General features: G+C 37.7%; 3 protein-coding genes, 1 long non-coding RNA gene and 1 pseudogene across 12 annotated transcripts; 2 read left to right on the forward strand and 3 right to left on the reverse strand.

Moving 5' to 3' along the window:
* Positions 1-3274, forward strand: part of LOC109062624 — a 6197-nt pseudogene extending 2923 nt beyond the window's left edge.
* Positions 3275-3608: 334 nt separating this feature from the next.
* LOC122137079 lies at positions 3609-4398 on the reverse strand. Its single transcript, XR_006154591.1, has 3 exons — positions 4131-4398; positions 3911-3977; positions 3609-3729 (listed from the first exon to the last, which is right to left on the reverse strand). It is a non-coding gene; the product is annotated as an uncharacterized LOC122137079 (long non-coding RNA).
* Positions 4399-23579: 19181 nt separating this feature from the next.
* LOC109062629 (NACHT, LRR and PYD domains-containing protein 12-like) lies at positions 23580-48859 on the forward strand. Of its 4 annotated transcripts, none has more exons than XM_042722442.1 (9): positions 23580-23767; positions 25000-25197; positions 28586-30460; positions 33548-33721; positions 38249-38422; positions 44233-44406; positions 46205-46378; positions 47768-47814; positions 47885-48859. In XM_042722442.1, exons 2-9 carry the CDS (start codon positions 25043-25045, stop codon positions 48463-48465), a joined length of 3354 nt encoding a protein of 1117 aa, XP_042578376.1. In that variant the 5' UTR covers positions 23580-23767; positions 25000-25042; the 3' UTR covers positions 48466-48859. The 4 variants fall into 4 exon arrangements, with proteins under 4 accessions (XP_042578376.1, XP_042578375.1, XP_042578378.1 ...); XM_042722441.1 differs by having other exon boundaries at positions 23580-23744; XM_042722444.1 differs by having other exon boundaries at positions 23580-23744; positions 25017-25197.
* A 1036-nt stretch (positions 48860-49895) lies between these two features.
* Positions 49896-58704, reverse strand: LOC109062633 (gastrula zinc finger protein XlCGF8.2DB-like). Of its 2 annotated transcripts, none has more exons than XM_019079716.2 (3): positions 58621-58704; positions 57785-57914; positions 49896-51257 (listed from the first exon to the last, which is right to left on the reverse strand). In XM_019079716.2, the coding sequence occupies exons 2-3, from the start codon at positions 57861-57863 to the stop codon at positions 50341-50343; spliced, it is 996 nt and encodes a 331-aa protein (XP_018935261.1). In that variant the 5' UTR covers positions 57864-57914; positions 58621-58704; the 3' UTR covers positions 49896-50340. The 2 variants fall into 2 exon arrangements, with proteins under 2 accessions (XP_018935261.1, XP_042578410.1); XM_042722476.1 differs by having other exon boundaries at positions 58561-58633.
* An 18802-nt stretch (positions 58705-77506) lies between these two features.
* Positions 77507-117582, reverse strand: LOC122137066. Of its 5 annotated transcripts, none has more exons than XM_042722480.1 (12): positions 117406-117582; positions 83243-83346; positions 82918-83079; positions 82643-82812; positions 82423-82521; positions 81879-82111; positions 81616-81789; positions 80667-81303; positions 80496-80513; positions 80277-80394; positions 79002-79794; positions 77507-78760 (listed from the first exon to the last, which is right to left on the reverse strand). In XM_042722480.1, exons 3-8 carry the CDS (start codon positions 83001-83003, stop codon positions 81082-81084), a joined length of 984 nt encoding a protein of 327 aa, XP_042578414.1. In that variant the 5' UTR covers positions 83004-83079; positions 83243-83346; positions 117406-117582; the 3' UTR covers positions 77507-78760; positions 79002-79794; positions 80277-80394; positions 80496-80513; positions 80667-81081. The 5 variants fall into 5 exon arrangements, 4 of the variants coding, with proteins under 4 accessions (XP_042578414.1, XP_042578416.1, XP_042578411.1 ...); XM_042722482.1 differs by lacking the exon at positions 117406-117582 and adding an exon at positions 86958-87094 and having other exon boundaries at positions 82423-82503; XM_042722477.1 differs by lacking the exon at positions 117406-117582 and adding an exon at positions 86958-87094.
* Positions 117583-144179: the final 26597 nt, after the last annotated feature.

Raw genomic sequence — 144179 nt, forward strand, 5'->3', positions numbered from 1 at the left:
CAGTAAGAACAGGATGTACATTTGTAACATATTGTAGACACTGTATAATAAATCTACAAACAAGGCAGTATTATGGACATAATTTACAGATTTTAAATACTATCAGCATGATATACAGATAGGTGTGCTATGAACATACTATACAGATGGATTATATAAGTGTATGTACACTATAAGCAGAAAACTATGAACATATGAACATCATTTACACAAGTGCAATGGACAGTAAAAAAGTGCATAGAAAATATTTCAGTGTGCAAATGGATTACTCAGTATTCTGGATGAACATACAGTAGTTCAAGTAATAACAAGTTACTGTTTTTTGCTTGTTTGTAAATCAGATGTAGTGATGAGTGTGTGGTGGTGGTGGGGGGGGGTGTCAGAGGGCAGAATTCAGTAAGGAGACAGCTGTAGGGAAAAAGCTGTTCCTGGATCTGCTGGTCCTTGTCCAGAGGCTCCTGAATCTCCTCCCGGAGGGCAGGAGGTTAAACAGTCTATGGTCAGGGTGAGAGGAGTCCTTAAGAATGCTGTGAGCTCGACGTAGACAGCGTTTCCTCTGGATGTCCTCAATAGCAGAAAGTGGTGTCCCTGTGATGTGTTGGGCGGTTTTCACCACCCTCTGCAGTGCTTTGCGGTCAGCAACTGAGCAGTCCCCATACCAGACTGTGATACAACTGGTCAGGATGCTCTCGATCGCACACCGGTAAAAGTTCACCAGGATGGCTGAAGACAGCTGGTTCTTCTTCAGTGCCCTGAGGAAGAAAGTGAAAGTGAAAGTGAAAGTCATGACATTTGTCAAGTATGGTAACCCATACTCGAAATTGGTGCTCTGCATTTAACCCATCCAAGTGCACACACACAGCAGTGAGAAGTGAACACACCGTGAACACACACCCGGAGCAGTGGGCAGCTATATCCAGCGCCCGGGGAGCAACTGGGGTTTCAGTGCCTTGCTCAAGGGCACTTCAGCCATGGGTATTGAGGGTGGAAGAGAGCACTGTTCATTCACTCCCTCCCACCTCCAACTCCTGCCAGCACCGAGACTCGAACCTGCAACCTTCTGGTTACAAGTCCAAATCTCTAACCGTTAGGCCACAGCTGCCCCCATAAAAAGAGGCGCTGGTGAGCCTGTGAGCCTCTGATACAGTCTATCAGAGAAAAACAAAAACAGATAGTTGAGAGGAGACAGACAGAGAGATGAAAAGAGACAGACACTCAAATACTTTGTACAGTACTCACTACATGGTAAGGAGTTAAAGAACTATCTAGCCACATGAAGTGGGTCTCTTCTCTGAATTTCTTCTCACCGACAGTGTCATTGGTAAACAATAGTTAATGTATTAATTAACATGAACTAACAATGAACAATACATTTGTTACAGTATCTATTAATCTTTGATAATGTTAGTTAATGAAAAAGATTACAAATATGTTAAAAAAAATTGTTTTTGTTTGTTTTTTTGAAATGATTGCAACCATCAGTGGCATTACTTACATTAATAAAGTCTTTCTGCTCTATTTTAAGACATCTTTAAAGGCTCATTTTAGGCAAAATAAGACTTTTAAAGACCCTTTAAAGAGCAGCAGAATCCCTGTCACTTCGAATAATATATCATGAGACATGTCATAAATGTTGAAATCGCACACATTTGCAATGACACGCTCTATGATTATGACCAAAGCATCCTTACTAATTAAAAGCCATTAACACAAACTCACATTTAAAAAAAAAACAAAAGTAATTAAATGTTTTTTGACTTTACTGCCACCGAATCTCAAATGCACCATACCTTACGAACATCCGGAAGTGAATGAAAACTGGATATGCGCATTAATGCCAGTCAGTAGGGCGCGCGCGCGTATATACGGTAAATACACATACGTGACGTACATACGTGACGTCACCGCGCTACAGTCTGCAGCGAGGAGTACTTGCAGGGCTCAGTGCTGGGACCACTTCTCTTCTCCATCTACATGTCATCACTAGGATCTGTAATTCAGAAACATGTTTTTTTCTATCACTGCTATGCTGATGACACACATCTCTACCTCTCATTCCAGCCTTATGATCCGACAGTAGCTGCTTACATCTCAGCCTGACAGACAGACATTTCTTGCTGGATGAAGGACCATCACCTACAACTAAACCTTGCAAAGACAGAGCTGCTTGTGGTCTCAGCCAACCCAACACTTTAGGACAACTTCTTCATTCAGCTGGGTCCATCAACCATAACTCCTTCCAGGACAGCCAGGAATCTTGGAGCTGTGATTAATGATCAGTTAAGCTTCACAGACCATATGTGACCCTGGATCACGAAACCAGTCACATGTCGCACGGGTATATTTGTGGCAATGGCCAACAATACATTGTATCGGTCAAAATTATTGATTTTTCTTTTATGCCAAAAATCATTAGGATATTAAATAAAGATCATGTTCCATGAAGATATTTTTTAAAATTTCCTATCGTTAATATATAAAACATTTATTTTTGTGAGTGAATGCAACACAATCGTGAACATAAATGGACAACTTTAAAGGCGATTTTCTCAATAGTTTGATTTTTTTGCACCCTCACATTCCTATCATATGTCCTATCCTAACAAACCATACATCAGTGGAAAGCTTATTTATTCAGCTTTCGGGTGATGTATAAATCTTAATTTAAAAAAATTTAGCCATGTGACTGGTTTTGTGGTCCAGGGTCACATATTACTACAATGGCCGGCCCTGCAGATTTGCATTATACAACATCAGGAAGATAAGACTCTTCCTATCAGAGCAACAAAACACAACTCCTTGCTCCAAGCTCTTGTTCTCTCCAGACTGGACTATTTTAATATTCTCTTAGCAGGTCTTCCGACATGTTCTATCAAGCCTTTGCAACTGATCCAGAATACAGCAGTGAGGGTGGTCTTCAACGAGCCGAAGAAAGCCCACGTCACACCTCTCTTCATGAGTTTGCCCTGGCGGCCAATGGCCGCTTGCATCAAATTCAAGGCACTGATGTTTGCCTGGAAAACAACCACTGGGTCTGCACCAATATACCTAAACTTGATAGTTCAGATCTACGCACCCTCTAGAAGCTTGCATTCTCCAAGGTGAACGACGCCTCGTGGTGCCATACCAAAGAGGAACAAAATCACTCTCACAGACCTTTTCCTGGACTGTTCCCAGCTGGAGGAATGACCTGCCTATCTCAATTCGTGCAGCTGAGTCTTAAGGCATTTTCAAAAAATGTCTAAAGACACATCTTGACACACCTGACCAATAAATAGTAGCACTTGCCTTTTCTATTCTATTATATTCTATTCTATTTGTCTTTCTGATAAAAAAACAACAACCTTGTGAAATGTTCTGTGCTAGACTAACTGAGACTTGTTTCAGCAATTGTATACTGTTGCCCTTTTTGCTGGTATGATTGCTTCTATTATTCTCCTCAGTTATAAGTCGCTTTGGATAAAAGTGTTTGCTAAATTATTAAATGTAAATGTAAATTAATATTTTCTCTGTATATTTGATCCAATAAATGTAGGCTTGCTGAGCATAGGAGACTTCTTTTAAAAAACATTTAAAAAAGTAATGTCTCCAAATCTTTGACCAGTACTGTACATTACATGTACCGCTGTTTTGGAGAAGAGTCACAGCTATTGCTTTCCTCAGTTCTTCCACTCCTTCTGGTGTGTTAAGGAAAATAATTGGCTCCTCTCTAAATACAAATTCAGCAAACTAAAAAGGGAAAATAACAAAAAAAGAAATTTTGTAAAGTAAAGCAAAATAAAACATGAATTTGACATTAACAGACCATGTACACCATAATTAGCTACTTTAATTGTGTTTCCCGAGATCATATTTTAGGCCATTGACAGTTTGGGACAATGCCATAAATTATATATTAAATATCACTTACTTTCAAAGCAAAGACACCGCAGGATGTGCCATCTTGTTTTGGGTGAGGCAGCGTATCACAGGACCACCTTGAAAAATTGCTTTTGTCACATAAAAAAGCCCTTAACAAATGAAAATCATCAATATTGTGATACTGGAATAACTCATTTTACTGTAGAAATACTGTAGAGATTAGTTATGCACATCAGAAGCACATTTTTGTGATTTCAAATTTCAAATACCTTGTTATATCCTGGCATCGTTTCTGTTTTGCAGAACTTTTTCCCAGAGGATCAAGGAACAAAGCCCTCCTTTGAGATGGCAGCATAACCTTTAAAGATTTTAAACAGTGTTGGCCAGACATCTCAAACAGATTCTTTCAAGAATTCCACAAATGTTACAATACACCCTAACTGTTATAACAGCTCCAAGTTCATTATAAATATTCCTGTAATATTTCCCCAACACATGCAAAGTGAATTTTTTCATTTGTTTAACACAAGTGTTCAGTGGTGGTGGTCATTCACAATGCCAATGAGGTACTTGTACATTGTTGGATCAACCTGAAATTCAAAACAGAGGACTGAAATATGTTCTGTATTTGATGTTTCATAATTGGTACATAAATAAACCTTAGTAAACCAACCTTTAATTTTGATTTGTTTCCACTGCAAATGTTTGTCATTTCGAATGAGTCAATTTGGAATGCTTGCTCTTTTGACTGTGAATTGAAACGCCTCACAAGAAGATGCATGTATGCATTAATAACCTTAAACAAGGAAGCAAAACAATGAGGGATTAGCAGTGGAAGTTAAAATTTGATATCTTCAATTTCAATCAAAGAACATTTTAAAAGATTTAAAAATCTTACCTCACTTTAAAGCTCATTATTTGAGGGTTTTATTAATGTCTTTAAAAAAATATTTTATACTGTCCAATTCTGGAGAACAACACATAGACATCTTTTCCAGCCCATGCCTCTTGAACAACAGTGTTGGTAGATGTCATTAGAAAATGTTAAATGTGAGAAAATATGAATTTGATTAAGTTTATACCTTTACTTTGTTCTGATGCTGACTTACTGCTGATGAGTTGGTGCTGTAATGCTGTTGCTGGGGTGGTAGGTGATGATGACACAGATATAGCGGGGGAGACAGGTGATTGAGCCACTTTGGAGATGATAGGTGAGGATGGCTCAGATCCAGATGCAGAGATTTCAATTTCAATTTCAATTTTATTTGTATAGCGCATTTACAACAGCCTCCAGGCTGACCAAAGTGCTTTACAGAAGAGCAAGAATATTACACATACATGAAAAATAGACCAGACAAAAATTTAAAACCACCCATTTCAAAATTTAGCATATCACAGTAGACAGTACACTGAGGAAAATAAAGTTTTTAGCAAGGACTTAAAAAAATAGACAAAGAAGGGGCCAGTCTGATCTCTAAAGGCAGGGTATTCCAGAGTCGTGGCCCAGCCACCGCAAATGCACGCTCCCCTCTACGCTTTAGCCTAACGCGAGGGACCACCAACAGAGCCTGGTCACAGGATCGTAGGCTTCTAGATGGAGTATACGGATGAAGAAGTTCAGATAAATAGACAGGAGCTTTGTTATGAAGGGATTTATAAATGAAGAGGAGAATTTTAAAGTCTATTCTCTGAGAAATAGGCAACCAGTGAAGGGATCTAAGAATTGGAGTGATGTGTTCATGTTTACGACAGTTTAAAAGAAGTCTGGCTGCAGCATTTTGGACAAGCTGAAGTCATGCAATTTGAGATTTAGATATACCGCAATATAAAGAATTGCAGTAATCTAGACGCGATGTAACAAATGCATGAACAGCCATTTCTGGAGTTTTTGGAGTGAGAAAGTTTTTGATTTTAGACAGTAAACGAAGCTGATAGAAACTGGATCCAATAACAGAAGAGATATGTCTATCAAATTTTAAGTGTCGGTCAATAATAATACCTAGGTTCTGCACCCCGTGAGGATCTAAAAACGGATAAACTTTCTAGCTCAGGGCTTATACACTGAGAGTTCTCATTAGGACCGAAAACAATTACCTCGCTCTTGTCCTCGTTTAAGAAGAGGAAATTTTGGGCTAGCCATAATTTAACCTCCTCTAAACATTGGAGAAGAGAAGTGATCGCAGTGGAGTTGTTTTTCTTAACTGGAAGATAGATTTGAGTGTCATCTGCGTAGAAATGAAAAGACACACCATGTTTTCTTAGAATAGAACCCAGAGGCAGCATGTACAGAGAGAATAGAGAGGGAGCTAAAATAGAGCCTTGTGGAAGGCCACAGGTCAGAGGAGCAGGGAAGAGAAAAATTTTCCCAGTTTCACTAAAAAACTTTCTGTCAGATAGGTATGACTGAAACCATTTCAGAGCGTTTGCTTTTAGACCCTACCCAAGACTCTTATCTATACAAAATCAATGGACAGCCAAATATATGGAGAGGAACAAATTAATCAAAAAGAATAAGAACCACAGAGTCCCCGGAATCAGTGGAGAGGTAAATATCATTTAACACTCTCAAAAGGGCGGACTCAGTGCTGTGAGCAGACTTAAAACCCAGATTGAAAAACCTCATAAATAGAATTACTAGTCAGAAAGTGTTGAAGTTGATTCAGCACAATTTCTCTAAAACTTTTGAAATGAAAGGCAAAACAGAAATTGGACAAAAATTTTTTAGAACAGTGTGGTCCAGTGAAGGCTTCTTGAGTAGAGGAGTGACTGTAGCAACTTTAAAGTCGACAGGAACAGAGCCAGTTTGGAGACACTTATTAATAAGAGACAGCAAACTTGGCCCAATCGAATCAATAATTAATTTTAAAAATTTGGGGTGAATGATATCGCTACAACAGAATGAGGGTTTAAGATTGTCAATCACCTCCTTCAATTCCTGGAGGTTGATGGGTTCAAAAGCATCCAAAAATGCAGAGGCAGATGACATGACTGGAGAGATGGTTAAAGTTAAAGTGGGGCAGACACCAAGTCTTAAGTTAGTAATTTTGTCACTAAAATATCTCAAGAAGCTTTCACAGAGAGCATCAGAGGCAACAGGCAAGGGTGTTAACAGAAGGATTGGTAACAGATTGAATAATTGAAAACAAAACCTTAGGTTTAGAGTGATTAGTTTCAATTAGGTTAGAAAAAGTATGCAGCTTTTGCAGACTTAGCTGCACTCTGGTAAGAAGTAAGAGAGTCTCTGAACATTTGAAGAGAGATATGCAGCCTGTCCTTTTCCCATTTACATTCTGCCTTTCTACAGTTTTGTCTTAGGAGTCGGGTATCAGAGTTTTGCCACAGTACAGATTTTTTTTGCTTGTGAGGCTTAAGGGGGACAGTTGCATTTGATGCCTTAAGCCAGGCAGAGTTCAAGAGGCTAAGATGTTGATCAGCATCCAAGTCAGATAACGGTTGATCCAAGTGCAACTGTGAGCAACATTCAGCAAAACACAAGTTGAAATTTGTTCTAAACTGTGGAGAGTAGAAGCGAGAAAGACTTACAGTTGTATTTGAAAAATAAGAGAGCTCTGGAAGAGACAGTGTGAATAATATAGGCTTATGGTCAGAGATCATAAAATCTGAGAGCACAATATCAGTCACATCAAACCCATATGAGAATACAAGATCCAACGTATGTCCCTGAATATGAGTAGCGTCACTGATCCACTGGGATAGGATTAAAAGCATCGATAATATTAAGAAACTCATGTGATAAGGGTTAGACGGACAGCAGACATGGATATTAAAGTCGCCCACCAATAGGAAGCGATCGTAATTTGTGGCAATATTGCCGATCAGTTCAGTGAAATGCTGTAATATAAATCCTTAGTGCAGTGCGGAGGACGGTAAATCACCACTAGACATACAGGACCATTCCAGTCCAAGTGAAGAAACTGAGCTTCAAAGCTGGAAAAGGCCGTTCCAGGGACCAATCGACAGCGTGCAGAGAGAGAGTTCTTTAAAATTGTTACTATGCCACCCCCGCGTCCACTCGGACGAGGAGAGTTAAAAATGTGCAGTCATCGGGTATCAGATCAGAAAATGGAGTTAGATCACCAACCTTTATCCAGGATTCCGTGATAAACATAAAATCCAAGTTGTGAGCTAAGTAAAAGTCGTTTAGTAAGAAGGTCTTATTCACCAAGGAACGGGCATTTAATAATGCCATCTTTGTTGGAGAGATAATAACAGGAGATGAGGACGCTCTTCTTTCCAGCGCGCGTAGATTTCTGTGAGTTACTCCCCGAAGTCGGGAGCCGAGGCCGATTCGGTGGAGACCGGAACGAGAAACAGGGCTCGGGTGCAGGGGGAGAACATGACGAAGCCATCGGTATGCCACGTCCAGTGGGCGCCAGGTAGTAGAGGAGCCAACCGTAAAGCGATTCGTGAGAGGGATCCGAGAGAAAGCCAGCCCACAGATGAGCTTTCAGCTTCACGATGTATCCTCCACGGTTTCCTCGTTTCCCTCCCCTGTTCGCTTCGCTTTCTCCACGGGATGTTGAGGGGCCACCGGCGGATATGTCCCGGGATAGCCGATGTGAACGACTCATCAGTCTTGTTAAAGGAGCAGTCCACATCTAAAGTGTAAGATTTTGTGAAAGAGGTCGCAGATGCAGAGACAGGCGATGCAGCCTCTTTGGAGATGGTAGGTGAGGATGGGAAAGATCCAGATGTGGAGACAGGTGATGCAGCCTCTTTGGAGATGGTAGGTGAGGGTGGCACAAATCCAGATGCAGAGACAGGTGATAGAGCCACTTTGGGGATGGTAGGTGAGAGTGGCACAGATCCAGTTGCAAAGACAGGTGATGCAGCCACTTTGGAGATAGTAGGTGAGGGTGGCACAGATCCAGATGCGGAAACAGGTGATGGAGCCACTTTGGAGATAGCGGGTGAGGATGGCACAGATCCAGATGCGGAGACAGGTGATGCAGCCTCTTTGGAGATGGTAGGTGAGGGTGGCACAGATCCAGATGCGGAGACAGGTGATGCAGCCACTTTGGAGACAGTAGATGAGGATGGCAAAGATCCAGATGTGGAGACAGGTGATAGAGCCACTTTGGAGATGGTAGGTGAGGGTGGCACAGATCCAGATGCAAAGACAGGTGATGCAGCAGCTGGACAGTTTTTTTGTGATGCAGTTGGTGTTTTTGATCTTTCGGACACAATCTTGTGTGGAATGTGTGGCATCTCCTCAGTGTACAATCTCAAGTGGTCAATATTGATTTTTGGCCAAATGACCCCTCTCTCATCTATCAGATCAGCATTCTTGCCTTTAATGTTTTTAATTGTGTATGGACCCAAAAAATTTGGATCCAATTTTCCGCCTTTTCTTTGCTGGCTCCGAACATTACACCTACATACCTTGTTGCCCACAGATAATGGGAATAGAGTTCACAAATTGTTATTTATAATTACGTTGGCTCTTCCTGCTTTTTTTTGTTGTTTTCAGTGGATATATACAAAATTCTTTAAAGTGATTTGAATAGTTACCATCTGAGGAAGAATCAATTTCCGACACAAATCTTGGTGGCTTTTTATGTGCCCTCTTTTTGTTCACTTTGGAGCAGTCTTCTGTTTCAACATTCGAGGTCTCCACTACTCGCCGGCATTTCTGAAGACTTTTAGTGTAAGAGTCTGGAAAAATATGGTAAATATTAAATATTGAAAAATATTAGATAGTATAATAGTAGATTAATTTAAATAATGTATAAACTACATTACCTGTTCTTAACCAAACTTTTTTTAATGGACATCGCCTCCTCTTTGCTTTGTCTGTTTCCTTGTGTTCGTAAATGTCCAGTAACAGAACATTCCCTGAACTGATTTAGTAATGTAAATGAATGTGAAAACTTATTGAAAACAAAACAATACCTCTTTGGTTTCCTCCAACCATGATGTTGGAATTATTTCAACAGCACTATCCTCAACTGCAAAACTTTTTGTGTCCATCTGTTGAGATAAAAATATACAAAAGGAAATATTTAATAAAAGATAATTTACACAGTGTATTATATTTATTCAATAACTAATTGCTTATAATTGATTTTAATGACCTTCACTGTTTATCCTCCTCTGTTTCTCTGAATGTCCTTAAATAGTGAATTAACAGTAGATCTTAACATTAATGCATTTGCTGTGTGTGTGTGTGTGTGTGTGTGTGTGTGTGTGAGAGAGAGAGAGAGAGAGAGAGAGAGAGAGTGAGAGAGTGAGTAAGTGAGAGAGAGTGAGAGAGAGATAAAGAGATATTGACTAGGGCATTATCTGTGCACATGCAGGATTGCTAAGAAGATAGTCTCTTCGCTTTTTTCCACCATTATAGCTTTTCTTGTGAGTTGCCGTTTGGTATGAGCTTCATGACAGCATGCCTTGATTGCACTTAAAAAAAGCATCCAAGTATTCTTGAGTCACATGGATCTCTGAAAAGTGGTTCTGTTTTCTCAAAAAGCTTGCACAGCAGCATCTGGCAGCCATCATCCGACTCTCTCTCTTCAATGGCCTCACAGCATTTACCTTCATCAAGTATGAAAGCATTATTAGGCCTTTTGAATTTGGGCTCAGAGACCTCCACAGACAATGGGGATTTTGACATCTCCTCTAGCCGTTTCACCACTTGAGTAAGTGGCTGCTTTCCTGACCTTACAAGTTGTTTCAGCTTCCCAAGATAATTTTCAAAAGGGAATGCACTGCAAGCATCAAGACTGCCATAAGCCATTGCCTCCTCTGGTAAATGCACCATTGAATGTACATTGTACACCATGAAGTGGTCTCCATATAGTTCTCCTGCTTTTCCAACAAAGTATTTCATCAGCTCTTTGCTGTAGCTGTTGTGTTCCACTGCAAGTGTAGGGCAAAGCAGAAGACCCAAGGCAACACTAAAGACCATGAAGTGATCATATAGCTGGTCAGCCAGAATTCCTGTGTAAACAGCAAACTGCCGCAGTTCGGTTGCCTTCCACCTGTCAACGTCTTCCAGATTTCTAGGTTTCCGGGCAAAACAGCTGGGAATGACCTTTCGAAGTGACAGCAGCCTTTGGGTCACATTGCTTATTTGCCCAGCAGACATTCTCACTTTCCTGTCTCCTCTAACCCACACTGTTATTAGTTTTTTCATTACTCCCAGGCAAGCTTGGTGCATGTAATCAATTGGGAATTGTTGTACCATGTCTAGTGGGAGGCTCAAAAAGGGGGACACAGGAGTGTCCTCATTTTCTTGACGTCTAGTCATTTCAGCGCGAAATGTGTTGTTGCTTCGTAAAGTGAGGTTATCAACCTCTGGGTAGGTCACGCGTCCAACCACCCATGTGCCCTTCTGTGTGCATTTATCACACCCATAGTACCCAGAATACTGTTTGATATTTTTTACCATGGCTCTTGCGGGTGCGTCACACACAACACATCTGATTTTTATTTCTTTTCCATCCAAACCATTGTCCAGAAGTTCCTGAATGTCCTTTATGGCTTTTTCGGTAAAATCCAAATTTGTTGGTTTGGTGGGACCGAGTGTCAGTGTGACAGGAAAGACACTGATGGGTGGCAGGTGAATGGCACAGAGGATGGGCCAAAGATAGGTTTTGATGCTTTTAAAAATAGGCAGGCCATCTATATTAAATGATAGCTCCAATGTGCTAACTCCTTCTGTAATCTCTTTTGGATAGCGCTGCAGCTGCTGAAGAAGGCTCTCTCTTAAATTAAAATGGACACACTCCATTCCTGATTTTGCCACTGATTTAATGAGTCTTGGAGTTTTCAGCAATGTTCTTGCTGTTGATGGAAGCTCTGGGTGTCCATTTTTTAAAAGTCCTTTCAGGAGATCATCTAGGGCATTATGCTTAATGAGGTGTTTTGTTGCCCATTCTTGTAAAAATGTTGAGAGTGAAGTTTGGGCCACTTTGTTTTCATCCTCAGTTTCTGAATTGCAGTTTTCCTCACTGGACACATCGGCCACACTGTCAGGTCCTGAACTGCAGCTCTCCCAACTGACCCCAATTTCTACACTTTCAGTAACACTTGAGATGTCTTCAGTGTAATTTTCTTCATTAATTCTTTCTTGAAGTGTTACTGGATGAACTGATGACTCCTCTCCAATACACCTTTCATGCAGTGATCTCCGTGCATATTTTCACTGCCATGTGTAGCGTTGCCTCTTGGTTTTTGAATCCATTCTAAATCCAAATTATTGGACTTGTTGAAAATGTGGTACTGGCATATTTTGCAGTATTTCATTATATCTATTAGCAGCTAGTCTTCAGTTATTACATCAAAAATTGATTTCTTACTAGTTGAAATTTCAGTTTTCCATATCAGAAATACAATTCTTACTAGTAAAAACTTTTATTTTTGGTATCAGTAATCGCATGGTTACTAGTGCAAATGTTTAAACTTGATATCAAGAATTTAATTGCTACTGGTAGAAATTTTCATTTCTGATATCAATAATAATATCAAAAATATCATGAATCCGATTGTTGCTATTAAGAAAGCCATTTTTATATTTATATGTGTGTGTAGTACTGTTTATTATGTATATAAATACACACAAATACAGGATATATATATATATATATATCTTCATATATATATATATATATATATATATATATATATATATATCTTCATATATTTACATATCCATATAATTTATATTATATAAAAATATATTTAATATATAGACCATTTCAAGGACATAAACAATAAACTCATTGGAATGCTACTGCGCATGTCTGGCCTTGAAGCATTTCTGGTGGTGCCATTTTTAAATCTCAGGTTTATCAAAACAAGTGCATACTAGGGCTGGGCGATATATCTAACGATATGATCATGCGCATCTAGTCAGTAAATATGGTTCCCTGATTACCGCTAAATCGTCATCACCTGCTTTCAAATGGAGAGGCATTTAATAGACAGAGCCGTAGATCACTGACAAGCTACGCAATATCGCGTTCATTATCGAAGGCGATTCATCTGCGATAGTTGTGCATAATTATTAGGGACGTTTTCTTTTACAGATAAAATAAGCCAAAAAGAAAGGTAAAGAATCCTAAAAAATGATCCCCTCTTAATAAGAATCACAAACTGAAGTGTAGGAAAATACATGAAGACTTACTTTTACAGGCTTTATAGACGGACAGATTGAGAGTGACTCTTGAAGGACCAGCACCACATCCTCTTGCAAGTTCATTTTTAGTCCATCTCTGCAAACGGACTTCAGGGTAGATGGACTAAAAATGAACTCCCAAAACGTACTGCCAGATTCTGGAAGATGTGGTTCTGGTCCTTCAAGAGTCACTCTCAATCTGTCTGTCTATAAAGCCTATAAAAACAGTCTTCATGTATTTAACTACACTTCAGCTTGTGATTCTTATTAAGAGGGGGTCATTTTTTTAAGATTCTTTACCTGACCTAAGTCTCTGAGATCCTGACACCTTGCTCTTATAGAGCGGAGACCAGGACAACTAGAGCCCCAGAGACAGATCCCCTGTAAAGACCTTGTCTCAGACGACCACCGGGACAAGACCACAGGAAACAGATGATTCTTCTGCACAATCTGACTTTGCTGCAGCCTGGAATTGAACTGCTGGTTTCGTCTGGTCAGAGGAGAACTGGCCCCCCGACTGAGCCTGGTTTCTCCCAAGGTTTTTTCTCCATTCTGTCACCAATGGAGTTTTGGTTCCTAGCCGCTGTCGCCTCTGGCTTGCTTAGTTGAGGACACTTCATTATGAGCAATATCGTTGACTTGATTGCAAATTATTGCACAGATACCATTTAAACTGAACTGAGCTGCATGATGACATCACTGAATTCAATGATGAACTGCCTTTAACTGTCATTTTGCATTATTGACACTGTTTTCCTAATTAATGTTGTTCAGTTGCTTTGACACAATCTTTTTTGTTTAAAGAGCTATATAAATAAAGGTGACTTGACTCTTCTGGAGACTCCAGGGGTCCTGATGGTTTCACACTTAATTCTTCACCAAATTTCTTTAACATGTGTCTTTTCTTCTCCACCTGCTTTTGTCTGACCCTGCTGACCCAATGAGCATTTCACTGTCCAATGGTCATGCTTTAACTGCAATTGCATCCTTCTCATGGGCATTTCATAATGTGTGACTTTTCAGTCTGAGTTAAATCTCTTTTTTGGCTTATTTGATCTGTAAAAGAAAACATGCCTAATAATTAAATGTCGAAATGTGTATATTGCTAGTTGCTTAGTATCCATCCTTCTTGCTTCACTGCTGCAATCCAGGGGCGTTCTTCGGAAATCTAAACGCTTTGATTTCTGAGAGCAAGTTAGTTTCGGGCCTGAGAGAACATCCAACCACTGAACAACATGCTCCTTATTTTAATTTTGACATTTTATTTGCATGAATTAGAAAATTAATCGCACAATTGCCATAAATAAAGCGCCTCCTGCCATTGTTTTGAATGTGTGCGCTGACTAACCGTCTGAGGGCCAAACAAGTCACTTCCTTACATCTACAAATAGCCGTTGAAATGGTCTATAAACATAACAGTTTTCTTGAATATATGAATGCATGTTTATTTAAACCAACATTACTTAGAGCACCTTAACATGAAGATAAAGAATATTACTTACCCTGAATGTGGCAAGACAAAAATGTGAAGGAGGTGGGGAGACAGTGGAAGACGATGCAAAAAATATTACATGAAAAAAGAAATGATAATAATATATAACTCATAAACATTAAAGTACTCAACATTACAAATGTTGTATGCATGCTGCAAATTATGCTATCGTGAATATCAAAGGAGAAAAGACCAAATATGAGTGTGATGTCTGTACAAATTCAAATGTTTTCAGTTCCAACAGTGATTATTAATTAATTTAATGTTATGACGAAACTGGCAAATCAGAGATGCAGAATTCCATTGTATTAATTAATTAATGAATTAATAAAAAAAAAAAAAAAGAATTGTCCCTTTAATGACTTCATTAGGACATTACCAACATGCTGCATGATGTTGCTTTTGATTGATCTAAACCCAAATATTGAGAGGTATCCGACAGTCAGTCAAAATATATACTCACAAAGCCAAAGACGCTCTCGTGGTGTGGCTCTTAAAAGAGCCTATGGGGTGTATGTAGCTGCTGTTGACAAACAAAAGAGGGAAAAGGGAGAAAGGACCAAATATGAGTAAAATATGTCTGTACAAATTCAAATGTTTTCAGTTCCATCAGTAATTATTTATTAATTAATATGTTATGTCGAAACTGGCAAATCAGAGATGCAGAATTCCATTCTATTAATTAATTTATTTAAAGAAGTATCCATTTAATGTCTTCATTAAGATTATAACTTGCCACATTAAGTTGCTTTAATTGATATATTGATCAATTAGCATGTTATGATGAATCTGGCAAATCAGTAGGTTGACTTACAATAATCAGATGGCAATCGACACTGAGAAAAAAGAGAGAGAATAGAGAATAAATTATTTGCATGGAATAAATTCTCAAAGTTTCTCAAAGGCTCTGATGAATACATAATCCACATTAAGTTGCATTTAGAATAATAACAACCATACTACTACTACTACTACTGATAATAATAATAATGATAACTATTATTATTATTATTGTTATAGTTGAACAAAATGAGAGATGATCTATTTCATTATAGAAGGTTTATGAGTCTCTCTCTCTCTGTGCCAGCGTGTGTGAGAGAGAGAGTGAGAGGGAGCTCACGCGCTCGCAGTCAAACCTGTGACAACGCAATATTTTCCATACAAATTAAAGATATTATGAAGCATAGTTGTATAACTTATCTATTTTCAATGAACGTTATCATGACAGATAACTCTCAAACGAAAGAGCGTTTCTCAAACGGAGCGTATTGGCTCCATTAGCAATGACGTCATCACACCGATATAACCAACGTCTTCTCACTGATGTCACTCACTTCTAAAACTTGTCTGCCGCCATCTTGAGTAAGTTGATCACGTCAGTCGCAAAGGAACTAGCTAGCTATGCCTTCAAAATTGTGTGGGGTGGGGTGAAACAACAAAAAAGGAGACCCCAAAATATTCTTTTACAGGTTACCTCAGGACGAAAAAAGAAGCCATCAAGAGGGCAGAATGGACACCAACAGCAAACACTCGTCTGTGCAGTGCTCATTTTTTCTGTGGTGAGTGGATGTAAATAACGTTATATTGTTAACGAGCTAACGCTCATTGTCGCGACCAGATGATTTAGCTACCCCTTGCGCTGACATATGCTAGAAAACAGCCAGAAGTTATAGATAGCCTAGCTGCTGTTTAACCCATTCGGACCCTACGTCCATTATAATGGACCTCACATGTCAGCCCTTTTTTTTTCTTCTGGAGCATTTCACCTAGTTTAAAGCCTGCAGTCCATGAGATTGGACGTTTGTCTTCCAATCAAATGGCAGTAAAGCTCTGCATGTGGTAATAAAAAAAACCCCACTACACTGAAGAGAAGCATGGCAGCACTTAACTCCAAACACAGAAGTAAGCAGCATTTTCTATGGTTGTATTTAAAAAAATTGATATGTTTGCCAGTATTTCATAGTTTGTATGTAAAATAGAAGGATTGAACTTATTATTTAAAGTTTAAAATCGATTGTAGAATTGCAAGTTTTAAATCAGGATTTTTTCAAATGTGTCTGTCCATTAGAATGGACAGTGGGTTCAGAACGTCTGTTACTGAAATCACATGTCCAGTAATGCTGATTGAAATTTCTTATATATAAAAAAATCTATATCACAGTACTAATACATTTTTGAAACTATTACATATGCAGAATATACAGTTCTTGAAGTGCTTGAACATATAGCTGATGGAAATATCTCAGATGTTGACTTTATGTGGAGTGATGAGGAAGATGGAGATGGAAATGCAGATGATGCTAGATCTCCAACAATTGGTGAGTATAGAATGAAAATTAGGGATAGTTAGTTAGTTAAGACGTTTCATACAATTAGATGTTGCTAAATGTATTGAATATCATTTTATTGGATATACTGTTTCCACTACAAAAAAGAGTGATATTCAGTGGTGTCGTCACACCCGCTTTACCCCAGTAGAAAAAACATGGGAAACTCCCACCACTGACCCCCTGAGCCACTAACACCATACGGCTACTTCAAGCAGTACGTTCCAAGTCAGATGTTTGAGGTGATGAGCACAATGACAAATATATATGCAGAACAAAATGGAGTCAGGGGGTATAAACATGCCTCAGCTTCTGAGATTGAAGTCCTTGTTGGTCTACATATGGCAATGGGAGTTCTTGGTCTTCCAAGAGTGAGAATGTACTGGTCCTCCAGTATCAATATTGGAATTTTCAAGGAAACCATGTCTTGAGATCGTTTTTTTTTTTCAACTCCACTCCAACCTGCATGTTGTGAACAACCATGAGAAGCCTCCTGGAGACACTGATGTTTTCTTCAAGGTCAGACCAATCTATGAATCCATAAGGAAATGCTGTCTGCAGCTACAACTGGAGGAAGATCTTTGTATTGATGAGCAGATTGTGCCTTTCAGAGGAAAACTCTCTGTGCTCCAGTATATCAAAGGGAAACGTACACCATGGGGAGTGAAGATGTATTTCCTCTGTGGCAAAAGTGGGCTTGCTTATGATTTCCTCATCTATCAAGGTGCCACAACAGAGCTTTCTGAGAAAAACAAAAATGTTCTAGGGCATGGAGCTTCTGTTGTCTTCCACCTGTGCCAGAGAATCCAGGCTCCCAACCACAAGCTCTTTTTTGACAACTACTTCACCACCTACAATGTCCTTGAAGTTCTTGCAGAAAAGAAAATCCATGCTGCTGGAACAGCAAGGCTTTGCCGCTTTGCAAATCCGCCACTGAAGGCAGACAAGGAAATGTCTAAGAAAATGCAGTGAAACCATGATGAAGTTAGAAGTAGGGATGGAAAAGTTGTTCTAGTGAAGTGGTTTGATAACCGCTCTGTTATGCTGGCCTCCAACTTTGTTGGTGTTGGAGATGAAGATGAAGTTGAGAAGTGGGATAAGAAACAGAGGCAGTTTGTGAAGGTCAAGCATCCAGAGGTTGTGAAGAAATACAACAAGGGCATGGGAGGGGTGGACAAGCTTGATCAGCTACTCAGCCTTTAAAGGATTGATATCAAGTCCCGCAAATGGCCACTGCGCATGATTACTCATGCTTTTGATGTTGCTGTTGTGAACAGCTGGCTTGAGTTTCGCAGGGACAATGAATACAAAGGAACTCAGCCACAAAAAATAATGCATCTCCTTGAATTCAAAATGAATGTGGCCGAAGTGCTTGTGCGTTCTGGGAAGCCACAGGGTTCAAAAAAACGAGGGAGGCCAAGCAATTCTAAGGCAGCCAGTACCTCTTAAACTCCACATGATGAAGCTGGACAAAATAGAGGGGCAAGGGAATGCCGGCCAGTTCTTGAAGTCCAAAAAGATATGGTGGACCACCTGCCAAATTATGATACAAAAAAAGAAGCAAATTGGAAGGTTGTTCTGGGAAAACACATGTTGTCTGTGGTAAGTGCAGTGTTCGAATTGTGTCAAAGCTCTTGGGGGGTCACCCCACACCACCCCACACCACCCAAAAAAAAAAACAATAATATACATTTGTATTTATTTATTTCATATAATAATATTATTTCATTTACTTTACTTGTGAATTTCATTTACTTTGTGTGTTTCAGAACATGTTTTTTGCAGCTGAGCATTTACTATATGTAAAATTAAATAAAAATCTATATACTTTGAACAGTGCACATGTAGGCATTTTATTTAATTAAAAAAAACTAATTTATCTTGAATCTAGTTATATAACCCTTTCATATTTTCTAGCGGAAGTTTTCATAGTTGGGTAAACTTATAGTGGTGAATGAGAGACTACATTAAATATATGTTTTGTCACAATAGTGTTTCTACAAGAGGGAAAAAATAGAAAGAATTTGATACGATTACGATGCTGATGACCATTAATCAATTTCGATCTCTTGACTTCACTATCAATTCACATGAATAGGCTACTGTACTTATTTTCTTGGGTTAAATTCAGTATTTTCTTGCTTTAATTAATATTCACTTGTGTGTGCTTATACGAGTATCTTTTTAAAAATGTATCATTTTAAAATATAGTGTTTGATCTTGTCTAAATATTTATTCAAATGCAAAACCTAAAAATAAGTAAGCAGTTATGACCTGCAATACTCTTTTGAGCAACTAGACTAGATACATGTATATTTATTAGAGTGTGTAAACAATGGCATTGCAAATGGAAATTATTATTTTTCTGGCCACAAAATTATTTTAATTTGCCTCTTTGCATTGAATTTAAAACCCTTTTCTCCATTTAACCTTAAATACTACACTAATTGTATTAGGCTATACATAATAACGGAAAATAGGATACAATTAATAACAAAAACGGTTGATCTGCATGTTTGTCTTCGGCGTAATAATCAATGCATGTGTGTCTCACGCACTATTTGTGAGAGTTAGCAACCCTGCTTTGTCATTGTTGACACAAAAAAAGCCTTCACCTGATGAACATTTTCATCAGTAATAATTTCCTTAATTAAATTAACACTGTTTTTGAGCAGTTAAGGTTACTAGTTAGATGGCTAATTACAACTAACAATCCGATAGTGAGCTAGCATCATAAGATAAAAAAAACAACTATTGACAGACCAAGATTGTAATAAAAGTGACTGTCCGATTCTAAGATAAACACTTATTCAGTAGCAGTAAATTAGGTGTACCAAACAATCATAAAACAAAGAAATATTATCTTACCATCATCGTGAGGTAAAATAATGAGGAAGGATCACTCTGCCAGCCAATCACACAGCGACGTCCCTCCGGCAGTCTGTAAATTCCTTCAGAAAACAGCGTGTGGCGCACTTGAGCGTATTTTCAGATGCACATCTAATTTGAACTAGATTTTTATGGAGCGGCAGCGCAATACTTCGATAAAAAATAGATAGGGCTATGTCAAATATTGTTTCTATTTTAGTTTTAATGAAAAACCAGGGAACCCCCCCCAAGGTCAATTTTTTGGGCCTTATGGGGGGTCCCTTGATGCTTATGGGGGGTCCTGGACCCCCCCAGCCCCCCCTCAATACGAACACTGGGTAAGTGCAAGGTGCACTACTGCTTTGTGTCACAGAGAAATTGTTTCAAAGATGCACACAGAAAATGACTCTAACGTGACTTGATTTATTCCTAGGTTAATGTTTTTATGAATAAACAAATGTGCAATCTATAAAGCAAAAACCTTACAATTAAAGTTGAAATGTTATAATGTTCGAGTTTTTGATAAAACAAAGAAAGATGCACATGCTTGTAAATTCTGTTTGAAAATAAAAGTGGTAACAGAGCAGGGGCCTGTACCATGATGGCAGATGAACAAAGTGACTTGTTTTGTCAGACATGTGTCACTTCTCTCATCTCCTTGCATCTGATTGGTCCAATTTCAGTTTGCGATCTCTAATTCAGAGCATAACCTGCCAGGTATGGCAATGAACGCAGTTAGCCAAGCCACTTTCATGGCACAGGATTGGTGCAAACTAAACTGAAACTTACCTGGCTAGCCAGCTAAACCGGCTTCATGGTACAGGCCCCTGATTCAACTCTTAAAATGACTGGTAATCTGCTAAAACCTGATCGCAATGTTGGGGGCCTTCAAGGAAAATGGTAAGGCAACACTAAAACATTGTGAATGACCATCTTTTATGTCTGATACACTATTTAAAAAAAAGAAACACTAAAAACTACATTTTTGTCAATGTCAAATGTAATATAACTATTTATTTTGAGATCTGCTAAAGAAAAAAAAAGTTTTTGAAAGCGTTCTTTGCAATAATCTATGTTTATTTAATTATAGTTCTTGTTTTTAAAAGTAAATAAAAAAGAAAACAGGCTGCACAAATATTTAATTAACTAAAAAAAGACTTTGCCAATCAATGACTCTACTGCCTGATAATGGTCATGTAATTAAGCATTTGATCACTGCTGTTAAAGCACAAAACATTTGCAACCTTTCAATTGGTTTAAGAAAAATAGAACCTAAAAATAACCTACAGGGAACGTTCCCAGAATGTTCTCCTTAGGTTATAAAATGAAACCTAAAAATAACCTACAGGGGACGTTCCCAGAACGTTCTTGTTTGGTTCCCAAAAAATAACCAAATGGGAACCATACGGGAACGTTAGGGGAACGTTCTGTGTTTGCTGGGTGGCTGCCTCTTCTAACTGCAAAAAGAAAAATCGCGCGCTCGTATCACAGATACGGCCCGAATCTGCTTTGCGACTGTTGTTCCCGCGTACTAAAACCTGGCCCGGGCTGGATCCGTATTAGAGCAGTGAAACGGAGGTGGCTGTAACGCGGATTTGCGGTTTAGATACGGATATCGGCTCGGAGTCACCTGCTGTCTGGGTCTTCCTCAAATCTGGCGAAGATTTTGTACTTCGCTTTATCAACCATTTCTGTGCAGAACACCTCAATCTTTTTTTTTCTTTCCCAAATACAAAAGTGAACAGTTCTGCTGGAGAACTCTCTGCCCACGCAGCTTTCTGTAGGAATTTAATTTGGTGCTCATCTGCTTGTTGGTATGTAGTATACGTCAAAAAAAAAATTTTTATTAAAAAAAAAAAAAAAAAAAAAAAAAAAAAAAACACCTATAGTGCCACGCACTCTGGCAGCTGCTAGAAACAACTATATGGAGCGAATTTTGTGACAATATTAATCAAACAAATCCAGCATTTTGCAAATAAACACAATTTGCTTTGCAAAGAAATACTTGACTTTCAAACAAACGCAAAGTGATTTGCAAATACAAAATTCTATTTGAGAGAAAATGCAGAGGTATGGACAAATATATTTATAGTGTGTTACAACTGTGAGACTCATTTGCATTTTTATGAAGAATCTTGGTTTGATTTTCTCACAAATGCATGCAGGCAGATTTTCTCACATGCGTCAAGTTGGATTTTCTCAGAAATGCAATTGAGCAAGTTTATTTTCCAAAAACAGCAGATGGCGCTGTTGGTCAATTTACGCTAGTCTCCTGAGATCCGAAACATCTGTTTACCTTTTCAGACCAATATGAGAAGATATCCTCGCTGTCCAGAGTGTGTCTTCACCCGTGTAGTGCACCAACATCCAACGGGCAGAAAAAGAATGTAGGCTAAATTCTATGATGAAGCTTGACGTTTTGATGGCATTTTTCGGGGGCATGTACATGCTTACCTGGCTGATCCAGATCATGCGGTAGCGATAATGAGGTGAAACAGGAGAATCTTTACCTCTCCTTACTTTTATACGGATTATATAATCAGAGAATATTTGTTTTCAATTTGAATTGGTTTTAAAATTAGACATTTTAGGCTTTCTACACATAGATGTACCATGTATGTGAGGCACATATTCACTGAGATTCAGGTTGTTTTATTCAAGAAAGTTCCCAGAGACTGAGACGGCAGAGAGTGCGCCCTGTTTGTTTTCTTTATTTTACAAAAGTACATTGTTTTGTTGACTATGCACAAATAAATGCAGACCCTTTGCAGTTTCAAACGATGCCATTCTCGTATCTGTAATTTAAATTATTTTTGTGGTCATCAACAAAACAGGACAAAACGCACCGGCACGGTCTTCGACCCCAAAGATTAGTTTCTAATCATTACATTATCCTTTTGAAATACTGGTAAAACACTATTTATTAAAATGCTGAATTTAATATTATATCAGCATGAACTTGATCTTTCTCCCAAATTCACAGGACAAGAGTGACACCAGAAGATAAATATTCATCATGTTGCTTATCTAAAAAATACATAATTATTTAGACACAAATGATTGCACAGTGTTAAAACATTTAAAAAGTTTTAGATATTGTACTAAATAATGTGATTTGCTTTAAAAATGTTATTAATAATTAATGACCTCTTGGGTGATATTGCTACATATATCTGATACTAAATTAAATTGTCTAAGCTTTCATTTTTGGTACACAATATTTTTGTTATACATTGAACAATTTTATCAACATGTATATATTCTATATCCCGTGATCCTACAGAGGATAAGAGGTATGTAGAATGGATCAGTTTTATAGGGAAAGACCGCCTAGTTAAATGTTTAGCCATGTCACGACTGATTTTTGAACTAATCAATGATGTTACCAACTTTACAGCCCTGTTTGTGAATTTCACTGACACTAGTAGGGTCGCTTTGTGAAAACATCTAAATGGTTAATTATACAGTAAGACAGAAACTCACCTGTTCCCAACTCATGTTGGTCTGCTGTATTCCTTGAAAAGGTAAACAGGTGTTTCAGGTCTCAGGGGACTAACATAAATTGACGGACAGCGCCATCTGCTGTTTTTGGAAAATATAGTTGCTCAATTGCATTTGTGAGAAAATCTGCTTTAAACGCATGTGGGAATATCTGCCTGCATGCATTTGTGAGAAAATCAAGCCAAGTTTCCTCACAAATGAGTCTCACAGTTGTAACGCACACTACATATATTTGTCCATACCTCTACATTTTCTCTCAAGTAGAGTTTTGCATTTGCAAATCACTTTGCGTTTGTTTGAAAGTTGAGTTTTTACTTGCAAAGCAGATTTTGTTTATTTACAATACGCTGGATTTGTTTGATGAATATTGGCACAAAATTCGCTCCATACAACTAGTGGCAGCTGCTAGAGGAAATCCGTGGCTTCTGGGGATGCCACCTGAAGTGGCGCTGCGCGTGCTGTCTCTCCACTGAAGCCTACTCTCTTAACTTTTAAGGCGAGGCGCATCTCAAACGAGCAGGAAATGCGGAAATAATACAACATCAATATTGAGTGATAGGTGAGTCACGCAACAGCTCACTGGTGAATGCTCCAAACATCTGTTCTAATAATCAAATGCTTATATGTCCATACGCGAAAGACAAACTTACATATTGGAATCGTCTTTACATTATCTAAATGTTTTGTCTGAGAAAACTGTGCCACATAGTCAGTGGCTGGCTGTGTAGGGAGAAAATGATGGATGTGTTTGCCAAGACGTCACAAAATCCGACAGCACTGATCGGATATTAGGAATAAAGTTACCCTTCTCTGTAAACATAGCTGTGGAGGCAGTGTCGTTTTGTTTCTAAGATCAAAGGTTTACAACATACACGGTGCTTAATTTCTTGAGAAGGAGCTAGGCGAAATCTGATGTAAACAATGGATAATGTAGGCCTATCAATATATCTTGGATTTAACACTGTTGAGGAAAAAAAATGCAGCTGGACGTTTTTTCACTGAACACATTTTTTAGACGTTTACTCAAATGCAACGGATTGGATTAATCTCGCGATCACTTTTTATGGTAGAGGTATGAAGTCCAGTTTCGATTTTGCATGCTTCCATATTTGCATTCGCGACACAAATTATATTACTGTTACTGGGGCATACTAACATAAAACAGAGCCCAGATATTGACGCTAAACCCTTCAGACCTTTCAAAAAATATAATGTCAACATGTTACATTAATAAGGTAAGCAATGCGCGTCAAGAGGATATGCTACATTAAATTATACACATTTCACCGAAGTTTGCAGTTAAGTACATGTCGCTTCTGGTTACTTAAAATTCATGCCATTCATTCCATTTGATTGTTTTATTTAATTTCTGTACTATTTCTTACCTGAATACTGCTTGTTAGATAGACTTACTTCATAGTCTATTATAAATCTGTAGTCTATATTTATCCATAGTCTAGATAAAGCATTGTTTGTTTCAATTGCATATTTCTTCTGTTGTATTTATCAGTGCTGATGATTGTATTGAAAAAAAAAAAAAAAAAATCATTTCATGACATCCCCAACCCCCCAATATGAAAAAAGCATTATTAGAACAATTCTTCAGCACTGAACACTGAAATTAAATTAAAGTAATCTGTATTGTTTGAAAGTAATAATAGTAATACTAATAAAATAATAATAATAACATTTTATATTTTTTTCATAAGACCTAAAAAAATATTCTTTGAGTCACCTAATCAAAATAGGTAGTTGTTACAATGAAATGACAAATTCAAAAAAATCATGCAAACTGTTGCCTTTTTTTCTTGCAGAATTTAAATTATCATAGCGACCCAGAAGATCACTGTCTCCGAAATGAATCTCTGTGAGGAGAAAGCAGAGGAGGATGTTGTTCAATATCAGAACCAGACAGCAGCATCTCCAGAATCCAACCGTGTCTCTATGAAGAGAGATGCTTCCTTAACACAAGCCCTTACATTCAGTGCTGAAACAGCGACATGTAACCCCAGGTGAGAGAATAACCAGTACTGGAGACAAGAAACAGAATTATAAGTTTTAAATGTCAGTGATAGCGAGTTGGTGTCACTTTATAATTATGTTAATTTATTTTATTACATTTACAACTGTTAAAAACTATTAATTTAATGACCAATAATGTACATTTGTAGATGATTCTTTATTTTTCGTAATACCACTGCTTGTGTGGTTTTAGTTAACTCTGTCATAGATTATAAATATTAAAACCAAAAACACACACAACTACAATTATAGGTGCATTTCATAGGCTTCATCACACAGTCAATGTTTTGGACTCTCAAGGCATGTTTTTGCAAAGTGAGTGACCACTCGATAATGTCAGCTCACATATTGTGAAAACAATTGTTGTAATAAGCCATAAATATTGAACATCCCTAAGACAAGTGTGTGTGTCCAAATCATGTCCAGTCAATTTAATTTTCCACAGATTTATGCCAATGAAAGTGTAGACATCTGAAATATTTGAAAAATTTAACATTAGCAATATAAAGTGTGAAAAAATGAGAAGAACTTTTGGACTGCAGCTTTAAGCATCAAATAGCTCAAATTAAATATAACTTTGCCTTCAGAGTGTTGTTACATTGCAGGTCTGTCAGTTCCATCTGAACGTCCATTGGTGCGCTGTTCATATCAACTGCAAACAAATTGCTTAAAATTTCTCAACTTCTGCAAATCTTCATGCAAAGCTATGCTAAGTTTTTTAGTAAAGTGTGCACTTGAATTTCCGGGACACAATACATAAGAATAAGCTACATTAGCGGCTAAGTTAGCTCAGCATGCTAACTAATGTGTTTGTGTACTTATTCCCAACTTGAAAGCTTTCTTCAGCAGCAAGGCAACATGTGTTCCCTGCATGCCTCACAATATGGAAATATTCTTCCTACTGTTATGCTTAATGTTCTCAACCTGAAAAACATGTACACACACTGGGCCTCATTTATTAATCTAACGATTTATGTAATTTCTATACAAATCAACTCACGACAGAGTTCACATGTAATTCATGAAACATTAGTATGCCACCAATCTCATCGTTGATAAATTTGGTGGCAGAAAACAATCGTCATTTGAATATCACGCCCCTAAAAACACCCCGGTTTAGAAGCCTGGCCCCTAGAGTTTACGACACGGAGAAACGAAACCCAGCCATGAAGTAAATTCATGAAATAGAAATTGATCTTACTCCAAAAACGCCCATTAACCTTGTAATTGCAAACAATTAGGCTACATTAATTTATGTAATTTATATTAATGTAAATTTATTTCCAGTATTCCAGCCTATTTCCCCTTACTCTACAACAAATATTTTACATTTAACAGTATTCAGAACAGAACCAAAATGAAAAATAAGTAGGGTAACACTATTTTAGGGTCTCTGAACTAGTTGCTTATTAGCATGCATATTTAGGGTCCAGGTAAGGGGCGGAGTCCTGCTGCCGCACGCGCTCCCCTCTTCGGTCCGGGGCACGAGGGGCGGCGGCTTCTTCCAGCGGTTGCATCCATCTCGCTGGTCGCGGCGCTTGAAGGGACTAGACGGCCCGGCATCCTGGCCCGACACTGTGTAACAGGTGCGGTTCTTGTCCGGACCGCGAGTCCCTCTACGCACCCTTCCTGGACCCACGAGGACACCAGGGTGCATGCACAGGGAAGAGACCAGTCTCCCGAGGAGAGGCGCGCACGGCATTTAAAGAGCAGTGGTGATGAGGCTCCATTTGCGTCAGGTGTGCCTCATCACACGCTGCCAGCCATGGCTCTTCCAGCGCCCCTCCTCTCTCACACATCCACTCCTGTCGGGAGCCTGGTGAAGAGCGGCGATTAAGGGACGGGGTGACGATGATAATTGTGGGGAGGCAGATCGCCACAACAGATATAAAGAAAATAATATCACAAAAACGAGCGTATCCTATACTAGTTGCACAGTTTTTTTCCTTTTGATAATCTGTTAATTATATTATAGCCTAATATATATTTTGTGTGGTCTTATTTATTTTATTCCTTTTATAAACTTAATTTCTGTTTTTCTCCGTTTACAGAAGAGATGCAGGTGTGTGATGCGACAATGTGTGAATCCTCATGGTCTGTTGTTTACGCTGCTATTCGCGCATATAAAGCTAAAGCCCTGAAATAAAAACAAAAGACATTCTAATCTTACTAGTCAGTGATCGACTAATGAGCTTTGGTTGACGGTCAGGAAAATAACCTAAATAAACAAAATGCTGTTGTTCTACAATTCTCCACCAGGTTTCCTATCTTGCGCGCAAGTTAAGGTAACTTAAAAACTTGCGTACACGAGCTGAGACCAGACGTGAGATTTGATCGTAGCCACCACTCATGTACATATTGATAAATTCAAAGTTTTGCATTGAAAGGACCATATGCCCAATTTTCTGTCGTATGTTCATTTCGTAAATGAGGCCCAGTGTCTTTACTGAAAATAAACCCTGGCAAATCTGAGTTTAGCAATCTCCAGTGCAGTATTCCTCTCAAAGAGTTTGTGCCATCTGCTGCTAATCTGCAGGCAAATGGTCTGTGATAAACGGCAATAAATACATACATCTTGACTGTAACGATTGTGATGGTGGGTATAAAATAATAATAACATAATAACACTTATGCAACTTCTGTGCCATTTAAAAAGTCTGGGTTTATGATTATACATGCTTTTTGTTGTTTTAGTAATAAAACATAAATTGGAAATGTTGAAATAGAATTTCATTGTTTAGCTTCTGAGAGAAGCTTCCTGTTTTACCAATTTTCATTCATGTAGAGGGTGTTTTACGTTTACATTAAGTCATTTTGCAATACAATCAATAAACTGCTGGGCCTATCTTTGGCTTAAAAATTGGATAAGCAAACAAATACAGAATATTGACCCTTGAAACCTTATGCTAATGTACTGTTATATAGAAAACATGTTTTTTCTGCTCTGGAGGAAGTAAAAATTTAATATAAAATATATTGGTATAATAATATATCATATATCATGTAATTACTTATTAATCATTTACTAGTGATTTATTTCATCAATTACAGAAACATATGACTTCTTACTTTAATCATCTACAAATGATATTAATGTTTAATAAATTATAAGTTCCTTATTAAAGGACTAGTTCATCCAAAACTGTCCCACAAAACTAAAATTTCCTGATTATTAACTTATTTACTACAATTTTGATAGTGTGACTCAAAGGATTTACATTTGAAGAATAAAGATTTCTCTAACAGATCTGCAAGAGTTTCTGCATTAAAAAAGTCTGTCCGTTTTTAAGCTGTTTATTGTGTCTCAGCTGTATTAAGAATGACACACACATCTTTACTTTCTTTGTGTTGTTCTTCTTGTTTCTGCTGTGTGTATAGAAATGATCAGTCTGCAGAACTGCAGGATTCTCACCGACTAGTAAATGATGGTCTACAGAGAGTGAAAGACCAACACAAAGTCAGCATGAAGAACAAGTATGAGAGATTATTTGAGGTAATCAAACTACAAAAGAATCAAACCCTCCTGAACAGCATCTGCACACTCTACATCATAGACGGAGAGAGTGGAGGGATGAATGAAGAACATGAGGTTTTACACATGGAGAAAACAACCAGAACAAACCTATTGAACACAAGAACACATCTACAGAACACAATCTACTGTAATGATATCTTTAAATCCTCTACTGAACCAGCATGTGGGACGAAAGACAAAATAAAGACTGTTCTTACTAAAGGCATCGCTGGAATTGGAAAAACCATCTCTGTGAAGAAGTTCATTCTGGACTGGGCTGAGGGAAAATCCAATCAGGATGTAGATTTCATGTTTGTCCTTCCTTTTCGAGAGCTGAACTTGATTCGAGATCATCAGTACAGTCTTCACAGGCTTCTGCTGGACTTTAATCCTGAACTTCAAGATCTTGGCTCCAAGATTTACGAGGAGTGTAAAATTTTGTTCATCTTTGATGGTCTGGATGAAAGCAGAATGAATCTGTTGTTTTTAGACAATGAGAAAGTTTCTGATGTGACTGAGGCTTCATTAGTGGGTGTGTTGATGTCAAACCTGATGAAAGGAGAGCTGCTTCCCTCTGCTCTCATCTGGATCACCTCCAGACCAGCAGCAGCCCATCACATCCCTTCTAAATACATCCACCGTGTGACAGAAATTCAGGGATTTGATGAGCCTCAGAAGGAGGAATACTTCAGGAAGAGAATCAATGATGAGAATCAAGCCAGCAGAATCATCTCACACATCAGAAGAGCAAGAAGCCTCCACATCATGTGCCAAATACCTGTCTTCAGCTGGATCTCATCCATTGTTCTTCAAAAGCTCCTGAAAGAAGATGTGAGTGCAGAAATCCCTCAAACTCTGACTGAAATGTACATCCACTTCCTGCTGATTCAGATAAACATGAGGAATCAGAAGTATACAGAGACAGATCCAGAGAAACTTCTGCAGTCCAACAGAGAAATGATTCTGAAACTTGCTGAACTGGCTTTCAATCAGCTGATGAAGGGTAATGTCATATTCTATGAGGAGGACCTGAAAGAGAGCGGCATAGATGGGACTGACACCTCTGTGTATTTTGGGATTTGCACTGAGCTCTTTAAGGAGGAATCTGTAATTCATCGAAGAAAGGTCTACAGTTTCATACATCTGAGCTTTCAGGAGTTTCTAGCTGCTTTCTATGTGCTTTACTCCCATCTGATGAAAAACAGGGAGCCATTGCAGTGTTTTCTGGGTGACAATCATGAGTTGTGTAGATCTAAGAGACGAAGGTACACAGCTTTAAGAAACTCTTTGTGTGAGCTACTAATATCAGCAATTGATAAAACCCTTCAGACTGAAAATGGACACCTGGATCTTTTTCTGAGGTTCCTGCTGGGCATCTCACTGGAGTCCAATCTAGAACTTTTAAATGAACTACTGTCATACACAGAGAGCAGCTTAAATACCATCAAGGGAATTCCTTTGTACATAAAAGATAAAATCAAGGGATATGAACATCTTTCAGCCAACAAATCCACGAGTCTGTTCCTCTGTCTGCTGGAAACGAAAGATCAGACTCTGTACAGAGAGATTCAGGTTCACAATAAATGCTTGCAGTTCTCTCCTGCTCACTGCTCAGTGATCGCCTACACACTTCAGATGTCAGAGGAGGTGCTGGATGAGTTTGATCTAATGAAATACAGAACATCAGATGAGAGCAGATTAAGACTGATACCAGCTGTGATCAACTGCAGAAAAGCTCTGTAAGTACAGTGGTGTAATGTACTTGAGTAAATGTAATTAGTTACAGTACTTAAGTGTATTTTGGCTACTTTTCTAATATTGAATATCTTTGATGCTCAAATTATTGTATTAAATTCCCCACACACACACACACACACACACACACACACTGACAGGTGTGGGATTTGTGTGCCACTCTCTCTCTCTCTCTCTCTCATACACACACACACACACATATATTCCACTCTCACACACACACACACCACACACACACACTCTCACTCTCTCTCTCTCTCTCTCTCATACACACACACACACACATATATCATATTAAATAAATTTAACTAAGACCCCACATAGGCCTACCTATCTTTATATCTAGGATCCAGTAGAATTTCAACTGTCTTTTATGCTTTTAATTCCCTCATCTCTCGCCTTGTTTTCTTATGTAAGAAAGCGTTTAAGGACACTTACAATGTCATGACATCCTATGAAGAGGCAGATAAAGAGCTTACCTTTCCTGTCAGCTTCTCAAACTGGGCTAGAACTGCGATGCTCTTCAATGTTCTTTTTTTGCAAACATGCTTTGCAAAAATGTCACTGCAGATATTCTTTGCAACTTAAAAGTACTTAAAATTACATAAAGCTCAATTTAACAGTAACTTTAACAAATAGGAAACACTGTATCTAGTCTGTATCTGGTGTTCCAGAGGCGCCTCCTGCTGTCAGAGAGTGAATATGCATCTCATTCAGAGCTTCTGCTGTTTGTTTCACTCAGGCATGTAGTGTAATTTCACAAAGCTTGTCAGAACATTCTGTTTTTGCTTCAAGTTGGGTTATTATTAAATCAAATTATGCGAATGATTGTTATTATATAACTTAATTATATGAAATGATATAAATTATATCTGTATGAATTATATAACTAAAATTAAATAACTGTAATTACAGATTTAGATTAAATAAAGATGTCAGTCTTTATATTTTTTCTTTTTAGGAAACAAATCAAAGAAAAAATAAAGTAATTCTACTGTTTTACTGTTCTGTTTTAATATTCTGTATGTTGCTCAAAAACAAAATATATTGTGTCCAGCGGGAAAAAAACTTTTTTTTTTTTTTTTTTACCCAGTCATTTAAAAATAACACATTTCAGAGCTGTAACAACAATACCGTGATATTTTTGCTTAAGGTTATCATACCGGCAAACTCTCATACTGGCTCATGCCTATAGGCAAGTGGTGAGTGCTTGAAGTGACCCAGATTGTTTCTGCTGATAGCCAGTGCATCCCTTACTGTGATAGCTTTCCCTCGTTCACAGTAAATTAAAGGGTATGCGTAAAGGATTCCAAACTAGGACATTTGCTTTTATAATGCCACTAGCATTGTCTCTTAAAATGACATGGACTTTACTCTCAAATTTCCATGTATTTAACATCTCCTTCGTTGCTACAGTGATGGACTCTCCTATGTGTGTGCCTAGCCTAGTGCTCATCCTAGCCCTACTACACAAAACAAGGAAAGGGGCTTTCACAGTACTGCCAGATGTGGAAATTTCACTCACTGGTAAAAAAAATATATATATATATATATACAGTACAGGTCAAAAGTTTGGAAACATTACTATTTTTAATGTTTTTGAAAGAAGTCTCTTCTGCTCATCAAGCCTGCATTTATTTGATCAAAAATACAGAAAAAAAAACATTAATATTGTGAAATATTATTACAACTTAAAATAATAGTTTTCTATTTGAATATACTTAAAAAAAAAATAATTTATTCCTGTGATGCAAAGCTGAATTTTCAGCATCATTACTCCAGCCTTCAGTGTCACATGTAACATCCAGTCTATCACATGATCATTTAGAAATCATTCTAATATTCTGATTTATTATGAGTGTTGGAAACAGTTCTGCTGTCTAATATATTTGAGGAATAAAAGGTTAAAAAGAACTGCATTTATTCAAAAAAAAAAAAAAAAATTCTAATAATATATATTCTAATAATATATTTTCTTTACTATCACTTTTTATCAATTTAACACATCCTTGCTGAATAAAAGTATTGATTTTATTTAAAAAAAAGAAAGAACAAAAAAAATTACTGACCCCAAATTACTGACCAGTAGTGTATATTGTTATTACAAAATATTTATATTTTAAAAACATAGCTTCTTCTTTTTTTTTTTTTTTTTTTTTTACTTTTTATTCGTCAAAGTATCAAAAAGTATCACATGTTCTGAAAAAATATTAAGCAGCAGAACTGTTTCCAACTTTGATAATGAATCATCATATTAGAATGATTTCTAAAGGATCATGTGATAATGATCCTAAAAATTCAGCTTTGCATCACAGAAATAAATGATAATTTAAAGTACAATAAATTTAAAAACAATTATTTTAAATTGTAATAATATATGACAATATTACATTTTTTTTCTGTATTTTTGATCAAATAAATGCAGGCTTGATGAGCAGAGAAACTTCTTTCAAAAACATTAAAAATAGTAATGTTTCCAAACTTTTGACCTGAGCTCTAAAAAGCACCAACCACGGACAGAAATATAATTCTTGCCTTATCAAAGTCCCTTTAGGACAATTCATGCTACTTGACAGCCATTTTTGAAATGCCTCTTGGGCATGCAAGTGCAACTCTTTTCTGTTTGAATGGGGAAACATAAAATTCTCCAAAATGTTCACTAACCTTGATTAAATTTCATATTTGAAATCACCAAAGAAATCTGACAACAACTGTGTCATAAATGTTATGCTCAAATAGAGTTATAGAATGCTTATTATTCAGGCTAAATTCAGCCAGTGCGCATGTCTCAGAACGCTGACTGTTTCTATAGCAACTGGGTCTTCTAACGTCAGCTGCAGTGACATGCTGACGTTACTGATTAGCGATTGGCTCTTTCATTCAAAAGCGGGGCTTCCTGCAATTGAGCGGGATTATTGAGCATTGCATTTTTCCCCATTCAGAATTAAATGAGTGACACGTCTTGGATATTCTATAGTCTTTGGAAATATACACTGTTGTGCACTGAATACTGAAAGCATGTCTTAACTATTCTTCTCCTCCTCATTACACTATGTCATCCTGTATTATAGACTTGCTGGATGTTGCCTCACTGATCAGCAGTGTGAAACTTTGTCTTCAGCTCTGCGATCATCAAACTCCCATCTGAGGGATCTTGACTTGAGTAACAATGACCTGCAGGATTCAGGAGTGAATTTGCTCTCTGCTGGACTGAAGAGTTCACAGTGCCAACTGAACATAATAAGGTATTTAAAAAACAAAAAAATATATATTCCATTAAAAATAGAAACAGAACCATGAATACAGACTATGTAGTGATCACCAAAAAAGACACTAAATTATGTAGTGAGTTTTGGGTCTCGCATCACTTAAGGCCCTGATGTATTCCAGTAAAAAGCAAAGATCATTCATGTGTGACATCATTTCATAATCTAGCCAAATCTAAGGTGTTTTTGAGTTTAACTAGTTCAGAACAGTTCACCAGTAAAAAATGTTTTAACAGATTATAATGACTAATAGATTAAACGTTTAATTACAATGTACTAATTCAATTTGTTTCAGAGAAAGTTTGAAGTGTATATGTATAGATAGCTTTTATTCAAAGGTGTGACCAAGTCGTTGTTTTGCAAGTCACAAGTAAATCTTGTGTCTTTGCTTTCAATTCTTGAGTCAAGTCCTGAGTCAAGAGAGACAAGTCCAAGTCGAGTTGCAAGTCCTCAACTTTTAGCTTTAAGTCCTAAACAAGTCATTAGTGCTCTTTGCCCAAATAAGTGTCTTAGAATTAATTACCATATCAAATGTATAGTAATTTATATCAGGAAGGCAGGTAGAATATGTTTGACATAGTTCAATTAGAGTTGGGAGCCCTTGTAAAACTACTTGAGTTCAATTTAGGGATTGCCCCAAAATAGAACAAGCAGTGAAAAAAAACTATTTTATTAGTAAAGGAATATCTAAGACAACAGAATTTCATAGAAATATAGCTGCAACATACTTATATGCATGTGTGCATAAGAATATATGCTTCTAGGTGTTATATCTAAGCCAGTAAGCCATTATTTGGAACCTCAATGAAACAGATTTAAAAAAATGTAAGCAGAAACAGAGAAAAAACTGCTTTGAAAGAATTAGAAGAAATAACAGCTACCATACTTCACAAGTGAGAGGAAACATGCAATATAGATGTAGACAAACTCATGAAGACAGTCATTCAAAAATGTTTTAACTAAAAGTAAGAAAGACAAAATCATTTTATAGAAAAAAATGTTGTTTGTTAAATGTTACGTTTATAATATGCGTAGTTGATTGCTAAATTCAGGGGCTATGTGCGCTATAGGCCTACAGACTGATTTACAACACGTGAATTCTTTCATGTATCCCGAAAGAAATGAAAGTGACACAAGTTCCTGGTCAAGAGGGGAAAAAAACTGAGTATTTTATAGTTGTATATTCAATGCTCATTTTGTGAAAGAAACAAATTATATTTTAAATGATCACCAGGCATATTGCTGCTTACCCACTTCAGAAATTATGCCAAATGTGCATTTTATTTTTTTTCTTCAAATTTTAGCTAAATGGTTTGTAATGATTAATTTTAAATCTAGATAAATCAAGTTTTATCTAATAGTTCTGTTGCACCAAACTTTAAACAAATAAAAATAATCACATTTAAACCAAAAACAATCATCCTGAACCTAAATTAAAGCCATAACCTTAATCCTGTTAAACCAAAACCTTAAACACAATAACTTTAAACTCAGATTTAAATCTCAATTATGGATTAACTTTAAACTTAATTGAGGTTTAAATAAAATAAATGCACATGCAATTTAAAATATGTAACTGATTGGACAAAAACAGTGGAGATCTGACAAAAAAAGGTCTTAGAGAGGTGTTTATTACAAATAAAAATGAAAATTAAAGCACATGGAGTTGGTAAACACCAATGGTCAAGTCGGATTCGGACAAATAACTCATGAATAACCCCAGCGTCAAACAAACAAAAGAAGTTAACAATAATTATAACGTTAAAAATTGAGTGGTCATGGTGATGATGAGGCGAGCATCATCTTCTTGTTTCTCATTCCCGCTCTGTGTGTCTGCTAGGCGGTGATCAAACGGGCAGGGCAGCGCTTTTCATGAGTGGAAATAACTATAGACGAATCATCGTCATTTTTTTTCTTATTCCCGGTTCTTTTGTTGACTCGTAAGTTATGCTATTACTCCATTAATTTATACTAGCATATACTGTTTATCCAGCGCTCCCTGAACGCAGTCTCTGGCTTTTTGCAAGTCAAGCACAAACATGCTGCAGGGACCCGTCTAGAGTAATAATGACTCTGATCTGATCATAAAGTCTTTCCGAGTCACAGGGCTAAAGTCCAAGTCAATGCTGTCAAAGTCTAAGTCGAGTCTCAAGTCTTCTTTAATTATGTAGAGTTGAGTCGCAAGTCATCAAATTTGGGACTCGAGTCCGAGTCAAGTCTCGAGTCATGTGACTCGAGTCCACACCCCTGCTTTTATTTATGTCACCACCTCTTCTTGATATCTTTAATCTGTTCAATCTCTGTGTATTGCTAAAGTGGACAGATCATGTTAAAATGCTGTTGGAGCTGATAGCCTTGTGGGCAGTGCTCCAACATATAGCATGATTGACAAAAATGACAAAAATATCAATAAATAAATACAAATTAAAAAGCTTTTTTCCCTCATGTACACATTATTTATATGTTCTGCAAAAGCATTGTTTATTTTATAATTCAAAACACAATGTTATTTTATCTTAACCCTCTCAGGTCTAAGGGGGTTTTGGGGGCCTGGAGAAATTTTGACATGGCCTGAGTTTTGTGCTTTTTTCAGTTGCTTATAAACATATACATGGATAAAGTCTGAAAACACTGTATTCAGTACAAACTTGGCTACAATAATATGTAAATAGCATGTATGTATAGATTGTGTTTTTGAGAAAACAACGTTTATGCGTGGTTAGTGAAAAACTAAAATTTTAAAGTCACTGAAATAAGGTCATAAAACACATACAGAACATTTCTTCACAAGCATGAAGCCTAGAATTTTTGCTTCAAAATGATGTGAAAATCATCTTGTTTACTCACTCACAGAAAACAATAGATTGATTTAAATTTTCTAAGACACTTTTTGTTCCAAAAGGGCATATGCGAGTAGGCGTCAACTATCATGAATATTTGTGTGATTCACACCTGAGAAGACAAAGGCCTGCATAATGAGCTGCATAATGAGCCTTTCAGTCAGGTGTGTGACTGAGAGGGAAGAGTTACAAGAAAGAATGTGAGGACAAAATAAATATATATATTTTTATGTTTGTAGTTTATTTAGAATATATTTAATTATTCCACAAAATAATTTGAGATTCATTTGCAAGTGCAGTTAAACAGTTTATTAGGAACAATCAAAGCTTACTTATAAAGCTGAATTTTTAGCATCATTACTCCAGTCACACGATCCTTCAGAAATCCTTCTAATATTCTGATTTTCTACTAAAATAAAAAACATTTATTGTTATTATTATTATTATTAATGTTGAAAAGAACTGAGAATATTTTTTTCAGGTTTTTTTGATAAATTGAAAGAACAGCATTGTTTGTAACATTTATCGCATTGATCATTTTTATTTATCATCATGTGTGCTAAATAAAAGTTTAAATTTCTACATATACTGACTCCAAGCTTTTGAATGGTATAGTGTATATTGCTACACTTGGAGTAAGACTGGAGTAATGATGCTGAAAATTTAGCTTTGATCACAGACATAAATAAAATTTTAAAATATATTAAAATAGAAAGCAGTTATTTTAAATATTAAAAATATTTCACAATATTACTTCTTTGGCAAACTGGTATTTACTAGTATTGTGTAATGTTGAGATATATAAATGAACATCACATAACTAGCATTTCCAAAGTGTATATTGTTTATGTGCTCTCAAATAAACTAAATGATAAACTGCATTATTAACATTATTGTGATGGTCACTGATACTAGTGTTAAAGTAGAACATTTAGATGATGTGAATGAAACTTCATAATGTTTCACTTGATTATACATTTAGTCAGGAATTATAGTTTGGAAAAAGTCTAAATAGTAAAATGTGTACATGTTATGTGAAAACTAATACAAGTATATATATATAAGACTTACTCATGTTTATGATCGCACTTCATTCTTTTTTCTGAGGAAATCCAAAACTCAAATCCTGAGGTAATCCTCAGCGCATCTTCTTGGGGTGAATTATGTCTTATTCCTCTCAGCGCGAAGCAAACAGTAAAATAAAAAAAAAACTTGAAGAACAGTATCGCTGCTTTGTTTTCAGTGGTATGGGCGTTTAAACGCCGCAAGCTTCACGTGGAACATTATAATGTCAATAGCGCATTCAGCGCATGGCCGTGTACGCATTAGATATAATGAAGGGAGACGTGAAAGACGGACATTGTGTTGTTTTCATATGGATTATCAGGAGAAGATGCCTCAACACGTATACGCGTGAATTGACTTCAGAGGGTTAATGCCTCAACCTGGACAAGAATGACTTAAAAAAGTGCCATTTCGTTGTAAAATGACATGGTTCACAATTTGCACACATTTGGTTACCATTAGGAAAAGGAAAATCAAAAACAAACAAAAAAACAAAAACAAGTGTTTCCGAGATAGATCAGCCATAAACTAGCTATTTTATGTTAGGTGCCGGCTTATATACTATTCTAAGAGGTATTCATTTTGTTACCCTCTGTTATAGACTTGTTGGATGTCATCTCTCTGATCAGTGCTGTGGAAGTTTGTCTTCAGCTCTTCAGTCTTCAAGATCCGATCTGAGAGTGCTGGACCTGAGTAACAATGACCTGCAGGATTCAGGAGTGAAGCTGCTCTCTGTTGGACTGAAGAGTTCACACTGTCAATTAAACAAATTGAGGTTTGAATTTTATATTGATTCAGCTATGGCTAGCAGATACTTTTCCTTGCATCTGAAATTGGTCACTTGTTCTCTTATTTACTATTTTATATATATAGTGCACTATGAACCATACACCAAATAAGATAGTCAATGATTCAGACAAGGGTATCCAGCATAAAACCTTTGCAAATCCACTGTGCAGATAATTTTATTGTGGTATCCCCTAAAAAGAAATAAAGAAAAGCAGCAGAAAGACAGAAATAGAAAATGTTGGATCTCTGATATTAATCGTATTCAAAGTTTTTTTTTTTTGGGAATGTGGACAGGGCAGGTGTTGAAAGATGGCCAGAATGGTCTTATGCCACTACAAAAAATCAAACTCATACAAAAAATTTATCAAACATACTGTCCAAATAATTCAATCACAATAATTATGCATTCTAAGGAAAGGGTTCAAAGGACATGGTTTGGTGTCCATTCAAAACCCACACCTCACCAGTGTAAAAGAAATAACGGAAGAAAGTGAGGTCTACTTATAGATCTTGGCTGGGGGTGTGTGGGTAATGTAGTGCAGAAGATTTGTTAGTGTAGTTTGCTTGGACTTGAGGGAGATGTAGTACAAAGAAAAAAATGGGGGAAAAAGAAAGAAAACAGAAAAAGTGGTAAAATTTACAACAAAAAGAGAGTGAATTTACATTTACATGTAATCATTTAGCAGATACTTTTATCCAAACTTACAAAATGAGTAATAGAAGTAATCAAAACAGCAACAATATATACAGCAAGTGTTGTGACAAGTCCAGGGGGTATTCCAGAAAACAAGGTTAACTTACCGTCACATGTACCCTGAACTCTCGATTGATTAACCCAAACCTAGCTTATTTGAGGTATGCTGGTTCTATAAATGGTAGAACTATAAACGTGTCTGGGTGTAAGTTCAGTCAACTCTGAGTATGTTCACGGTTAACACACAAGACATTCTCAACAGAGCGACGAATCGACGAGTCACCATGGAAACCATGCTGCTTCTTTCTTCTTTTATTCAATGGTCATTTACATACTGCATATTGCCACCTAATTGATGGTTGTGCAATCAATTTTAAATTTTTTTTGTTTAATCTTTTAATCACTGAGAATAAGAATTATAATGTTTGTTTGATGGTAATGATATAATAAGAAATATCACATATGTATTTTTGTTATAGAAATAAATTATAGAAAAAGCAGATCCACGATGTGTGAGATGAGAATAAAATATAATAAATATATTAGAATAAAATTTACATTACCTTGTTATAGCCGGTTATGTTCAGGGAATAAGTTGCTATGGCTACTTAGAGTTACCTCCGTTTTTGGAACCGAAAGCTGAGTTTAACCACTTAATTACCCTTAAACATACCCCAGGTTAGTCTAATGCAATACATGTAAGTTTTTTTTTTTCTTTTTTTTACCATATAATAAATTAAAAAGAACAAAAAGTAGATAAGAAAAGAGAAAGAATAGGTAGATAGAGCTAGCACTTGAGGTTCAAGTTATTATTTTTTATAGATCGTAGGAGGCATCTTGAAGTGCTACTTGCTGATTCACAGGGTCTTTAGTCAGCAAGTAGCGCTTCAAGATGTATCCTATGATCGGTTAATGTGAGGATATTGGGTTATGCCTTTGTTTGGAGCATCTCTGTGGACACTTTTGTTTTGCATTTTGCTGAGAAATTCCTTTGGACTAATTGGTGGATTATCTGAGGACCCTGTGCAACAATGGAAAGTAAGACAATTTTATTCTTTTTTCATGAGGATTGCCAAAACATTATTGTGAAAGGGACTATGTTGAGCCCATTAGATACATCTGATGAGTTTAAGGAGGACCTACATTGTACTTTCGTAAAAAAAAATGGGAAAAAAAATTCAAAAAGATGTGAAACTTGAATTGAATGCAATCACTCTTTCTGATTATTGGAGAAATGGCCTCATCCCACAGGGATTGTGCATTAGAAAATTTCCTGCTTTTGGCATGAACAATGAAGAATTTACAGAATGTGTTCAATGGATCTGATGTTACTACTGATTTAGGAATCCAAAAAAGATAGACTAAAGGTTCTACAAGAAATCACTGAAATAAAAAATCTACTTGCAAATAATGAAGCCACTGAAAATGTAAAACACTTGGAAGACCAATTACAGGATGAACTTTTAAGAGAGACGAAAAAGATTATAAAGATGGGAGGGTTTACACCTGGAAAAAACTGGTACCTTACAAGCAGAGAGGACTCTACTTAAGAACACAGTGTGCTGAATGTTCATTCTCCTTTAATTTGACCAGTAGTGATGATGATTACCTTTCTGACAGTCAAGCTGATTCGAGTAGTTTTTTTACAGTCACAGCCAAAATCAACAATGGACAATATAAAAAACAAGAGAAAGACAAGGAGAGGGAGAAAGAAAAGGGGTGTCTCACTGTTTTTTTTCTAGGCTTGATTGCGTTTATGGGGTGCAGTCTAATGTGTGTTAATGCATCATTTAAAAAAAAAAAGCATTATTTTTCACACAATGTACCTTTATTCCACAACACTCTGTCCCTTCTCTGAGAAATGTGATGATCATTTCCTGCTTTTATGAAGCCCCTCTCTCTGAAATAGGTGATGGGCTCTTATTGGTTAGCTAGCCCAGTGTGTTGTGATTGGCTAAACCACCTCAAGTGCGAGTCTAAACTCCCTGCCCCTCACCTCAGCGGCATGTGCTACGGTTGTATTGAAAACAACAGCATCATTAATATCGCTTATCAGTTTGAGCTTGATTGAGAAGCAGAGGATATTACTGAAGAGGATCATGTAGAACCTGTGCAAGCATGGCTTTTAATGGTAGGCCTATATTTTTTTGTTTGTTGTTGTCTTATTGTCAGGCACTGGAAGGAAAGACCCAATCGCAGAATGACAAAGTACAAGGGTTTATTGACAGACAGGGAACAGAAGGGCACATGCAGTGAAAGTCCAACAGGAGGGGATACTGAGGTAATGATGGGATAGCAGAGGGTGACCACTGGAACCAGCATGGGGTGACAGCAGCTTGGACTACTGATGAGGAGATGGCAGGACCAGGTAGAATGTAGATGACCATGCAAGGCACAAAGGAGTAGAGAACTGCAGCTTGAAGATCACCCGCCCAGAACCAATACAGCTGCCAGGGTGAGGGAACCAGCGGGCAGGGAACCACAGATGACTGGGCAGGGCTGGAGGGGGAGAAACACAACAGACAAAGACACCACAAGACCAGACAAAACAACTAGCATGTTAGACAACACAAACAAGACAGGGAACAAGAAAACCCTTCCCAAAAAAAACAGAAAAGAAAATCAAGAAAAAAAAAATCTAAACAAATAAGAGAAAGGGAAAAATAAAAAACAAAAGTAGAACCAGTCCTAGTTCTGTTTGGAGAACAGAGTAAAAACAAACTCCTGGAACTGGAGAAAAATACACAGGGAAAAAGGAAAACTAGAGAAGAAGACCAAAAAAAGGAAATAAAGAGGTAGACCCTTATTGATAAATGCTAAGGGAAAAAGACAAAACTTGACTGGAGGCTTGAACCTAGCAAAAGACTAGAGAAAAAAATTCTCCTGAACAAATAGGAGAAAAAATAAACTAAAACTTAAAAGGATCTAAAACAGAAGACTTAAAAAAATAAAAAATCAAAAGTAACAAGGAGCTGGACTCAACAGGAAGATCCAAAGGGAAAAGCAAAAAATAGACTTGATTAGAAAAACTTGAAACTGCAAAACACACACATTAGGCAAACATACAGCCAAAACGAACCGGCAACTATAAGAGGAAAGAGAGCACAATAAGAAGGGTACAGTGACATGAGTAACAGGTGACAACTGACTAATGAGGACTAAACAAGGGGGCGTGACCCAGGGAAACAAGGAGGTGGGACAAGAGGAGCACGTGGCAGACATAAGAAACACAACAATGTGCTTAGGCACAAAATAAACAAAGACACATTGAACAAAGACAGTACAAACAAGACTGTCAGGGCAGGATCTTGACACTTATACTTTTAGATACGTTGTTATTTGTAAATGCTACTCCTTATGTTAGCTTTTAATACACAGTTTTAGCTTGATTAAAGCTTTAATACAATATGGCAACTCCATATTTAACGCTTCTCTTAACTGTGTGAAAATAAGTGTATAATTGGAACAGTTCATGGTTGGAACTGAGCTGAATGAAAGAGAGAGAGAGAGAGGCAGAGCATGTGTAGAGCAGGGGTACGTGAGGAACAGTATTGAGAACTGCTTCTTTAGAACATTGATTTTGAAACTTGTGAATCCATTAGAATCCTTAGAAGACAGAATCGCGATTCATATATGAATAGATTTTTACGTGCACCTCTAGTTTTCTCTTTCTCTGCTCTAAAGCAGCGAAGCATGGCCTGGCCCCCTTTTCCCAAGGGCGGGGTTTATCTGGGTTTGTGACATCACAAATCTGGGAAGTAACTCGTTGTAGTCCCTACCAGCCGTTTTTGTAGGCATTAAACTGGCAGAATTTTAAAAGACGATATCACCATTTGCATTGAACTTTCAGCTTAGTAACTTTGCAGATATTGTTTATGCTCAAACAGCAACATTATACACTAAATAACGTTTTGCAATCGCAATCAATCACCCCTTTAAAACAATCAGAGGTGTCTAAGCACATGGAGTTTCACCAAATGGACACTGTAGTAAATCTTTCAAGTTTCCCTTCAATGGATTATGCCATACAGGTTTTGTCCAAAGGCCTCCTTTGAATTTGTCTTGTTGGTGCATTTTCTTTCAATTTTACATATTAATTATAGCCATTCAACATTACAGTATAATTGAAAGCCATTATTTTTAACATTTAATAGGCTCTGAAATATATAACAACTTTTAATTTAAGTGATTTTAAAACAATCTTCACATAAACAATATTATATATGCATAAACTATACAGATTAATCTTTATTCAAGCTATAAAAGTTAATCAGTGACTAGAACAGTCCAAGGTTTTCTTTTTTTTTGTTCTTTGATTTAAGTCAATGACAGACTTCAGCAGGTTTCACTTTAAAATCAGTGCTGTCTCTTTAAAACCTGATGCATATGACACCAATCTGACACATTTCCGATATTCTCCCAACTCTTTATGGTCATTTAAGACTTTATAACTCATTTAAGACTACGTTTACAAGGTAACTCACCAAAACCGTGCATTTGGACATAATTGTGTGTGTTTTGTGCATTGAAGTGCTACTGGTGAGCTGTCTGAAGCGGCTCAGCGTGTGTAAAAATGCACAGCCTTTCAAACTGTACTTCACTGCACCGTTTAGGCGGCCTAACCCCAGGTATGTGTCGCTGCATTCTCAGGTTATGAAGAATAAAGAAGGGAAACATTAATCTTCCGAAATGAAGCAGCAAAATCTTCTCAGGTAAAAGTTATTAGAACTGTGTCTAGGGACAAGCTGGCCATCACAGTGCTCTGACCTTATCTGTCCATTTGTATCCTACTATTTGATTCGCGCTTGTCGCTTATGACAGAACAGTTAACGTTAATCATGATGATATGGTCTTTGGAAAAAATTATTTTATTCGCTTATGTCAGAAACAGCAAATCTCTTTAAAAAGGGTGTTGTTTTCACTTCATTGCATTGTTATAATTTGTAAAAGTTGTACTTGCCAACTGGCCAAATGTCGGTTATTATAATATATTAAACCAATCATAAGACAAAGGTGCTAACTGTAAATGTCAGTCAGAATGTGTCAGAATGAAAGTTTGGTGTTGTGACAGGAGTTAAATCCTGATTTATTGCTCTGTTTAGATTTGCCTTATGTAATCTCACTGGTCAGTGCTGTGAAAGTTTGGCTTCAGCTCTACAATCATCAAACTCTCATCTAATGGAGCTGGACCTGAGTAACAATGACCTGCGAGATTTAGGAGTGAGGTTGCTCTCCAATGGACTGAAGAATTCAAACTGTCAACTGAACATATTAAGGTATTTAAAACAAAAATTAATCTGATCAAATTAAACGTCACTTTAGTCCTGCTATTAACTTCTTTGTAAAAAAAAAAAAAAAACGCAACATAGATTTATACTGCTGTGGTAATTTTAATAACCTCCATTGTTTGGAAGTGAAGAATTCCCCTTTGCAATTCAGAAATAGCATATTCTCGACATGTTGACAAGAAAAAACAACAAAAGTGTTGGAGGGTGGGTCAAAGTAGATGCTGTTCATGGGCAGCCAATGAAAACAACTGGCAGGAATTATACTAATTTGTTACATACCTACATAGATAAGTTGTGCAAGTGAGTCTGAAATTACTGACAACTCGTTATAGAAGCTTAGAATTGATTCTTTCTTTTGGGATATTAATAATAATAATAATATCTTTATTTGTTGTGCATTTGATCTTTGAAACTTTGCAGTCCACAGCTATATTACACACTACATAAAAAAATTATACTCTAAAAGGCATAATTGGGGGAATTTAAGTTGTATGTTTTGCCTTTTGCATTTATTTGATAGTACAGTGAAGTGTAGAGGGGAGTAGGATTGTGAAAGGACCCTGGTTGCCCAAAGTGCAACTGTGCTGCATTGGAGAGCTATGACTCTAATTTGCCACCATAATTTTTTCCATGAATTAAACTTAGTTTGTTATATACATTTGAAACATTTTTAAATAAACAGCATTATGAATGTTTTCTCTGTATGCAGCAAGTAATGTTGAAGAAAGCTGGTCCACAGATCCAGTGTCAAGTCAAGCCACCTTTATTTACATATTGCTTCATGTAACACAGATTGTCAAAACAGTTTTACAGTGTTAAACAGGAAAATATTGCAGCAATGATGCAAACAAAATCAAATTCTGCAGGTCTAAAAAGTGGATAATGAATTTAAAAAAACAAACAAACAAAAAAACAAATTTTAAGCTAAGTTCAGTTTAATAATCATGTAAAGTTCGTTAATTATGGAACAAGCAGCTCTGTAGAAGACCGAGTTTGTAGAGTCAGCTTTTCACATCTCCCTAAGTTAAAGGTGCTGTATATTCTTGACTCTACTAAAGCATAAAAATACCAAAATATGTTTGCAGATATTTAAGAAACATGCTAAGTTCTGAAAAACAATGTTACAGTTAGTTATTTTCCTTTGAAAATCTGCGTTCCGGGCCGAAATGCTGATCTTTGTTTTGGTTTGTGAAACTCACCCACTGCCAGTTTACCCAATTGTATTTTGGCACCCCAGGTTGCCAGCTCGCGGAAAACACAACATATTTCATATCATTCATCGTCAAGTGCGCTCGTTCCTGTTGGTGTCGTCAATTTGGCAACCTGCATGTGCATCAAGTCTGCGAAGGAGGGGCCGGGTGAAAAAAAACCCTCTCCAATATTTTGATTTTGGACTGCAATACCTAGTTCAACCACTCTGTGTCAATCCTACATACAGCACCTTTAAGGTTTGTTATTGGTTAAAAAAAAAATTCTAGATTCTTCCAAGCAGTTTTTTCCAGAGCATCAATCAGAAACAGCAAGTAAGACTATTACTTATTACTGTCAGTAGTGTTTATGCAGGAGTTGTCTCTCCATATGTTAGCAGCTGACTGAAGTATCTTTAATGGGATTTAGCTCTGAGGCATGCATGAGTGCACAGAGGCATAGAAGAGAGAATGTGCAAGATTAGAAGAAAAAAATAATTGAGAAAGTTGAGCTCTGCCTACTGTGAATTGCACTGGTCATTGTGTAAAAGTGATATCTGATTGACATCTAATGCCATGTGAACTGTTGCTGTTTGTAGATTGTCTGGCTGTATGGTGACAGAGGAAGGCTGTTGTTACCTGTCTTCAGCTCTAAATTCAAACCCCTCACATCTGAGAGAGCTGGATCTGAGCTACAATCATCCAGGAGAATCAGGAGTCAGGCTGCTCTCTGATTTACTGAATCATCCAAACTGCACACTGGAAAAACTCAAGTATGTTGAACATTTTTACAATATTTAAATATGAGAATCTTAAAATGCTGTTAAATTATACATTTATTATTTTTTTAAGGATGAAAAGTGCTTTTACTATTAACTCTTTTCCTGGCAAACATGGAATTTTCCGGGTTTTCACAGTTATACGCTAGTATATAAGTGAAACCTGCCTAATGTTACAGAGTGAAATATCAATCCAGAAAGTGGTAAAGGCCTGTGCAAGCTTTGGGGGTACTGATGGAAGTAATCTACTGAATCTAGGGTTGCCAGGTTTTTACAACAAAATCTGCACAATTGCTACTCAATACTAGGTCCAAACTAGCCCAATCACGCTTCGAGGGGGATTCCCTGTTCGGTGGGGTAAGATACACATTTTTGGTGGGGATCCCCTGGTAAAATTTGCATTTTTGGGGCTAAATATCACGTTATTGGGGTCGCTTAAACCTGCGGACATGGAAAAACAACCCACGGCAACAGTGTTAAAGTAGCCCAATTCTGCGGGAAAACCACGGACTTGGCAACACTGACGCCATCTTTGCTTTGATAATATTACTGAATATGATCCAGATGTAGTATTTGATAAAAATGCTATTTTTTTTTCAGTTTTTTTGCTCAAAATGTTGCTTTTTCAAAATGTGCTGATTAAAAAAAACAAAAAAAAAACAACAACAACGCTTAAGGCTAGAATTGTTTGAAAGTAGAGGGTCTGATCTTTATTTTGATGTATTGCATGTTCAGATATTCATAAAACGAAATATTCTGGGGGCCATGACATTTTAATGAAAATCAGCAAAAACTCTGGCGGTGGCTTGGCAACTTTTTTCAAAAACGCTGGTGGGGAAAGATTTAAGATGTGCTTTTATAGTGTTCTTGCAGTTTTTGATGAAGCATGAGAGAGAGATGTACAGTTGACCAGTGTTCCATATTTTTTTCTGTTTTTTTATATTAAAAAAGTGGTTCCTACTTCAAATTATTAATTAAATAGCAATCAAAAGGACTATAAAAATATGGATGAGTGTGTCGCATCAAACTTCTTGACATCAAAATACTGCGAGAGCTAGAGAGCAGAGCAGGTGGCTCCATGCTTTCGAATTGCCCTCGCAATAAGTGTTAACTGTTATGCTTTGATGCAGAGTTTGAGCACCTGTCCCGATGCAAATACTGGGTCTTATCATACAGTTTATGTAACTCAGTTGAGCTGGTACTTCTGATCTTCGTGTAGAACTCTTGAAGCCTTTATGAATAAAAATAATCTGTGGGGATCATGTTTAGGGATGGGGGCAGAAAATATATTTGGCTATTTAATGTAGGAAAACCCCACCAAAAAACTGATTACTGATACTGATTGTATAACATGCAGAATGTGACACTGTGTTTGTTTTATAGTGTGGATCACGGTGGAGAGTTCAGGATTACAGCAGGGCTACACAAATGTATGTCTGCACACACCCCTTCAGTGATTGTTGTTCTTATAAATCTGATTATAAATCTTCTTGTGTTCAGATTTCTGTGATCTCACAATGGATCCAGACACAGCAAACACTAAGCTCATTCTGTCTGAGGAGAACAGAAAAGTGACATATGTGGATGAGGATCAGCCGTACCCAGATCATCCAGAAAGATTTAATAAGCGTCCTCATGTCCTGTGTAGGGAGCGTCTGTCTGGACGCTGTTATTGGGAGGCTGAATGGAGTGGACAGGCTGATATATCAGTGACATATAAAGGAATCTGCAGGAAAGGAAAGGGTGCTGAATGTGTGTTTGGATTCAATGAAATCTCTTGGTGTCTGATCTGCTCTGATGAGCCATTTGCTCTCTGGAGCGATTATCGTCACATTGACACATGTATCACTTCAGGCTCATGTAGGAAAGTAGGTGTGTATGTGGACGTTTCGGCTGGCACTCTGTCCTTCTACAGCATCTCTGACACACACACACTTACACACATATACACATTCAACACTACATTCACTGACACTCCCTATGTTGGATTTGGATTCATGATTCATGATTTAAACTCCACACTGACTTTGTGTCAGAGTGAAACATTTGCAAACAATGCCACAGATGTCACAAGTGAATGAAACAAATGCTTTCACTTTATATACCTTTAACATATATGCAAATGCACTCATTTAAATGTGTAGGCTCATGTATATTTGCACAACATCTGGTTTATCTTTCAAACAATGTGTCTTTAACTTTTGAACAACGAATTAGTAGGATAGTAAAATGTTTTCTTTTTTTGTATTAATGCTGAATAATGTCCTGCTCCTCATCCTTTTACATGTGTGTTCACCTCAAACTTACATTAAAAATTGTAGGTTTGGAAATCAATAAAGTAAATTATTTTTATGACAAAATGATAAACATGAACATTTTATGTTCTGGAATACTTAATTCTCTGGTTGGTTTTAATTGTTGTAATCACTGTGGTGCATCCAGTTGGAATGCAATAAAGATTTATTCTTCACTTAGGCTGTGTGTATGTGGTTCTAAAAAAAACAGTATACAAGCATGTTCAAATATTAATGTAACATTTATAACTATATTAAGTAATTAAATCTACAATTGTAGTCTAGAAATGCATACAAACAGCCATCATATTATGCAAAGTCTTGTGTCAAGCATGGCTCAGAAACACTGCCGTAGTGCCAGGAGGGTATTGCTGAAAGCAGGTTAAGGGTAAGTTTACTCTGAATAAATGGATAACCAACTTTGTTACAAACCTGCTCTGCAGAAAGTTACTGTTACAGAGTTACTTTACTGCAGGTACACGTCTCTTCAGAGGTATTTGGTGCACGCGTGCCCTTCTAATTAGGGCTGAATGCATTGCTTACACACAGTTTCGTATTATAACTGTATCAAATGTCTTAAAATTGTTAATATTTTTTTATTTTACTTTACCTCACAATAACAAGAAATAAAGCAGAATCTTACTCAGTCAGACAATACTGAGGAACAAGAAAAAAACAAAAACTCTGTACCTAAATATACAAATCACTACCCACTGGAAAGAAAAAACATTACAGTTTTTCTTGGCCTCTCTGTTTATCAGTAAAACAGGAAGGAGGGAAAACCGCAGCAAGGGCCAAATGCTCAGAAAACAATATATCTAGAAGAAATTCCATTGAGGTTTTCTTTTTTAAAAGTATGAGAAGAAAAGGTTGACATACATTAAAACATGTATATATGCATTACCAATCATTCACTGAATAAACTGCAACAGTTCATGCATCCAGATCCAGAGTAAGTGGGAGGGTGGCAAGTTAATCAAAACCATGGTACAAATACAGTTGACTTACCTCTATCCATTGGCGGTTTATCAGCATCCATCCTCTGCCCTGTCTCCTCACTTCGGGTTCATATTACACTTATACGGGGGATACTCTAGGTTCAGGCTATTCCCAAGCTCGGACCCCTTCCCGGACAGCACGCCAAATATGCATTACCATACTTCAGCTACTTATATGTAAGTATGAACTCGTGAAAATTACGAGACTGTAGACAAGTGTAGTGTGAATCAGACTTGTATTTATTAAAGAACAAAAGAAACAATATTGCGGAGCACAAACAAGTAGCATCTCTAACACACTTGAAGACGCAATTCTTTTCTCAGGAACCCAAGACTTTTCCTCTAGTAGGTCAACCAAAGCGTGTTTCATTCTTTCCCAAGGTATTTTTCTCCATCAGCCCAGTGAACAGCACTAAAGTGGAGAAGACAAACACAGCCTGTCTTCATGTGAACCTAACCATGATTTAAGAACCTTCTGATCAAAAGTGACGTGATGTCAGAAATCTCATTGACTTCAGTCCATTTTCAGACATGCTTTTTTCTTCAACTTGTTACTGGTTTGAGTCTTGGGTCTGGCAGGAAGTGGGGGAAGTGAATAACCAGCGTCTTTTCAGATTTCTGAAACTGCTGTATTTTGTAAACCTCCTGTTTACTCCTGTAAACATTATGGTTGCTTTCCAGAATGAGTTTGCAAATGACATTTTAGGTCTCTTAGATATGTGAAACTCTTTTCACACTTTAGACACGTGTAAGGCTTCTCTCCAGTGTGAATTCTCATGTGGATGTTAAGGTTTCCTTTATGTGTGAAGCCTTTTCCACACTGTGGGCATGTGAAAGGCCTCTCTCCAGTGTGAGTTCTAATGTGAATCTCAAGGATTGATTTGCTTGTCCAAGCCTTTCCACAGTGATGGCACATGAAAGGCTTCTCCCTGATGTGAGTTATTATGTGATTCTTCAGGTCATTCCCATCTGTGAAACTCCTCCTACACTCATTACATATAAAACAGTTCTCTCTTGTGTGAATCCTCATGTGCTGATTAAGGTTTTCTTTACATCTGAAACTCTTTCCACACTGACCACATACGAATGGCTTCTCTCCAATGTGAGTTCGCATGTGAGTCTTAAGACATTCTTTTCGTGAGTAGCTCTTCCCACAAAGTGTGCAGGTAAAAGGTTTCTCTCCAGTGTGGATTCTCATGTGGGCATTACAGTTTCCTTTATGTGCAAAATTCTGTCCACAGTGTTGACATTTGTAAGGCTTCTCTCCAGTGTGAACTCTTATGTGGGTATTAAGGTTTTCTTTATGTGTAAAACTTAGTCCACACTGTTGGCAGGTGAAAGGCTTTTCTCCAGTGTGAATTCTCATGTGGATTTTAAGGCTTTGTTTTTGAGTGAAACTCTTACCACATTGATGGCAACTAAAATAACTGTTCGACGTGGTTTTCTGAGCTCTTTTTTGTGAAGAAGTCTTTTCATTCTGAGTAGATTTCTCTCCAGTTATGAAATCATGGTGTTTCTCATACTGATCTTTCTCCTCCGTCTCTTTCAGTTCTTGATTCTCCACTTTCAGCACCATCTGGTCTAAAGTGAAAAAAAGACAAATACAAGTTAACACAAGTTTAATGGCACTACGCAACTTACATCAAAACCAACCTGAAAGCACTGAAGGGATAGTTCACCCAAACATTTACTTACCCTCAAGTTCCAAACCTGTCTTTTTTTTTTTTTAACTGAACATGAAATAAGATATTTTGAAGAATGCTGGTAACTTCACAATTGATGGTAGCTATTGACTTAAGTATTTTGATTTCCATACAGGCTTGGAACAAGTGGCGGGTGAGTAAATGATCACAGAAATTACATTTTTGCATGAACTATCATTTTAAAGCATCAAAGCAAACATCATGTATGCTAGATAATATACCCACTAGGGCTGGGCGATAAATCGATTTTATCGATTAACTCGAATGTGTAGTTTACATCGGTTTGTTTGAATGAAAATCGGTTTTTTTTTTAACATCCACCAACGCTCCACTCAGGGCTCAACCCTCCTCCGTGCGTTTGCCATAAAGACATGCTGCCGAGCAAAGTATGTTTCTCCGGAGCGCGGAGTAGAGCGGTGTGATTTTGCCTGGAGTGAGGCGCGGGTTTTTTAAAAGTCAGAGTGTCGTGGTTTTCACTCGCTCCAAGAGCACTCCTCCACTGCTCCATCACGAGTACAATTCATGCCAACAGCCCGTAATATAACGGCATATTTAGCAATAATTCACATGTTAAACATATTTAGCTATAGCTTGATACAGATGAATCTCTCAAATCAGAATATAATAATGACGGCAATAACCGAGCGGGAAGTTATAGGCTAGTTCTCAAGGAGTTTATCTTTTCTTTTTTACTGAATATTTCTGGGTTAAAGCATGATTTAAACAGATACAGCACATTCACACACAATCGCTTTCGCAATAATGCATTCAAACAAATGTAATCTTACAATACTTCATCTTTATCTGATTTTGAAATCTGTAACAAATGCATCGATCTGTAGATAAAATAACTGACGAAAATGAACTGCTATTTTCATTACAAACAAAATTTGCACAGCAGAAAGCAGCAATTATACCTTTTAATGCTGACAATGTTATTAGTTTGGCATGTGGTAGGAAAAAAAGTTTGCACACAACAGCCTAAGCCACTTTGAAACTCTACTGTTATTTTATTTACTTTTTATTTTAATATAGGCTATGTTATTAACATAACATTTCAAACATACTGAAATACTTTAGCCACGGAGCGAAGGCGGAGCGGTGTTTCTGGTATCAGTGAGCGTGGAGTGATTATTAAATGCTCGGAACGCGGAGGGAAATAGTTGCCGCTCCACTCCACTCACATACTCCGCTACCGAGTGAGAGAGATGTTGCCCTACAAAATGAACAAGACCGCGGCAGCACAAGCACAGCATATCCGCCAAAAAGCAACCTGCAGCAATGCTCATTGCACGGCTCACCAAGCTTTACTTTTGTGGCTTGCATGGCAGTAAATAATACGATGATATGATCATGCAGTCAATACAGATATTTAATAAAAAAAATTTAAAACAAGCAGGGCTGTAACATAACCCATTTAAAAATGCATGCAGTGTCTACACCGGGCATGAGTGGTGCGATCCGACAAGAGACAATAGAACCCAGTGATGTTGTCTAAACTGGGCGCGGCGTGATGCGACACGATCCCCATCAGTAAACTGATGCTCGTTCTATTTATGACAAAATGTTCTGACACTACGTTCAGATGATTTGCAACTGTAGTGTGAGGTCAAGTTTAGACAGACTTTTAGCACAGCGGGGCGCAGCACAACAACTCTCGCGTCCAGTGTAGACACAGTTAGACAGTGTCTGCTCTATTTACAAATAATTTATATAAGAAAAAAATGACTCACTGCGTAGTTGCCAATTTTAATTTTAACAGTTCTTAACGCCGAGTGGATGATTAGATGCATGATGGGCTAGTATTAAATAAAAAATTTAAAAAATCATCTTCTCAGTTATAAATTTGACTGGCAAATAATAAATAATGAATTATATTAAAATGTGTTTTGAACAATTTCTTTGTCATTTGAATATTGTAGGGAGGCAAAAAAATCGATTTAAATCGTAAATCGGATTTTTGGTGAAAAAATCAGGTATTTTTTTTTTAGGTCATATCGCCCAGCCCTAATACCCACTAAGCTACTGAAAAGGAGTTACTTATCTCAGAATCTCTTCACAATATTCAGTATAAATGTTTGCTTTCTTTAGGACACATCCAAAAAACCTTCAGTCCAACAAGGCTGGCAGTTATCAAACCTCTTATCACCAGGATAATTACTTTATTATAGACAAATCCCAAATGTGCCATTCATGTCTAAAAATCTAAAAAAAAATAGTGCCCATAACTATGTTCAGTTTTGCTGAGAAATGGTACTTCAGTCAGTATTTCAGCCTTATAATAGCACAGAAACCTTCCTTATTACAGTGACATCTTTCTTCTAATGTCATTAGTTCTTTTGACACCATATACTACAATATTCTCTTGGATAGCTTGAGAATTATGTTGGCATTAATGGACAAGCATTAGCATGGTTTAGGTCTCATCTATCCGACTGCTAACACTCTGTTTATGTGAATGAGGATGTTTCATCAAACAGAAGTATTGTGTGCCACAGGGCTCAGTATTAGGTCCTCTGCTTTTCTCCATGTATACACTTCCCTTAAGGGACATTTTCATTTGTTTTCACTGGTCTGATTACGATACTTTTACATTTCCACACAGCCTGAAAAAACTGCACAAATCTCTACAAGCTGGCAGAGTGAGATATATAACATGGGAGGGCTAGTTAATTTATTTATTTTTTTTTATCTATTAAATTCTTTCTAAAATGTGAGATTCTTTTGAAGGATTATATTTCTTTTTCAAAATCAATACTTTAAAAGTACTGTGAACCTCACTGAAACTGCAGAATAACACATTTAACATAACATCACAATTCTCATCTTCTCTGATTCTCAAGTCAGACAAAAACCTACAACCAGGTGCAACTATGGCTGTTTACACTGGCACAAAAAAATCTGATTTTTTGCTCACATTAGAGACAGAATTTGTTGCATACGTGCAAACACAAAAATCCACACAAGATCAGATTTTTTCGTATCCATGGGCCACTTCCAAATGTGGATTTTAATAAGATACAAATCCGATATCTGGACATCCGACCTACATCTAAACATACATCTGATTTCCCTCAGAATTCCGAGTCACCACTATGCGAGGGCGACATGTTCACCCATAACGACTAGGGCTGGCCCAATACCATTTTTTGAGCTTTGAAGCTTCGGTAGTAATCAACACTGAATATTCAGAGGGAGGGGGCTGAACATATTCTTCTATCTAATAAAGGCAGGAATCTCTGTGTATCTGTCTGTTTACATTTTTATTATGTCGAGAACTGTTCTTCCAATCGACTTCACGCATGGTGGGTGTGTTGCTGCAGACCTAAGGGAGTGCAGTGTTGCATTTTGGTACAATATGGACACACGACACATTCAGAATTAATAAACTTTTAAATAATAAACTACAGAGCAGCGTGTCACACGGGCAGGGCTTATATGCTCCGAGAACGGACACTGCATTAGTGATACAAAACACACGGGTCTGTTAAGAGCAATACATTTAATAAAGACAAACTATTATTAGGCTGGTCTACTATAGTTTTTTTTTTGATGACTGCAAGTATTTTCCAAGCAAATTAACTGCACGTTTTTATCATGTGTAAAATCTGACAGAAATGTTTCACCCCTCAACATATACAGTTATGGCGTGTCCTGGTCAGAACACCAGCATAACAGGACAAAAACAATAAAACCCATTACAAACGAGGCAGCTGTTGCATCCAGTGGGGACATAATTACTGATTATAATGACTTCTATTCTTTTTTTCACGTGTTGCATTGCATATCGCGCCACATAAACATAAAACCATGTCTGCATTTGTGATTGGAGAAACAACAAAGTAGTTTCACTTTACCAATGAAACACACAGCTTCTCCATGAAATGGCGCCGGTGGCAACAGCGTGAATAAAAGGTACATCTTATGCAAATCTTCCCACATAGTGACGTAGAGATGTGGTGGCGTGTTAGAATGAGCCGTTTTAGGGGTGTGTGGACCAGTCTTAACTTTTATAAAAGAATATCTCTTTGGATTTGAGACTTTAGTCTTTGCAACTTTACAGATCTTCTTCATGCACCAAGAACTTGTGACACTCCGGAGAGAAGGGAAAAATTGAAATCGCATCATATGACCCCTTTAATGCCTGTGTAGTGTACAGGTCCTTCTCAAAAAATTAGCATATTGTGAAAAAGTTCATTATTTTCCATAATGTAATGATAAAAATTAAGCTTTCATATATTTTAGATTCATTGCACACCAACTGAAATATTTCAGGTCTTTTATTGTATTAATACTCATGATTTTGGCATACAGCTCATGAAAACCCAAAATTCCTATCCCAAAAAATTAGCATATTTCATCCGACCAATAAAAGAAAAGTGTTTTTAATACAAAAAAAGTCAACCTTCAAATAATTATGTTCAGCTTATGCACTCAATACTTGGTCGGGAATCCTTTTGCAGAAATGACTGCTTCAATGCGGCGTGGCATGGAGGCAATCAGCCTGTGGCACTGCTGAGGTGTTATGGAGGCCCAGGATGCTTCGATAGCGGCCTTAAGCTCATCCAGAGTGTTGGGTCTTGCTTCTCTCAACTTTCTCTTCACAATATCCCACAGATTCTCTATGGGGTTCAGGTCAGGAGAGTTGGCAGGCCAATTGAGCACAGTAATACCATGGTCAGTAAACCATTTACCAGTGGTTTTGGCACTGGTAGCAGGTGCCAGGTCGTGCTGAAAAACGAAATCTTCATCTCCATAAAGCTTTTCAGCAGATGGAAGCATGAAGTGCTCCAAAATCTCCTGATAGCTAGCTGCATTGACCCTGCCCTTGATAAAACACAGTGGACCAACACCAGCAGCTGACATGGCACCCCAGACCATCACTGACTGTGGGTACTTGACACTGGACTTCAGGCATTTTGGCATTTCCTTCTCCCCAGTCTTCCTCCAGACTCTGGCACCTTGATTTCGAATGACATGCAAAATTTGCTTTCATCCGAAAAAAGTACCTTGGACCACTGAGCAACAGTCCAGTGCTGCTTCTCTGTGGGGAATGCGGCACCTGTAGCCCATTTCCTGCACACGCCTGTGCACGGTGGCTCTGGATGTTTCTACTCCAGACTCAGTCCACTGCTTCCGCAGGTCCCCCAAGGTCTGGAATCGGTCCTTCTCCACAATCTTCCTCAGGGTCCGGTCACCTCTTCTCTTTGTGCAGCGTTTTTTGCCACACTTTTTCCTTCCCACAGACTTCCCACTGAGGTGCCTTGATACAGCACTCTGGGAACAGCCTATTCGTTCAGAAATTTCTTTCTGTGTCTTACCCTCTCGCTTGAGGGTGTCAATGATGGCCTTCTGGACAGCAGTCAGGTCGGCAGTCTTACCCATGATTGCGGTTTTTTGAGTAATGAACCAGGCTGGGAGTTTTTAAAAGCCTCAGGAATCTTTGCAGGTGTTTAGAGTTAATTAGTTGATTCAGATGATTAGGTTAATAGCTCGTTTAGAGAACCTTTTCATGATATGCTAATTTTTTGAGATAGGAATTTTGGGTTTTCATGAGCTGTATGCAAAAATCATCAGTATTAAAACAATAAAAGACCTGAAATATTTCAGTTGGTGTGCAATGAATCTAAAATATATGAAAGTTAAATTTTTATCATTACATTATGGAAAATAATGAACTTTATCACAATACGCTAATTTTTTGAGAAGGACCTGTATATGCAGTTGCATTTTGAGGCAGAAACTTTAAATGTAAGAAATCACACAACGTTCAGGAGCCGGTTTTCAACCCCTGCCCCATGAAATTTTATAAATACAAAAGCTTCGCTACTAAAACCTACATTATATTTCTCAGCAGTGAGGTGATAACTTGTTTTTGCAATTAAACCAACAAGCTTCACTATTAGGCTACTCACTTGCGCGTTCTCTCTTTTTGGTTAATTCATTCAAATTGTTTCAAATAAATATAATCTTACAGCACTACTTTATTTCACCTAGAATTCTGCATCTAATGACCTGTAGATAAAATACCAAATGAAAATTGCAGCATGGACAAAAACGTGAAATAATGGCAAAGTATCCATACCAGCTGTTGTCCATGCTGGCAAATAATAATATCCACTCAACGTGAATTATATATGTGCATAATAAAGTGAATGTAAACAGGCGGACTAAAAAAATCAGATATGATCTAAAGATGTAAATGCAGCCTAAGCCTAGCGTAGATAATGCACATCCACACAGATGCAACCACCGTTGTTTTGACAGTATTACTGTAATAATGGCGACGTCACATATTATCTTTATTATTGTACATTTTAGGTACACATCTTTGGTTATGTGTTGATAAATATGTACTTGAGCCTTATTGAAGTGACACATGAGAATGAAAGAATCAAAACCAACCTGTTTGTTCCTCTTCTTGTTTGACTCTGAATGCTTCTTCAATCTTCAAGTCTTCACTCTCCTCTTTAATAAACGTCATCTTTATAACTGTATGTCACGTGGATCTCAGCTGCTTCACCAGGAGTTTCTTCTGTGTGTTTGGACATGACGATAGTTAACCCAAAGAAAAATAAATCCAAACCATCCGGGTGCTTCTCAATCCACTCCCAATAGTCAGCACACTGGTAAGGGAGCCAGTCACAGTGATATTGAATGGCCTTAAATGACTTGATAAGCCAAAAACACTCAAAACTAACACTACAAATTCATAAAAGAATGCTGATTAGACAATTCATGTTCAGGTACATATGCTTTAAATGAGGTATTTATTGATTGTAGATTACATGAATAGATTGCATGTTCGTGAAAACATTTGGAGTTGTTTGTGTTTGTTGTTCTCGTTGTATTTACACTGATTTGAGCATCAGGTCTCGGCAGCGTGCGGTGATTCGAGCGTTTCGAAATAGTGAATCATTTCACTAAACGATTGATTCAATTGACTCGTGCTTTCGAACAGCTCCGTTTCTTCATTAGCCTACTACTTAGAAATGACCGAATTCGATTTTACACTACTGATCACGATTTGGGGAGAGAAATGAGAAGCACCATTTCTGTTATTCACGTCTGGATGCGCTTTATCCAAAAAACTATGTTCATTAATGTAAGACAAAGTATTACAATGTTCCATTCAATAATAATAAAGCCATTTAACATCGCTTGTAAAAAAAAAAAATAACATTGCCTGAACGGGTTGCACTCTGAATACTTTTAAGTGTAAAAACCATAAAAACTCACACCTTTCTTCAGCCGAATCACAACAGATGCAGCGGAGCGCGGCGCATACTTATAACGTCACAACGCCAGACGAAAATAAAAGTCCTGTTCACGCGCTACTGTCTAAAATCAAAAAATGCATATTTGATATTTGATATATATTTACAAACACAGTAATATGTTGTATGTATGTCTGTTTGTAGTATACAGTATGTATTCAAATAAGCCAGTTACATTTATTTCCTGTTTCTAAATGATTATTTTAAAAATATTTTTGTGTTGTTTTTAAATATAGATATCATTGATAAAGAATTATTTCTTTATAATGTATTGTTTTGTATTGTTGTGTTTCCCTGAAAGTATTAAAATGTCATTCTTAAGTGGCAAACACACAGGCTGAATTGAATTCCCTTCAGTTTTACTGCAGGGTGACTTTGATGCAGCTCAGTAAACTCTCTAAAGTAATATTTAAAACATTATTATTTTATCATTAATTATTATTATATCATTTATTATTTAATATTATTTAAATATTATTAATATTACAGTTTATTGTCTTAATTAAAGATAAATGTTTATTTTATTAACAAATAAATAGAGGGCCTAAGAGGCCATGCATTGTTATTACGGTTTTCTTAAAGGGATACTCCACCCCAAAATGAAAATTTTGTCATTATTCACTTACCCCCATGTCGTTCCAAACCCATAAAAGCTCAGTTCATCTTCGGAACACAATTTAAGATATTTTGGATGAAAACCTGGAGGCTTCTGACTGTCCCATAGACTGCCAAGTAAATTACAGTGTCAAGGTCCATAAAAAGGTATGAAAGTCATCGTCGGAATAGTTCATCTGCCATCAGATGTGCAATCTGGGTTATATGAAGTGACGGGAACACTTTTTGTAAGTAAAGAAAACAAAAATAAAGACTTTATTCAATAATTCCTTTGTCAATGGTCTCCTTTGTGTCTATCTATATCACCGTATGCTGTGTATGCTCTTCTGTATCATCCACGCCACAAGGATGTGCTGTTTCTGTGTATTTAGCTTTGATTTGAAATAAAACAGCGTATCCTTGTGGCGCGGCTGATACAGAAGAGCATAAGCCGCCTGCGTACTGCTCAGATTTGTCAAAATGGTGCTACACTGATTTGGAGAGACACAGAGGAGAGGAATTGTTGAATTAATTTGTTATTCTTGTTTTCTTCATGTACAAAAAGTATTCTCGTCACTTCATAATGTTATGGTTGAATCACTGATGGCAGATGGACTATTCTGATGATGCTTTTCATACTTTCCTGGACCTTGACACTGTTATTTATTTGGCAGTCTATGGGACAGTCTCAAACCTCCCTGTTTTCATCCAAAATATCTTAAATTGTGTTCCAAAGACGAACAAAGCTTTTATGGGTTTGGAAAGACCTGGAGGTAAGTGATTAATGACAAAATTTTCATTTTGGGATGGAGTATCCCTTTAAACAATCGCTATGCAGTGATTGAAATTCACCTTCTCAGAGGGTGATATCTGATTCTATGTGTTGTTATTGTCTGTAAGTCGGACATTGGAAGAATGAATGTCCTGTACTTAAAAGCAAACAGGGATGTGGCAAGAATAACAATTCTGCGTCTGTGCTTTTAAGGAGTTCCTTGCCTCATGCGCCATCTGTACACTGTACAGAAAACCTGTTCATGACAAAAAGGAATTGTTCTGAAATTAAACAACACAGGGTATGCACCATTTATTTCTGAAGGGTTTGTTTCTCTTTTAGAGAGACATGAGAGTGTACCGGTAAGAGTCGAGATACTGGATCTTCAGAGTCTTTCATTTTGGATTCCATACTGCCATTTTCATCCAGTTCATATGTTGGTAAGAATGTTTTAATCCGAGAGATTACACTCCAAACATTGGCTGGTGAGTGTGTGGCCAATACTGGCCCCTTCACCGATTGTCATCCCGTCTTACTTTCCCGATCAGGGGTGTTGTGAGTTATCCAAGGATGCATTATGTGTTGTGATATGGTCTAAGACCAAAATGCTGAATGAGGATGTTAACTTGTGTGATACCCACATACCGGTTAAATTGATTGTCTCTCGTCTAAAATTTCTTGTGCAGAACTCGTCATCACCCAGAGGGATGATCCTGGGTTGAAAAATGGCCAAAGAGAAGACTGCAGTGGTGAGTCACTTGTTCAAGTTGTTGTACCTGAGAAATTCAGAGATGTTGTACTTCGATTGGCTCACGGCGATGTAGCCTGGCATTTAGGTGTAAAAAAGACTTATAACAGAGTATTGCAGCATTTTTATTGGCTGCTGTTGAAAAAAGATATCTTGGAGTTTATTTAAACATGTCTTACCTGCCAAGTGACCGGCAAACCTAATCAGCCATTGAAACCTGATCCAATCCAATACCTCCAGTGGAGCAACCCTTTGAACATATGTTATTAGACTGTGTTGGCCCGTTACCTCCCTCTAAGTCGGGAAGTAAATTTCTCTTGACTGTAATGTGTCAAAGTACTCGCTACCCAGCGGCTTGTAAAGGCGTCCGTTGTGAAAGCCCTATCTTAATTCATTTCAATCTTCGGTATCCCTAAGGTCATTCAGAGTGACCAGGGAACGAATTTCACGTCTAATATGTTCGCAAAAATTTTAAAGCAGTTGGGAGTTCAACATAACCGTTCCAGCGCATACCATCCTCAGAGTCAGGGAGCGCTGGAACGGTTTCACCAAATGCTTAAGTCTCTTTTATGTGCGTATTCCGTTGAATTAAATCGAGACTGGGAGGAAGGACTTCCATGGCTTTTGTTAGCCGCAAGGGAGGTAACGCAGTCTAGTTTGGGTTTTAGTCCCAACAAACTAGTTTTTGGACATAAGGTGTGTGGTCTGCTTGCCATTATGGGTGGTCAGTTAAAACGTAAACAGCCACCAAAAAGTCTGCTTGAATATGTAAACGGTTTTAGAAGACGCTTATTTTTAGTTGTTCAACCAGCATGGAAAAATTTGGAGAAAGCGCAGATAAAGATGAAAAGTTGTTTGAAAGCCAGTCTGAACAGCTTGTATTTAATCCTGGGGATCAGGTTTTGGCATTGCTGCCTTTAGTTGGCTCTCCGTTCTGCGCGAAATTTGTGGGACCATACACTATTGTGCATGCATTGTCTGATCTGAATTATGAAATCGCAACTCCAGACAGAAGCCTTGAAGCCTTTTTTCTCCCACGATTGTCAACAGACTGATGTTAAATCATCTGCTGTGGTCAGTCCTGTGACTGAAGGACAGGGTCAATCTTCGGTGGGAGAGAAGGAAGGGGTTAAGGTTCTAGATGATGCTGTAACGCAACCTCAATTCAAAAATTCTGAGACTCTGAAAGATTCAAAGATTAATACACAAGTTTCCATCGTTGTTTGGAGATGTTCCATCACAAACTCATTTAAAGAGATTCAGTTTAGATTTGTAAAGCCTTGAAGTATTTGAACCATGGGTTACCTTAACATTACTCGACTTCTAGTGTTTTTTTTCCCCCATAGAGCTTTATGCAAGTAAGGGCTGCATGATATATATTTTCAGCATCGACATTGCAATGTGTGCATGTGAAATAGTCACATTGCATGATGCATAATGCCAAGTAGGGGAAAATAACTCAAACACGTCATGCTTTCTTTTTTGCTGCATGATAAACTTACAAGGTTCTCAATTTCTATGGATAATCTGCAAGAAAAGTCCATCTGAAATTACATAATTAGATGATATCTATCTGCACTAGGAGTGTTGGAATGAATTTTGTGAGACTATCATAAATCTAAAAAAAAAATTCTAATCGAATGCTGAAAGTACTATTCCTATGTTTTTGTTTTGTTTTTTTTGTACAGTTATATGTCAGGGGCATTGCTGTTACACTGTTAAAGCTTGGATAGGCAATGTTAGAGAAACCAGCCAGAGTAGCTAGATTTTGCAAGTCTACTGCTGCACTTGTGTGATGTTGTGATCTTGATGTATTTGAAATAATATATTTAAGCTTTATTTGGTATATGAGTAATTTTCTTTCTCAAAACCCACTGCTGTCTTCACAGGATCAGCCATGGGCACAGTTGATCTCAGTTACAAAAAAGCAAAAGTCTAAATAATGTTTGTAGGGTAATTATTGGTGTTTCTGCATGTAATGTAAAATGTGGAGCCAAATATAAACAGTGTTTGCACACACTTTAAGAGAGAGGATGGGCTTTTCTCATATTTTGGGGGTCTCTAGATGCACCTGGGACACATACACTCATGGACAAAAATATTGGCACCCCTGCATTTCTGTCAGATAATAAATGCACTACTTCTCCCATAAACTTGCTGCAATCACAAATTGTTTGTATTGGAACAACACAAAAAAGCAGAAGAAAAAAGCCAAATCTGAGACATTCTACACAAATCTCCAGAATTGTACTGGACAAGATTTATGCCCTCATCTTAATATTTGGTTGCACATCCTTTTGAAAGTAACTGAAATCAGTCGCTTCCTGTAACCATCAGTGGGTTTCTTACAACTCTCTCATGGAATTTTGGACCACTCTTCTTTCGCAAACTGCTCCAGGTCTTTCAGATTTTAAGGGTTTCTTCTCGAGATCTATAGACAGGTGCTCTATGGGATTTTGATCTGGACTCATTTCTGGCCACTTAAACCTTCCAGTGCTTTGTCTTAAACCATATTTTGGTGTTTTTTGAAACATGCTTTTAGTCATTGTCCTGCATTAAGTCCGGACCTCTGTAAATTTTTCATGTTCAAAAATAAAATGTGTTGTCTGAATGACTAATTTGCTGTTAAACTCCTATATATTACCTGTCAGAAACGTTATCAACGCTGTCAAAATCTGTAGCATTTAACACTAGAGATCTGTAGAACAAGTAGGGTACAGAATGAAATGAAATACACAAACACTAGCCATTAAGAAGTCTACAGTCATGGCCAAAAGTTTTGAGAATTACATAAATATTGGAAATTGGGAAAGTATTGCGTTGCATAAAAATGGCTTCACAGGCAAGGATATTGTGGCTACTAAGATTGCACCTAAATCAACAATTTATAGGTTCATCAAGAACTTCAAGGAAAGAGGTTCAATTCTTGTAAAGAAGGCTTCAGGGCATCCAAGAAAGTCCAGCAAGCACCAGGATCATCTCCTAAAGAGGATTCAGCTGCGCGATCGGAGTGCCACCAGTGCAGAGCTTGCTAGGGAATGGCAGCAGGCAGGTGTGAGCGCATCTGCACGCACAGTGAGGCGAAGACTTTTGGAAGATGGCCTGGTGTCAAGAAGGGCAGCAAAGAAGCCACTTCTCTCTCAAAAAAAAACATCAGGGACAGATTGATCTTCTGAAGAAAGTATAGTGAATGGACTGCTGAGGACTGGGGCAAAGTCATATTCTCCGATGAAGCCCCTTTCCGATTGTTTGGGGCATCTGGAAAAAGGCTTGTCCGGAGAAGAAAAGGTGAGCGCTACCATCAGTCCTGTGTCATGCCAACAGTCAAGCATCCTGACACCATTCATGTGTGGGGTTGCTTCTCATCCAAGGGAGTGGGCTCACTCACAATTCTGCCCAAAAACACAGCCATGAATAAAGAATGGTACCAAAACACCCTCCAACAGCAACTTATTATTAGTTATTATGAAAAAATGGGTTGCTATCAGTCAGGATTTGGCCCAGAAGTTGATTGAGAGCATGCCCAGTCGAATTGCAGAGGTCCTGAAAAAGAAGGGCCAACACTGCAAATACTGACTCTTTGCATAAATTCCATGTAATTGTCGATAAAAGCCTTTGAAACGTATGAAGTGCTTGTAATTATATTTCAGTACATCACAGAAACAACTGAAACAAAGATCTAAAAGCAGTTTAGCAGCAAACTTTTTGAAAACTAATATTTATGTAATTCTCAAAACTTTTGGCAACGACTGTATGCTAAGTCATTCAGTATAGTAGTTAAACTTTCACAAATCATGCTATAAACATTCATAAGATCACTAGACAAAGTTATCAGCTATATAATGGTTATAAATAAAAACTATAACAGCAATATGTATGGTTGCATGAATACTAAATGATAAAATTATCCACACCATAAATATAGTAAAGTATTAACAAACTTTGATGCAATAAATAGGGTATGATTTAAAAATGAGCATCCCTCCAAAAACATCCACATTTCTGTCTCTTTTCAAGTGTTAATAGTGTATATAATTAGTTGTATTTATAGGGGTTATTATAGAAACCCCCTGGACCTCACTAATTTTCAAAGCCTGGCTACGGCAATGATTGCGCCCCAGAATTCTTTGTTAGTTTTCAGATTTCATCATGCCATGCACACAGTCAAGACATCCAGTGCCTGAGGCAGCAAAGCAACCCCAAAATATCAGTGAACCTCCACCATGTTTGACTGAGGGACAGTTTTATTTTCTTTTGAAGGCCTCATTTCATTTTCTGAAGACAGTACAATGATGTGCTTTACCAAAAACACTCTTTTGGCAAACTCCAATCTGGATTTTTGTTTCTGTGTCAAGCAGCGGGGTCCAGCAGCATGCGTCCACATCCAGGGATATTAGCTACAGTGCCATGGGATGTAAACTTCTTAACAGTGTTGTGCACAGTGGAAACAGGGACATTAAGATGTCTGCAGATGTACTTGTATCCTTGAGACTGTTCATGCTTTTGCACCATTTTTGTTCTCAAATCCTCAGACAATATTTCACTCTTCTTTCTTTTCTCCAGACTCATTTTCCACATTTTAACTGGTTGCAAGTGTGATTTATATATTGCCAGTTCCTATGCATTGCTACAGGTAGTTTAATTACAAATTAAAGGAGCATCACATGCTTGAAATACAATTATTTCTGAAAATTCTGAAAAGCTGCTAATAATTTATAAAAGTCTATTTTTGGAGATCTGTGTAGAATGTCTCAGATTTAGCTTTTCCTCTGCTTTTTTTATGTTCTTCCAACGCACACAATTTGTAATTGCAACACGTTTCAGGGAGAAGTAGTGCATTTATTATCTGACAGAAATGCAGGGATGCCAATATTTTTATTTTTGTCTGTGACTGTATTTCCAGTATGTTGAAAAGACATTACAAAGTGCATTTTGTCCCTTTTTTGATGTTTTTCTTTTCCTGTGTATATATGACTCGGCTGTAATCTTGTATCCCACAGAGGGACCAAGACATATTTCTATGAGGAAAAATCCACAAAAGAGTAAGTCCATGTAAATGCAATGATCGATGCTTCTATCAGTGTGTTGACATTGCTATGTTTACCCCTGTATATTTCCTATAGTTCCATTGTTTATTTTTGTATCTACTACATATAATCAGAGCCGGACAGTAACGGAGTACATTTACTTGAGTACAGTACTTAAGTACAATTTGAAGGATCTGTACTTTACTCGAGTATCATTTTTGGGGAGTACTCATGACTTTACTCAAGTACATTTGAGAGGCAAATATTGTACTCTTTACTCCGCTACATTTCTATCCATAACTGTAAGTACCCGTTACTTCTTCGGCCCCGTCCACACAGAGACGGAGCTTACCCCAATCAGATCTTTTTTCCCTCGTCTCAAGAAATATCTGCGTCCACACGAAACCGCAAAACGATGTACAGTAGTATACATGCCAGAACAGCATGTGGCGCTGTAATTCTGCCACAGAGATGCACTAAAAACAGAGAAGAAGACTTGGACTATGTGCATAACCTTACGCGTGGTACACAAACGAACATGGAACAATACATTTATTAATCTGTGTTAATGTTAGTTAATAAAAAGACAATCGTTCAGTGTTTGTTCATGTTTTTGTTGCTATTACGTGACGTAGCGGTGTCTGATTAGGAGGATACGTGGGCTGATGACTTCATCATTTCAGAAAATATACGGATTCGCCGTCCAGACGAAAACGCAAAGGCGGCGTTTTCAAATTTATTCATTCTGGGACCCGGTTTCAAAAAACATCGGTTTCACTCTCCCAAAACGGATTCCGTGTGGACGAAACGCCGTACTACGGAGCCCTGCACGTCACCTGTAGGAGAAAAAAAAATCAATCCGTGGTGACTGTTTTGCAATCCGTCCCCTCAGTTTATAAATCGTGCTCACGAATTCTTAAACTGTTCCCTCGGTTTAACAAATCGTGCCCACGGATTAATAAACCGTACCCACAAATTCATAATCCGTGCGCACGCTTTCGCAATCCGTTCCCTCGGATATATAAACTCACTGATTTGTGGCTTCGCCCCACCGGCAAATTCATTTCTGTTTATTAAACATTATTTTTCATAGTAGTCTATGAGACCATAATCCTCACTCACAAAATAGTCTTCTTTTTAGTGTTTATTTTACATTAATCACCAATAGGATAAGACACCGACGCCTGTGTTTTATAGCCTAAAATAAAAGCTAAAAAGAAGAATAGAAAATTCTCTGAATTTTCTAAAAATAAATAAATAAATAAAAAAGGTAAAAAGCTATGTTATAATAGGCCTAATTAGTTAATAATAAAAGTAACAGTGAAGCGTGCATCTAACTCTGGGGGAAAAGCTAGTATAATAAAATCACCAAAATAAGTCTTCATGTTAAGAAAGAATAGTACACAAACACATTTCCAAAACTGTAAAAGGTTAATTAAAAATAGAGCATTCATTAATTATTTTATGACAAACATTGTTACTGTCTTAAGTGCACTTGTTTATTTAGCCTATAAATTAAAATAATAGTAATTATAAAAATAACTATTATTTTTGTTATTATTATTACATATTATTATACAGGTTATGCATAAGAAACTTTTATCCAAAACGACTTATAAAAGAGGAACAAATTACTCCAGAGTTAGTCACAATGCCAGGTTTAATATACAATAATAATCAAGTGCTAAGATGTTCACAAATTAAACAAGATTTTGATTCACATCTTTCTTATTAAATTTGTTGTAGGCCTATTCGACATAATAATATTCTATAAAACTGTATGTTAACACATAGGCTACCTTTGAGCTTGCTGCATGAATCCGTGAGTACAGTTTACAAATCCGAGGGAACGGATTGCGAAAGCGTGCGCACTGATTATGAATTCGTGGGTACGGATTCAAAAACCGAAGGTACGGTTAACAAAATCTGAGCGCACGGATTGGAAATTCATGGGTACGGTTTGTTAAACCAAGGGAACAGTTTAAGAATTTGTGAGCACGGTTTATAAACTGAGGGGACGGATTGCAAAACCGTCGCCACGGATTGATTTTTTTTCTCCTACAGGTGACGTGCAGGGCTCCGTACTTATCCGATAAAAAAATTGTGCGACGGAAAAAAAGAAAAATTTCGGAAATTTGTTGTTGTTTCCCTCTCAAACCTGATTGGATTGTGCAGGCGCCACTGATTGGGACAGCCTATCAGCAATTACATACAGCTATCCGCCAAAGACTTCATGACATCTGATTGAATTGAAGTACAGTACAGTACACACACACACACACACACACACACACACATAGATTGTGTGTGTGAGAATGGTGTTATTCAGCTGAAAGTATTTTCTCCTGCCTTTGCCTGTATGTCTGTGAGAGGAAGGGGCTTAATACTGTCACTCAGATTAGCTGAATTTTATTTTTCCTTCTTTGTACGCTGACCTAAACACAGCTGATGAGCTGATTTTCTTTAATCAATATTATCTTTTCTTCTATGCTGCGTGTATAACACGGTCAGGTTCAGATGTGTGTCAGAACATTGCTATATTGTCTTATTTGCTGGTTTAGGTTTATTGATTTGATTGATGAAAAAACAGAGAAACTCACATGTACACACAATTCTTAGCTGAATTTTCTTTTCTGATATTACACATGAATGTAAGCTGAGCATTTGCTTTGATGTTCTTGTGTTTAACACAGTCAGGTTCAAATGTGGGTGCAAAAATTCCATTGAAACTCTAGCAGAGGTTTGTCAGAGCGTTGCCATTGTGCGCAAGTGAGAAATGTTAAATAAAGCAACATGGTAAAAACGATGAAAATGACTTGATTTTACTTTCAATTCCTTTTACATTCTCCAAGGTATTAACATTAAAATTTTTCATAACTCCATGTAGGACGTTTCTGTACATAAATGTAAGCACTGTGGCAGTAGTAATGCAATATTTAGAAAATGTACTCTTTTACTTTTGATACTCAAGTACTTTTAAAAACAAGTACTTCAGTACTTTTACTTAAGTAGACATCTGACTGTAGTACTTTTACTTGTACTTGAGTAAAATTTAGCAGGGGGTATCTGTACTTTTACTCAAGTAATGAAGTTGTGTACTCTGTCCGCCTCTGCATATAATTAGTCTTAACAGACAACATATAAAATCCTGCTGGCTTAATGTGTCAAATTTTACCAAAATGCATTTCCAAGCAGTAGAGAAAGCAGCAGTGTAGTATTCTCTATCAGAGTTGTATGTTTAAAAAATTATATGTAGTTTATCAGAGTGTTTTTCTTGACAAAACTTTACTTCACTAGATTCCAAAGCATAATGTCATACTTTTTACTGCACTACATTTCATAAATGAAAGTTGTTTCAATACCTTTTAATACTTAAGAACATTAAAAACGTGGTACTTTCTTGTACTCAAGTAAATATTTGAATGACTTTTACTTGAGTAAAAGTAAGAAAGTAATAGATTTTTAATGTAATTAAGTATTAAATGAAATTTAATATGAAATGTAGTGCTTTGGATTGTTGTGAAGTAGATTCTTCTAAAAGAAAACACTCTGATAAAGTACTGACACTTTAAAAGTACTTTTACAGCTGAGTAAAAATACTTCACTACTGTCCGCCTCTGTTCTCAAGTTAGGTTCCATGGTACAAGTTAAATCTGGTTCGACTTGTAATTAGTGATAAACAACACTTGTCATCCTTGTAGGTCTGGTCAATACTGAAGTCTTCAGAGTTGTGTATATTTTGGTCCTACTCTAAGAAATATGTGAAAGTCTTTTTGAATTACAGATTAGGAAGGAGCTTGTACTGAAAAAAAAAATCATGATCACATGCTGTAAATACCAACAATGACCCACTGTATTTTGTATCAGTGAAACTCAATGCCTGTAACTAAACATAGTAGCCTTATGCTCAGAATGGAATGAGTGTGTGTGTGTGTGTGTGTGTGTGTGTCTTGATAGGGCAAAGCAGAAATATTGGTTGACTGGGAGCCCTGTCCAATATGGTATGTATTCTTCTTTTTTTCTGCTTTTTCAATTAACGTAGGCATTATTCATTCACTTTATCTTTGTTAATATTTTTTATTTGTTTTTGATTTTGCTACAATCATTTCTTATTAATCTGTTTTGTTTTGTTTCACAAATGGTGGCGGTCCTTCACAGATGGAAAATAAAACTGTTATGCTTATAAAAGACATGTTCTGTAATGATGTGTGCTTCAAACTTGTTAAAATGTTTGTTTATTGGAAATACCCAGTAAATTAAAAAAACAATCCCTTCTGTTTTTAGTGGCAAGGAGTGGGCCCATTCCTGGCAGCCAAAGGATTCTCTTCAAATTAATGAAAAGAAATAAAATGTAGAATTTGAATTACATCATTTTTAACTCATCTTTCTGTAGTGGTGAAAATCCCCAATAAATGTGACACATGGAGTTTAGTCTCCAGTAGGATTAAATAGAAATTTACTCAATCCAACTCAATTTCCTTTTCAGATGTTATTCTATAACGTTTTATATTTCATGATTATACATTGCACTATATTTTATTTTATTACAGTTGACTTGATTTCATGTTCTGTTGTCTGTACTTTTCAAGTTAACGTAACCTCACAGACCACTGTTAAGACATGCAAAAAAACGTTTAAAGCTGTTCCTCCTCCTGCTGCTGACAGTTGTCATTTTAGGCATATCTTCCACACCATTCACCTCCAGTCCTTCTGATATTCAGCTCGCAGGAGTACTTCCACTGTGCTCATCAGGAGCTGAGCTCCACATTCCTCCAGATCTCAGCATTGCTATTCAGTCCTTCACCTGCATATTTATGTGAGGAATTTGTTTAACTTTACATCATATTGATTTACTAGTTTTAAGTGGATTTTTTTAAATCGTTAGCCTCATAGCATAATTGCCTAAGTCATTTTTTGGCCCAATTGAGATATCTGCCTAACTTTACTGTCCTACCACTGCTGCATCATCCTGCCTTTCTGCCTATGTCCTTAGCCAATCACAACACTTATTAGAATCCAAAAACACTATCTGCCTAAGTCATCTCTTTGACTTAGGCAGTTTTGATACAAACAAAATGGCAGAAAACATGGGAAGACAGATGTCCAGAAGTGATGTATTAGCTCTTCTGTTTGATTCGTTTTCATCTGGTAAGAGTTCATATTTCTTAAATTTTCTAGACACTAAATGTAATTTCAGTCAATCAAAGGGATTATAAACAGTGTATTTAAACTTTACTTTTTTGCTACAAAATATGATGAAGTAGCTAGCCAACACTAGCAAAATATAACCTCATTTCTGATCAGAACAAATCTTTACAGTTAAGAAACATCACCATAAAAAGACATTTAGGCAATTTTAGGCAAGTAAAGTAATTTTTCAAGCATTTACTTTTTATTTTAAGTGCAAATAAAAGTAAAAATAGTAAAATAAAAAAGTAAAATAGTTTTTTTTTTATAAATTAGACATTTTGACTAGACATAAGAAGTATTTGGTAAGATTTAGATTTTTTTTTTGCAGTGAACCTATGAATTTAACATGATTTACTGAGTTAAAATACTCAACAGCACTCCATTTTCTGCTTTAATGTCAGGAAATAAAGTTGATACCCATGTAGTGGAGTTAGAGGATTTAGATGAGAGCAGACCTGAGAAAGAAGGTAATGACGTAGACATGGGGCAACAGATAGAAGAGGAAACAGCCAGTAAAGCCTCCAGAGCTGAATCAGATCCTGATTTATCGTCAAATAGTGAAATCGATGACACTGTCTTGGATGAGGACTATAGACCTGAGAAAGATGACAGCCCAGATAATGGTAGTGATACAGACACAGCTCAAGGAGCTGTCAGTGAAGGAGATGCAGGAGATGTACTTGAAACTTCTGCTGTTCAACTTCATAGGCGCCCAAGGCCAGATATGTGGAAGCGAGAGCTGATAAAGGAGAAGCATCTTAAGGGGGAGAATTACAAGAATCCAATGGGACAGGAGAGACCACCAAAGACCATGGGCCCACCCTGCACATCACAGCACTGCTTAAAGTCAGAGAAACGAAGTTGTGAACTACTGACTGAAGAGCATAGAACAGATATCTTCAACAATTTCTGGTCCATGCCTTTCTGGGAGACACGCAAGCTGTATATCCAGACTCCAGTCCAAAATGTGCCCATAAAACAGAAGAAAGGTGGTGTTGCATCAAGGAGAACAACGTCCCTATTATACCACCTGCAACTGGCAGATAGACGTAAACTACCTGTGTGTAAGAATCTTTTCTGTTCAACACTTGGCATCGCCCCCAGAACCATCGGATCATGGTTAAAATCCAAAACTGATCCGTGTAAACCCAAGATCAACAAGACTGGCCCATGTGTGCCCATATCAGATGTTGACCAGACCTTCCTGAAAGAATGGCTCTCTGGACTGCCTACAGTCCCATCCCATTACTGCAGTCAGGCTCCCTCCTATCAGGAAAAGAAGTTCCTGGAGCCGGGAACAGTTCCAAGTGGTCTTCACAAGGAATATCAGAAAGCTGCTGTTGAAAATGGAGCGCGTGCTGTGAGTGAGACATATTTTCGAAATGTGTTCAGTGAGCAGAATTTACTCCGTGTTCATACCAAAAAAAGACCAGTGTGATGTATGTGTCAGCGCCAAGGTAGGAAATACAGATCAGGACACCCTTACTACTCACTTGAAATTAAAGGCTCAGGCTCAAGCTGAAAAAGCTAAGGATAAAAAGGAATCCAGTGACAAACTTTCAGTGTGGACAATGGACCTTCAATGCGTTCTTCTGTGCCCCAAGACAAAAGCAAGTACAATGTATTACAAAACTAAATTACAGATGCACAACTTTACTTGCTTCAACATGAACAACAAAGATGGATATTGTTACGCTTGGGAAGAGCATGAAGGCTCCCCCAGCAGTGAGGTTTTTGCCCATCTGCAATCCAAACACTTCGAATCAATCCTAGAGGCCAACGGAAACATTGAGAAAGTCATTGTCTGGAGTGATGGCTGTGGATATCAAAATCGGTGTGGTGCCATCAGCAACACCTACCTTCATCTGTCCATGAAGCATGGTGTCACCATAGAGCAAAAGTTTCTGGTTGCTGGCCACACACAAATGGAGTGTGACTCCATGCATAGCCTCATTGAGCGGCGCATCATCAAAGATATTCACACTCCACGTGATTACATTGTCATCTTTGAGACTGCACGAATACATCCATCCCCATACAAGGTGAACCAGCTATACCACAATGACTTCATGAAGTTATCTGGGGCCTACGTCACCAATATTAGACCAGGTAAAAAAGTTGGTGACCCCACAGTCCATGGCCTCCGGGCACTCCAGTACTTGGCTGATGGTCGAATCCGGTACAAGTTGGATTTTGAGTCTGAATGGGAGGACCTGCCTCAGCGAATCAACATCCCCAAAGAACCATTCCACTGGGTCCCAATCTTTCCTGCCCAACCGCCAATTACTCTCAGGAAATTCAATGACTTGCAGGCAATGAAACCAGTACTACCAAGAGTAGCCCACCAGTACTATGACAACCTCCCTCATCAATAGACAGTGTGAAAATGAGTGTCCACAACACCTGAGTGGAACTTGGTGGGAAAGAAAAACAGTGGTTAAGGTTAAACATTAAGAAACAACTTGGTTATGGTTGACAAGTTACACATCTTGGTTATATTTAGAAGAATAAAAAAACTTTGGTTATGTTTGCACAGCACCTAAGTGGAACTTTGATTAAGGGTGGAAAAGGAAAACAGTGGTTAAGGTTAGACATTAATAAGAAACAACTTGGTAAGGGTTGACAAGTTACACATCTTGGTTATATTTAGGAGAATAAAAAAACTTTGGTTATGTTATGTTTGCATTTTTTATGTAAGAGAAAAAATGCCTAAGTCATGGCATATTCTGCCTAAGTCACTTTTATTGGTTAGGCAATTGATGATGGATCTTTTTCTTTTTGCATACTTGTTCACACATCTGGTTGAATGTACTGTTATAATATCAATAAAAAATAACAATGTGAATTCTAAAAAATGTGTTTTTTCTTGTTTACCAAAAACATTGAAATATGACTTAGGCAATTATGCTATGAGGCTAACGAAATGATAGTATGGGCATATAAATTAATTATAAAGATACATATCTGGATAACCATGGTTACAGCTACTAGAACTGATTGAAAAGTTTTTGTCACTAAAACACAACTATTGATTTATTGTGGAGGTCTGGGGAGTAGGCTACACACATTTTGTAAGTCTTTATTGGGGTATTGTTTGGCCTACTTATTGCTCCTAATACTTGCATATTTATGAGCACAGAGGCAGTTTATTACATTCCTGAGGGGGCTAAACAAACATTCAGACCATAATTACAAAAAAAGATCACATAACTCGATTTGATTTCTGCAGTTACTAACCCAGATGAACTGATATCCTGAAGATTTTTTAATCTTAATCATTTGTTTTGGCTGGAGGAGACTGTTGCTATATTTAGTAAAGATACATTTTTATAACCCCATTCCTACCCTGGAAGAAACCGGAAGAACTACAGATATGGTGGCTGATTTGTACGAAGTTCTATCGCGCATCTCTACTGGGCATTGTAGTTTATAAATACATTGGAGACGGCCCTGACTTGGTTGTTCTACAATAACGTTAAATATCCCTGATGAACTGACATACTCACAATTTTTTTCATCTTGATCATCTAAATGCAGTATAATGTATGTTTCAGCTGTAGGAGATAGTCGACATATATAGTAAAAATACATTTTTATAACCCTAAACCTAACCCTACTCTAGAACCTCAAATATGGATGCTGATTTGTACATTTAGTACAAAGTTCAATGGCGTGTCTCTACTGGGAATTGTAATTTTTAAATACATTGGTATATTCCCCATAATTAGAAGATTGCAGTATAAAACTGCAGGAACTCCTAGGGGTTTTAGGGGCTGGGGAAGACATGGGCGCTATCAGATTTTAAAAGTATAATTGATAAATGGGAGAAAATAGCTTTGTTCCCGGTTAGTGCCCAATAGTAACTATCCTCACAAGATAGCTGGGGTCCAGAGGTCTCTAGAACAGTTGTAGACCTTCTTGTTGCTGGATTATAAACCTTCAAACATGGTCCAAGTTTGAGGTTCAAAGGTTAGTATTTAACAATGAGGAGCCATGTAGAATATTCATACTGACATATGTTACTCTCCAGGTCGAGACATTTCCAATGATGTATTTGGTTTACCTCTATGACAAAGTTTTATTTTTCTCTTTTCATTTACACAAACTGTTCCAGGCCTGATTTCAGAGAGTGCTTTGAAGGCACAGTATATATAATAAGCCTTCTTTTTGTTTGTTTTTCATTTTTATGTGGAAATAGTGACCAAAATGAGTCACTTTCAGAGTTTTTACAATGACAGAATCTGTTTTATTAGCCAATGTATTTGGTTTAGTCCTACAATGTTTTAATGGACATGACTTTGCCCAGGCATACCTTCACAGAACCCTTTGTCAAAAAATACTCAAGGTAAAATTGACATGGCCAAATTTTCCACATTATTTTCATGATGGCATGCAAGATCTATGCTTTCAGCCTCAACCCAAGTACTTCAGGTCTTTCCCGCACGCCTGTAGTGAAGCATTTTTATTTTAATTCAAAAAGGTGATTCATTTTGCTCACTATTTCTGCTAGTTCATCAAAGGGATAAACCCCTTAAGGCGAACCATCTAGTTTTCATGGGGGTCCTTAACAAATATCCAGAAACTACTGTACATAAAGCAAAACAGACAAAATACAAATACACTAACACAGACAAAAAGTCTCCCATTTCTAGCCACTCCCCACCACCAACTTGGTCCCCTAAAAATGTGAAAATACATGCATTAAATGTACAAATACTAATAAAAAGCTTTGCATGCATTAACATGCATGTACACCTTACTATACACATTACTTCTATATCTCAAGTTTAATTACAAGCAAGATCAGGTTGTTTGAAGATAGGTAAAAAGACATGCCATAAAGTTATGAATGAATAATGCTGTGTGATGTCAAATTAAACAAGATTCCACATATAAATATGCAAAATTTATATCCCTTTTTCCTGCAGCTATTACCTTGTATTAACCATGAAATCACATTTTGTTTTTAAACAGTGCTATGGTGCTTTTAAAAAATTCAGATTATGTCAAAGCAGTTTTACAGTATTAAATAGGAAAATAGTGTGTCGATAATGCAGAAGGACAATAGTAAACACTCATTTCTCAGTTAAAGGTAGTTCATTATTGATTTAGTGATGTCATCATCCAACTCAGTTCATTTTAAATAGTATCTGTGCAATCACGTAGAGGATATCACTGGGAATTAATTGAAAACATAAAATGTTCATCTTTGGAAATACTTTATTGGTTTGTCGTTCACAACAATTTCCAGTGTAAATACACCACATTATGAGTATGCATATTGGTAAAACAAGCCATAAGGCTGTATTTATTAAGTTCACTTGAAAAACACCAGCAGAACAGGGAATCAAGTTATTTCTCAACTGTAATAACATGCAACAAAGTAAAATTATAACATAATTTCTGTGTTACATACTATCTAATCCATTATACAAGTACGTAATGTAAGTGTAATGCACAATGTGCTTATAACAGAGTACCTGCAGGATTTTGAAAATCAAATGTAAGACTTTTAAAGAGCTTTTTACGACCTGCACAAATAAAATGTATACCATGAGTGAATGAAAAAAAAGCATGATTTACAGTTCAGAGACAAGATTTTCACAAAAACAAAGCTTTATAAAATGTTAAACTTCACATTTCAACTACTTTTAAGAAAAGAGACGAGTCAAAAGTATCATATTAATTTAAAACATTTACATCATTTATGTTAATATAATAACATAAAAAAGTTAAATCGTAACATGAAACTATCGTAAAAATCATAAAAAAAAAACAAAATTAGGACTGTCTTATACCATTTAAGACATTTATATGGCCATAAATTCGATATAACTGGTTTAACTTTACAAACTTTACATTCTGGTCTGAGGGTTGTGCTACAGGGAATGTCATGAGGTCAACAAAACTGACAGGATTCAATGCCTGGGAAGCTTGAGAGTGCTCAAATTACTTAGGAATCTGTTCCTAACATTTGTTGTATACAAGTCAAAACTTTATCCTTGAGTTTTACACAAGAGGAAAGGTCACAGGGTCACCACAATCAAAGGGGGGTCTGTCTTAAAGGAGTATGAATACACTACCCAAATGTCATGTCATGATATTACATCTGGTAATATATGTGCAAAGTTAACACTTTTGGCAGAGATTGGTACACCTATACTAAGAGGTTTGTGCATCTTCAAGGAGCATTCATGTGCTTTCTGAATTGCAATCTACAGACAGGTTTAATTTTCAACAATATAGAATGCAAACAGACTTTGATGTGGTAAATCTATCAACATATTAAAAATACACAAATACTAGGCAAGTCCATTTCTACCAGAAAGACTCAGGAGGTGTAGATAAGACTTAAGTATTTATTTACAAAAACAAACAAAAAAATAGAATTATTTTGGCATATGCCCCATCCGTAGCGTGGATCTGAAGTTTGTGGATACCAGCTAATCCTGCCGAAGACGAAGGCAGGGCGGAGCCTACCCCCGCATGGACAGGGCCAACCTGGTGGTGGTGGGGAGGATGGAGGGAAATGACAGCGGCAGTATCTGCAAACACAATAGGATGTGAGTAGTGCGCTTTTATATCCATCTTGTTGAGAGCTGATTGGCTACACCTTAATTGTAATGGGACGTGACCTTAAGTCTTCCTAGTAGAACTTATGCTTACACTTCCATTTCCTTCAATACAGTCCTTTGTGCAGCTTCCATCTGGGAAAATACAGAAAAACAAAAATGCAAAAGGTAGGATAAGAAGGTGAAGCTCAGCTGTTTTAGAATGAACGAGGTGTGTAAAGCATCAACAGTAATGGGAATATTCTATCAATGCAGCTAATAGAAGCTGTGCTCTCTTGAAAAAGCCTGGCTTGAATTAACATTGACTTTCACTGCAGGCTCAAGCCATTCCACTTACGAAATTTAGCCATGTCTAGTCAACGTTGACTTTAACCAGGCTTGAATAAGCATGTCCAGTGCTTGTGCATGGAGTACATAAGCAGCCCTCCAAGCTGACTGGCTGTTGAAACAGGTGCCATGCCTTATATTCTAAAATCAGCATCTGGCAAATTGACAAGCTGAGTTGCAGCGCCAGCGTCAGCCCGCTTTGAGTTGAGCTGAGACGGGCCAGTTGACGTTGCTGCAATGTTCCTAAGCCAGGCTTTTCCTTTATCCACCTTGATGGAACACCCCTGGTCTATTTTTGAAAACAAACAAACATACATATGAATAAATTAATTACCTAAATTGTGTTTTCTTCATCCTCACTGGTGTCTGAACTACTGAGGCCTAAAGCAGTCTTGTACTGTTGGAGAACCACCTGCAACCTTTCTGACACCTCTGACAGTCGTCTTCTTAAGAGACAACAAAGTCCTTAATTTCCCTTGTCTACATCTCAAAATACAAAAGAGATAATATTAAGGAGAAACTACACATTAATACTGCTTCATGAGGCCAAAGAACTTTTCACCATTCAAATCTATACACCAGGATGGCTGGCATTTTTATGTGTATCATTGTTATACTTCCAGGCTACCTTCTGTGTAAACTCTGATGGAACTCTGAAACTTCTACTCCATCCAAGTTCTGTGACTGATACTTTTAATGGACAGGGTTTTTATTCAACTTGCCCTCCTCATCTATCTTGTTCTTCAGAACCACTGCAGGCTCTGCAACCATGTGCAGTGTTGTGCCATCTCCAACACCAAAATGCTTTTTTCCTCTTGCAAGCGCACTGTCAACAGCACTTGGTCATGCAGTTGTTTCTTGATTGAAATGTTTGCTAAGAATCAACAACAGTTATATAAATACATGAGACAATCTATACATGACCATAATAGCATTTCAATGTTTTTTTAACTACAAATATGTACTTTTATCAAATTGATACATAAAACTGGAAATGTGCCCATTAACTAAATGAATATTACAACACTCAATGTAACACGCATGTCTTAGTTCAGTGTACTTTATATAGCAGAACTGTAAATAAATTCTTGTGAAGCATCTGAAAACTGACATACCCACTGCCATGAACCTCCCATGGCCATATTAGAGAGTGCTCTCTCCAGTCAGGGAATGCTCCACCACAGCTACATCAATGTTAGTGGCAGAGTCTAGTACAAGACCTTTGTATTTCTCTATCTCCTGAAGGAGCTTTTTGTCTTCTGCCAGCTTCCTTTGAAGGCGGTGGCGAAGCTTGCTGCTGTCTAGAAAGACAGGATCAGGTGTAGAGGTTTGTAACAGCACTGTTCAATAAGGAAAGATATATTGAACCCAAAAATAAATAAATAAAAAATTGAAGCAAAGCTGCAGTAATTGAAGTATGTGAAAATTTATATTTAGATTTACAAACAGATAAACCAAAGGTCCATTGTGTAACATTTTGGGGATATACACATTCCTGAAAATTAGAATTGCTGTGCTTTAATTACTTTAGAATGGGCAGTTTTTATCTAAATACGGTCCCCTTCCACAGAGGCCACCATGTTTCTACGGTAGACCACAATGGACAAACAAACACTGGCTCGAGATAGGGCCAATCACTTTTTCTCGTCTGCCACAGTAGTTCTACTACAGCTTGGAAAGGGAGAGGTGAGGGGAGTTGGTTGCAATCTACAACCTTGTACATGTAATGTATTTTTTGGTGGAGTAGGATGCATACAGTGGCTTGAATATATCAACCTATTATATTCTGTAGTTATACCATTCAAGCGTTTGCTTCCGCTGCCTCACACTAAGGTAAAAACCCCTCAATTGACTGCTGAAGTCCTCTGTGTGTGGTGCCTTGACTGGCATGAGATGTATCTGGTGTCTCTGTAAAAGTAGTAGTGAAAGCAAATTCACTGTTAAAACAACACATAACCGTTTCAGTGTTTGAATTTGTATTTGTATATAAAACCGATTTTAATCCTTCATGAATACGTCATTGAACTTGGTATGTTCACTTCCTGCAGGGAAACTGAAATACCAAACATAAATGTGCCACAACATCTGATGATGACTTGTAGTTTGCTGTAACACATAGATCAGGGGTGGCGAGCTGCAGCACTGCAGAGTTCAGCTCCAAACCTAATTAAAACTCACCTGCCTGTATCTTTCTAGTAACTGGTCAGACCTTGATTAGCTTGTTCAGGTGTGTTTGATTAGGGTTGAAGCAGGCTCTCCAGGACCGATGTTCACCACCCCTGACATAGATGATCAGGCTATTATCTTAAGCTGCTCTTTAATATCAAACTTAAATTTCAGACAGTAGTGGAAAATAATATTTGCTGTTTCTTTCATCTGGTCATGCTTACCGCCAGCTGCCCATTCCTTCACATCAGAAAGCCACTGTGACACCACTTCATCTGTGCAAAGTAACTCTGTTTTTAGTTCAGCTAGCCTTGCCGTTTCATCCCGGAGTCTCTGACAAGTCTGATGAACAGTGTTATACAATAATCAGGACTTCGTATCATTAAAAACAGGCCTAGTGCACACAACAAAAGGATACACAAAACAATAAATAGGAGACTTACCTTCACTGTTGAAAGTGACTGATGTAGAGAGAGACGTTTTTTGTGGTTCCACCCCATTGCATGCAATGTAAGCATGTCCAGCCGTGCTGTTTAAAGCAAATAATAAGGTTATGATGCTTAAACTAAAAAAATAAATAAAAAAAAAAAGAATATTGCAAACAATCTGATTACCTGCTTTTGACATATTTGGTTGTCAGGGCACAACGTGAGAGGTAGCTGTTCACTTGCTTGACCTCCTCACCAGCAGTTGTGCCTGCTCCTTCCTGGTTCCTCCCACTCCATTTAATCTATTAGTAAATGGTGAAATAAATTCTATTTATTTAATGTGCACAATTTCTCTTAAAGGGCTTTACAATCTGTAAAAGAAACGATTAAGCAAAAGGGCTACATAGTATAGTGTAGCCCTTCACTTCAATTTCACATTATTAATGTGCTTGTAAAAATTACAAATGTACATATGATGCAAAAATATTATACATGCTTCACACACTTGGTAGCATGGGCTCGAGCATGCATTACACTGAGGAAAGGTTGCATTGTGGTCAGATCCTAGCAGCTTTCTCCAAGTATGGCCAATATTTGCAAGTCACATCCATTGCAAAGAATTGCGCCTTGGCTGGCATGAGCTCCTTCTGAAGATACAGAGAGTAGGCAAATATCTCCCCCCGTACATATTAAGAGCTTTCAGAAGGAGTCCGTGGCAACACACTGCAACCTCCATCCCATCTTCATCTAATTTGGAAGCCCTCCTTGATGTCTCCCTCGCTGTTGTCCACTGGGAGTCCCCACATGTGCCTTTTCCCTGTGTCTATGACACACATAAAACAAATCAAATAAAAGCAATGCTGTCATACAACATATGGCATTTATTCTCTCAGTTTGATTTTGGAGTGGTTGGTTGGTAGAAGTAGTTGAAGTGGGGAGGAAATCAAGGTCGGACATATGGTTCTTTTTGTGACAACTTTTCACTGCTTTCTTTATGGTTTCAACAAATCTAGACACCGCAATGTCTTCAGCCACAAAGAGCCCCTCAAAAAAGGCAGGATCATCAGAGCTGAGGAAGAAACAAAAATAGGAAATACATCCATTAAATTAAAAAGTAAATCAATCAAAAGACTACCTTGTGTCTCGGCGAAAGCGATATAGCTTTCTGTTTCCATCGGCTGAAACACTTCCACAACGTTTCTGGCGTCCAGGTGAAAGGAGCACCACAGCAGAGCTGGTCTTCCTCAAATGAAGCATATGAAAACTCTAAGAAGCTGTACTGTAGTGTATCGCCGTTGATTTGGCCAGACTGGAAGATATATAGAATGAAATAGTATATGTAACAATGTCTGATAATAAAGAGAAATTTTATAATATGGTAATAACAATTACACTTACTCTTCCTCCAGTCTTAGTGCGATACTCCAGCAGCTTTGCGAAGGCTTGTCTGGAGAATCCCCGAGAGATGACCTTGAGTTCCTGACAGGAGCTCAGGAGGTCCAGTGTAGAAAGTGTGGAACTGGTGTCAGAGGCAGGCCAATATCCTCTCCTAAGGAGGTCCTTCAAGTCAGGGGTCCACAGATGCTGGCACGTTTGACATACATATAGTGGCTGATGCAAATCAAAACACCCTTTGAACAAAAAAGTACATTTAAATATTAATTTTAAAACAGTTAGGTAATTCTGCACATTGTGAATGGTTGAGAGACACTGCACAAGTTCCTATAATCCCGGCACTCAAACCAGACTTCTTGAGTAGTATCACACATTGTTTACATTTGTCTAAATCATCAAATTCCAAACAGCTGTGTTGGCTAATGACAATACCATGTGCTATACCATAGATTTTGACACGACTGCAATTGTAAGCACAATGCCACAGCACACTAGTATGAAAAACATCAAATCTACAATAGCAATCTAAATAGTTAATTGTTCTTACCATTGATGGTAATTAAAATCACTGGTTTGCCCGGGAATATGGTGCAGTTTGTCTCTTCACAGGAGCAGTCTGGCGCCTTCACTGTTGGCAAAATGCAAGCTGGCAAAAATAAAGAAAAGCATTCATTTAGATTATCTGTAACTGGCTGCAGTCACACAAGGCACGTGTGCTGTGGTGATGTGACAATAAAAGTGACTTGAACAGCAAAATGAGAACATACCGTGCTCACGGATGCAATATCCATCTTGCCCTTTAATGACACATGAGGTTGGAGGAATGGCTTCAAAAAACCCACGAATCACACATTCCCTGTTGTGGAGTAGCTGTTTTTTCTGGTGCAATACATCACAGTCCCTACAGAAGCACTCCTCAGGAAGACACTCTCTGCACCTGGGAGAAAACTTTTCTCATAAATGTGGTTTTCATCTGGGTGTCCCCCAAAACACATGCACCTTAGCCTATAAAGCAGGGCACTAAACATTAAAACCAACCTACCAACGGCTGACCAACGGCCTCTTTTTAGGTGGTATGGTCTTGCTTCTTTCCAGCGCTCTGAGGCTTTCTGCTGCCAAAAAGACCATGATGATGCAGAGCTTTTCTGAGGCTCAGCAGAAGAATAAGACATCAAAATATCGGAGAGCCTCTCCATATTTTTTTCTGTAAATAAATCATAGTAATATCATCATTTAATGATTCAGTATCAAACTAGCCTTAATCTTTACCAAACTGTGTTCTTGATACTTTTACTGCACTGTCAGTTTTGTCTAAGGGTTTTTTTTCTCTAATCACACATGGATTTTAGATTTAAACTTAAACTCACCACTGATTTACCAAATTGCTTGTGAGGATATAAATCTGCTGAGGGTACAGTAAGTGGAAGCTCCACACTGGATGAAAGGGAGCATTCAACTGGGGTGTGTGTGACTGTAAAACAGTACATAGAAGAATAAAAACATGTTAGGCTATCACTGCAGTTGTTTGTTTTGTTTTTTTTACCCAAAAACTGAACAATATATGAAAGACATATTTCTGTTAAGTACTTGGTAATGTCTTTTACTATACTGCCACTGAAAGGTTTATGTACTATGTAATATTGGAATATTTTAACTCTTAATAATCAATTACAGTATTCTAATTTGATTTGGTCCAACATTTACATATTAAATTTCTACAAATGTAAAATAATTCAGATATAACTTGTAGCTGAAGCTTGGCGCCACCCGCCTTGCCTCCCCCTCGGGTTGCCCTAAAAACTAAACTCCATACTACACTTCAGTGTATCCTACAAAACAAACATTTCACCTCTCCACATCCACAGCCTCTGTCTGTGTGTTGGAGTGAATATTTTTTGTAAGGCTGATGTTGTTAAAGGTACTAAAAGGTACTAAAGATTCTCCAAGTCTCTGTAACTCTAAAATATTAGATTTAGATATATATTTAAAAAAAGAAATTGATTTCTAAAATATATTCCCTCAGTTACACATGCCAAAGAACATTATAGGATGTTAATGCATCATGCAATGTACCTGCATGTAATCCCCTGCACTTCTACATTCATAACATTTTTACTTTAATTTGTCACCCATCCACATGTTCAAGTATAAAATGATTGAGGTATACACTTTCTCCACTAGCCCCACCCAGTTTTGTCTCCTATATTCTCCTGTGCCTAAAAACACCCCTAGGTATTTAAAACCTGTTTTACCCCACTGCAAACCACCTGGAAGTAAAGGACCTTGGCCAAGCTGACCACACCATAGAGCACTGCTTTTCCCCCAATTTACTTTGGCTGAGGAGGCTTTGCCATAACACCGCAAAGTCTCTTCTAGGAGAAGGACATCATTTTGATTTCTGATTAAAACTGTGACATCGTCAGCATATGCTGAAAGCTTAATAGGTTCTTGAACCTCTAGTTCATTAACCCTTAAACCTGTTAGTTGCCTTCTAAATTTGCACAGCAGAGGCTCTATGACTATGCTGTAAAGTTGACCAGACAGGGGGCAACCCTGTCTAATACCTCTGTTAACTTTAACAGGGACACTAAGGCCACCAGCAATTTTTATCATACATGTAGCATCATTGTACAACAGTCTAATCATAGAAATACTAAACTTGTCTCCAAAACCAAAAGCCTTAAAAGTTTCAAAAAGAAAAGCATGATCAACACGATCAAAAGCCTTTTCTTGATCTAATGATAAAAAACCAAGGTTAATGTTGTTATTAAAAGCAAAATCAAAAATGTCCCGTACTAAATGTAAATTATCTAAAATACATCTCTCTTTTACACAGTAAGACTGGTCTTTGTGAATGATTGCATGCATTACATTATTTAGTCTGTTCGCCAAACATTTTGACAGAACTTTATATTCAAAACATAAAATTGCGATGGGCCTCCAATTTTTTAAGAGGGTTAGATCCCCTTTTTTGGGTAACAGTGTTAAAACAGCCCGCTGACAACTTAAAGGAAAAGACTTTTCACCAATACATTTCTTGAGTACGTCAAAGTAGTCAGGTCCTATTAAAGACCAAAAACTTTTTATAAAATTCGGCAGATAAGCCATCCAGCCCTGGTACCTTCCCTGAAGAAAGACCCTTTACAGCAGCAGTGACTTCCTCAAATGTTAAATCAGTCTCCAAGAGTTTTTTTTTGTTTTGAAGTTAGAACAGGGAGGTCCTGTAACAGTTCATCCTTAGATTGTTCATCTATGGCTTCAGCAGCAAAAAGATCAGAATAAAAGTCAACAGCAAGTCTGCGCATTTTCACAGGATCTGAAGTTTCTTGTCCATCATTGTCTTTTAAACAGTACATTTGTTTCTCCTGTCCTGCTTTACGCTCCAAGTTGAAAAAGAAAGAGGTTGGGCCATCCATGTCCTTTATGTTCAAGAAGCGGCTCCTTACAAGCGCCCCTTTTATTTTTCATTTAAGACGGAGCTGAGCTGGTTCTTTTTTTCAGTCCAAAGTTCATGCAATTGTCCTGCATCATTTACAAACATACTTTTTTCAATATCAAGAATTTCCTTTTCCAGCAGCTCTACTGTATTTTTTAAAACCAGGGAAGAAAAGCCTTTGTACTGTTGGCAATAAGTCTTTATGTGCACTTTACCGATTTCCCACCATTGAGTAATACTTTCATAAAGGCACTTCTCACTTTTCCAAGTTTCCCAAAAAGATTTAAAATTTTCACAAAAAACATTTATCCTCCAACAGTTTATTATTAAAATGCCAGTAGTAACTCGTATGGGTTCTATTCACCAATACACAATCAACAGTGATATATTTGTGATCAGAAAAAGACGCAGGAAAAATAGCTGCATTGAACACTCTATTTCTCATGTTTTGTGATGTATAAAACCTATCCAAACGTGCTCCAAAAATCCTATCATTGCTAATTTTGACCCAAGTATACTGCTTTATTAAAGGATTATTCTCTCTCCATCTGCCAGGTTAAAACTTTTTATGACTCTAGTCAGACAAGAAGATGACTGCATATGAGGCTCATCGCCATTTCTATCTTGTGTGAAATCTAGAGTGCAATTCCAGTCTCCTCCTAATATAATAAAATCACCAGTTTGCTGCAATTTTAAAAACTGCTCTAGTTTCACAAAGAGCTGTAATCTGTCTGCTCCAGTATTAGGGGCATAGATGTTGATAAACAAAAAAGAGAAATTGTTAATTTCAGCTCTGACAGTCATCAGCCTCCCAGGTTCTAGTTCATTTTTCTTCAGAATTTTAACATTTACATTAGGAGAGAAGAGTACAGCCACACCGGCACTAATATTAGTTCCATGACTAAGCACTCTCTCTCCTTTCCACCATAATCCCCAATCAGCTTCATTATCAAAATTGCTGTGGGTCTCTTGTAAAAAAACAACACTTGGGTCCTTTAGTCTTAAAAAGTCTAACAATAAACCTCTTTTTTTATAATCCCTTAATCCATTTATGTTTAAGGACCCCACCCTCAAAACTTCCATAAGGGGGAGAGAGAGAAAGAGAAAACAGTAAAGAAAGAAAAAGGAAAACTTATCCATCTTAATTATTTGATCTTTCCCCTTGCTTTAACTGGTTTCCTTCCAGATCTGATAGCAGTTAGATGCTTTTTGAGACGAAAACGCTTTTGTTGTGAAAGCTCATCGTAACTACTCATTCTTCTAGCCATCATAACAGAGGAGACAAACTTCTCCACATCTGGAAAATAATCGCAAACCTCAACACCAGCCCTACCTTTAGTTTTATCAAGAAATGAGTTGATTTGCTCAAGAGTGTACAAATCATCAACCACTTTTGAAACGTCAGACCATTGCTCATCATCTCTTAAACCATCATCAGTGCACTGTGACAACCCTTCCATCTCATCAGCCATGTTCTCCTCTGAGACACCTTCCTGCCCTGTAACATCCTCACACACATCTTCAACATCACTTTGAGCATCATTCTGTTCATTATCGTCACACTCACTCACATCCTTATGTATTACAGTAGGCCTACTACATTCAGCTTCCCCAACACCGCCAGGAGTATCAGTAGTTTCACTCACCTCCTGCCGCTCATTCACCTCATCTGTAGCTCTTTCAGCCTGCTGCTCTGGCCTCTGTGCCTCTGTGTTACTCGTATCCTCACGGGATGTAGATGCGCGTTGTTCATCCTTATGCGGGCATGTGAGGCGTTTATGGCCCACGTCACCGCATTCATAACATCGCATACTATCGGTACTGGCGTAAACCATAAACGAACTCTCTTCATAAGTGACGCGGAAAGAGACATCTAAAGTCCGCTCAGGGGAGTTTAGAAACATAAAGACCTGCCGTCTAAAGGAAAGGACGTGCTTTAGCGCGGCATTTTTACATCGCAAAGGAACCGCTTTAACAGGACTTGCGATCTTGCCGAACCTCTGTAGTTCTTTTAAAATGGCCTCGTTACATATAAACGGTGGGACATTTGAAATAGTGACTTTAGTTGCTGGTGCAGAAAGCGGGGTTACCGGAACATATGTTTCTTTCACCCACACGCCGCTCACAGTCAAATCATTGACCAGTGACTCTGATTTTAAAAATACGACTACGGCTTTATTCATCCTTGAAGCCGAAACGATGTTCTCAAAACCAATCTTTTCACCGAAGACTAGGAGCATATCTTCTACGGACACCGCGGGGTCCGGTACACACCTGCACCCATTACGGAGTGACAGAGTAGCAGGCGTTAGCACGTTAGTGCTCGCCATACTGGCGGCGTTGAGCCGCGCGTACGCGACAAAAACACTCTTCCTTATCCAGAAATTATTAACAAGGGAAAAGACAAAATAATTAGGTAGGTAAAGTAAAGAAAAAGTAAAAGTGGGAAACAAACAATGCTCTCCGCAAAACGCGGCGCGCTCAGCTCCGTCTCACACTCCCAGCATGCACTCAGAGAGAGAGAGAGAGAGATTTTTTTGATTTTGAAAAAAGCTTTATTTACAAATACTCAAAACACACTGCACAAATGACTTAAAACATACAGCAAACACATTAAAGAAAACAGAACGCCATGGGATTATAAGAAAAACACCAAACCATCTTCAGCTAATGTGCACAAAGCACCATAACTACACCAAATTTGTTCAAACATGAAAAGATCTTTCATAGCTCTATAAAATTAAAGTCAATCAATACTCTCGATTTGACCAAAGTCAGAAAACACACATAAACATCATCACTAGACCTTTGTTCAATCTTATTTTTCCAGCTAATATACACAGCCAACTTTGTTTATCCTAAAATAAAATTCAACAATTGACAAACAAAACGTTTTTTTCTGGAAATATTTAAAAACCTAAATAAAAGTCTCAGTTGAAAAAATTTCATTGAACCTACCAAACAATTCCTTTAGCTTCACAAATAAAGGCTGTAATCTAAAACAGTGCATGAACGCGTGAAAAATATTCTCTCTTTGGAGACAAAAAGGGCATCCAGGATCAACTTCTGGGTTCATCACTGAGATAAAAGAATTAACAGCAATGGCACCATGCAAAACCCTCCATTGTATATATTTATTATTTTATTTATATTTATGCATTTTTAACAGACGCTTTTATCCAAAGCGACTTACAGTGCATTCAGGCTATCAATTTTTACCTATCATGTGTTCCCGGGGAATCGAACCCCCAACCTTGCGCTTCGTAACGCAATGCTCTACCACTTGAGCTACAGGAGCACGAGTATATCACCTACCCTCTTTGACAATGGTGGCTTATACAAAGATCTCCATTCGGGTTTTACATCATTTTTCAACCTGAAAACCGAACGCCATGGTGTATCGATTCTGCTAACCAAAGACTTCTTGTTAAATACCAAAACACAAGTTCTATACAGTTTTTTTACCTTCACATGATAAGAAATCTAAAACCAAAGATTCATGTGATTTTAAAAGAAAACTAAAGCCAATATTCTCATCAAGAATGGGTTGCACAAATAAACAGGGAAAGGGATCCTCTAGATCAGGAACACTAACCCCTGCAAAAAAATCCTTCAACATCTGGTCTTCTTCAAACGTAAAACAGTCTTAACTTTGTTAAAAACTGTGCGAGCAAGTGGATAGATCTAATTCCCAACCGCTTGGAAGTTGCCTCCACCTGTTCAAAGTGAGGCCCAGTTATAGTCAATAAGTGTCCCAAAGTGAAAATCCTGGATTGCCGAAGAGAGGTGCTAAATCCTTGTAGGTTACATCGTGCAGTAATGTCCAAACGGGCCCCGAGAATCAATGGCTCCAGTAATAACCAGTGAAGAGAGAAAAAATTCTCATTCTGACGGACACGAAAAAAACTCCACACTTTGAAGAGATTCTGATAAAAAAAAATAGGCAATTCCGATAAATCCAACTTTGTGGGATCCATTAAAAAGAGTGATTTATCCAGTCCAAAACCTCCAACGGTACGCAGAATTGTGCAGGTAGCAGAACACCAGCTACAATTTATTGAACCATCCAAAAATCTTTGTACAAACTGTAAACAAAAAGCAGCGACTCTACTTTGTAAATGAATTAAACCTTGTCCACCTTCTTCTTTGGGGAGGTATAAAATACTCCTACATTGGGAACCCAATGTAGTTTATCCCAATAAAAATTCACAAGAGGGGCTTGAACTTCAGATAAAAACTGTGAAGGGTCTACACAAGCCAATCTATGCCAAAGTGAGGAAGCGACTAGATTGTTGACAATAAGAGTCCGCCCTCGGTAGGACATATTTGGAAGTAACCATTTCCATTTATCCAAGCGCCCTTTGACTTTTTCCAAAACCCCCTCCCAATTTTTCTGTAAAAAACTATCATCTCCCAAATAGATTCCTAAATATTTTAAGCCTCCCCAGCCCCATCAGGCAGACAAGGTATCCCATTAGACCACTGACCCAACAATAAAGCATTGCTTTTTTGCCAGTTAACCTTAGCAGAAGACAATTTTTTTAAATCTTTGATTAAGTTAAGTAAAGAGTGTACATCACTTTGTTTACAAATCAACACCACAACATCATCAGCATAAGCTGACAAATGAATATTAAAATTACAATTTGGTAAACACAAACCACTTAAATGTATTCTTATCTGTTGAAGAAGTGGCTCAATAGCCAAAGAGTACAACATTCCAGACAAGGAACAACCTTGTCTGACACCCCTAAGAACCCGAAAAGGAGCACATAGGCCACCATTAATTTTCAGTGCACTCTCAACGTCACAGTAGAGTACTTTGATCATATCTACAATTTTTTTTACAGAAACCAAAAGCAGCTAAAGTGTTCCACAAATAAGAATGCTCAACTTAATCGAAAGCCTTCTCCTGATCCAGAGATAAAAAGCCACAATCTAGATTTAACAATTTAGAAACATGAAAAATATCTTGAATTAAAGAAACATTATCAAAAATAGATCTACCAGAGATACAATACGTCTGGTCCGGCCGGATGACCTGATCCAACACCCCAGCCAATCTATTAGCCAAAACCTTGGAAAGCAGTTTGTAGTCACTGCAAAGAAGCGAGACAGGGCGCCAGTTCTTAATGTCAGTAAGGTCTCCTTTTTTTGGAATAAGGGTGATAACTGCCCTCCGGCAACTCAGCGGCAACCTACCCTCTAACAAGCTGGCACTGAGTACCTCAAGCAGATCCTCTCCCAGTTCCAACCAAAAAGCCATATAGAAGTCAACTGGGAGGCCATCCACTCCTGCTGCCCTCCCAGACTCCACGCTTTGCAGGGCCTTGAAAAGCTCTCCCAGGGTCAACACTCCTGAAAGCTCCACATTAGCCTCCTCAGAGACTTTAGGTAAGTTGTCAAAGAAGACACTTTCCACACAACACCCCGAATCAAGCTCGCTTCTGTACAGATTTTGATAAAAAAGAACTGCTCTCCTCCGAATGTCAGCAGGGTCAGACAACAAAAAAACATTTTCAGATCGCAGTGCATAAATAAAACGCCTCTTCCCATTCTTTTTTTCCAGGCTGAAAAAGTATTTGGATGGTGCATCCATCTGGTCAATGCTTTGAAAGCGTGAACGGACCAGAGCCCCCTGCGTTTTATACCCCAGTAGATCTGCTAACTGTGCTTTCTTCTTAGAGCAATCTTCCATGTGTTGAACTTCACCAGTAGAGTGAGCCAAATTCTGAGATTCAAGTATCTCTCTTTCCAAAAGTTCTAAGGACCGAGCCAACTCCTTAGTGACATTGTGAGTGTACTGTTGTGTAAACTGCTTTATCTGGACCTTACCAAAGTCCCACCACTGTTGTAATGAATGAAAAGAACACTTCATTGTTTTATAAACTTCCCAAAAAGACTTGAAAGATTCCCTAAAAAAAATATCATTCAGCAGCTTAGTGTTAAAATGCCAATATGCACTTTTGGGTTTAATTGAGCTTAGAATAAACTTACAATGCATCATACTGTGATCTGAAAAACTTACTGGCAAAATATAACACCTACTAAAAATGTTAAGATGAAAATTAAAGCAATAAAATCTATCCAGTCTGGCCAAAGAAATAACATTATCACGTGTGAACACAAGTGTACTGTCTTTCACTACCATTCAACGATCTCCAGATATCACATAATTCATATTTCTTAATAATATGAATAAGACTGTTACGTGAAGATAAATGAGGCTCAATGTGAATCCTATCTAAATTGAGCTCAGTACAATTAAAATCACCACCTAGAAACAAAAAATCTTCAGTGCAACAGTTTTGCAAAGTCAACACAGTGTGTCTAAAAAAAACAATCTTTCAACTGGTACAACTGGAACATACACACAAATAAAGATCAACACATAATTTTCAAAAACTGCCCGAACTTTCAAGAGCCTAACAATTTCATCAACTACGTAAGAAACAGGACTAAAATTCTTTGCAAATAAAATGGCCACTCCCCCACTGACAGAAGTATTGTGGCTTAGCACAGCAGTGCCATCAAACCCTCTTAACCAGTCAACCGCATTTTTCACATCACTGTGGGTTTCTTGTAAAAAAGCAACATCAATATTTTTCTGTTTAATTACTTCATATATTGTTGTTCTTTTTCTCGAATCTCTTGCACCATTGACATTCACAGTGGCTAAATGCACTTCACTCATGACTAATAAGAAAAAAAAACACAAACCAAAAAACAAAGAAAAAATAGCATTCCTGCTGTTAACGTTAACAAATGTCATTATTCAGAGCATTGTTAAGATTTCTCACGATTTTCTTTAACCGGTATACTTCCTTGTTCGTGAAAGAAACCTCTGCCATTAAGCCCTTCGCTTTTTCAACAAACTGTTTCAGATCTGGAAAATATTCCTGCACTTTCACACCTCTTTTATTTTTAGTCGACCTGAGAAATAACTTTATGTCATCAAGCTCATAACTCCGTCCATCAAATTCGCATTGAGAGAGAGACACGCTAGAGTCAGAAGACTCTTTCAGTAGACATCACTTTCAGTATCCTGCTCTTCATCCTTATGCATGTCACTTTATTTGCTTATTTTAGCATCAAGTACTTTGTCACTTTTCTTCCTTTTTTGGGGTATTTTAAAAATAGGTTTCTCTTCTTCCATTCTTAAACAGCTACTCTCCTCAGACATTTCTTGCAATGCAGCTGAAATATTTCCTGAAGCTCTATCATTTTGCTCATCACTACAAACTCTAGAGCATTGTGCCACACCTGCTAGATCCTTCACACCAGCATCCGAAAACGTTTCAGTGTGAGCCGAAACTGAAGGCTGGTGTGACGAGGTCGATCCAGTCGCAATCTCGCTGGATAGACCTGTAGCCACCACCAGCGAGCCTTCCCCCGGGGATTCCTGCGCAGCTGCTCCGGCAACATCAGCCGCATCACCACTATCAGAATTCTCAATTACATTCCTTTCATTTTCTGCTAATTTATCTGGACCAGTGGTTCCCAACCTTTTTCAACTCGCGGCCCACACAACCAAACACATATGTTTGCGGGGCCCACTGCAAAAAAATTAACTGACCCCGCTATTGTTGGGTTAATAAACTTAGTACTCAGAAGCTAGATTGTTAACTGTATTTACTGAATGAACTATGGCTGTGCGATATGGACAAAAAAAAAAAAAAAACCTATCGCGATTTCTTTGATCAATTTTGAGATTCCGATTTTAATCACAATTTTGACACACACAGATATGCTTTACAGTCATAAATGCATTCAGGATGAATTTGAAACATATTTCCAAAAGAAAACCAATTATAGCTTTATCAAAAAGTTGTAACATCTCTAGACGTAAGTCAAAATAATCACTATAGTAAAGGTGTAACAAAATTTCTAGACTTATGGCAAAAAATAAATAAATAAATAAATAAATCTTGTGTCCAGGGACTTTTTTTCTTTTTTGCCATACATTGTTCATAGAGCTCATTAATTGTAGCGGTGCCTCAGGTGTTGAAATAGATTTGTTATACATTATACAGGTTCACATGTAGGCCTACTCCGTCAGCAGTGTGTATATAGTATGTGTATGCGGTGCAGAAGCAGCAGCGAGAGCGCATTAATGTAACGCGAAAGCACATTAAAATAATGCGCTAGCGCGAATTTGTCCGCACGCACGCACATTTCGTTTGCTCTGTCACAAAACTCGGATACACGCTGCTCTCGCCCGGAGAAAGTGCATGCACTTAAAACGTGTCTTCTCTCGCTCAAACTGCGTCCTGTGCACTCACAACTCTCTATTCTCATGTGCTAGATATGAATTATTTTCGCACGGTCTATTTCTAGCCTTTTACCGTGCGCAGTCTGAACACTCTGATCCGTTAACATGGGCTCGGAAAAAAGGCGCATCACAGACAGTGCGTGAACCTGGAGTTACGTAGGCATATTCCCAGTCTGTTCTGTTCTCGCGCTAGGCACGTTGCATTCTGATTAGATCGGATGGCATACTGCGGGAGGTCAGGGCCGTGGAAAATCGTGCTATAAACCGATTTAGAAATCGCGCACGCTCAAATCGTGATTTTATGACGATTTCTATCGCACAGCCCTAGAATGAACTGGCAATGAACAGAAAATAACTCGGGCTTATTTAATTATATATATGATATGATGTTATTATGTTATTACTTAGACATTTTTACATATATTAACAATATTATTATTTATTTTAATAGTAATTGGCGGCCCACCTGCAATACCATTGCGACCCACTAGGGGGCCGCGGCCCACAGGTTGAAAACCACTGATCTGGACAGTTCCGAATTAAGTGGCCAAAACTGTTACAGCCAAAACATTTCATCTTTGCAGCGGTGACAAAAACAACATAATCAAAATCGTCGACCCGAAAATTGAGTGACATGTCCAAATCAGCGTCATCCTTAGTAATCATATACACGAAACGCCTAAAGGAAACAATATGTTTCAACCGAGGCGACACACTGCTGATTGGGATCTTTTTGATTGGGGAAACCAATTTACCATACCGAGATAAAGCTTGGGTTAAAATGTCATCGCTCACAAACGGTGGGACATTTGATAAAGTAACTCGCTTAGCCGGTAGAGAAAGGGGCATAACAGGGACAAGTTCACCACTGATAAATATTTTGTGCTCAACTATTTCATTAGCCTTATCTATACTGTCAAAAAACTACCATGGCACTGTTCATTCTTGAGGCGAAAAGCACACTCTCATGCCCAACCACCTCTCCAATTGCCAAACAACAATCTTCCACGCTCACCGCGGACGCCACCTTTACAGTGTGGCACCGCGTAAGTGAGCTTAATGCCTGCATATGCGTGGGGCCGACATGCTTCCTCAAAAAAGCGGATAACACGCGGCCCGAGAAAAATTCAAAAACCAACTATGAACATGCAGTCGGGGATAGATACAGCAGAGAGAGGGGAAAAAAAAGAGGAAAAAAGTTTCACTCACAGCACTCCACCTCACCACGCTCGCACCAAGAGAGAGAGAGAGTGACCCAGTGCATCTCAGGGCATTCACAGTCAGTCCTCAAACACCTCTGTCAGACCACTGTAACATTACACTATATTTAAGACGAACTCATAGCAATGAATCACACAGACAGCCCTCTCATTTACTGAAGCTGCAACCACCCTACAAGTGGACAAATAACAGCACAGAAAATTATCAAAATACAATAGAGAGTCAAACGATCAAATTATTATTGGACAAATTTATATTGAACACATATTCACAAAATAAATTAGGCATAAATCTGGCACTTAGTGACATTACCAAAATATTCCACCAAATCAGCATCCATGTGCAATTTTAAAAATAAATCTTCAAAAAGGAAACCAAAAAACACCAAAGAAATGTGGTTTGACAGTGAGTGCAAAAATATCCGAACAACAGTACGAAATCTTTCAAATCAAAAACAAATCCTGACAATGAAGAACTCCGCCATCAATATCACGAAGCCCTTCAACTGAACAAACAAACGCTACAAGTAAAAAAGGAAGAACACACAGAACAATTATTTCAAGCAATGGAGGAGTCAATAAATACCAGTAACTTTTGGAACAACTGGAACACGCTCTATAGGCCACAACAGGAAGACCTGGTCATTCAAAACGGGAACATATGGAGGACACACTTTGAAAATCTGTACAAAACAACTGAAACAAATCCTGCTCGAAATGAATTAAAAACCAAATTAGAAATCCTAAAAGAAAACATTAAAGACAATCAGAACCCCCCTGGATTTCCCAATCACAGTTAATGAGCTGACAGACAGACTCCATGCTTTAAAACCCAACAAGGCATGTGGCATTGATGGAATACTGAACGAAATGATCAAATACACCACTGACCAATTCAAAACCGCAATAATCAAATTATTCAACTTTGTTTTGAGAGTAGGATATTTCCCCGACACCTGGAACCAAGGCCTAATTACACCAATCTTTAAACAAGGAGACAAATATGAGCCAAACAATTACAGAGGCATATGTGTCAATAGCAACCTGGGGAAAATATTCTGTTCGATTATTAATACAAGATTGCAAAACTTTCTCAAAACCCACAAAATCCTGGACAAAAGTCAAATTGGATTTCTGCCCAAACACAGAACGTCGGACCACATCTACACCCTCCACACAATCATTGATAGACATGTATACCAAAATAAATCCAAAATCTTTGCTTGCTTTATTGACTTTGAGATGGCTTTCGATTCGATCTGGCACGAAGGACTCTTCCTAAAACTACTGGAAAATGGGATTGGAGGGAAAACCTTTGATTTAATCAGCACCATGTATAAAAACAATACATGTGCTGGTAATTGGAAATAAACGAACAGAATTTTTCTCCCAACAACGAGGAGTCAGACAAGGTTGCCCACTGAGCCCCACTCTATTTAACATATATATAAACGAATTAGCCAAAGCCTTAAATAATTCTACTGCCCCCGGCCCAACCCTGACGGAATCAGAAGTTAAATGTCTCCTCTTCGCAGATGATTTAGTCATTCTGTCAAAAACAAAAGAGGGACTTTTTTGGTTAAAAATTACAAAGGTTTAATTGGCATCTTTATTTTCAAATGACCCGACCGACCGCGGCCCGAATATCATTAAAAATATTTTTGGATGACTCGTAACCGTGGGTAACCGCGGGTGACCACAGGCACCCGCTCATTTTGGATCAACCCGCGCATCACTGATTGTCACTCATCAAAAATGCTAAATACAGAGCAAAAGAGGGAGTGCATTTTCTCACAGAAAGAAAGCAATTTTCTGTTCAATAAAAGGCCTTGTTGATGTTTAAAGATGTTTGAAAAGGATGGTGTTGGAAAAATGTTCACCTGACGCCATACAAAATATGATTGACAATGTAGAGGTTTCATTTTCTTGAAACATGCTTTGAAACACCTTCAGATTTTTTTTTTTCTTTTGCCCAAGCTGTGTCTGACTAGAGATGCTGCCTCATGGCAAATGTCACAGCAGATACAATCTCATCTTCTGACCTACCTCCATCTCCTGAAGCTTACCTGACAGAGTTAAAGCAGATGAAGGTGTTGTTGGGATTAAAATGTCATTGTTCCTGCAATGAATTGTACAAAAATCAGAGTCTTTTTTGTTGTTGTTTTTTGAAGCAAAGTTTTCTGCACCATCTTTTCTCTTTTTTCTTTCCTTTGTTGACAAAGCTGTGGCTACATTCAATTCAATTTTATTTGTACAGTATAGTGCTTTTTACATTTCAAATCATTGTAAAGCAACTTTACAGAAAATTCAGTTTCTATAATATTTATTAGTAGCTTATCAGTGATGACATCCTTTATGTACATATCGCAGAAATGTATGGAAAAATAAATTAGAGATGTAATCAAACAGACAACAAACACTATTAACAGCAATTATTATGATGCAATCAAAATTATAGCAAAATTTGGTAGCTCTGTATGTTGTTTCAGGGTTGGCATCATCTGAGGTCCTCTGAGGGGTTGGCATCATCTTTTCTCAGGTGTTCTGGATCCAGACTGAAGCTTGTGTAAATCCTAGTTACCAGGGGATGTCAATTCCCAAATCAAAGATTATGTGATGCATTATTTGAATGCTTGTCCAAAGAGATGTGTCTTTAATTTAGATTTAGCATAAAGAGGCATAAAACCACACACTCACTTGCAGGTGATTCTTTATTACCAACATTTCGGCACAGAAGGAGTAAAAAGTAGTTTTGTTTTGTTTTTTTTCTCCAGAAAGGTAATCAAGTAAAAGTAAGCAGTTTAAATTGTACTTTAATAAAGTACAAATTCCCCAAAATAATACTTAAGTAAAATAATCAAGTAAAATTACTCTAGTATTTTACACATCTGATTGTTTGTAGGTGACCATTCTCCACATTCACCATCCATTAGACATTCAATTGAGTTTATAATATCTTGTCTGCTTTGTGGCGGAGATTATTACTCTTCAGAAGATTATTGTCTTCTAAATAGTTATTTCTAGAAACGATTCCGGTCACTGTATTAAATCGGCAGCCAGATGGATTTCCTGTGAAAAAAATGTATGCATAATGCAAAACTTAGTGTGAATAGTGAGTCTTAAAATATTTTGAATAAAAAGACGTCATACTTGTCACCTCAAAAATGTTTTGTCCATCTTCCCTTCCTTGTATTGGCACATTATCAACATTTACAGCATAGTGATCATAGAGACCATAACATCTAGGGAATTTAAGCATGTTTCCAAACACAAGCTGTGATGATTAAAATATAAATACATAAAATTGCTGCTGGATTAGAAATGCTATTTTATAGTTATTTAACATGTTTTTTTTTTCTCTTCTTGATTTAATGTTAAGGTATAATAAAATAATCCATAATTTTACACTTTATTAAAGTATGTCTCAAAATGTATGCAAAAGTCCTTAATATTAATAACTCAGAACCGAATTAAACACAAAAGACATAAAAGAAAGAGGGCTTTACCTTGTTTGATGATCAAATAGTGAGGTTAGTACATGGGTAGTTTGTCAGGTAGTATGAGGGACGGACGTTAACTAGTGTTATTTTACAGTTATCTTATCAGAAACATCATTCCTGATTTACTTAAAATTTGAATAGACCAACTGAATGTGCCTTCATGGCAGTTAAGACAAAATATATTGAATGACAAAGGAGAGCAGTGCCTGAGATGATCCAGATAGACTTCTATGTAGTCTAATTTATCACCAGTCATCATTGCATTTGCAAATTTTAGAAGGCAAATGAATTCACAAATGAATCGTGCTACAATGATCCGTCTTAAAGGCAATGAGATCTTTATTAGAAGTGTTGAAAGACAATATTCCAACACTGCGATTATCAATGAAAGTATGAGTTTGAAAGGAGTGAAATTATGTCTTTATGAAATTAATTCCTTGTGAAGCCAAAACTCAGGGACTCACACAAGACAGATGCCATGCAATAAAACAATAAAACTGATCTGGAGAAGGGATCTCCAAAGAGAACGAACAATGTCAATGACAAACAATGTTATAACCCCCTTCTTCCCTCTCCCCTCCCTGCCTCTGGCTCTCCCCTCTTCTCCCCCAAAAGCAAGAATATCCATTTGCCACGTGTTATATCTTGTGAATATGTCGTTTCCCTTTCATGTTTGGTATAATTTTAAAGGTCTATGTGCGATTGGTAAAATGGACTAAATTTCACAGCAGTCGCTTGTATTATGAGAAATATTGAAAACTTTTTGTAGAATTGTGTTCTGCTGAGGAAAGGGTGTGTTCCCCTTTAGGGTCTGTGGGAATGCTTATCTATCTCCAGGTGCGACCCTGGGGTCACGAGAACCTAACCAACCAAAAGGTCTTTATGTTTTTATAACTGATTTGAAGATTTCTCTGTTTCTGGTCTGAGTATATAAGCAAAGTGGCATTATTGTAATTTGGGATTCTGTAGTCAGAAAAACCCTACGCAGTGTGTGAGAGCCTCTGGAGCTTTGCACCAGAACTCTCACTGCTGTGTGTCTCTCTGCTGTCAGGTATGAATTAGTTTTTTTATTAAAAAATGTAATTTTGTTAAACGCATTGCGACCATTGTACGTCTCAGGTTACGCATGTAACCATGGTTCCCTGAGGGAATGAGAATCTGTGACGAAACGCTATGGGAACGCCTTCAGCTTGACAACGATCTGAATCACATGTGTAATCAGTTCAATAGATGGACGAGATATCATGGTTACATGCATAACCTGAGATGTTCCTTTTCAAGAACTTGAGCTCCGTCAAAACGCTATGGGAACGAGTATGCCCAAGCCGCCAGACTTACAAATCCCTGCCCAGTGTGGAAGCTAGGGCAAGAGAACAGAAGAGCCCGGAATGGCTCGCATATCTAGGCCATAGAACCTGACGAACATGAGGGGCCTGGTACAACCTGCAGCATTGCAGATGTCCTGCATAGACACACCTGCCAGAAAGGTCTTGGCGGCTGCCACACTTCTAATTGGGTGAGCCTTGACCCCCAGAGGCGAGGGGAGATCAGAGGACTCGAGACTATGGAATAGTCCCTTCTGACAGGAATCTCCCATGGAGGGCCGTCTAGAAGGGAAATCAGGTCCAAGAACCATACTCGGCCCAGCCAGAATGGGGTTACTAGCAGCAGATGTACCCCGTCCTGGCGCACTCTCTCTAGAACTCCAGGGAGCAGAGCGATCGGGGGAAAGGTGTACAGACGAAGCCTCAGCCAAGTCTGTATCATAGCATCCAGCCCCATTGGAGCTGGATGAGTCAGAGAGAACCAGAGGGGACAGTGCGATATTATCTGATTCGCAAACAGATCCACTTGAGCCTGGCCAAACATTCTCCATATCTGCTTCACCACCTCAGGGGCCTCGCCCCTGCCTCGACAGGATGTCTGCTCCCATATTGAGATGCCCAGGGATGTAAAGAAAGGAGCTTCCTTTGGGCCCACACAAGGATCTGCTGCGCCAGGGGCATGAACGCAGACCTCCTTGGTGGTTGATATAAGAGACCACCGCTGTGTTGTCAGTGCACACTGACACACTGACACATGCCTCTTAGGTCCGGGAGAATGTGTTTCAACTTTTTCCCCCCAAAAGTAAACCTCAGGAACTTCCTGTGATGAGGAAGAATGGAGACGTGCATCTTTTAGATCAATAATGCTAAACAAGTCCTCGGACTAGATCTGAGACACAACTTGTTTGAGTGCGAGCGTGCTGAACTTCAGTCGCTTAAATTGCCATCAACTAATCTGTTCATCCATCGAACATTTAGCATAATTTCATATAAACTCTAAAAAAGGATATTTTCACGGCCACAGAAAATACTTTCATACAGTATTAATGCATTAGAGCATGTAGCAAAATCGGAATTGTAAAGGGATATTGATTTGTAAGCCAGAATCAGAAACTCATATAATTTGTGCACAAGAGTTTTATTAACTAAACACTAACGCAAACTAGTCAAATACACAAACAAACAAACATACAATCACTCATACAGGGGAAAGGGCAAATGAGATTTAATGGATTATACCATCAGGAAAACCAGAGAATTAAGCTATGAAAAGCATCAGTTAACCACCTGCGTAAAACCATCAGCGCTGTTTATAACATTGTTTATACCTTATACTAAACCTCTATGTCATTTAGTTAAATGTACGATACTTGCATTTCCTTGGCCTGGAACGAGCGTCTGGTTGCAAAGTCTTGATGGTTTTGTAGCAAATTAGCTCAAAGTACTAGTCAGATGTTGCATGTTCCTCTGTAGTGTAGAAAAGGAAATCAACAGTAAAACAGGAGAAAGTAGTAAATTATTACTTTATTACTGTTACCAACAGGCACATCAAAGCATTTGATCCAGTCTTGTAACACTTCATTTCTCAAATTAACCCAGCCACCATTGTCATCACTATTTCCAGCCCTATTTAGATCCAGATCACCCCTGCTGCCTCTACCACGTCTCCTGGCTCTTCCACGCAAAGCACGGCCATGTGTACCGTGGCCACTCTGACCGGATCCAAAGAGCTAGTGCTACTTCCAGCCCTATTTCTCCTACCCCTGCTGCCTCTACCTCTAGCTACAGCTCTCCTATGGACACTATGACCACGTTCACCCCTGCCACCCCCATCCCCATTGGGCAAATGGTCAAAATGGTCACTTGTTTGTGCTTCATGAACACTCTCGCCTTGCACGGCGGCACTATTGTGCTGCAAAGATGTACCAGGAGAAGCTTGATTATTAGATGACCGATCGTCATTTCCAAAAGGCAAATATTCCCCTTCAGAGTCAAAATCGGCGAATAACATTTGCAACACATCCTCACGATACAACTTTTTATCAGCCAATTGGAGATTTTATCTAATAAATCTCACAATTTACTTGCAGTTATGAACTCAACTGCTTCCACATCAATGACACTATAGCTCACTTGCTCTGCTATTTCCTTGAACACTTTGAATAGGAACAAGACAATTTTGGTCTAGAATCGAAGTACTACTTGTCTACCATCTAGTGGCAGGGAATACAATTCAGATATTACACCTTATTAGGAACTACAGTCTATTTTATTAAGTATGATGTCTTGTCGCAATTTTGCTACTTTGGTGCTTAGAGGGTTAATAAAGTGTAGCAAATACTGTAATATACTACAGTTTACTATAGTAAAAACGTTCTCTGTTACAACGTAGTCTCGGTTCCCTGAGATATGTGAAGGAGTACTGTGTCTGCTAAGATGCTGTAGTGTAACTGCATGGCCATTGGTTGTGCACGGAATTAAAAAATGAACCAATGGCTCGGTAGCGGAGCTGCACGAGCCTATGGTGACAAAGCCCACCAGAGCGTGCCAGAATGAGCGAGGCATCAGGCTAAATAAGTGTGCACTTCGCTAGAGGATCCTCAGGTAACTTCGACTGAAGCGACAACACTGAGTTGTGCAGCTAAATAGCACGGCCAGCAACGCAGTACTCATTCCTGTATCTCAGAAAACCGAGGTTACATTAGTAACCGAGTAGTTCCCTCAAGGCCGTAACCATGTCTTGAACATTGTGGGGACTGACTATACAGGTGCATCTCAATAAATTAGAATGTCGTGGAAAAGTTCATTTATTTCAGTAATTCAACTCAAATTGTGAAACTTGTGTATTAAATAAATTCAGTGCACACAGACTGAAGTAGTTTTTAGTTCTTTTAATTGTGATGATTTTGGCTCACATTTAACAAAAACCCACCAATTCACTATCTCAATCAGCTAATCAACTCAAAACACCTGCAAAGGTTTCCTGTGCCTTCAAAATGGTCTCTCAGTTTGGTTCACTAGGCTACACAATCATGGGTAAGACTGCTGATCTGACAGTTGTCCAGAAGACAATCATTGACACCCTTCACAAGGAGGGCAAGCCACTAACATTCATTGCCAAAGAAGCTGGCTGTTCACAGAGTGCTGTATCCAAGCATGTTAACAGAAAGTTGAGTGGAAGGAAAAAGTGTGGAAGAAAAAGATGCACAACCAACCGAGAGAACCACAGCCTTATGAGGATTGTCAAGCAAAATCAATTCAAGAATTTGAGTGAACTTCACAAGGAATGGACTTTTCAAGAGTCACCACACACAGACGTGTCAAGGAGTTTGGCTACAGTTTTCGTATTCCTCTTGTTAAGCCACTCCTGAACCACAGACAACGTCAGAGGTGTCTTACCTGGGCTAAGGAGAAGAAGAACTGGACTGTTGCCCAGTGGTCCAAAGTCCTTTTTTCAGATGAGAGCAAGTTTTGTATTTCATTTGGAAACCAAGGTCCTAGAGTCTGGAGGAAGGGTGGAGAAGCTCCTAGCCAAAGTTGCTTGAAGTCCAGTGTTAAGTTTCCACAGTCTGTGATGATTTTGGGTGCAATGTCATCTGCTGGTGTTGGTCCATTGTGTTTTTTGAAATCCAAAGTCACTGCACCCGTTTACCAAGAAATTTTGGAGCACTTCATGCTTCCTTCTGCTGACCAGCTTTTTGAAGATGCTGATTGCATTTTCCAGCAGGATTTGGCACCTGCCCACACTGCCAAAAGCACCAAAAGTTGGTTAAGTGACCATGGTGTTGGGTGTGCTTGACTGGCCAGCAAACTCACCAGACCTGAACCCCATAGAGAATCTATGAGGTAATGTCAAGAGGAAAATGAGAAAAAAGAGACCAAAAATGCAGATCAGCTGAAGGCCACTGTCAAAGAAACCTGGGCTTCCATACCACCTCAGCAGTGCCACAAACTGATCACCTCCATGCCACGCCGAATTGAGGCAGTAATTAAAGCAAAAGGAGCCCCTACCAAGTATTGAGTACATGTACAGTAAATGAACATACTTTCCAAGGCCAACAATTCACTAAAAATATATATATTTTTTTTATTGGTCTTATGAAGTATTCTGATTTGTTGAGATAGTGAATTGGTGGGTTTGTGTTAAATGTGAGCCAAAATCATCATAATTAAAAGAACCAAAGAATTTATTTTCACAATTTGAGTTGAATTACTGAAATAAATGAACTTTTCCACAACATTCTAATTTATTGAGATGCACCTGTGTATATATACATATATACATACATATATACACACAGTACAGACCAAAAGTTTGGAAACATTACTATTTTTAATGTTTTTGAAAGAAGTTTCTTCTGCTCATCAAGCCTGCATTTATTTGATCAAAAATACAGAAAAAAAATGTAATATTGTGATATATTATTACAATTTAAAATAATTGTTTTTTAATTTATTATACTTTAAATTATCATTTATTTCTGTGATGCAAAGCTGAATTTTTAGGATCATAATCACATGATCCTTTAGAAATCATTCTAATATGATGATTCATTATCAAAGTTGGAAACAGTTCTGCTGCTTAATATTTTTTCAGAACATGTGACACTTTTTTAGGATACTTTGATGAATAAAAAGTAAAAAAAAAAAAAAAAAAAAAAAAAGAAGCTATGTTTTTAAAATATAAATATTTTGTAATAACTATACACTACTGGTCAGTAATTTGGGGTCAGTAATTTTTTTTCTTTCTTTTTTTTTTTAAATCAAATCAATACTTTTATTCAGCAAGGATGTGTTAAATTGATAAAAAGTGATAGTAAAGAAAATATATTATTAGAATATATATTATTAGAATTTGTTTTTTATTTTGAATAAATGCAGTTCTTTTTAACCTTTTATTCATCAAATATGTTAGACAGCAGAACTGTTTCCAACACTCATAATAAATCAGAATATTAGAATGATTTCTAAAGGATCATGTGATAGACTGGATGTTACATGTGACACTGAAGGCTAGAGTAATGATGCTGAAAATTCAGCTTTGCATCACAGGAATAAAATATTTTTTTAAAGTATATTCAAATAGAAAACTATTATTTTAAGTTGTAATAATATTTCACAATATTACTGTTTTTTCTGTATTTTTGATCAAATAAATGCAGGCTTGATGTAGGCTATATATATATATATATATATATATATAGCCTATATTTCATGACTAAAAACTACTGTGTGCGACTATGAAAAAATATACGACTACGACTGACCCGATCAGCATATTTGTGTTTGCAATCAGGGGAGAGTCTATGGTTTCTACTTAAAATGTGTTTTTGCACGTGTTTTGATTATAATGGAACTTTGTGTGATTGCGATTAACTATGGAGAGTGGCTGCTTTTATTGATTATGAAGGGAGTTTGCAATGTGATATTGATTTAAAACAATTCAATAAACAATAAATATTAAGTGACTTGCACTGTCTGACTATAACATTATTGCCGATTTTGTCAATGAAAATAGTTTGAAACAAAGTCACAGCTGAGCAGCTGCAGATCTCTAAAAGCAAACACAGTGGTGTTTTGTTTTTGAAAGAACATGCATTTTTAAATTAGTTGGTGATTCATGATTCCCATTCATAATTGCTTCATTCCTGTACGAATCAGCCATTCGAATGAATCAATTGAAATAATTATTCAATGATAAAATCAGTGACCTGCCGCCACCTACTAGCAGTTTTAGTTTCATTTTTAAAGTATAATTTCAGTCATTTCAATCATTGAATATTTCTATTGCCTATTAAAATTGTTCTATTTAAAACATTAATCTCAACATAAATTTATGAATTTAATTGCACTCATGCCACCTCTTAGCCTCATTAAACATCTGAAAATACTTGTTGTCTACTGCCACCGGTGGTAGTGCACGTGACATCACACACACAAGTGTAATACGACGCTTTGTATGCAAGTCTAATAACACTTATAGTTGCAACTTGTTTTATTTAGACTATAAGTTTATGGTAATTCACAAATTACCTCAAACGCCATACACAGCGTTTCCTTTAGATTGGCAGGTTTGAGCACAGGAAAATAGAATTTATTTTGCATTCAGCAAATTAATTTTGTGTTGGTCGATGGACCTTGTTGGGAAAACAAATACTACATAGCTGATCTGCAGCCATCTCCATTCATGCCACCCATCCTCATTTGACCAAGTGTCTTCAAGTTCCCGTGATCGCAAACGCCTTGCTAGTTAGTTTGGGTGAGGCTTTCTCCAAACTGGCCAAATACAAATGAGACAGCGATAAATGAAAGATGTTAACAAGAAATGTGGGAACGATTCCTATTTCAAAGAGAACGCGTGCAGATGAGGAGTTAATGTGCAACTTGCTTGGTGGCGGAACAGTGAACCGTGTCTACACCGGACACAACATGCACCGCTGCCTCGCAACAGATTTAGTCTCTTTACAGGACATTTGAACTCTAGTGTCAGTACCTCATAAACAGGATAAGGCAGTATACTGTTGGGGATTTGTAAAGTCGTATCGTGCTGCATCCAGTGTAGCATCACTGTTTATAATGAATTATATAGCCTAGTATTTTGTCATGACACGCAGCGTATCTCTCATCCTCGCACCCTTTAAACAGGTTGTATTTAACTTTCTTATTTAGGCTACTTTCTTGTTTAAATTTTTATACACAAATTATATATATAATTTACATTAATTATATAAATCAACAACTAACCCACCGTCACAGCCTTAGGTCATCATATATCAATCAATAAACATTTCTATGTTAAAACAGTTGACTAATATTAAATGATTTGCAGTTTCCATCTCACCGCGCTCTTTTCATTGTTAAACTGACACTTCGCGCTGGAATTCGTGCTCTGTTTCTGTGAATGGTAAACCCCGCCTATTTTGATTTGATTGGCCAGCTCAATTTTTGTGACATTGTCAAGCACTGTTAGCCCATTGAGCAGGCTGACAATATAACTTTTAAACCTTTTTGTCATTATAAAAACAGAGCGCTATGTAGTGCAGCGGATCAAAGCAAAAGTTTCAAATATTGGAGGGAGGGGGGGCAGATTGGCCATTTTTAATTATTGGAGGGAATTGTCTATGGTGGTTATGGCCTTTCGTTCCCTATTGATACTTAACTCGTACTGCATCTGCTAACAATCCCGCTGTGCTATGCTAGAGGAACGATTAATACTTGAACTTGCCTTAATCACCAAATGGGGCCCAGAGGTAGCAAGTATTTAGCAGGGAAGCCCCGCAGGATGTAATAGGGCCAAACTCACAGAGGTCGGCCAGGCACTGAGTAAGCGTTCCAAGAGATATTGTACAGCCTTGGAACCCAGTGGGGGCCAAGAGCATACAATGAAGAAGGCAAACACCTGAACACTAGTTTTACCATATGGCCAAAGTGAGTTTGTTTAAGCAGAAAGGACCCGGGCCTGTAAGGCCGGGACATCCAGATTATAAAACCTGGTGAATGTGGACCAAAGAAATCACTGCAGTGGATACACCACTAGACCAAGACCAGGAAGAGGCGACGCCTCTTGTTGAGTGGGCTCTTACTCCCTTGGAGCATTGTAGGCCCAATTAAGAGTATGCTATTGCGATAGCATCGATTATCCATTTGGGAAGTATCTGCTTTGTGACCGGATACCCTTTGGTGCGGTCACTGAAGGATACAAAAAGCTGTTCCGACTCCCTGAACGAGGCGGAACGCTTGATATACATTCTCAATGCCCTGACGGGACAGAGTAAATTCAGCTCTTCCTCCTCCTAAAAAAGAAGAACTGCTAGAACAACTATCATCTCTCCTAATGAAGTCGAGACCATTTTTAGGTACATAACCATGCCTTGGCTTCAGGACGACCTCGGAGTCATTGGGCCGGAATTCGAGGCAGAGTAGCAGAGCGGTTTTTAGTATCAGGGGACGAAGGTCAATGGACTGTAATGGCTCAAAGGGAGGACTTTTCAGAGTCCTCAACACCGTGGGCAGGTCCCATGTAGGGACGGTGTTAGGGCAAGGCGGGCTGAGCCTCCTATACCCTTTAAATAAACAAGCAACTAGGTTGTTCCTCCCCACCAACTGGCCAGCTATAGGAGAATGTGAGGCTGCTATGGCTGCTATAAAGATCTTGAGCGTGAAAGGGGAACGACCCTTATCCAACAGATCTTGCAGGAAGGACAATATCTGAGATATGTCGCAGGAAAATGGGTCTGTGCCATGGGCCGTACACCGGGCCATACACTTTTTGAAGGACATCCCTGTCCTTCAAAAAGTAAATTGGGCAGTGAGAGTTGCCTTCTGAGGCGAAGAGGTCGACCTCTGCCTTGGCAAAGATCTCCCAGATTCTCTGAACCGTATGTGGGTTGAGCATCCACTCCTCTGAGGGCACGTTACTCCGAGATAGCATGTCTGCTCCTTGGTTCAACCTGCCCGGCAGATGTGCTGCTCTCAGTGAACGCAAGTTGAGCTGAGCCCATCTCAAGAGGCACTCTACCAGTCATGCTGTCCGAGTGGATTAACACGTTGTGTCCCCTTAGGTCTGGCAGAAAGGTGCGAAGGCCCAAACATACTACCGGCATATCCAGGCAGTTGATGTAAAACTGGCCGAAAGCCAGTTTGCCATCTCACAGCGCTCCCCAACCCGTGTTGGAAGCTTCTATCGAGACCACCCTCCTTCTGCAGACCATTCCCATGGGCATGCCCCGTTCCATCCACTGAGAGTCTTTCCAAAAGGGACCAGAGATGCTATGCAGGCACGGCCCACCTTGACACAAAGGCATCCAAGACGGCAGGCATGGGATGGAACTTTTGGTTTCAGTCAGTACTGAAGGGGCCGCATGCGAAGCAGGCCTAGCTGAAGTACCGGAGATGCAGAGGCCATGAGGCCCAGCATCTTCTGAATGCCTTGAGAGGGCGTGGGGCTCCAACTTTGAATGAGGCCACAAGCTGCTGAATGGCCAGTGCAATATTCTGGAACGACTACCACCCTCATTGTGGCTGAGTCAAGAACTGTTCCCAGGAACGATATCCATTGGCTCAGGGACAGTGCGCTCTTAGCAAAATTGACCCTGAGTCCCAGGCATTCTAAGTGGCTGAGGAGGAAGGATCTGTGAAATAGTAGCTCGTCCTCTGACTAGGCTAAGATGAGCCAGTCGTCGAGGTAATTCAGAATACGGATTCCCATCTGTCTCAGCGGGGAAAAAGCTACATCCATGCGCTTCGTAAAAGTGCGAGGAGCAAGGGACAGTCCGAAGGCAAGGACCGTGTATTGATATGCCACTCCCTTGAATGCGAATCTCAAGAATCACCTGTGGTGCTGGGCTATCTGGATGTGAAAGTAGGCATCTCAGATCCAGTGAAAAGAACTAGTCGAGATTTCGATGATGGGCCTTAGGTCACCATCCTTTTTAGGGACGAGGAAGTAGTGGCTGTGGAAGCCTGACTCGCTCTGAGCTGGGGGATCCATTTCTATGGCTCATGCAATTCATCACCTCAGAGCGCCGGACGTGTGCGTCTTTGCTCTAACTGAGGTGAGAACCATGCCGCTGAATTGTGGGGGTCTTCGAGCGAAATGCAGTAAATAACCCCATTTTATTTTCCCCAAAACCCAGCCTGTCACTCCGAGGATGGCCTACCTGGCTTCAGCCCGCGTGACAAGGGGTTGGATTATTTAGAGTGGCTTGTCACCTTTTGGGGACCCCTCACTTGTGATAAACAGAAGAGGAAATTTGCTTTCTTTTGAAAATTCTTTCAAAAAATGCTTTGCTAGAATTAATGCTCGCGTAGTAAGAGCAGTCAACCCTCATGCGCGCTGCCTCAGCATGGGTGTGGCCCAGACACTTTATCTGATGCTGTCAGTGATAATAATCTTTAGTGACAGCATTCTCCTTTTTCGTTTTGTTTTTTAACCCCCTTGGGTCGAAGCCCATACTGGTACGGTCTGCCTCGTATTTTCTTGATGACCATGAAAAGAACTAAAATACTCCGTAATTTTTGATCGTAGAGATAAGAATAAGGTATGGTTTGAAACTCCAAAGTGTCTACTTTTATGTGTGTATAGTCATAATAAGAACAAAACAATGTGATTTTTTAAAATAAAGAAAATAAACAGGGTGCGTTCTCCGCCATCTCGCTCTGTCACCCCTCTTCACAGACACATAGATAAAACAACATGAATATCCGCAAATACTTGCCTCAAAGACATGAGAAATACATGCATAGAAAACTTGAAATGTCTACTTTTAAATGAACTAAATCACATCCAAAACAAATATGCTCTGTTAAAGTAATCCGTATTAAAACAACGTGATGTCCAGTTTTCCCTCCTCAACTCATTATATTTAATGCAGTCACGCCCACGAGCAGCTCACCGCTTTTCAGATTCAAAACATCCATGTGAGACACGCGCACATGTAAATGCCCACATCGCCCACATAAACAAACAAGTTCATCCCGGCTACTTTTTGTTTCTGGAAAAAGACGCTCTGAAAAGAATAACACAGATATTACCTCACAACGCGATCGCGCAGCAGTGGTGAATATCTTTCTGATGAGTAACCTAAGATTACTTGAATTTGTTGTTATTGTGTTATCGTGACATAACTTTTCCCAAACTATAATTCCTGACTATACGTATGAAATCAAATGAAACATTTTGAAATATATGTCATTTCATTGTCTAAATGTCTTACAATGCCAGGATGTTTACTAAATGTTTTATAACATATAAATCCACAAGATATAATAGTAGAATGAGTGTTTACGCTATGATGTTAGAGTTTATGAGTGTTTGGCACAAAGGTGTGTTACTGTTCAAGTCTCAGTGTTCAGATCAGGGCTGAGTTTCCCAAAAGCTTTGTAAGCCTAAGAAGTTCGTAAAAACGATCGTACGACTGATCTTAATATTAAGGTCTATTTCCCAAAAGCATCGTAACTTAAGTAGCACTTGAAAATCATCGTAGATCTACGAGTGCTCTGGAGTAATCGTAAAGCCCTAATTGCATCGTAAGACAGATTTATGCGGTCACCTGCAGGAAAATCAGCAGATTACACCTTTAACTTTATTCAAGTGCTTTATTCATGTGATTATAGTTAAATTTGAATTTATAAATGAAATCATTAAAAAGGGCAGAAAACAAATACACACTAAATTAAATGACTGAACAAAAAATGAATAAAATAATAATGTAGGAAACATGCTTCAAAGAAAAATAAGGATAAACTTAAAAAATGTAAATAAATAAATAAACTGTCAATGACTTACTGACGTGCAGTCATCTTGGCCCTGGAAATAAAGTCTCTACAAATATACTTTATTATATTATATTATATTATATTATATTATATTATATTATATTATATTATATTCGAGCTGTCTGGAACGCAGCATTAGGTTAACATTTAAATAAACGAGCGTGTACTACAATTACGAGCCATTCTATAAGGTGACATTTCAGCACTTGACAAATGGATAGTGACTCCTAAGTAACATTTAAAGCACAGCTTCGTGCGACTGTGTTAATTGCATTTTTGGGAAACGCACATGAAACAATAATGAACGTTCGTAAAATTACTCGTAGAAAACGCTCTTAAGCGCTAAGATCAATCGTTATCAGGAAACCCGGCCCAGTATGTTTAATCATGTGTCCTGAACTTCACTGTGTATATTTTTATTATGCTGTGTTGTAAATAAACTACAAATAATAAAAATAAAAAAAAAAAAAAAAAAAAAAATCATATTGATGGTCCATTATGCGAGGGCCTTTGTCTATGAGGTGTGAATCACTAAATATTCATGGCCATTGTCACTCCCTCGCATAATGGAATTCTATCACAAAACATGTTTTACAAATCTTAAATCAAAATATTGTTTTCTGTAAGCGAGTAAACAGGTGATTTTCAAATCATTTTGTAGCAAAAACTTTAGTCTACCACATCCAATTCTCAAAAGTCTTGTAAACAAATATTCTGTATGTGTTTTGTGGCCTTATTTCAGTGACTTGAAAATTTTAGTTTTTCACTAACATATTATTGTAGCACAGTTTGTGCTGAATACAGTGTTATCAGGCTTTAGCCATTAATATGTTTTTAGATACTGAAAAAAACACAAATGTCAGGGCATGTCAAAACTTCTCCAGGGCCCCAAAAACACCCTTAGACCCCAGAGGGTTAACAAAATTACATTTTTGAATAAAAAACAAATTCATACCGGACAGCAGAGAGACACACAGCAGCGAGAGTTCTGGTGCAAAGTTCCAGAGGCTCTCACACACTGCGTGGGGTTTTTCTGACTACAGAATTTCAAATGACAATAATGCCACTTCACTTAAATACTCAGACCAGAAAAAAAGAAATCTTCAAATCAATTGTAAAAACATAAAGACCTTTTGGTTGGTTAGGTTCTCGTGACCCCAGGGTCGCACCTGGATGGAGATAGAAAAGCATTCCCACAGACCCTAAAGGGGGACACACCCCTTCCTCAGCAGAACACAATTCTACAAAAGTTTTCAGTATTTCTCATAATACAAGCGACTGCTGTGAAATTGAGTCCAATTAACCAATCGCACAGAGACCTTTAAAATGATACCAAACATGAAAGGGAAACAACATATTCACAAAATATAACACATGTGGCAAATGGATATTCTTGCTTTTGGGGAAGAAGAGGGGAGAGCCAGAGGCAGGGAGGGGAGAGGGAAGAAGGGGGTTATAACGTTGTTTATCATTGACATTGTTCGTTCTCTTTGGAGATCCCTTCTCCAGATCAGTTTTATTGTTTTATTGCACGGCATCTGTTTTGTGAGAGTTCCTGAATTTTGGCTTCACAAGGAATTAATTTCATAAGGGAATAATTTCACTCCTTTCAAATTCGTACTTTCATTGATAATCGCAGTGTTGGAATATTGTCTTTCAACACTTCTAATAAAGATCTCATTGTCTTTGAGATGGATAATTGTAGCACGATTCATTTGTGAATTCATTTGCCTGTAGATCCTTCTTAAATTTGCAAATGCAATGATGACTGGTGATAAATTAGACTACATAGAAGTCTATCTGGATCATCTCAGGCACTGCTCTCCTTTGTCATTCAATATATTTTGTCTGAACTGCCATGAAGGCACATTCAGTTGGTCTATTCAAATTATAAGTAAATCAGGAATGATGTTCCTGATAAGATAACTGTAAAATAATACTATTTAACGTCCATCCCTCATACTACCTGACAAACTACCCATGTACTAACCTCACTATTTGATCATCAACCAAGGTAAAGCCCTCTTTCTTTTATGGCTTCTGTGTTTAATTCGGTTCTGAGTTATTAATATTAAGGACTTTTGCATACTTTCTGAGACATACTTTAAGTCTAAAGTTATGGATTATTTTATTATAGCTTAACATTAAATCAAGAAGAGAAAAAAAAATTTAAATAACTGAAAAAAAACATTTCTAATGCAGTGGCAATCATTTGTTGCACAGTTCCAAAGCAAAGCATATAGCAAACATGCCTTAATGTGTTGCTTTTTCAAAGGAGCTTGTAAAAATGAAGAGCTTGAACAAGTTTGTTTTGATCATTCTGCTTCTCCAACCGTGTCTTGCTGTGCCTGAGCAGGTTCCAGTAGAAAATGTAAAAATGATACACATTCTATACACCATTTGAGTTTATTTGAAGAGCTTATTAGTGCAAATTATTTTACCTCTGTTATTCTTATTTATTAAGTTTTCAATCCTCACAGCTTGTGTTTGGAGACATGCTTACATTTCCATGTTATGGAACTCTCTATGAGCACTATGCTGTATATGTTGATAATGTGCCAATACAAGGAAAGGAAGAAGGACAAAACATTTTTGAGATGACAAGTATGACATGTCTTTTTATTCAAAATATTTTAAGACTCACTGTTCTTTCATGAAGTTTTGTATTATGCATTTTTTTTTTTTCTCACAGGAAATCCATCTGGCTGCCGATTTAATACAGTGACAGGAATCGTTAATAGAAAAAACTATTTAGACAATCTTCAAAACAGAGATAATATTCAAACACAACCAGAAATGATAAACTCCATTATACAACTAATGAATGGAGGATGTGGAACATGGTCACTTGGAAACAACTGTGAACACATTGCCACACTTGTTCGACATGGCGAAGTTCAATCACAGTGCAATCAGGTATGCCATAAAGTAGGCTAAATGTAAAATCAATTATAATATATATATATAATTTTTTTTTTTGAACTTTGATAAATAATGTTCTAATAGTGCTGATGTTTGTGTAGCAAGATACTGCTGCTGCACCACTTTGCTTCTTTTTTAAATCCCGGAGACAAAGACGGCACGAAGAAAGTGAAAACCTTTCTCAGAGTCAACCTGCCGCAGCAGCTTGAGTGTACTCATCATCACTTTCTTCTTCTGTTTCCTTTTCTTTTAATTTTGCTAATTGTAAGAAGCTATTAATAAACCTGAGATAATGCAGTGAATGCACAACTTGATCTTATAATTATTTGAAAGTACAGTATTTTATGTAAAATTTGGTTCTACAAAACATACATTTACTTACAATACTGGTGTATTTACAGCATCTAAACATACAATACTGATGTGTTTTCAGCATCTAAATTTACAATACTGATGTATTGACGACTCCTAAAATGTAAAGGAAACCTCATGAATATTCAAATCGCGGCATTAAATTTGTTATTATTGTATTCAGCTGTCATATAAATGGCATTATGTTTTCAGTTGCATTATTAAATTGTTTACTCATACTGAATATGAAATGATAATTTCGTTCTGTTCTGGGATTTCTGCTGCCAGCTAGTTACGAAAAATACCCTACATCAGTGGTTCCCAACCTTTTTCAACTCGCGGCCCACACAACCAAACACCTATGTTTGCGCGGCCCATTGCAAAAAAAAATAAAAATAACTGACCCCGCTATTGTTGGGTTAATAACTTAGTACTCAGAAGCTAGATTGTTAACTGTAATTATTTAATGAACTAGGGCTGTGCGATATGGACAAAAAAACATATCGCGATTTCTTTGATCAATTTTGCGATTTCGATTTTAATCACAATTTTGACACACAGATATGCTTTACAGTCATAAATGCATTCAGGACGAATTTGAAACATATTTCCAAAAGAAAACCAATTACAGCTTTATCAAAAAGTTGTAACGTCTCTAGAACAGACATAAGTCAAAATAATCACTATGGTAAAGGTGTAACAATTTCTAGACTTATGGCAAAAAATATATAAATATAAATATAAATAAATGTGTCCAGGGACTTTTTTGCCATACGATGTTCATAGAGCTCATTAATTGTAGCGGTGCCTCAGGTGTTGAAATAGATTTGTTGTACATTATACAGGTTCACACGTACTCCGTTTGCAGTGCGTATACAGTATGTGTATGCAGTTCAGAAGCAGCAGCGAGAGCGCATTAATGTAACGCGAAAGCACATTAAATTAATGCGCGAGCGCGAATCTGTCCGCACGCACGCAGATTTTTTACTCTGTCACAAAACCAGACACGCTTGCTCAGATACACGCTGCTCTCGTCCGGAGAAAGTGTGCGCACTTAAACCTTGTCTTCTCTCGCTCGAACTGCGTCCTGTGCACTCACAACTCTCTCTATGCTCATGTGCTAGATATTAATTCTTTTCGCACGTTTTTATTTCTAACCTTTTACCGCGTGCAGTGTGAACGCTCTGATCCGTTAACATGGGCTCGGAAAAAAGGCGCATCACAGACAGTGTGTGAACCTATGGCATACTGCGGGAGGTCAGGGCCGCTGAAAATCGTGCTATAAAGCGATATAGAAATCGCGCACGCTCAAATCATGATTTTATGACAATTTCTATCGCACAGCCCTAGAACTGGCAATGAACAGAAAATAACTCGGGCTTATTTAATTATATATATGATATGATGTTATTATGTTATGACTTAGACATTTTACATATATTAACAATATAATTATTTATTTTAATAGTAATTGGCGGCCCACCTGCAATACCATCGCGACCCACTAGGGGGCCGCGGCCCACAGGTTGAAAACCACTGCCCTACATAATGTTAAACAAGACTTCAATTTAAACCCTTAAAATGAATAACATTTTTGCAATCGTTTAACCATTACTTATTATGTAATATTTACTTTGTTTGCCATGGGACACAAAAGGCGTTTTCTCCGACATGTTGTGACTGACAACAGAACCATAAAATACACCAAAACCTCAACAATTACAAAAGGATCAATTTTATTTGTGTGTTGTAATCAGAGCATGTGAGCGGTGTGACGCTCTGCTACGTTTTCCGTTCTATGGACGTGCGCTCCACTCAGTTGTTTTATCCACCCAAGCATGCACTCCGTTAATATTCCGCTCACGCTCGCCGTGAAACAGTTCCCGCTCTGACATAAATTTCTCTAGTACGCCTAATTGTTAACTGTTTGTACTGTTTGTTAAAATGTATTAAATATATTAATCTAACCTTAGCAAACATACCTAAAATAACATACCTAATAACAGCAGGCTCATGACAAAGCCAACACAGTGGCTGACCAACGGCCTTTTTTTAGGTGGTATGGTCTTGCTTCTTTCCAGCGCTCTGAGGCTTTCTGCTGCCGAAAAGACCATGATGCAGGGCTTTTCTGAGGCTCAGCAGAAGGATAAGACATCAAAATATCAGAGAGCCTCTCCATATTTTTTTCTGTAAATAAATCATAGTAATATCATCATTTAATGATTCAGTATCAAACTAGCCTTAATCTTTACCAAACTGTGTTCTTGATACTTTTTACTGCACTGTCAGTTTTTTTGTCTAAGGGTTTTTTTTTCTCTAATCACACTGGATTTTAGATTTAAAACTTAAACTCACCACTGATTTACCAAATTGCTTGTGAGGATATAAATCTGCTGAGGGTACAGTAAGTGGAAGCGCTCCACACTGGATGAAAGGGAGCATTCAACTGGGGTGTGTGGTGTGACTGTAAACACAGTACATAGAAGAATAAAAACATGTTGGGCTATCACTGCAGTTTTTTTTTTTTTTACCCAAAAACTGAACAATATATGAAAGACATATTTCTGTTAAGTACTTGGTAATGTCTTTTACTATACTGCCACTGATTATTAAGAGTTAAAATATTCCAATATTACATAGTACATAAAACTTTCAATTACAGTATTCTAATTTGATTTGGTCCAACATTTACATATTTTACATTTGTAGAAATTTACTAATTCAGATATAACTTGTAGCTGAAGCTTGGCGCCACCCGCCTTGCCTCCCCCTCAGGTTGCCATGTACTAAAAACTCCCTTTTAGACTTCTGTGGAGGGTCTCCTACAAAGCGTGCACGTTTCCTCTCCACAGCTGCTGTCTGTGTGTTGGAGTGAATATTTTTTGTTAGACTGATGTTGTTAAACGTACTAAAAGACAGGTGATTAGTTAAAGGAAAACATAACAGTGTGTTAGTAAGGTGTTGAATGGCTTAAATGAACCTTGCCATAGATTCTCCAAGTCTCTGTAACTCCAAAATATTAGATTTAGATATTAAAAAAATAAAAATTATTTCTAAAATATATTCCCTCTGTTACATATGCCAAAGAACATTATAGGATGTTAATGCATCATGCAGTGTACCTGCATGTAATCCCCTGCACTTCTACATTCATCACATTTTACTTTTTAATTTGTCACCCATCCACGTTCAAGTATAAAATGATTGAGGTATATAAAAACTCTTACCCTGGCTTCAGCTAGAACACGGTCTAGTTTCAGTTCAAGAGCCATGCGTCTCCGCTCTTGGTAGTGTAGATCCTGTGAGTCAAGTTTATGTTTGGAGGCCATTGCAACGCAAACAGATACCGACAGACAAATGAACACACAGACAGACAAGACGCAAACAGACAGATGTACTGTATACAGACAGATGTACTGTATACAGAGAGAGAGAGAGAGAGAGAGAGAGAGTTCGGTGAGAGAGGATGAAGAGAGAGAGAGAGGAGAGAGAGAGAGAGACGTTTATATCTCTTTAGAGGTGCTTATCTGAGCAAAAAGGGTATTTTTTTGTCAATTTAACATGTTATTTTTTTTTATACTTTTTTTTTTTTTGTCAAAATACCCTTTTTTTGTTTTTAACCATTATCACAAACACACACACACACAAAATACCAAAAAAAAAAAAAAAAAAAAAAAAAAAAAAAAAAAAAAAAAAAAAAAAAAAAAATTACACAACGTTTAATTTATTACTAACACCAATTTTTAAAAATTAAGAATTAGGTTTTCCTCATGATCCATAGTACACAACATCACTTAAACCCCATGTTTCCATAAAACAAGCCAGATTTTTAGTCAGTTTAAAATTCTGCTTTAACCCTTGAAGTCACAAAAGCTCTTAGTATTATATCTGGGTCTACCAAAACTTCTTCATTTATCTTTTTTTTCCTTGTTACCCATATTGCCATTTTCGTTTCTGCTATTAAAAAATTACACCAATTCGACTCTTATCAGAAGCCTTATACTTAGGCCCAAAAATGGAAATATTATCATTGAACTCTTCACCTAGTTTTTCAATCCAGTTTCCAATATCTGAAATACACCTCCCAGTCTAGAACAAAATAAGAACAAGTGATCAACTGATTCCTCCAAATCACAAAAGGGACACTTCTTTTCTACAGTGGGATCAATATGTGCCACATATCTGTTTGTAGCTACTGCCCAATGTATAATTCTCCACTGTAGATCTGCAGTTCATTTCTCAATGGGAGATTTATACAATGACCTCCAGCACCTTCTAGGAGAAGAGTTCGGCCCCAATACATCTGACCACTTTGTTTCTCTACATTCCCTCAGAATTGACTGATGAGCAACTTTTACACAAGTCAAATACAGTGTCTTCTTTGAAGCCTCTTTAAAACCATGAATCACTGGAGTCCTAAAAGAAAGTATTGAGTCCTCTTGTGGTTCTTCTTCCACCAAAGCCGAAACATTAAGTTCAGGAAAAAACTCCTCCTTTAGCTCCTCCTGGTCCTCGTTCAAATCCTCTTCTCTTAATTTTCGACGATGAGTAGAAGGAAAAAAAGAAATCTCATCCATTGTGTTTCATGAATCTGACAGACTTAATTCCTGTCAAATTACACATTTCCTCAGGGCTTTTCCACTCATCATAATGTTTTAAGTCCATTATCCTTGTGCAGCCAGCTCTTGCCATTACTTTCTGAAGGCTTCTTGAATTAAACACTTTTACTTGAAGTAAGGGATTATTAAAAAGAGGCTCTTTGTTTATCCAGGGCTCAGAAACAGACAGGTCTCTCTTCACTTGAAAAACTGAAGCCCATGTTCTCATCATAGTTTTATAAAAAGCAGATGTTTCCTTTAAATCCATTTCTTTTAAATTAATTAAAAACAACTGTAAATCATATTTAAAAATGTCAACTTTGTGTAACAGGGTTTTAGCGGTAACAGACCAGCACCTATTTGAGTACAGCAACTTTTGTGCTGCCTGCAGCCTAAAAGTCTTGATTCTGCTTTTAATATCTATTAATCCTTGTCCACCTTCATTTACTGGTAAGAAAAGAACAGCAGCTTTAGTCCAGTGTTGTCCAGTCCAAAAAAAAATCCACTAATTTTTTTTGTAATTCATAAACAATATCATCTGGTGAATCGAGGACGTTCATTTTATGCCACAGTGCCGAAGCTGCTAAATTATTTGTTACCAAAACTCTTCCTCTATAGGATAACTGTGGCAGCACCCATGACCACTTAGACAACCGGCTACACATCTTCTCCACCATTCCTTCCCAATTTTTCATTTTAAATGTTTTAGTCCCTAAATAAACCCCTAAACATTTCAACCCCTCTTGACTCCACTTAACACCACCTGGGAGCTCTGGTGGATTTCTGTTTACCTTTTGTCCACAATAAACCCCTTCACACTTTTCCCAATTCACTCTTGCAGTTGATGCATTTTCATACATTTTCAATGCTTCTTTTAAAACAGACATCTCTCTCATCCTTAATAAAAACTGTAACATCATCAGCATATGCAACTAACTTAATAGGTTTTTCAATAGAAACTCCTTGTAAAGTTTTCCTTAACTTACAAAGTAGGGGTTCAATGGCCAATGAATACAACATCCCTGATAATGGGCATCCTTGTCTAATTCCTCTCATCACGGGAATAGGACGACTAAGCCCACCCCCCACTTTCAACATTGCAGATGCATCATTATACAACATTTTTATCCATGAAATGAAACTCTGACCAACCCCACAAGCTTCAAGTGTTTTAAACAAATAAAAATGACTAACTCTGTCAAACGCTTTTTCCTGATCAATTGCAAAAATGCCAAAATTTTCACAGTTCAAATCGGCAATATCTATTATGTCTCTTACAAGAAACAGATTGTCCATTATTGTTCTGTTAGGTATACAATATGTTTGATATTCATTGACCATAAATTCTAAAAAAGGGTTTCAATCTATTAGAAAGGCATTTTGCCAAAATTTTATAGTCAGTGCATAAAACAGCCACAGGTCTCCAATTTTTCAACAAACCAAGATCACCTTTTTTAGGTAACAAAGATAAAACAGCTCTTTTACAACTAGTAGGTAATTCAAGTTGTTGATAACAATAATTAAAAACTTCATATAAATCATCTTTCAGAAGGTTCCAAAATTGTTTATAAAACTCAGCTGGAAGACCATCTATACCAGGTGCCTTTCCGGTTGAAAGTTTTTTTTTAACAGCATCAGACAGTTCTTTTAACTGGAGGCCAGAGTCAAGCTGTTTACTCTGTTCATCAGAGAGTTTCAGTAAATCTTTATGTAACTCCTCAATGCAATTGATGTCACATTGTCCTTCTCCAAATAAATCCATATAGAATTCCGAAGCAATTTTTCTCATTTCTTTAAGATCTGAAATCACATTCCCATTTACATCTTTCAAATGCAACATCATTGTTTTTTCTTTTGCTTTCTGCTCTAAATTAAAAAAAGAAACTTGGTGCATCCATTTCTCTCAAAAATGCAAAGCGAGCTCTAATTAAAGCTCCCTTTGCTTTTTCATGAAATAATGAGGCTCAAGCTTTTTTTTTTTCTTCCAGCTTCCCAAGGGTCACAACATCTCCAACACTTAACTCTCCTTCAATCTGCTTTATCTCTTTTTCTAGTTCAAAAACATTTTTTTGATCCTACCATTTGTATTATATATATAATTTTGACAAAATATTCTAATTTGTGCTTTTCCTATATCCCACCACTGAACAATATCATCATAATTATTTTTTTCGTTTTTTCCACTCACTCCAAAACACATTAAATTTTTCACAAAAAAGCACATCTTGTAACAATTTCACGTTAAAATGCCAATAATAGCTATGACTTTGTGACTTCCTTACATTTATTTCAATTATACATAAATGATGATCAGAGAACCCATTTGGACAAATAGTAGATTTTAGAATTCTATTACTTTTATCCTTATTAATATAAAATCTATCTAACCTAGCAGTACTAATATGATCATGAGAAACCTTTACCCATGTATACTGTTTAACTGTAGGGTATTGTAGTCTCCATACATCAATTAAATTAGAATTACTAATAACATTGTGTAAAAATTTGGCAGAAGAGGGATGAGGTTCTTCTCCATTTCTATCTAAAGTAAAATCGATTGTACAATTCCAGTCACCCCCCACAATCAACCATACATTTTCATCACAATTTTGTTTTAAAAACTCGTGTAACTTTTTAAAAGTTTGTATCCTCTCTGCACCAGTATTTGGTGCATAAATATTAATAAAAACAAAAGTAGAGCCATTTATAATTGTTTGAACAGCCAAAATTCTACCTCTTTCTATTTCATTCACAGACACAGTCGTTATATTAATTGTCTTTGAAAACAAAATAGCAACTCCTCCACTAACATTTGTACCATGACTCATAAATAAATCACTTCTCCACCCCATTTTCCATTCCACTTCATTCTTTACATCACTATGCGTCTCCTGTACAAATGTTACATCAATACTCTTATTTTGTATGTATTCATTCAAACTTGCCCTTTTCCTGCTATCTCTACCCCCATTAATGTTAATGGAACCTATTCTAAAGCTCTCCATTAAACAGGGTTTTTCCTACATTGAAAATTTTTTGGCGGCCGCCAAAACGATTTTTTGTCCCGCCAAAGCCTTATTTGATCTGTAATTGGGTTTTGTGAGTGAAGCAGGTTACAGACGGAGTGATGGAGAGAACGATCACAGCGCCCCACCCCCGCGCGGGCACTCTCCGGCCCCTATTTTAACGATCTAAACGCAAAGTGTAAAGCGCACGGTGCAGGTGCACTCAAGGCGTGTCCAAATCCACTTTTGCTATAACAACTACTCCAAAAACGGTTGGCGCGCCCGGGCGCATGGTCTAAACGGGTTTTCCCCATTCTCTTAATGAGTAATGGGTGTTTTTTTGGGCGTAATGTGCAATAAACTAATCAGAGTCTCATCTTCCAACGCAGAGCCGGATGCGCTCGTGCCATGACGGATTTGCTATGTACACGGCGGAATTTGGCAAGCGCAAAGACAGAACGCGTCTACGAGATGAAACGGAGCTGCTCGTGTGCGAGCAAATAGATACATGTGATGACTATCCATTATAACATGTAGGCATTTTTATATTTAATAGCCTACAAAAAATTATTATGCATCGCAATCCTTTAATTTTTGATATTTGGCATGTTTGTGTGCTGCAGTGCGTCCCTGTGTTTAATAAGCAGCGTGTACGCGTGTTGTGGACCCGCCTATACTAACACGCTCTTTAAATAACAAAGAAAAAAACATCACGCCAGACTTTAGACCAGGTTTGTGTTGGTCTATGGCGCAGTCTATTTTCAGCTCCATAAAATAGCAATGTGCCTGAACACACCTCTTTTTTAGACCAGCACGCCCATCGGCGCACAAATGCATTTGCTAATTAAACGACGTGGCACTGGACGGGAAAATGCGAACGGCGCCTGACTGAAACTAACAAACACACTTGCGCTGCGCCTTGCGTCGCATTGCGCCGGGTGTATGATAGGGCCCTCCGTCTTCAGTTCTGTCTTTGCATCAAAATCAACTGATCCTAAAGGTCGGAAGACCGAATCCATGTTTCACGTGATGCAATTGGAGAATATTTTGCTGAATTACCGCTGGGTGTGAATTGCAGTCAAAAAAAAAAAAAAAAAAAAAAAAAAAAATTGCCTTATCTTCTCTTACAACTTGTGACAATCATTCCACACATGCAGCTGACATAACTTTAAATAAACGCAAAAAAAAAAAAAAAAAAAATTATAAAAAATCTATCCAGTTATGAAGTGTTTTGTGTGTGTGTGTGTGTGTGTTGACAAATCTTTTGCGATGTCCTAACAGCCAGGATTCCCACACAACACGTCCGCTAAAGTCCGATTCTCGACCTAATGACTCCTTTGAGCCAATTCATTATAATGAATGGTTAAAGCACTTGGTCTGCCCGTCAGTGTCTGAACCGGTGTATAACAAATCATTACTTCTTAGAAAAACATACACATCTGAAATGAGAAAGTAAGTGTGCTTACCCCATTTAGCAAGAGTGTTTAGTAAAATTTAGCCTTAATAATCCACAGTATGTATAGGCCTCTGCCAATGTGTAGTAAATTACCTGTAAAATCATTTAGTTTAAAGTTAGACTGGAGTGAGATGAAACTAGATCAGAACACAAAGCAAGCTGTTGCTAGCTAGCTGCTAATTTTATTAAATTTTATATGGTAAAAAAAATTACACTATTACACCTTTTAATGCTACGTTTTTAATGCTACTTTTTAATTCATATGATTATACTAAAATAATTATCAGGTCTATCAAAAAAGGATTTTATCTTTCAAAACTATAAAAAAAAAAAAAAAAAAAAAAAAAAAAAAAAAACCACAGCTTTTTTTGCAGAGGACAAGAAAGGATGACAGTGAGAGTGACAGGTAATATCTGTGTCTGATAATTGCATAATTTGTAAATAGATAAATTGTGATACCTTTGACAATTCAAATATACTTTGGTATCAATGATGTTTACGTGTAAAATAAGTTGTAATCGCTTTCTTTTACTATCTAGCCTTACAGTGATCGTTTTTTCATGAATAAATACAACAATAAAAAAAAAAAAAAAAAAAAAAAAAAAAAAAAAAAAATCACAAATTGTTTTCTTATTGTAGTTATTTAAAATTGAACATTTATTGTCAATATTGGGCTTGCGGATCTTGTGGGTAGGGTACTCTTTGCTGTGTGTGGATGACCATGTTGGTCAGCCACCACCGAAGACCAATTTTGACCCAGGAAAAACCCTGTTAAAGAAGACGATAGAAAAAGGAGAATTAAAGAGGACAAGACAAAAAGGAAACAATAGTTCACCCCTTGTGAATTCTTCATATCTAACCTATAAAGGGTTTTCAAGAACTTTCTTTTCTCAAATTTGTTACCATTTTTTTCAAGCGGAATCTTTTCCTTCTACTTAACTCTTCGTAACTGACAGTCTTTTGTATCCTGATCACTGAAGCCAAAAACTTTTTCACATCAGGAAAAAATTCTTTAACTTCTACTTTTCTTCCAAAGGTTACATCAAGGAAATCGTTAATCACTTTTACAGTATACAACTGATCTTCATCATAATTGGAGGGAATATCTGACATTTCAGAAAGACAATCATCATCAGCCATCTCTTCAGTCACATCAGTGATTTCAGAGAACTGAGACAGAGATATATTATCAATTTGATTCTCAAAAGTGTCTACATCAATATTATCAGGACTCTCAACATGAGATTTTTTCACCTCACTAGTTCCTGCCTCTTCACAATTCATCCTTTTTTCTCCATCACAATTATTCCTTTTCCCTGTTTTTTCCCTGATTTCTTTTCATTCGATTCCTTCTGACCTACATCTTCAGTAGATTCACTTTGTTCGTGCGTACTTCGTTTATTATTTGCACTCTGCTCCTTGTCAGTTCCATTTTCTAACTCTATTTCTTTACTTTTCTCTGCATTCACTGCTTCATCAACGACCGCATGTTCATCTTCATTTGTGTTGTTGCTATTTTCTTCTGTTTGTGTTTTACGCGGGCATTCCATTTTTTTATGCCCAAAATTCCCGCACTCAAAGCATTTCAAATGATTGGTACTCGCATAGATCATATATGATTTATCTTCATGTTTAACCCGAAACGAGATATCTAGCGTCGGTGATTCTAAAACCATAAACAACTGCCGCCTAAAAGACAACACGTGTTTTAGGGCTTCATTTTTACACCCGAGTGAAATTAATGTCATTCCACTTACTATTTTCCCAAACCTCTGCAATTCATTTTCAATGCATGCATTAGGTATGTATGGTGGACAATTGGAAATGTTTACCCTTGTCGACTGCGATACCAACGGAGAAACAATAACAAATGCTCCACTTACCCAAATGCCGCTCACGATGAGTTTACTAACAAAACTTTGATCCTTCAGAAAAACCACCACGGCCTTGTTCATTTTGGATGCGGATACAATATTTTCAAATCCTATTTGTTCTCCAATCGCCACGAGCACATCCTCGACCGTAGCACCGGCGTCAGGCATACACCTGACTCCGTGGCGGAGTGACAGAGAGGAAACCTCCATACCAGTCCTCCGCCACGAGGCACAAAAAAAAATTAATAAATCCTACCAGGCGATTATTACTAAAAAAAATCTAAACCATTTAATTTAACCTTATAACTATAACCTACATAAACTTTTAGGGGAAAAAAAAAAAGGAAAGAAACAAGAATAGTAAGGAAAACTACCCCCAGAAACGCTCCTCTCACCAGTGAGACGCTCACAGAGAGAGAGAGAGAGAGAGAGAGAGAGAGAGAGAGAGAGAGAGAGAGAGAGAGAGAGAGAGAGAGAGAGAGAGAGAGAGAGAGAGAGAGAGAGAGACAAGACGCAAACAGACAGATGTACTGTATACAGAGAGAGAGCGAGATTTAATTTAAAAAAAACTTTTACAAAAAATTAACACATTATCCAAAAAAAACAAATTAAAAAAAAAGAAATAAACAGATATTACAAAGACCAAGTTGTTTTTAACAACCCTCACACAAAGCTCCACCACAACACCAAATCAAGTCAAAAGAAAGATCATCCATAGCTTTCAAATAACGAAAATCAATGAGAATTCTAGATTTTACTGAATAAAAAAAAACTGCCAATAAACTATACCTCATGTTTCGTTCAATTTTATGTCTCCTAGTACCATAGATAGCCATTTTAGCCTGACCTAATAAAAAAAATTCAAAAGCTGACATTTGAAACGTTTTCTCTGAACATATTTAAAACCACAAATAAAAATCCTAATAGAAAAAGTATCAACAAAACCCAAAAATAAATTATGTAAAACAGTAAAAAAAAGGCTCAAGTATAGAACATTGCATAGATGAGTGAAATACAATTTCTCTCTGCAGACAAAAGGGGCAGTCATGACCAACATCGGGATTTAAAAATGAGATAAAAGACATGAACTGCAACTGCACCATGTAAAATTCTCCACTGCAGATCCCCAAGTTTTTTAGTTAATGGTGACTTGTACAACGCTCTCCATTCAGGGTACTCGCCCTCTTCCAACTGTAAAATATTACACCAGGGAGTATCCACTCTATTATTTAAAAACATTTTGTTTAAAGATTTAACACACATTTTATACATTTCTTTTCCAGAAGCTGGCTCTAGGCCACTTAGTGTCACATCTTCACAGTGCAAGAACACACTCTTACAATCTTCTAAATTGGAAGATAATGACAAAACAGGGAACGGATCACTGTTTAGACCAATTAACCCCTCACAGTAGTCCTCCAGCAATTTGATTTCTTCTTGAGCAATGGAGAGCTGCTCTCACAGCAGAAGTTTAGTGACTGTACGTTTCGAATGAAGGCCCAAATGTCCCGCAACTGAGTCAACATTTTTGAAGTCTTTTCCAGCAGACTGTAATAGGCACCCAAGAGTTGTCATCTTAGAAGAGAGAAGAATCCCATTGAGTGCAGGGAAAGGACCCTCAAGAGTTATGTCTATGCGTGAACCACAGACAAAAGGTTCTTGCAACAACCAGCACAAGGAACTTATTCCACAGGGTCTTTGCACAGTGAACATAGTCCACACCTTCAAAACATTACGATAGAAAATTGGAAGCTTGGATAAATCCATATTTTTGGGATTCAACCAGAACAAAGACCTGTCCATACCCAAGCTTCCAAAAGACTGCAGAACCATGAAAGCTACAGATCTCCAGTTCGAGTCCGCAGGTCCAAACAAAAGTCTCTGTTCAAACTGAAGCCGAAAAGCTGCTGTCCTGCTCTGCAAATGCATTAGTCCATGACCACCCTCTTCCTTGGTCAAATACAAAACAGCTTTTGGAACCCAAAGCAGTTTATCCCCCCCAAAAAAAAATCAATCAGAATTGACTGAACTTTGAATAAGTTTGATGGAGGATCAACACACATTAACCGATGCCATAGAGAGGATGCTAGCAAGTTATTGATAATCAATATACAGCCTCTATATGAGATCTTTGGAAGCAAAAATTTCCATTTATCAATGCGACCCTTTATTTTTTCAACAGCTCCTTCAAAGTTTTTTTATACAACCATTTCATTACCTAGAAACACTCCAAGATACTTGAAGCCCTCCCTAGTCCAAGTTAAACCATCTGGGAGGTTTGGTTCTCCATTTAACCATCTCCCAACCAAAATGGCTTCACTTTTAGACCAATTTACTTTAGTAGATGAAAACACTCTAAAATCCTTTAACAATTTTAACAGCAATTCAGCATCATTCTGACAACTAATTAAAATAACATCTTCAGCATAAGCTGATAATTTAAACACATTTAGACATTTTGGAATATGCAATCCATACAAATCTGCTCTTAACTTACTTAAAAAAGGCTCAATTGCTAAAGCATAGAACATACCTGACAAAGCACACCCTTGCCTTACAAACTAAAAAACCTTAAAAGGAGTGCATAAGTCACCATTAACTTTAAAAATACTCTCAACATCACTGTACAACACCTTAACCATTGAAATAAAATTGGAACTAAAGCCAAAAGCCTCTAAAACATCCCATAAATACTTATGCGCAACTCGATCAAAAGCTTTTTCTTGGTCGAGTAACAAAAGGCCAAAATCTAAGTTGAGACTTTTACCAAGGTTCAAAACATCCCTAATAAAAGATATCAGCAAAAATTTGTCTACCAGGTACGCAATTGGTCTGGACAGGATGGAGCACCTGCTCCAAAACTGGTCCTAATCTATTTGCCAGAGCTTTGGAAAGCAGTTTATAGTCATTACACAACAAACTAACTGTCATTTAGATCTCCTTTTTTGGCAACAAGGTGAGAATCACCACTCCTTGGACTGGCTTTCCTTAAGCACCTCCAAAAGATCCGGACCAAAAAGACTTATAAAATCAACTGACAACCCGTCAATTCCAGGTGCTTTGCCTTGAAGAGCTTTCTCCAACTCCTCCAGAGTTAAAGCTTTGCTGAGCTCAGCATTAGCTTCTTCAGATAACTGAGGCAGATTCTCAAGGAAGACATTTTCAGTTTGTTCATGCATGAGTTCACTTTTATACAGTTCCTCATAAAAACTAACTGCTCTTCCTCGAATGTCAGAGGAATCAGACAGCAAAGATCCATCATTAGATCTTAAGGCATGTATAAATCTTTTGTCCATTCTTCTCCAAATAGAAGAAAAATTTAGAAGGTGCATCCATCAATTCTATGCTCTGAAAGCATGATCTGACCAGAGCTCCTTGTGTAACTGTATCTAATAATTTACCTAAAATGTTTTTCTTCTTAAGGGAATCGAAATGAGCCAAATTGCATGTACTATCAACAAGCGTCTGGAACTCTTCTAATTCTTTCTCAACTGTTTTCAATGAATGGGTCATGTCTCGTGACATTGAGAGTATATTGCTGACACAACTGTTTAATTTGTACTTTTCCAATATCCCACCATTGCTGCAAACATTGAAAAGACGCTTTTGTAGTTCTAAATTTAATCCAAAACTCTTTAAAAATGTTTAAAATGCTTGTCACACAACAAATTGCTATTAAAATGCCAATAGGCACTTTTTGGCTTGATGGAGCTATGAGATACAACACACTGTAACAAACTGTGATCAGACAAACCCACTGGACAAATTGAACAGCTTCTAAAAAGATTAAGCTGGTGTTTAAAACAATAAAATCTTTCCAACCTTGCCAGTGAAATCAAATTATAAGCATGAGCCCAAGTATATTGCCTTTGAATACCATGGAGATTCCTCCAAACATCAACAATCTCATGGGTTTTTACTAACTGAATAAGTCGTTTTTGTGAGGGCATATGTGGTTCAACATAATTCCTATCAATGATGCTCTCAGTGCAATTGAAATCTCCCCCTAAAAACAAAAAATGCTCAGTGTTACAATTACATAATACATTACTCAAAGTATCAAGAAAAAAAAAAACATTCTTTCCAAGGCATGGACTGGGACATACACGCAGATAAAAATAAAAACTATTTTCAAACTGGGCAATAGCTTTTAAAAGCCTGCCTTTTATAACCTCCTCCACCTGATAAGAACGAACAGGGAATAAAATTCTTAGAGAATTAAATGGCAACCCCACTACTGGTTGAAGTCAAATGACTTAAAACAGAAAGCCCATCAAATTCTTTAGCCCAGTCAGAACCATTTCTTAAATCGCTGTGCGTTTCTTAAACAAGACAGACATCAATTTCCTTTTGTTTAATTATTTCATATAATTGAAACCTTTTCCCAATATCCCTAGCCCCATTCACATTCAGAGAAGCCATAGAAAATTCCCCCATAAATAAGAAAGGAAAGAAAAAAAAGATAAGCACAGCCAAAGGAGACAAAAAAGGAGAGAGTATTTATGTGCTATCATTACTAGCAATGAGCCTTGGTTGAGCATTAAGTTTGGCAAGAATTTTCTTTAGCCGATACACTTCCTGGTTAGTGAAACCTCCATTCCTAAAAATCTTTGCCTTTTTAATAAACTGCAGAACATCAGGAAAATATTCAAATCTCACTTTTCTGGCATTCTTGGTCTCTTTAAGAAAGGACTTTATATCCTGTACAGTATAAGTCCGGCCAGAAAAAAACACTTTGAGGTAAACTGCATGAAAAACTACATTCAGAGAAATCACTTTCACTCGGTTTCAGATTGACTCACGTCACAATTGTCAGATTTTTTTAGTCTGTTTACCGGTATGCTGTTGATTTAATCGTCTCTTCAGAGGCATTTTAAAAGCAATATCGTCTAAATCCATCATGAAAATCTGATCCTGCCCTATGTTGAGAGACGTTTGCTCCCCAGCTATGGGTTACCGCTATCTCGCGATTCGTTCCCCAGAACTTGCACTGACTGCTCATCTACCAGGGAAGTCCCATCTCTTTCCGCGTCAACCCCGGCATTCTCTCCCACATCAGGCGTATCAGTCGGCATTACGTCTGTAATTATTCTGTCAACTACTTTCTTTGGTACCGATTTCTGAGGTAGACTTGTGCTTGGTGCATCAACATCAGCAGGCAAAGCAACAATAACCTTCTGCATCTCACCATCGCGCGCAACATTATTTTTCTCACCCTCAGCCGGTAAACGATTCTTATCTGGCTGATTTAATCTGCCTGGACAAGCACGGATCAGATGACCTGTCTCCCCGCAAGAAAAACATTTCATACTGTTTGTTGTGACAAAAATAACAGTTAAATTCGTCCTGACGAAAATTTAAAGCCAAATCCAATTCATCCAAGTTGTCTAGTAAAATCATATAGACATAACACCTAAAAGACACAACATGCTTCAATAATGGGGACTTGCACCCAATTGGAATCATCTTTATCGGAGAAACAAGTTTGCCGTAACGAGAAAGCATTCCAGTCAAAACCTCATTCGATATAAAAGGTGGCACATTTGACAAAGTGACTCTTTTCGATGGAGTAGAGAGGGGAAGCACTGGGGTGAAAATTCCATTGATTACTACACCACTTTCAACTAGCTGGTTCACTAAATCCACTGTCTTTAGGAACAACACAATAGCATTGTTCATACAGGATGCAGACATGATATTTTCAGTTCCAATTGTTTCACCTATAGCGAGACTGCATTCTTCCATATTAACAGCCGAGTCTACTTTGATACCATGACGCCTTGTCAGGAAATCAAAATTCCCACTACCTGAGGCAGCCATGCTGCTGATACCAGGAGCAACCGCTCCGGTATGTTAAACTACCTTACCCTCTCAATCTAGATTGACCAACAATAAACACGAAAATAAAGAAAAAAGATAGAAAGAGTATACCACTCGTACCTGCACACGCCAAACACGCTCACTCAACGCTCCACCCACTCACTCAGCACATGCGCAGAGAGAGAGAGAGATTGGCTCTTAAAAGTGCCTTTGGGTTTGGTAAATTAGGTGTATCTACTGTATGTTTGGACAAGGGACTCGTTTGACAGGATCTGCAAGGGAGAACAGATAATAATGTTAATTATTTAGTTTACAGTAGATATGTTAAACAAGGTTTAAAAAGGGTACCCCAATAGTGAGAGGTTACCGGTTTCTTTTAAATACTTAAGGTAAAATAATAAAAATTCAAGATTTTCCAATTTCCTGTATGACAGCTAAAAGGCATGTAACGGGTTTGGGATTCCTCATGCCAGATTTAAAGGAAACTTCATGTGCAGTAACTTTAGGCAAAGTTATATTATTACTGACACATTTCAGTGAAGTTGTGGCTGGACCACGATGATCGAGAGAAAGTGACATCTAGAACTCACAAAATAATGCAATGCTCCATGCTAAGTTACCCTTCAGCTGATATAACTTAAAGTTACACCTGTTAATTATAGGAACACTCTGAGGAAGGCGGAAGGCCCAAATCCATCAGTGTGGGGCGTTTTACCAATATAAAGTTGGTTCGACGTTTGACATTTTGTCAGAGATTCAGCCTTGGAAATCAATAATTCTTTAACGATTTAGCACAATGACAAGAAATACACTGTTGTAATTGTTTTCATATGTAGAAGAGAACACATTGTGTTTTATTGGTTTTAATCTGCCTTAAGGAATTATAACTGATAGACCTTATAATGTAAAAGTGCAGGAAAGGGACCGTCTGCAAAGTGCAAAACAGAGAAAAAAAAAAAAACACAATTATTCCATCTAAATGCTTCACTTGTGAAATGTATAAATAATAAATCTCAAATCAAAGGGGTGTGTCTTATTTGTTCATAAAAGAACATTTAGCTGTTGGTTTTATTCACAGAACTGTAGCACAACAAAAGTTATTGAAATGTACCGTTTGAGAAAAAGCTTGCAAAGCATTACAATATTTGTGCAGTTTACCGCCCCCTAGAGGAACATATTGCACTTGTTTTGACCAAGTTTGACATTCAGATTTTAAATAAATTAATTTAGAATGCATACAGTTTGATATGTAAACGTCAAGGGATGTATCTTGTTACTTGTTCAAAGAACAATATTTACAACCATCTTTTACTATCATATGTAAATCAGGATGCATACTATTGAATTACATTTTAATACATTAACACTCATTTTTAAAACATACAGTATTCCATCTCAACTTCAAAGGGTGTGTCTTGTTACACTATTTTTTTTAATCTAGAGGGTGTGTGTTTTAGAGACAGAACTATTAAAGAACACACACACTATTGAAAATGAAACCAATACATAATTAGTTTCTTGTAAATGGTCTGTCTCAGCTACAAAACATTTACAGATGGACTTCTTTTTTAATCATTGAGCAGTAGTTTTCATTGTCTGGCTGATACAAGAAAGTTTTAAAGTGCTATTGATTCACACAACTATAGCACAAAGGCACGTTAAGTGGTAGAAAAAATGCAAAGATTCATTGTGTTAAAAAATTTGTTCTAACTCAGACTTGAAATGCTGTTGTGTCCCTTTTTAAAGCTTCCACAAGCGCAGCACATGTTATTGTAACACAACAAATCTGAATAAAAAAATGCTGTGTGTCCCTATGCTTCCTAGAATAACACGTTAAAGTTGCATACATACACAAAACTATAGCGCAGCACATGTTATTGGGATGCAACAATTCTGACAATTCTCCCAAAGCCTCCTAAAGAGTGTGTGGTGTCGCAGTTATTTGGACAGAGTTTGATTTTCAAACATCTTAAATTCCATAAAAATACATAGAGCGTTCTATCTGAACTCTAAAGTGTGTGTTTTGTAACTGAAGACATGCCATTGACATTTTAGAATCAAGAAAAACCATCCAAAGCCTTCTGAAGTGTGCTGCCCCTAGAGGATGTTATTGCAATTGTTTTGACCGTTTGAAATTAAAACTTTATTAAATTTAAAAATACATTGGGGTTTTTTTAGCCAATCTAAAGGGTGTGTTGCTACTGGCTACAAGAACAACAATTTCAAAGTGGTTCAAGTCACAGAATTATAGTAGAAAGGAATGCATCAATTCAATAAAATAAAATATGAAATCTCAATTAAATAAAAATTCTAAAGTGTGTGTTTTGTTATTGCCTGCAAGAACATTTTCATGCATGTTTTACTGTCTCATTTAATTTAAGCTACCTGCTATTGAATCAAATGTAATCAATTGTATTTTAAAATTATGACAAATTAACCATTCTCTCTCAACTCCAAAGGCTGTGTGTAGTTACTGTATTCTAGAAGAATATCCAGATATTGGTTTCAGTAACAGAATGTATATAGCAGTGGTTCTCAACTCCAGTCCTCGGGACCCACTGCTCTGCACATTTTGTTTGTCTCCCTTATTTATCGCACCTGATTCAGATCATCAGCTCATTAGGAGAGAGATCCATGAACTGAACTGAGTGTGTCAGATTCAGAAACATTCACAATGTGCAGAGCAGCGGGTCCCGAGGCCTGGAGTTGAGAACCACTGGTATATAGTGTATTCTTTCTGAAATCATAGTTAGATTGATCCCCACTCCTGTAGGAGGCAGTATATCATAATGGTGCAAAGAATGCACATATAAATTGAAGTGTTAGAAGAATTGCCTATTGTGGCACATGTTCAAACATGGGTAGATACAAAAAAAGGCCAAAAACAAAGAAACAAAGACCTATGGAAAGATGCTGGAGGGAGGGAAGCTATTGTAAAAGCATTCATTGCTCACAATATAAGTAAAAAAAAAAAAAAAAAAAAAAAAAAAAAAATCACTACAGAAACATGGTCAAACCTTGCCATTGATGTTTTTAAACAAAGCAATGAAAAACTCATCAAATGGCTGATGCTAATATGGAAAAACAACAGGCAAGGTATACATACTGAAGTTCTTTGTAAAGGTAAGGCAGACTGTTAAATTTCTTTGGTAATGGTTTCATAATCATGTGTTACATTTTCCTAATTAATTCAGCTTATCTAAATGTACTTGTCATGGCAGCTGTAGTAATTTTGATTCAGGAACAAGGATGGTTTAAAATATATTTTATGATTGTTTTCCACTGAATGAAAAGATTGCTTAACTAAAATTAAATGTAGTCATGATCTTGTGTGATTAAATAAACATTTGGCATTACAAGTTGTTACAAATAATCTTGCGTTGTCAAATGATGATTATGTGTAAAGAAAATGTCTAATGAAAGCATGATGTCAGGTTCTGAAATAATTACTGGGGTATTAAACGTGGTTATGTTGAATTTTTGTACAGTTTTGGTAATGTGCATCTTGTGGAAAAAGACATATAGGAAAATATTTTTTAACATTTCTTTTCCCCATTTGTATGTTAAGGTTTAAGTGTCTAATAAATGACATTAATCAATTTCACAGCTTGACTGCATCTGAACTATATGTTCTACAAAAGTATACATGGCCCATTCTCAATTGTCTTTTCAGTCCATAATGCACTAAGAGGCTTTTGATGGGCACATATTCGTATATGGGTTATTCTAACTCGAGGTCCAAAATTTTAAAGTTTGTTGTATTTTGAGTAATTAGCTCTATGTGTTTGGTATTGTAGAACCAGTGTTTTATTCACTTATCACTCACATTTAAACACATTGCCTCACTACACACAACAAAACACAAGCAAATCTCAACAAAAGCTCAAAAATATCTCCACATCTCTCTCAGATCAGGATGGTCCAAAAGGTTATTATAATAATAATAATAATAATAATAATAATAATAATAATAATAATACAAAAAAAACATACAGCACATCTGTGTACATTGTTGTTATTAGACATTACGTCCAAATTAACAGAAAATTAGATACTTATAAAGTCTCAATATAAAATCACAAGTCTGAGACTTCATGCATACGGACCATTTCAGAGCAGAATCTTGTCTTACTGTAAAGTTTCAAAAAGGGAACACAATTCTCAAACCTGATATTTCTTGCATGCACATAATACTTACGTGCCTCCAAAGAAAAAAAAAAAAAAAAAAAAAAAATTTACAGTTTAGGTAAAAATTTTTCTTTACATGTAGCAATGGTTCTATTTACCATTGTTTTAATGAACTGAACCTCTTTAACATGTATTTTATACGAAATGTTCTGCCAAAATTAAGTGTCTTTGTTCTGTTGAACACAAAACAAGATATTTTGAAGAATGTTGGTAATCACACAGTTGACATTAGCCATTGACTTCCATATTTTTTTTTTTAGTATTACATTTTGAGCAGATGTTCATTTTGGGTGAAATATCCCTTTAAATGTCATATGATGTGAACTTTACTTCATTATAATACAATAATGCAACTACGTAGGTTTAAAACCTTACAATTGGTAGAATTATACTGAAATAATAATAATAATTATTATTATTATGTCATTTTTAGAAAACACAAATGGACAACAAGATGCACAGGTCCCTCACCAGAATGAGACACAACTACAAAAAAATGAGCAGACAGAACACATTGTTTTGGAACACCAAAGACTTAATAAAAATGAAGATGAACATCACTCCATACAAAATACAAATGAACTGGATTTAAAGTCAAAAAGCATGGACAGTGACTTCATGTCAGTGTCCACATATTCTGAAAATGAAGACAAAAGGGAATATGAAAAGGAACATGAACATAACCAAAATAATGAAGAGTGGAGGGCCACAACACCAGGTCCAAAAAATTTCTGTATAGAAATACAATTCGAAAACTGGAAAAAATAAAGCCACTGCCTGGTTCAAACCAACTCCAGAGACCATGGACAGATGTAATTTATAAAGAATTTAGTCAGGTCAATCCTTGTTGTGTTTTGTGCTTTAAGTACCAACACGTAAAATGCAAAAACAGTCGGAAATGAGCCCTGCCTTTTTTCAAAGCACGTGCCACCTGCACCTTTAAAGACTGTACAGCAGTCTATACTTTCACAATAAAAACCCCCCCAACAAAATCAAAAAAGAAAATAACTGTCTTTGTTGCTCGCAACGGAAACATAACACACAAAAAGAATCACCAACAATTCAGACAAACCAAATATATAAGAAGGTGGAAAACTGCAAAGGCCCTCACACAAGGTGTGAGTACTTACCATTATGAAGCCGTAAAAAAAATCCACACCAGAAGAGATTGTGGCAGGCAATATCTCGCAGTCCTTGACTAAAGATGTGTTAAGGGTCATTTGTACTGAACTGAAAAAAAAGCACCAGGCTACATGACGACATAATCCTGGAGCTTATGCTTACACAAAAAATAATAAAGGAATGTGCTACATCTGATTGTCCTGAGACTGCTGGCTACCTACAACATTTGCAGGTGGACCCATTTGCTGTACATTTGTACACACAATGTGGTTTACACATTTTGGTCCAGCATCTTAATTTTTAAATGTGACACTTCACCTGGATGCCACAGGTACCGTAATCTCCCGCATTACAAGTCAACCCAAAAGAGTGCTCTACTACGCTTTTGTACTGCCGTGAATGGGAGAAAAAAAAAAAAAAAAAAAATGCCACCACTACCAGTCAGTGAGCTCGTATCAAATCAGCACTCAATTCCAACCTTGACATACTGGCTAATGAAAACATTAAGGGCTCTTGGTCAAATAACATCATGCCATATCCATCAAGTGGAGACTGACTTCAGCTGGGGACTAATTTCAAGTGTCCTTCTGGCATTCAACAAAGAGAGCATTTTGCTGTATTTACAACGAGCCCACCGCATTGTTTTGAACAAAGCAAACAGTGGTGATCTTCAATTCACAGTCTTACACAGTCTTACTCTTCACATATTGTTAAGGCAGTGTGTCGGCATTTTCAAGAAAGACTGACAACAAGGCTTTAAAAGAGTATGCCACCTACTGCTTTGCCTTGTTGTTAAACAGCACACATCTAGAAGAGGCAACAGCTGTATTTGAAGATATGTCTGTTCTTTTCACATCAGAAAAGGAGACATGTGTGAATGCAGCCAAAATTGCCCTGGATCTAAAAATAATGAAGAGCACAATAAACAAAGAGGCACAAACGATACCAGAGGCCACAGAAACAGATGAAAATGTAACTTCAGTGTGTGGCAGATCACCATTTACATCACTGTTTACTGCAGTTTTGAACATAGCCAAGAGCCTCCACCTCTGTAGCAAGACAGGGAAAAAAAATACCTTTTTCTGTCCAGAGCTCATCGACTTCCTCATGAACAACTACATGAGCATTTTCCCTCTGTGGAGTGGAGTTCTTCTTGGAGATCTTAGCCGGTTTTCTGAAACCAGCACAACTACAGTCAGCAAACAATCCAAAACTAGGGAAAGTAACTGTCATGTGGAACAGTGATTTTGGATTGTTAAACAGAGCATCCTTAAAAAGAAAAAGTACCTGCGTCCTGCTGACTTCATACAGAACATGTATGGATCCCTCCAAGGCAGATACAAAGAACTCATAATTAACAACAATCTGTTACTGCCTTACCGTGATCCAGAACCTAAAGAAAAGTTCTTCAGCCAGAAAGAAGAATGGGCAGAGAAAACATCGAGAAAGCAGGACAAACATAAGACAAAATACTTTTACCCACCTGAAGTACTGCCACAGCCATCACAAAGTCCAGAAGTTAAACACATCAGGATGATTCCAGACACAGCAATGGACCTGTCAAAAACAAAACACGAACCAAAACCAAAGTACAATACTGAGCCTAATACAGAACAAACTGCTGAAGACACAACAGAAGAGGTATTACTTCATATTAATATACATTTATAAAAATTTCAATGCAATGTCACAGGACGGCTGACATAATCACACGAAGCCTGGCCCCCTTTTAAGCGGGTAGGTCCATCCTGATTGGTCAACTGATGAACTGAACAGCCAATAAACAACTACTTAAACAACACTATAAGTTTTAACAAGTTCTTACGCCATCAACCAAGCTCTGGATAAAGCATCAGCAATGATATTTTCAGATCCCTTTTATGCTTAATCACCAAATTATAACCAACTAGAGACCAGTGCATCAAAACGCTGGTTGTAGTTATACATGCGAGCCAAGAACACCAAAGGATTATGGTCAGTGAACACAGTTACAGGCATATTTAGCACCTCAGTATTTGAACGAGCTCTTGTTACATTATAGTCTGCTGCGTTCTCAAAACTCTGGCAATTTGATAATACCTAGAATATCAAAGTCAACTGCGGGCGGCAGATCCTTTTCCTATTTAGCGCCCAAACTCTGGAATAACCTACCTAACATTGTTCGGGAGGAAGACCCATCTCTTTAACCTGGTTTACACATAACATACTAATACACTTCTAATATCCAAATCCGTTAAAGGATTTTTAGGCTGCATTAATTAGGTAAACCGGAACCAGGAACACTTCCCATAACACCCAATGTACTTGCTACATCGTTAGAAGAATGGCATCTATGCTCATATTAGTCTGTCTCTCTCTTATTCTGAGGTCACCGTAGCCACCAGATCCAGTCTGTATCCAAGTCAGAGGGTCACTGCAGTCACCCGGATCCAGTATGTATCCAGCCCAGATGGTGGATCAGCACCTAGAAAGGACCTCTACAGTCCTGAAAGCCAGCGGAGACCAGGACAACTAGAGCCCCAGAGACAGATCCCCTGTAAAGACCTTGTCTCAGATGACCACCGGGACAAGACCATAGGAAACAGATGATTCTTCTGCACAATCTGACTTTGACCAGACGAAACCAGCAGTTCAATTCCAGGCTGCAGCAGAGGAGAACTGGCCCCCCCGACTGGGCCTGGTTTCTCCCAAGGTTTTGTCTCCATTCTGTCATCGATGGAGTTTTGGTTCCTTGCCGCTGTTGCCTCTGGCTTGCTTAGTTGGGGACACTTCATTTACAGCGATATCCTTGACTTGATTGCAAATTATTGCACAGATACTATTTAAACTGAACTGAGCTGCATGATGACGACATCACTGAATTCAATGAACTGCCTTTAACTGTCATTTTGCATTATTGACGCACTGTTTTCTTAATGTTGTTGAGTTGCTTTGACGCTATTTTGTGTTTAAAGCGCTATATAAATAAAGGTGACTTGACATATTGTAGAGCCATCAGAAGTGCCAGAGTTTCTTTCTCAATAGTAGAGTAGTTTAACTGATGTTTATTAAAAACTTACGTGAAAAACACACAGGATGTTCGATTCCATGGGCATCCTCCTGGATCAATACGGCTCCCGCACCAACCAAACTCGCATCAATCTCCAATGTAAATGGCTTTTCACAGTCCGGAGCAATGAGGACAGGTGCATTGCACAACAATGCCTTCACATTGTCAAAAGCATTTTGGCAGGCATCATTCCATTTAAACGGGCACGTAGGACTGAGAAGGGATGTTAGTGGATTAACGACAGTAGAGAAATTCTCACAGAAGTTTCCAGAATAACCCGCCATTCCCAAAAATCTACACAGTTCCTTGCGCACAGCAGGAATGGGAAATTCTGCAACAGCACTCACTTTTGCTTCCACGGGCCTTACTTGTCCTTGTCCCACTTCTCTCCCCAGGTATGTAATTGTAGCTTGCCCAAACTCGCATTTAGCAAGATTCAGGGTCAGTGAAGCCTCCACAAGGTGTGCAAACATCTCGCAAAACTGATACATGTTCTTTCCAGTCAGAAGAATAAATTATGAGATCATCTAAATATGCATTACAGTTTGGAACACCGGAAAGTACGATATTAATAAGCCTCTGGAAAGTAGTAGGAGCGTTTCACATTCTGAAAGCCATTACGCAATATTGTGTAAAGCTATCTGGTGTCAGGAACACAGAAATATCAGAAGCACAAGCGGTTAAAGGCACTTGCCAATAACCTTTCAGCAGGTCTAATTTACTGACAAATTTCGCAAGACCAAGGGTATCTACGCAGTCTTCCATGCGAGACAATGGAAAACAGTCAGGTGTAGTCACAGTGTTTACCTTGCGATAATCTGTGCAAAATCTAGTGGATCAGTCACTTTTGGTAACCAACAAGCGTGGTGAACTCCATGGACTGCAGCTCGGCTTCGCCAATCCATTCTGTCCATTTCATGACAGAACGTTTCACTGCATTTACTCTATAAGAGCGTTGCTTAATAGGAGCGGCATTACCTACATCAATATCATGCTGCAACATGGTTGTACGAGTAGGAACATCATGAAATAAAGGAAAAGAGTGAATTAACTGTTCAATGTCAAATCTCTGAAAATCAGATAGATGAGAAAGAAGAGGATAGATCAGACAAAACCTCTTGAGTTCTTAAGTCTGGCACATTGCTGAGTTGTATGCCAAACTACCACCCCATCGTCTTCATCAGGAGTATCAGTAACAACCTCACAAGTAAGGGTAATAGGCAAATGAGAATTTAACTCATTTAAATCCACAGCATTTTTTGATGACTCTTTAGAGCAATATCACTTTAACATATTGACATGACATACATGAGATTTCTTTCTGCGATCAAGTGTTCGAATTACGTAGTCTGTATCACTCAATTTCTTCACTTCATACAGACCTGAAAATCGTGCAGACAAAGTTGAACCAACAACTGGAAAAAAAAAAAAAAAAAAAAAAAAAATTAGCACTTGGTCTCCTTTAAAGTGACGTGACCGACTTACGATCAAAGTGATCTTTCATAGTGACCTGCACTTTTAATAGCGATTTTTTTGCCATTTCACAATCATGATGCAATAGTTCACGAAACTTGCTCACGTATTCCAGCACAGTCGTTCTAACAGTAGTCCCAGGAGATAACATGTCTTCTTTAAGCATCTTTAATGGACCCCTCACAGTATGTCCAAACACTAGGTCAGCAGGACTAAACCCCAGACTATCCTGTAGTGCTTCCTTAACAGCAAACAAAACTAAGGGTGTGCCCTCATCCCAATCTTTGCTAGTCTCCATACAGTATTTACAAAGCATAGATTTCAGCGTCTGGTGAAATCGTTCTAATGCCCCTTGACTTTCTGGATGGTACGCACTTGCGACTCTATGGGAAATTTTCAAAGTCTTTAACACTTGGGCAAAAAGTTTTGACAATTTGTACCCCGATCAGTTTGTACAATTCTCGGTAACCCAAATGTTGAAAAGAATTTCACATGTGCACGAGTAATTACAGGAGCAGTTATTTTCCACAGCGGGATCACTTCTGGAAAACGTGTCACAACACAGATTATCGTTAACAAGTACTGGTTACCAGCTCGGGTCTTAGGCAAAGGACCAGCGCAATCAACAGTGACGTGCTCGAGAGGTTCCCCCATCACAGGTATAGGAACAAGTGGTGCACGTGGAATTACTTGGTTCGGCTTTCCTGCAAATTGGCACGTACAACAAGTCCTGCAATATTTTGTTACATCAGACATTAATCTGGGCCAAACAAAGTGCTTCAAAATTTGATCGTACGTCTTAATGCCCAGGTGTCCAGACAAAGCATGATCATGGGCCAAAGAAAGTATTGTTTGTCTGTAACACACCGGAACAACAATTTGATTAACAGTAGACCACTCAACATCATCCGAGACATTCATACACCATCTACACATAAGCAATCTGTTATCTATATAGTAAGCAACTTCTCACGTGCTAACTCCAAAGGTACAACAGAAGAGAAACATTTATACAGGGTAACAGCGGCACCTTGAGCTGCAACAATATTATCACGAGTCACTGGTAATTTTACATCATTCAAATTGGAATCAGGTTTTCCATCTGCCTCACCTTCATCAGCCATCAGAATACCATGCTCAAAAGTAGATGCCATAAAGGTAGTAGCCAAATCATCTGCATCAGCAAGTTTACGAGCTTGTGCCCATGTCACTGCACAAACAGGAAAAACTTCAAGGAATCGTTCAGACATTTCATCAGGATGATCAGACATATTAGGTTTGTCACAAACTTCTAGGAAAGGTGTAACCCTCCCACCAGCCACATCATTACCAAGGATAAATTTTACCCCACACACAGGCAAATTTTCATGCACCCCAACCTTAGTCATTCCTGTATACAACTCGGATCGCAAATTAATCTGATGTAAAGGAACTCTGACAGTCTCCATTCCGATTCCTCATACCAAAACATAACTACCACAAAAAGTTTCAGAGAAAAGAAATGCATCCTTAACCACGATCGTCTGCATCACACAACATGTGTCACCTTAACCTGATTTGTTGACTGAACATCAGCAGAAACTAATCCTTCCATCAAAAAAGGTTTAAAGCCCACATCTATTTTTTCATGATTTTCATTTTCAATCATGTCAACAGTCTTTACAAAGGCAACACTTTTAGGAGGATTAGGTTGCTGCTTGCATTTTAAAGCAAGGCAATCAGCAATCACGTGGCCAGTTTTGTGACAATAAAAACACTCTCTCTCCCCTAACTTTTGTACTGGTAGACTTAAAACATGACTGGTCTTTTGAAACAGGAGAAATGGAAGGAACTTTTTCAGTACAGGCAATAAAAATAGTTTTGTTAGTCAGCACAAACTCATCAGCAAGAACAGATGCATTTGACAATGAGCTTAGTAATAGTAATAAGTAAACTGCAGTACAATCAGGAATACATCCCTTAAATTCCACGAGCAAAATTAATTCACGTAGTGTCTGAAAGTCTAACTTTATTTGCTACGCACCATTTGTTTTTATAATTTCTGAATCACTGTCTATAAGCTTCAGGTACAAGTTCATAAGCTCTCAAAATTGCCGCTTTAACAACATCATAGTTCAAACTGTCCTCCAAAGACAAGACAGCACACACTTCCTGAGCTTTTCCCATTAGTTTACACTGTATTAACAAAGACCATACATATCGAGGCCAATTCAAAGCCGAAGCAATTCGCTCAAAAACATTAAAATATGAGTCCACCTCAATCTCTCTAAACTGTGGCACAAGAACAATGCATTTTCTCACATCAAATGTACTACCTGATAATCCTACTCTCATCGCATTATCAGTGCCTACCACAGGTGCAGACTGAACAGGCAGACCCGATGACGCAGCAGGAACCAATGGCACGGGAGGAGAAATTGGTAATGAAGCGGGGGCTACTGGAAAAGGAGGACCTGGTGCATCTCTGGCAACTCACAATTCGAGCTCCCGCAACCTGATCTGCGTATCCGCATCAATTTCCAGATGGCAAATTTCAAGCAGAAACTCAAGCTCAGCTATTCTTGTGTGCTCCTCCATCTGGACCTTTGCCAGACGTAATTTGAGACACGCTTCGCTTCCAGACCCAGACAATGCAGGAGAAAGAGGATCGAAAGGCCTCAATACAGCTTTAGTTTTGGACTCCTTAACCTCAACCGCTTCGCTCACTTCCTCCTCACCAAGTGCAAGAGACTAGACATCAGCACCGAGCAACTCTTGCTCTACTCGGTCAACCAATAACACACCAAGCTCCTCTAGTCCCTTTACCATGACACGCTTAATCTCCCTCTTCAGCTGCTGCCTATTAACCTTAATTTGAAAATGTTCAGCAACACGAATCAAATCATCCTTTCGACACTTATTCAATTGCTCGATCGTCGGACTACTAACAAACCTATTCAAATCAAAATCAGCCATTCTAATTGCTTCATTAAACAATAAGCAAGTTCAAGTCAAGACACGTAAACAATCACCTGCTTCACGATCATGGGTTACTCCAGCAAGAGTGTATCTCACCCTTTTCATCCCCTAAATTATTAAATACTCAAATGAGCATCCCACCGCTGCCACCAATAAATGTTACGTGCTTGATATTTTGGGGGGATGTTTCATAACATTTAAGTGAGAAACAACTGGCCCTGGGGCAAACCATGAAATAAGAAGATCCAACAACATGCAATGAAGTCAAGGCAAAATCCATTTATTTTGAGAGGTGCAGATTAGCAGTCCTTCAAGCAAATGACTTAAAAACTATAGGGAAAAAAGGAGGAAACAAAGAAATAATCAAAAGCAGAAACAACCCTGATATCTTAATCCCAACCCAACTTATCTAAATATCAAACAGAAAGTGTAGAAATAAAACCGCAAAATTCAGTGTA

Source organism: Cyprinus carpio, chromosome B4 (assembly GCF_018340385.1).
Source record: "Cyprinus carpio isolate SPL01 chromosome B4, ASM1834038v1, whole genome shotgun sequence".
NCBI classification, from domain to species: Eukaryota; Metazoa; Chordata; class Actinopteri; order Cypriniformes; family Cyprinidae; genus Cyprinus; species Cyprinus carpio.

Bases quoted from the DNA above. Each gene is read 5' to 3' on its own strand.
- LOC109062629 (XM_042722442.1), top strand. From the start codon at position 25,043: ATGAATCTCTGTGAGGAGAAAGCAGAGGAGGATGTTGTTCAATATCAG. The intron at 33,722-38,248 runs GTATTTAAAAAA...CCTCTGTTATAG, and splicing joins TGCCAACTGAACATAATAAG to ACTTGTTGGATGTCATCTCT. The intron at 44,407-46,204 runs GTATTTAAAACA...TGCTGTTTGTAG, and splicing joins TGTCAACTGAACATATTAAG to ATTGTCTGGCTGTATGGTGA.
- LOC109062633 (XM_019079716.2), bottom strand. From the start codon at position 57,863: ATGACGTTTATTAAAGAGGAGAGTGAAGACTTGAAGATTGAAGAAGCA. The intron at 51,258-57,784 runs GTTGGTTTTGAT...TTTTCACTTTAG, and splicing joins ACAAGAAGAGGAACAAACAG to ACCAGATGGTGCTGAAAGTG.
- LOC122137066 (XM_042722480.1), bottom strand. From the start codon at position 83,003: ATGGTCTTTTTGGCAGCAGAAAGCCTCAGAGCGCTGGAAAGAAGCAAG. The intron at 82,813-82,917 runs GTAGGTTGGTTT...GTTTTCTCCCAG, and splicing joins AGGCCGTTGGTCAGCCGTTG to GTGCAGAGAGTGTCTTCCTG. The intron at 82,522-82,642 runs GTATGTTCTCAT...TATTTTTGCCAG, and splicing joins ATATTGCATCCGTGAGCACG to CTTGCATTTTGCCAACAGTG.